The sequence below is a fragment of the Hyalella azteca genome, unplaced genomic scaffold (assembly GCF_000764305.2).
Source record: "Hyalella azteca isolate HAZT.00-mixed unplaced genomic scaffold, Hazt_2.0.2 contig15442, whole genome shotgun sequence".
Lineage (NCBI taxonomy): Eukaryota > Metazoa > Arthropoda > Malacostraca > Amphipoda > Hyalellidae > Hyalella > Hyalella azteca.
The window spans coordinates 606296-748464 of NW_025945296.1; the positions used below are offsets into that span (position 1 = coordinate 606296).

Sequence of the window (142169 nt, forward strand, 5' to 3'; positions counted from 1 at the left end):
GTGAATAAGTAATTGATTCACGTTATTTCATCACTCCGCACTCTCTGGGTTGAATATTTTCTGAGATATAAGCGTTGAAGTAGTTAAACCGTACGAGGTCGTTTTGCGCTAAGCAGTGAGTAAGCACTATTGGCTAGTGCTAAATGTTGTGGTCGAGTGCGGAGTGATTAAAAAACTGATTATTTACAATGAATAACTAGAATAAGTAATTGATTCACGTTATTTCATCACTCCGCACTCTCTGGGTTGAATAATATAGCTAGCAGTCCAACTTCCAAGATCAAGTAATGTGTGATTATTTACCGATTAACTTTACGAAATCAAGATTCAAGGGTCAAACCAGAGATTTTTTAGAATCAGTTCATTTTTAATTTCCTCATCTACTCAATATTTTAATCAATTTCTTATGTATGAAAATGCTGGTATCCAAGTTAGGTACTTTCCTGGTAGGCTGGTGAGCCCGCTGGTCTACTTATAGGACTCAAAAATGGACTTGATGAAGTCTAAAAAAATTGCTGCTTTGCCACTATGAATTTAGTCTGGGTGATACTCAGTGAAAGACACTAGAGATGTTTCCTCGATGAACGCAGCTGACTCTCGGCCTCTCGCTGCCTCGCATGCTGGACGCCGAACTCTGAAATGCTAAACACTTGGCGAATAAACTTTCTTTTCTTTAATTGGAATTTATGGGAGCCTCTGAAGACTGGTTCAATGCGGCCCCATGTCAGAACAGTTGAAGACTTGAAGGAACTTGACTGAATTATGTATTCTTGTACAAAATTGGGTGTATTGAAAAAAATAGCTCAAGATTTCTTAATGGCTGAAGGGTTGCAGAACGGGGCCACCAAAGTGGAGATCACACCGGGGCGGAGAGCACCACTCCAGGGCAGACAGCCCCACTCCAGGGCAGAAAGCCCCACTCCAGGGCAGAAAGCCCCACTCCAGGGCAGAAAGCCCCACTCCAGGGCAGAAAGCCCCACTCCAGGGCAGATAGCCCCACTCCAGGGAGATGTATTCTATTATATTAGGTTGTGTTATAAACTTATGATGTGATATGATATAGTATCATGTGTTATGTTATGTTGTGTTAAAATGTGTTGTATCATGTTTGATTGTGTTATAATTTTTGATGCTATATTATGATGTGCTATAATGTGCTGGGTTGAGTTATGATGTCTTATAATATGTTTTATTAGGATATGCTGCAGTATAATTTGTTTTGTTATTCTATGTTATGATCTATAGTGTTATATCATGATTAGTTATGTTATAATGTATTGTGTCATGTCATTACAATGTCATGCTATGTTATTTATGTTATGTTGTGTTACAGTGCATTGAGTTATGTAATGTTGTTACATTATGTTGTGCTGTAATATGTTGTGCTATGATATTGTTTGTTATAATATTTTATGTTATAATGTGATGTCATGTTAGGGTGTGTTATAATGTGTTGTATAGTGATATGTTGTGATGAGTGCAGTGCTGTTGTGCAGTGATATTTTGTGTTGCAATGTGTTGTGTTGTTAATACCATATTGTTAGTGTTACCATATTTTATGTTATTTGCTTGTGTCGATCATTAAGCATCGGCCACTTTTATCGCAGAGAGCGCACATCAGTGTTGATCATTGGGCATTGACTAAACCGATCGTAAATTGCGTGCGCTTGTGTCGATCATTAGGCATCGGCCACTTTGATTGCAGAGAGCGTGCTTCTGTGTTGATCATTGGGCATCGGCTACACCGATCGTAAATCGCGTGCGCTTGTGTCGATCATTAGGCATCGGCCACTTTGATCGCAAAGAGCGTGCATCAGTATTGATCATTGGGCATCGGCTAAACCGATTGTTAATCGCGTGCGCTTGTGTCGATCATTAGGCATCGGCCACTTTGATTGCAAAGAGCGTGCATCAGTGTTGATCATTTTGATCATTGGGCATCGGCTATATAGATCGTAAAGCACGTGTGTTTGTGACAATTGCCAGGCATCAATCGTAAAGTATGTGTGCCTGTGTTGATCATGCAGCATTGGCGAGGGTTACACTTCCGTTTTTAGCAAGCATATTGGCAACTTTCTTCCCTGGCACACTGGCGTACATCCCAAAATGAACCTTCGGCGTACATACTGCACCTTCCTGACCATGGTACAGAAGAGCTGAAGAGGCACACAGAAAATTTTATTGTAGTCAAGTTTTAACTTGAAAAGAAGTCAACAACCAGCGCCATCTGTCGGATTTTTCTTCCAAGCTTGAACACATACGACAGACAGAACCAGAATGCGGTGGCGTGACTGACATCTGAAACCAAAAAAATGCGTGAGTGATAGCAGTCCATGGTCAGGAAGATGTGCCAGGTGCGCGGGAATTTTTATTATCATTGCATCAATTTGCGCCGTGCGCCGTAATATGCCGGTAAAAAAGTGCACCGTGCGCCAGCCTGCGCCGTGCTACTAAAGTTGTTTAAAGACGAATGCGCGGCAACGCTATCACACACGAACAAATATCTGCATCACGTTGACTAGATTTCTAACGTGTTAACTCAGGTTCTAAGAGTCGGCAATGTTCTCAATAATTATTCATAGATCACAACTCGGTTGGAAATTAATTATAAAACTGAATAGTAGAAGGCGACAGCCGACAATCCACATGGCTTGAGATTGGCTCCTTTTAACGAAGGACTTACTTACTTGGTTAAGATACGGCGTAGCACCGACGAAGGTATTAGCGCCCGACGAAGGACTGACTATAGCAAATAGTACAAACCCGAATGTCAATGTCAGGAATACGTTGCGTTCCCGACATCCTCCCGGCTGAAGAAATGGGTTTGTGCGGTGCAAACCCATTGAAACAAAAATACATGCACTGCACTTTTTTTTAAATTGCCAGTTCTCATTTTTCGCAACTTTGAAGGTTAATTATATAGACTAACAACAAACATTAATAAAATATGAATAGCTTCAAGAGACTCATACGTCTCAGACAAATTTACGGCCGGACTCTGTACCTGAAATATCTCCCAAAGTACTGAACATAGCTTGATGAAACTTGGTTCACATATTCATTATGGCCTAAGGGTACACACACAGTGCAAGCAGGTTGCCAGCGTGCTGGTTACCTGCTCAGGCTGGCGCCTGAACCCGTAGAATACAGAAGCCTATCCGTACAGGTTTTCACTGTGAACAGTTACATGATTATCCTATGTTCATTCTTGTGGCAGGTTGAAGCAGGTTGCCCGCACGGGCAAACCTGCTTTCACTGTGTGTGTACCCTAACGGTGATGTCAAGCGCGTGACAATTTTTTTTNAGATGTGTATAAGAGACAGACATAAGATCTAATAAGCAAAAAGTAACACTTTTGTTACGAACGTACCTCTGGCTAGAGGCGGGAAAATGATGCGTTGTGAAAAAAAAGTCGCGCTAATCAAAACTGGCACCGCGTAGATTAAGGGTAGGTCGCAAATTTTTTTTTCCGCGTTAATCAAAACCGCGGTATTCAAAACCATGCTAATCAAGGGATTGCTGTAGTCAAGTTTCAACTTGAAAAGAAGTCAACAACCAGCGCCATCTGTCGGATTTTTCTTCCAAGCTTGAACACATACGACAGACAGAACCTTACCAGAATGCGTTGGCGTGACTGACATCTGAAACCAAAAAAAATGTGTGAGTGATAGCAGTCAGTGTATTATTTTTTTAAAATATCATGTATTAAATTATTCATAGTCAATGAAATATATAAATTAACTATTAATCCAGGTTTGGAGTTGTTGTAATGACCAAAAAAAAGGTCATTTACTTTACAAAAAGTAGTTGAAATTCCAATAACTCTTGCCACTTTATGAAACCTGGCACATTGCATGTGACGAGTGAGTGATGTGACCATGTGTTGTGTCAATGTGTACTACAAGTTTGCACTGTTATCTTTATAAAGCCATTTAGCTGTAATTATCTGATCAATGATCATCCTATTAAGCCTACTTGCCGCTGCCGCAAACAATAATAAGAAGGCACTGATGGCACAACTCAAGCCATGTCGGACATTCGGATGATGTCGTCTTCTTTATTTATGTAATTCATGTCAGCCCGATAACTTCAGTAGCACGAGCATGATTCTCTAGACAGTTTAGACTGTTTAGTAAACTATACGCTCAGGGACAAAATAATTAAGCGCAAATAAAAGTGGACATCATTTGCAGCTTTTTACTCTGCTCACTCAGCCTAACGGCTCAGGTGACAAATGGCCACGATTTTTGGTCTGAATGCTGCAGTGCTGACCACCACTCACATGAAGTTGTAAACAATAGTATAGAGGTTCGAATGCAAAGAGCTAAATGAGAGATCTACTAAGGGTAAACACAAAAGTATCGTAAAAATATGGATTAATATTTCTCTGATGGTGCTTCTTATCGTTAAGGGGTTTACTGTTTTGAGGTTTGAAATTAACCATGAAGCTACAATTTTTATCGAATTGGCAAGAGATTCTAGAAAGGAATGGTATTATAAAGGTTTAACTTTATTTCCATTCAAAATGACTTTAGTTTGATAAGCAATCATAAGCATTCTACGATTTTAGGCAATTATAAGCATTCTAATAGTTAAGCTTAAAGTGACCAGTGTGCACTTGCCATATTCATTTAATTAATAATAATGATAGCCATGTAATGATAGCCTAAGCTAAAAAAAACAGCGCTGCAACTTCTCCACGCGACAAATTTCTTCTCGCTTCGCATCACCGACATGTGGAACAGCCTCCCCAATGACATCGTTGGCGCTCCAAGTATGAACGCGTTCAAGAACAGACTAGATAAAGCTATGGAAAAATATATGTTCAGATTTGAAATGCCTAGCTCCTTATCGAACCCGGTGGAAGTCTAGTAGCTACTTCAAACTATCGCCAGTCATGAAAAGATCCGGTCAAATGACACGAGTTTAGATCTATGAACAAGGCACGAAAAGGAAAAGAATAAACGACAGGCCACATCAGGCCTACACTTCAGCGCCGACATCACTATGTTATGTTATGTTATGATTGCCTGTACTAATGGCTAGAAAAACACAGTGTCGGGGCAACATTCTTTCGCAGACGAGCTACCATACGTGGTGGCAGATATTTCAGCAAATATTTTCTTTTAATGTGCTCACTGGCTCCCTAACGCATGCTACAAGTAATTATTCCAGTACAAGTCAAGCTTATCTTGGAGTTATAGCGAAACTTGTGCCAGTTAGTATCATCTGGAATGTTTCTTCATACCTTCCATCAATAATTCAGCAGCAATAGTTATGTGCTCTATCTTCCTGGTTTCCTCCATTCCATATCTGTAATTTCCTTTCTTTTACTGCAGCTTATTTTCTTCACTCATACCCTGATTTGCAATAATTTAATTTTCGTTACTCCCTTGATATCTTTCATTGTTTTCAATGCATTTCAGCCCTGTTTGAGGAATTATTTTCATTCTGATTACCACTCGGTCCGTTACGAGTCTTGCCTTTGTAAATGCCTGGTCTGATATACACATCTGCTTCGAAATTTAATATTTAAAAAGTTATTTTAAAAGCTGGACGTTTCATTCTCACGCATTTGGAATAGTTTATCACAGGTAGTACTTGCTGTATTGGAATGCGTGTGACAGTCGTAATCACGCAAATCACAAAGGTTTTTGCTGTACGCAGCTAGTCGCTCGAGCAGCAAGAACGAGTCATCCCAAACACTGGCGCTACGTGCTAACAGAGTTCACAACTTTCGGGCAGCTGCAACTAAATCCATCACTAACCCAGACCAAAGCAAGTCCCAGCCAGAGCAAGAGGGGAATAGGAGCAATTACTACCGACAATTTCACGCTTGATATCTCTCTTATTTCTCTTGTCTCGTCGGAACATGATACTCATCGCGGCTCAACTCGTACCTTGCCCGCATTGGTGCAGCCAACAACCCACTCTGCCCTGAGTGCGGCGCAATAGACCACACCACCCATCAACTCTTCAACTGCCCTTCGCATCCCACCTCGCTGACCCCGCTGGACCTCTGGTCTAACCCTGGGCCGACTGCAGCCTTCCTCTCGTCGCTCCCATCCTTCGCCGACATCCTTGGAGTGGAACCTCCGCTCCCCCCTCCTCCCCCGGAGCCGCCGCCTCTTCGTGGGCACCGCCGAGCAGCGGTCCCGGGCAATTAACAACAACAAGCAGCAAGAACGAGTCATCCGAAACATTGGCGCTACGTGCAAACAGAGTTCACAACTTTCGGGCAGCTGCAACTAAATCCATCACTAACCCAGACCAAGAGGGGAATAGGAGCAATTACTACCGACAATTTCACGCTTGATATCTCTCTTATTTCTCTTGTCTCGTCGGAACATGCAAAATATCAGGGTACTTCACGTTTTCTGTATGGTATTGCTGGTACTCATTAATAATTGTAACTTGAGGCAAATACATTTCATTAAGAAGAATTCGAGCAGCAATTCGAAGTGTATACATTCCTGATGGCACCATAAAATAGGATATTGAAAAGGTATCGAAACGTCAACAAATTTATTTACAATTTTGCATTAAATTCACAGTCAAAAAACCGTAGTCAAAGCAAAATATAATTGGATAAACAAAACTGCAAATAACGTGCATTCTTTGAAGATCAAAAGGACAGATGAAGCTAAGACGGTACACGACAACACAGAACTTTTATGGAAGCATTAGAATCGCAAGTTATGCTTCAGCATTCCTCGTAAAAGAGAGGCTATTTATGTACACGAACTAATACGGAGTCTTTTGCCAGGGAGCTGGAACTAACGAGTACCTAACGTATCTGTACACGATGTAAGAATCTTGCACCACATAATTGAGCACATTTGACACGCAGTATTACTTAAAGTATCGTTATTAAGGCGAGGAAGACACTCGGTACCGCTATGTGTATTTTTAATTTACCTCCGGAAGACAAAAATATTAGTCCGTAACATCGATGCATATAAAACTGTGAAAATGTTGCACTCTTATGTTTTTCTTACCATTGGAGATCAGGAGGAAACGTCACGTAACAAGTGGATTTATCCAGAAGTTCCGTTGCAAGCTATAACACAATTAGCGGGCAGATTTATGAATGCTTCAATCGTGAAATTATCCACTTCAATTCAACGGAATTAATTTGGTTAGCCTAAAATTATATAATAAGAACGCACTGCAATACATTCAATCGAACGACATTCTAACCCCAAACTTTTTCTTGTGACGGTAATTTGAAAATTAAATTTACTACAAGCTTAAATTTCTAATAGAAACAAATTGGTATCAATGGAGGAGAGAGATTTTGCTCCTTTGAACTCATCATGAACAACTCGAGAATCTGCGACCTAATCAAATTTGGACCGTAAATATTTAGTTATCTTTGAACCACCAGCTGATATAAAATCAGATTCGACACAAGAGTCTACTAGCAACATGTTAAATTAGGTTCGCGTTTGATCACTTGGCAGCAATAACTTCACAAGAAAAACACTGCAATATTTGCATTAAAAAATCTTCAGGGACGCAGTAACTTAGGCGAGATAAGCTCACGCCCGCACGCACGTTAGCGAGCGCTCCATCAGAGATGTCAAAGAATGAAACTAGTCAGCCATTGAGTCGACACAGCGTCCACAATAAGATCCATTATATTATCTATTCAGGCACATTTTTAAGGCATTTTATAAGTAATTTACTTAAATGAGCAGCAAGTGAATACAAAATAAAAAATTATTCATTCTTAATTGAATTTGTAGTCGGATGAGGATGAGTTGGGCTACTTTGCAATTGGTATACTAAATAAGAATAAAGTACGGCTAATTTATAGAATTTCAGAATAGTTTATCTTACTCATTCAGCCGGGCAAATAGAGTATTGTGTAAAAAAATTGAAAATTTTGTTATCTCATTTACTCGAGTATTGTCATTATCTATCAGTGATCATCATAACTTTGTCCACTGACGAGAGTCTAAACAAAGTGTAACGTAGGGTGAGCATAATCCCACCGAAGTTTTAATGCTATTGTGGGCGGTAAAATTCGTGTACTTTCACTGTGTAATTTGTAAGAGAATTATAGAAGGACGAGTAACGGGCTGATCATTGCGGCATCCTAGCCCAGTAGTTCTCTGAGGATATCACGCGAGGGGAGGACTGCCCCAGTGGTCCGTTGGGGTTCATGGGGGAGATGTACTGGCCGGCTGGGGACGACTGCAGGGAAGGAGGCTGGTACCGCACGCTACCGTTGTGAGGATACACGTAGGGGGGTTGTGAGGGGTTGTGGAGTGAAGAAGGAGGAGGATAAGGGTTGTTGGAGTTGTGATGGGGTGGTGGGGGGTGGTGGTGTGATGGTGGAGGAGGAGGGTATGCAGGGCTGTGTGAGGGAGAAGGTAAAGTGGCAGTGGACCGGATGTTGGTGTGTGGTGGTGGAGGTCCCACCGGGGATACAACCCCACCGCTGCTCAGCGGATCTGCAATGAATGCATTTGCGTTGGTAAATTCATGAGATATATTCGTATAATACCAAATTATTCTGACATGCAAATTACTGCTGCGGATTGACCAAGAAGCTAACTATAAGACTACATATACAGCTATTATACCAAGCAGGCCTAGCATTCATAACTTAAACCTAATGAAAGGTTAATTCATCCGATGGTGTAAACAGTTAATAATCAACAAGGTAGACCGCCACCTCGTCGCCTACGTCGTGCTAAGCGAACATTGGTCCACCCTACACAGTTAACGCTTGCTCTACAAAGCAATTGGGGGATGTCAAATACTGTGCATCCCACCTCCGAGGTGTTGGGGGATCTTGCCGCCGCGTTTGACCAGAAGAGAGACAGTGTTGTTGCTCTGCTTGATGAGCTCGATGGCGTCGGCGTGCGTCATGCCTTTGGTTGATTGTCCGTTGATTTCGATCAGCTGATCGCCCACCTGAGTACGAATGTATAACAGTAAGTGAGGAATATCAAATAAAAAGCAATCAAGTAACTATAATTAAATCGACCAGTATAAAAATCTGGTCGATGATAGAACAAATTTACTTACTCATAAAAAAATCGTTTAAATTTTCAGGATATTTTTACGTCGACCTCAAGGGACTAACGACTACATAGTATATAACGGAGGTACCGAGGGCACCTGTAAACAGCTAGACGAAATAATATACAGCGCATCACAACGTATCGAGTCTCAGGCCAAAACTCTGCTCCTGATCATTACACTCGTAGCACCCAAATGGAGAGCAAAGAAGGAGGTGTTTGGAGATCAGTAAAGGTATGATCTAGCAAAAATGAAAAGCAAAACTGATCAATTCATATTCGCGACCCGCTCCGTTCGCCATCCTACCAAGATACTCGATTCAAATGTAATGTAATCGGTCTCGCGACCTCTTTAGGTCAGCAACATTCATGTAAACAAACACACACTCTAAATAGTCGTTTTAACGCTCACGCCATGCATTACTTCCACCAAGATAGTGGATAGGAGCGTACCTTGAGCTTGGAGTCGTGGTCAGCGGGTCCGCCTTCAGCGATGCGCAGCACAAACAGCGGCATCTGCTGGAACTCGCGACCTCCTCTGATGCTGAAGCCAAAGCCCCGAGGGCCGCGCATCAGCTCCACGCTCATATATTCTCCACTATCGTCCCCAACGTCGCTGTCCGCCTGGACAGTTCCAAACCGTCAACGTCAAGTCAGAATTATAAAGGCGTTGGAACATTAAAGTATAAAAGCGCTGGAACATTACATTGTAAAGGCGCTGGAACATTAAATTATAAATGTGATGGAACATTAAATTATAAAGGCGCTTGAACATTAAATTACAAAGGCGCTGGAACATTAAATTATAAAGGCAATGGGATATTAAATTATAAAGGCACTCGAACATAAAATTATAAAGGCGCTCAAACATTAAATTGAAAAGGCGCTGGAACATTAACAAATAATCCTGGCAAATGTGAATGATTTCAGAGCGCGTAGGCCTGATGCTTGGATTCATTATTCAGGAATTGAAAACACTTCAAAGCCGTACCGAAGGATAGACTAGAGTAAGCAATGTCAGCGATGAACAATCGCACGAATATGAGATGAGTTTTATACGGAAAACAATTGACACTTCGTCAATATCAGTTTAAATGCTAAGAGGTGAAGACTGAAAACTGAAATATACTGCGATGAATGTGGGTATGCTTAGCAACTCACCTTTAGTGAGTTGGTCGAACTGGAAGAGTCGTCTGTGTTGAGAGAAAAGATCGCGGATTAGAAGCTCGAAAATACGATATTAACACATAAAAATGATAAATTTAAATATTTACAAAAGTGGTAAATGACAATGCTAGTGGTTTCACAACGTATATAGGCTAGCAAGCTGAGAAGGTTTAAAATTAAGTTATTTCAAGGAGACACAAATCTAATGATATCTCATCAATAAGAGCAATGATGACAATACAGGCTGCAGTAAAAGATTTCAGTGATTGCGTTTTAATAAAATCGTGCGAGAATGTTTAAATCATTGCAATAATGAGACTACAAGGTGTTTTAATCGCCCAGTTTAGTTAAGAGCCAAAACAAATTTATCCCTGAAAAAATTTAGTTTATTAGGGAATGAGACAGAAGCCAAATTATTCATGTGGAAAATCTTAACCTAAATCTCATCAGAATATGACGTTCGGTAAGAGGGGCAACTAAACTAAATGCATGAAACCTTTAATCAAAACCGATAAAAATTAAATGCGGCATTGCAGAAAACATACAACGCGCACGACAAGAGAGCGAAGTCAGTAGAGGAGTACATGCGGACGTAGTTAAAACTTGGTCTACTTCTCTGTCCTTCTTAAAACAGTCCTCCCACTAACTAACTCATTAACTAGCCAAGAAACAAACTCACTCAGAAATACTCAAGAACGCACAAATAAAAAAAAAACGTCATTAATCTTTTAACATAGAAAGCAATAGCCAGCTTGTAGCAAATTCAAAGTTACTTCACAACTCCGACTACCGACTAAGTGAGTTGAAATTTATGGGCACCGCAGGTATTGAGGTCATACCTCTTGGGGCACCGATGGTGAGTGTGACGCTGTATCCAGAGAGCTTGATGAGGTTCACGATGCTGCCATGGTGCAAACTCTTGATGTCGACGCCGTTCACAGCCAAGATTCTGTCCCCGACATGCAGCTTTCCGCAGCGCTCCGCAGGACTTCCCTCAATGATCCGACCTGAATATCAATTTCTATTGAGTCTCTTATGAAAACAACTGTGGATATTCATTAGGTCATACTGCCGCAAAATTCGGTATAAATGCACTCTATACAATAATGTCAAGGGCAGCTGTAAAAAAAAAACATATGGGAAAATGCCATTTCCGTGAAGGAATTTGAGACTCTCACCTATTGTTGAGCCTGACTTGGTAACTGAAGAGATGATGACGAAACCAAATCCTTCGTCTTCCCTCCTAGTGACGGTGATGTCATAAGGAAAGCTCAATTCTAGCGAACGGTTGTGCAGATCTGAATGAGAAAAACGAGCATGTAAAAACATCAGCAACACTAATTCAAGAGATTAAATTTATGCAAGGGATGACGATTGAATATTAATAGAACATGATTGCATTTCGAAAAAGCAGGCGAATTTACACAGACGCCTGGAGGAAGACGATTCACAACCACCAATGTAAATTACCCTAGGCCAGTTCAAAAAATAGTTGAAATAAAAAATTGATCGAATCCTGTGCACGTTTCTAAAATTCAAGTGAAATTTATTAAGAACATAGAAAGACTATTCTCGCGGCCTAACCATAGCAAGAGTCGATAAATGCATCTTACAAGCGTTTCACTGAATAAAATAAACAATTCTGACTATCACCGAGCACCAAACTCAAAATGAGAATATGGCAAGAGACGAGTAACGCCATGACTGCAAGCCAGGACCGACCTGGCGGCTGTCTCCTGCAGAGGGTGAGAGTAACAACGCCCCTGGTGGCAGCGGCAGCCATGAGGGTCACCGCCCTGTGGTGCGACGCCCCCACCACGCTCTCGCCGTTCACCGCCAGAATCTCGTCGCCGGTGAGCACCGTGCCGTCCTGGTCGGCCGCGCCGCCACTCACGATGTGCCCTATCGAGACCTGCGAGACACGACATGGTTACGAACACTGCGGGACAGAGACGATTGTGAGACAATAGTGGGACAGAGACCAGCGGGGTTGAGATGATAAAAAGACCAGTGAGACATGATGAGAATTTCGACACAGTGGTGTTCACGAGACTTAGACAACACACAGATAATTACGAGATCTTGGGCGCAGAAAATTTCGAGACCGTTAGAAATGCAGAAGACGGTATGAAACTTCAATTCACATTCAACTAGAACAGTTTTAAAGCCACCGTGATACCCTATCCGAGTGAATGACCAACTGCGTATGTGTAGTAAAAATTTAGAAAACTTGGCGAGTCTCGCATTTGAAACGTGAAGGGAGTCTGCGACGCTGCCACAACAAAACTTCTTATGAACAAGGTACAGAAACGCGCAAAGCATTTAAAAATCATTTTCTGCACACAAAGAAATTTGCTAACAGTTCATAAATATTGTAGTAGTTGCTTTTTCAAATAAAACTGCAGAATAGGCAATTAGAAATAGTTATTAATAGAATCGTATCAAATAATTCAGAACCAGAAAATGAGGCAAGAACGTTGAACCATCGTGGTTACACAAGATCAAAGAACGACAAGACCTTGCCATGAGATAATACATGTTAAGTAAGAAAAAATCTTACCTGCGAGCCCTCCTCTGTGCCGCCAACAATTCTGAAGCCAAATCCAGTTTCTTGGCGGCGATGGTTACGAACCCTGCGAGACACGACATGGTTACGAACCCTGCGAGACCTGCGAGACACGACATGGTTACGAACACTGCGAGACACGACATGGTTACGAACACTGCGAGACACGACATAGTTACGAACCCTGCGAGACACGACATGGTTACGAACACTGCGAGACACAAACGATAGTGAAACAATGGTGGGACAGAGACCGGCGGGATTGAGATGATGGCGAGACCAGTGAGACGTGATTATGAGAACTTTGAAACAGTGGTGATCACGAGATCAAGGCAACACAGATAATTACGGGATCATGGGCATAGAGAAATTCGAGACCGTTAGAAATGCAGAGAACGGTAGTATGAAACTTCAATTCACATTTAACTAGATCCGTTTTACAGCCATGGTGATACATTATCTAAGTGAATCGCCAACTGCGTATGTGTAGTAAAAAGTTAGCTAACTTGGCGAGAGTGGCGCATTTGAAACGTGAGGGGAGTCTGCAAAGCTGCCACAATACGGAAACTCAAACCCTTCTTACGAACAAGGTACAGAAACGCGCATTGCATTTAAAAATCATTCTCTACACATACAGAAATTTACAATAGTTCATAGATATTGCAGTTGTTGATTTTTCAAATTAAACCGCAGAATAGGAAATTAGAAATTGTTATTAATAGAATAGTATCAAAATAATTCAGAACCAGAAAACGAGGCAAGAACGTTGAACCATCGTGGTTACACAAGATCAAAGAACGACAAGACCTTGCCATGAGATAATACATGTTAAGTAAGAGAAAATATTACCTGCGAGCCCTCCTCTGTGCCGCCAACAATTCTGAAGCCAAATCCAGTTTCTTGGCGGCGAAGGGTGACCGTAAACTCGTGCACGGGAGCTGCGTTGCCGTTAGGGGGACCACGAGTGCCGCGCTGGCCGACGGTGTAACGCCCGTCAGGGAACCTGCCCGATTAGTGGGTTACAGTATAACAATTTGTGCATAATTTAATAGAAAATTTATAATAAACAAATAAAGAAATGGGAATAAACGATGCCATCATAAGTCTAATTAAAAAACTTTTCGCTCCTTTATTCAGAAATAGTACCGTAGTCAGAGAAAACTCTTGAAGTTGTAGCGCAACTTCTCATGAAAATCTGCAACAAGTTTGGAAAACCTGACGAGATAGCAGTACCTGGGCATGCTGACAGGAGCAGGATGTTCGTGTTCAAAACTAGTGGACTCCTTGCGTCGGACGAGGCCGTTGTCGTTGGAATACCCGTAGCCTGGGGCACCGGCTTGCATACCGTGGCCGTCGGTTGGATTATAATAAGCATGATAAGGGTTAGGCGCTGGCGGTAATTGCGTCTGAGAACTGTAGCCAGAGTCCTGGCGCGGGACGTCGAAGCCATCTTTAGGGTATGGCATATAGCCGTTGCCGCCCGCGTTGTCTATACTGGTATTGTGACCGTTATTTCCTAAATTATTATTGATGATATTAGCATTATTGAGCATTAGCGAGTTACCATTGCTGGGAAGAGAGCGAGTAGCGTCATTCGCATAATACTGATTGTAAGGTTGCGGCTGCGACGAGTTAGGGTAAGGGCTATAATAAGGATCTTGAATAGGAGTTTTTGACATGCTTCTTTTCATATCGTACTCGTAGGACTCAGAATTTGGATGATATCCAGATTCAGACGGGAATGACGAATTATTAGGATAAGAGTAATTCTGAGGCGGCATTGGTCCATTGTTCGGGTAGTTGTAATCTAAGCCAGCAGAACTCCGGCTGACGTCATTGTTGTTGTAATAACTGTAGCTGCTACCGTCGAGCGTCACATTAGACATCTGCTGAGATACGCTGGTCAGTTTAGGATCGTAAGGCATGTCATGATGGGGCGGTGGAGGGTGGTTGGGGCTGTACAGACCAGGATAATGCCCTGTTGGACCCTGTGGATCAGGTACTCTACTGTCTACACTCTCGGCGAGTGGTCGAGTCATATCAGCGTAGGGACGACCGTCTCCTACAAGGTTGGGGGTCTTGGGCCGATTGCGGGTATCGACTAGTGGAGTTTTGGGTCTATTAGGAATGACTTCTTTTGTCTGGGAGCTGTACATGTCGGCGGTAGGCGTCTTGCTTCGGTACTGGCCTGTGGGAAATACGCTACCAGCAGAAGAGGGACCAATTAAAGCTTTCTTTGGGCTAGGCAAGGGTTCTTTCCGTGGCCTATTTTTAGAAGGAGAGTCGGCACCTCCTCGCTCCACCATGACGATGGCTTCTTGGCCCTGCGCGCACTCTTTCAGCACTTGAACCACCTCCGTGTGACTCATTCTCTTCACATTGATGCTGTTGATGTCAACTAAAATGTCGCCTTCCATCAAATTTTTACATCTACTGCGATCTAGAATCTTTTTCACTTTTTGTCCATATGCGCTATCGGCAATAGTGAATCCAAAGCCCATGCTTCCTTTCACGATGGGTATGGTTAGGTACTCTGGCTTCGCCATGTTCGAATTGTAAAAATCTAAAATATCCGGAGCAGTGTCAAAATTTTCCGAGTTTAATAGATCAGCCGAGCCAGGTCTGGGGACCTGTTGTACTCGGTCTGGATTACTGAGGTCGGGCATAGACTTGGCGGTGTTGAGAGACTCGTTTGAGTTGTGGCGAGACCGCTCGTAGCTCTCGCCGAACATCGACTTCGCTGATCTTGAATCTATGATAAAAAATACGTAGGTAAGCTTTAGGTGGGTAAATAGGTAGTTATTCAGTTAATAGATTATAATTAAGTTGTTGAAGAAGTATTTTAAAATTGTAATTGTTCTTAACACAACCTTGTGGAGCTACTTGTCCTTCTATTTTACAACAAATATTTCGTTATGGCATGATGAAACTCAAAAATCAATGTTTTCTATGAGCCACATTACCAGATGCAATCTGATCCCTATTGGTGATACAACTAAAGAAAATCAGTTGTAACAGAGCCGGCAATGATATGGGTGCTCAACTAATTTGGAATTGAATAGCCATAGCATAACCTGTGAAATGTAGATACCAAGACGTTGCGAACCTTCCGTCCAAGTGATCGCGCCAAGTAACTCACCCATGGCTGTAACAGCGACGGTAGTAACGATCTCGGTGTTAGGGTCGTTGGGATCGAATGGTAGAGGATAGCCTCTGCACACCTCCAAATATACCGAGCGGCCGGGCTCAATGTTTTGAAAGATGTTCACCACGTCTGCATGTGTGTAGCCTAGCACGCACGTGTCGTTGACGTACACTAAAACGTCACCTGTAAATCAATTACGATTATTTGAACAAGATTAATTAAAATGGACCTATTGGTTGGACGTCTCGTTCGATACATGGATTATAGCATGGATTATAGTAAGCTATAATTTCCGTTACACGACAGTAGAAGACCTATCGGTTTATCGGATGCGGCTGTTGGAAACTGCTGGCCATGCATCGATAAACATTAAAAGTATACATGCTACTGCATAAATTTAATGTAGTATCTAACGCTGAATTTAACGAACGAAGCTTTAGCCATGTGTAAGAAATACAAAACCAACCAGTGCGTAAGTTTCCATCTTGCCAAGCAGGGCCATTAGGGACGACGCTTTTAATTTGAAGGAACTCGTCCTTGGTATCGTCTCCACCAACGATGGTGAAGCCCAGGCCCCGGGAGGACTTGATGAGCTGAGTGCTGAGGAACTCTCCTCGCAGCTCCGCAGGGTTGCGCGTGAACACAGGGGCTGGCTTCCCGTCCACGGTCGAGTTCATGGTGTTCCATGTGCCTGTTCAGCGATGACATACAATAGAGGCTCTGCAGAAACTGACATGCAATTGAACAACCCTGAATGTTAACCGCTACAAAAAGAAATACGGAATGGTGCTTTGATCCATGATAACAACGGCAATACAAAGCACGTTACGAAATACTCTTATGCAAGGCGCCAGCATGAACTCAAAGCAGCTCAGCAATCTTTGAAACAATTCATATACGAAGCAGTGTTTGAACAGCTAGAATTACACTTGCAGGGGCAAGTGCGTCCAGCGCTATAAACAAGAATAGTGAACTGTATCAAAACAAAGCCGTCCTAACGCTAAATTACAAGTCACAAATTTATAAATCTGTAAATGCACGTCATCCAGTAAAAATTATTTTCTAGTTAAACTGTCAGCGAAAATAACGCATAGGTCATATGTTACAGCAACAACAACAAAAAAACATTTCGTAAAAATTAACTTTCAAAGTACCAATTTCAACGTAGATGAAAAATCATTAGCTCGTGGGTGTCAGTCGCACACATGCCTTAATCGAGGTGTATGGCCAGATGAATTATGCAAAAACTGCGAAATTGGCGTTATAGCAAGTGAACGATAAGACGAATTTCTGGGTTTGAAAAGGGTTAAAGGTTAGACCCATCGATGGATTAAAGATACCAATTTGTGTTCTAGTGGGAATGATTTAACTTGTCCAGTTAGTATAATGGAAAGTTAGTGGGGAAAATTAGTCATATGTTTCATAATGATTAGCACCGCAGGAAATACGAGTTGGAGACGAGTGATTTCCGAAGATGGCCAGGACGCTTGACATCACCAATAAACGCTGTTGTGACCAAATTGGATGAGAGTGCAATTGTATTCGAAGCCGGAAACGCTTCAATCAATTTTTTCTCAGTGAACCCTCCTAGAACAGATATAATTGACTTGAGCCAGAACTTTGCTCGTTATCAACCTATTAATGTTAACGATAGAATAATTTACAATGCAGGGTAAACCTTAATCGGTGGGTAATGCACGTTAAACAAAGAAATGTATGATCTGGAGAGAACACTGAACAGTGTGCAGTGAATCGTGACACAGTTAGTCAGTCAAGCAGTCAACAGCAGCAGCCAGCCCAACCAACGCAAACCAAAGCTCTGGAAAGTGTCGTGTAGATTCTGTTTTTCAGTGAAAAATCTCAATAGGAGGTCAATGAATCCACATTATTGATTGAATTTAAAGAGCCATCAATATTCACGTGGCGATCGTGCAGAGAATGCAGATGCAAAGATACAGAACATATGTACAAGAAGGCGTAGTGAAGCAGAACGGCCCTAGTGTGATCCGCGTAGCCAAGTCAAGTCACGAGAGTGAAGCGCTAATGGGAAGACCCCCACCAAATGTTAAGTCCGTAAAGTCAACACAAGGAGACACTGTGCAGTACCTGTCCACTTGAGCCTGGCTGCTGCTAAGAAAGGGTCATCCCCCGGGCAGTATATAGGAGAGCAAGAAGGGGTAAAAAGAGGAGAGGGAGCCGAGAGATAAGATGGAGAAGGAGTGGGGAGCATGAGGGAGTGAGGCGAGGGAGGTCTAATGTAGCGGTGAGGCTGCAGTTGGTCAAGATACTGTCGAATTGTTCGATTATGTTGCATGTTGTTCAGTTGGACTGGGCGGGAAGGCTTGAGTGTAAGAGGGCTGGGAAGAAAATAACGTGGTCTGGGGGTTGTAGATACAGGGAGGTGATGTTGGTGAGGGTAAAAGTGAGGGTGACGTGGTAGGGTTGATTGGACTGGCCGAACAACGGACCGTTGTTGAGAACTCGGCGATGGCATGCGATACACATAACCGAGTGGCGAACCGTAGAAGACGGGCGCTGGGAATTGTTGATTACGGGCTAGGTGGTGAGGATGAGGAAAGCGACCGTTGACGATCATAAATGTTGGCGAGAGGCTAACGCTATTCGTAGGGCACTGGAACCGAGGGCGCGGTCGAACATAATTTTCATATAATCTCGGATGGCGAATATTCAATAATGGGCCGTTTAATAGCCTATTGTTATCAATATTATGCTGCTGCTTCAGCTGCTTAGCAACACAAGGAAGTGATAAATTATTAAGATGGTTATGATCCAAACCAGGACTAGGAAAGTGAGCAAAACAAGGCTTAGCAAAGTCAGGCACGATAGTTTGATTGAGCGTAGGACTTTTAACTTGAGCATGATGGTCTTTTAAATGTATATTCAGTTTTCGAGTCATCTTGGTTTTGATGTACTCGTCGAATTCGGGAGTTTGTTGCTTGTAAATATTGTTTTCAGCGGCACTGAGGCAATCCGCAGACCTGGACACCGAACTGAGCAATGGGAGCATGTGAGCGTGGTGGCGAGGCGTGCCGCTGCTGAGCCCAACGGCATTGGTGGGAGAGAGCATGTCTATTTTATCTTTGCTATTTCTTGCTGATATAGCGGAGGAGGGAGACGGTAGAGAAAGTTTATAGTTGGGAGATAAAGATCGAGGTCGAGGAGGGTAGAAAAAAGATTGATGATAAGGTGATCGGTCCACAGGATAGCGAACACGAACGTAAGATTGGTGAGCGTAGGTCGGCAATAGCACTCCTCTGCCACCTTCAGGTGCAATACAAGGCAGGCAGGGAATACACTGCGTCAGTCCTAAGAAACCAAACACGATGCTGGTCAGTGGCACGCACTCACACATCTCTAAATCTACTTCAAGGTATCTCCTCAGAACCCAAGTAGAAATGTCGATTACTTCAATTGAAACACGCTATCGTTTAATAAATACGTTTCCAACGTCGTACTTATTCCATTTCATTCAAATAGAAAATTCCAGACAATCGCCCTTAATTCGAGCAATATACAGGATGTTTATTCAAATTAACGAAGTAAAGTGCATAAACAGTAGTCAATTAAGCATGAAAAACTCCGACCGTGAGTCACATTTCCATTTTCCCAATGTACATAACCGGCAAGAAGTTCACATTGGGAATGGAAGCTGCAACACGACCGAGTCTACACACTAAACACCATTCTTCAACACTCAGCTCAGACTCTCCTCGCAAAGAACGGGACGATGCAAACGAGAAAGACTTATAAGAACTTTGAGTTATAAAATTCACTGGCGGTGCAGAACTCAGAAGGCTTCTTTTTAAGCTAAGCTCATTTTATTTGTTATCTTTAAGCATTCGCCCAATGTTTCCTTAACTCAGATCGAGAATGATAGCAACGAGGGAATGAGCAGTTAGAGGAGCACTAGGCAATATTACACAAGCATCGAACTACGGTCCCAAGCAAGCGTTACGGACGAAAGCAACTGTCTTAACGATGGTTACGACTGCGCCCGAAATCAATGACAAAAAAGCCTGGAGATCAAATAGAAAACGGTTCATGAATGAAAAGCATCTGTCCCAGTTAGCTGGTGCAGATATATAAACTAGTTCCCAATCCTCATTAAGCTACCATTACAGGGCAGAATACACATCTTAAGATGAAGGAAGAACATTTATTCTATTTGACCTTATCCACGGACCCTCCTTTCCAGGCAGCAGTGAACTAAATCAAGCTTAGGTTGATCTAAGTTGTCTCTGAAGTTTTTATTCAATCCATCATTCAAAACATTTAAGTCTCCATTATCTTTGATGCAAATACGAATCGACATTTAAAAATGCTTGTTTATAGTTACAACCTCGAGACTCCACTAGCTACAAATGACAACAGGTAACGAAATGAAACCTGCACAAATGATGTGTCGCAGCATGCGCAAATCTGAAATTTATTTTAAGGCTGATTTAAAAAAAATGTAACAGATCTCTTCGCTCTTTTACCGTAACGCGATTACCAAAATATCATCTCACTTTACCATATATGATTTTTCACGTAAAACACATTGCTGTTTGAAAAACATAGGTGAAGAATTATTAAGAACTGCACCCTTAGTTGACATGTGCTTTTCTGCAAAAAATAACCAAAATATGAACTTGAAAGTTGAAAAAATTTAAAATTCGAACCAAATTTACTCTCCCACATTCAGAGGTTCCACGAGCCGCATTCACCGATACCCTGCATTGGCTTGACAACTTCAAAGCGTGTTCACAAAATAACGTTGGATAAGGGAATCGACGCTGTGAGCTTTGGGCATTGCAGGAATGACGCTGAGTGAACTATAGCGTCAACTTAGTAAATGAAGACCACAGAGCAGCGACTCAACTTACTGCTGTTGCGTTTGGACGCCACACTCGGGGGCTGGGATACGCGGCCGGGGTTAGAGTTGTCGCCGTCAGGTTTGGGGGGCATCGACGCCCCGCCGTCGGGGGACAGTTTCTTCTGTCGCGGGAAGGTGTTGTTGTTGTTGTTGTTATTGTTGTTGCTGGTCCCGTTGCTGGCTATACCGCCGTTGTTGATTGCTGTCTGATCTTGCGGTAACGGCGCTTCTGTGCATTGAATAAAATGTTATGATTTATCATAGTTACAGAAATTGACAGACAATTTTTGGGAGAGATAATGGTCACAATACTAAAAACTATAAATCCGACAAGATAGTAGTTGAGGGAATGTTGACTCGCCTTGAGGACTGGAGTCCGAGATGGGATCGGTGTGAGTTTTTGCCATAGTGACGGGGTTCTCGTACTGCGTGAGTCTGTTGACGTGATCAATATAGTAGGTGCCGTACTGAGGGTCGTCGATGCGCTCCCAGCCATAGGGCAGCTCGTCCTCAGCGCACTCCTCGGCCTTCTGCTTCTGCACCTTCGCAAGGCGAGGATCTAGCCACGAAGACGTGCCTGCCACGTGACTGCAGAGCAAACAAAAATGTGACCAGCTAGTCAGTGTTGATATTAAGGGAAGAGATAAGTCGCAACTGCTGACTGAGTTACGGAACTAGATCGCGTCCGACAGACTTCTTCGTTACAGGAAGAAACGATTCATCTCTTAATATATAACGAAAAGATATTTACTAAGATTTAATTCCTTAAAAAACACTGGAATAACTGTGGTTCGGTTAAAAGATCGGGTTTCTACCACAAACACGTTAGAATCAAGAAATATTTCTCACTATAAATTCGAGGAGCAGTAAGTTATAGTCTAGAATCCTGCAAGAAAATTAGCAGAAGATGATTGCTTTAACACAAAGCTTTCAAATAAAAGTTCTATAGCACAAATTAACACTTTTAGATTGATATCAAATAAATCCAATACAAATAAAGCAGAAAAAATTTTTTTTTATGAGCTCTATTTCACTCATCATATAACGGTAGATTATCATCATTTAATGGCAAATTTTCAATATTTAATGGAAAATTTTAATTTTTAATGGTAGATTTTCAACATTTAATGGCAGATTTTCTTCATTAAATGGTAGATTTTCAACATAAAAGCGGTATACGCACTCAATGAAGTAAGGCTCGCCCTTGTCAGTGTAGGCCTGCTCCCAGTTGGGAGGGAGGGGGCCCAGGTCGCCGTCAGGAGGTCCGGCAACATCAGGCAGATCATTGGGAGGATGCATGGCCGGGGGCATTGCTACGTCATTGTTCATCCCGAACTGTAAGTTGGACGCAGAGTAGGATGACTCGTGGGTAGGTCCTGTATGATCACGCAGCTCAGGAAGATGTTGCTGCTGAGGCATGTTTGACTGAGGGGAATACTGGTTGGGAAGTGGCGAGTTCCAAGTCATAGGTTCAGTCATGTTGGCCGCCATCGCCTCAACATTAGAACGATTGCGACGACGCTTGCCCTCGGAGCTGGGGTGGGCACCAGGCAGGATGCCTGCTGAGGAGGAAGTCTTGGGTCCGCTCTGGTTCCTAGGGTCAGATGTCAGCGGCTGGGAAGGAGGTTTCGGTGTACCGTAATGGTTTCCTGGTAATTACAAAATTTCAATTAATACCAGTGAAGTTGTGACTTCAATTTAGAGAGATACACCAATTAATACCAATGAAAGCCACGTCAAACATCTGCCACTTTATGTCATAGTAATATTTACCAAAATACAGAAACAAAAACTGATATCCAAACGATAATTTCAAAGGGAAATCATTCAATTAACATAATAAACGAAAACCGGATTCAGTCAATCGTGTTACTATAAAAAATAGGTGAAAAGAAGTAACGACGATCCAAGATGCAAGCATCTAAATACAAGGGGAAAAAGTCAAAATCTGTTAAAGGTTAGTCATGAACGCATGCAGTATTCACCGAACAAGATCTACCTTCATGCCAGACAGGATAAAAGCGTAAGTTTTGCACCACTGATTCGTACGAAGGCGGCTCAAGTGGACGATGCAGTCCAGCTTGTCTCGTGTGAAACTCCTTATTTGGATCATGAATGTAGTTCGTTGGAGCAAAGGTATCAACATGATACTTTCTGGCAGAGACGTTGGGGCTGTACCTAGACGGGTCTTTCTTGCTGATAAACATGGTTCGCTCTCGCGGCACTGGAGAAAAATGGATTTTGTCTGCTTCGGTGTCACTCTCGGGTATTTTGTTCAATGTGGGCTGAGAGGGATTACTGTGTCTGCTATAATTGTTGGGAGCTTGCCATTTGTCACTCTGGATTCCGATCTTCATTGAAGACAGGCGGCTCGAGTGTGCCCTACGAGCCGCTAAATAAGAAGTGTACCAGGCATTTCCATCGACGACACCGTCCCGAGTCGTGTCAGTGCATGCTCCGGAAGAACAACTTCGAGATTCATTAGCGTCCAATTTCAGTGCGTTTTCATTTACTGAAAAATATTTGTTGATAGGATTTCTTAGCTCCGTAGAATAATTGTATCGACTATTATTATTCGAAGTTTGACCAAGATTTTCAGAAGTCTGCAGCGAGTGGGAGGCAGGAACATTTTTTGAATAAGAAGAACGCGGAGAGTCTCTAGCAGTAGAACTGTTGGCTTGTAAGCTATTCTCATGAAAATAGGCGAACTGCACTCCATGAGCACTCGAACGTAACGATTGTGGACTGGAACTGTACATATCTGACTTTTCAAACGAACTATTAATAGATGGGAATACATTGGAATGGAAATGTGGCTCCTCCGCGGGCAGCTGTCTCATAAGATTTATTTCATGTGAAGACGAGCCGGGTTCATGCACTGCGTCGCTATCTGCGTTCTTGTTGAGGAGATCTCGCAAAGAAGTGGACCTTGGCGGAGGTCGAGGTTTGTTTGGTTTTATTATTTGGGTACTTCGATCGCACTCTGAAGAGTGTTGCATATTTTGGGCAAGGCGAATTAGGCTTTCACTTCCGTTTATAGCTTCATGTAGCTCTTCGTCGCTGCTGTAAGTATTGGACTGGGAAAGATCATCATCAGAATCCGATACATAATTTTCACTCTTGCAGGAATGCGATTGTTCACTTGCATTACCGATTGACGTCCGAGAAGAGGAGTCGCGTTCGTGGAAGTTCCTCGGCAAGGTTGCAGCCCGCGTATGGCGTACTTTAGAAGAAAAACTTTGTTCGGCACTGCCAGAAACATCAACGCAGCTCTTCGCCGAGGCGACAGGAGGCAAGTCACTTCTGCCTAATTTATTGCCACGTACATCGTTACTACTTAGTGACAGAAACATTCGTCGCTTCATTTCAAACGACGAGTTAGACGAGTCACTGCAATATGAAGTTACGTCTTCATTACTCTCATTCACTTCGTCTTTGCTACACGTTTGTTTGTCAGAAGCAACCTCAATGCTACGAGTACCAACTACTCTTCTTCGGAGAAGATCCTTAGCAACAAAACTACTGGAAGTGCCGCCTCGGATCAGATTTGGCCAAGCATTACAATCGCCGTAAGAATTATCGACTAATTTATTTTGACAATTTTTACTTGGATTAGTTTTTTGCAACACTACCCCATTGTTCGAATGGCTGCCAACGAAGGAACTTGGTGCGTTACCTGAAACACGATGACCAGCTTGTTCAGAATGCGAGCTGACTTTGACTGTGTGATAAGCTGCTCCTCCCAAGAAATAATCTCGATGAGTTTCTACCAAATCAGGAAACTCGGGATAAAAATTAACTGGCACAACCGAAGCAGTGGAATTTTTAGGTTCTTCGGTTTTGTCATGAGTAAGGATTTGCTTCGTCTTCGAAACAAATTTATTGTACTGTTTGCCAAGCATCTTTGACACAGACTTGGCGTTTCCGGATGTCGGGATTGCGTTAGAATTATTAGAATATTGGTTCACAGGAGGCTGCTTTTTCTTGCGAGAACCAAGGGTAAAGAAATGAGCACTGCCAGCGTTTCGTTGGCTCGAAGACGTGGAAAAATTTGTTGGTTCTTCAGCTTTAGCTCGTTTAAAAACATCGGGACGAACGTCAGGCGAGCCAGTGGGACCATGGCTCGGTTCAGGTCGATTAAGGGGAAGATAAGTAGTATGTCCAGAAGTTGAGGATGTGGTCAGAGGAGTGCCATACAATGAGCCTGCAGAGTCAGATACACCTAAAGCTGATACACCTAATACACAGATACAATAGATACACCTAATACACAAATACAAGCAGCAGCGTTATCGTCGCAAAATATGCCGGAACCGCATCCAAGCAAAAATATCCAGTGTCACGGTCTTTACGAATAAATGTACCGGTTAGGCGATACATTTAATGATATCGAATAACAGCGACCAAAAAACGTCGACATTTTGACTTTTTCTTTACAGAAGGATTTTACTGCTCTCATCGTACCAATTAACAATTATTTATCGAAACAGGAGTGAATTTTTGGAAAATAAGACACGGACGCGAGCTCTATAACAAGGTGCACTGCACTCGCCAAACAGACTGATCTAAAGTTGATCTGCCGTTCAGAGCAAACCATCATAGTCCTATCTTATCGGGAGAGATAACACGAGGCTCATACCGAACGGCCTGAGCTCGGTCATAATATATGTCGCATTACCAAGGCAAAATGAATGACACAAAATTTAATTATGGAAGTGGCTTGAATTGGGCAAATGAAGGTATCGTCATGTGCATGGTTGTGCACAGATTGAAGAGCTGAATTAATATATAAATACAATATATAGCTTCATCATATTGTAGGATGCTCTCAAGATTCAAAGCTCGGCATATAACTTTGGAAACGTGAACATAAAAAGCACACATTTCTCGCTTCACAACACACTACCTTCTTTAAGACAAATGGAGCCCCGGTGTATAGTTTTTTTTATGGGAGAAATAAATAAATATCCAAAAGTTTTGTTAACATCGTTGAGGTGATAGAACAAGAGCATTGACAACGTGACTTCAACGATCTTGATTAACGATTAATAGTATAGATGAATTGAAAGTGAGAGCAGAGCATGGAGATTTGTCCCACCAAAATAATAAAAGTGAAGGTTCATTAAAGACCAAATAACTGAAACCAACCAGGATGAATATCAATAGTAAGAAAATATTGTTGAGTGGAGGAAGCGAACGGACGTGCAAAATGGTGCATGAGAGTGGAACATTCAAGCATGACATATATACATATAAGCATATATTCAGTGAAATAAGATGCATAATATCGAGTCAGGTGATACGTGAATTTTAAGAATCACACAGTCGTACAATAGTCAAAGAGCATTCAATAACGTCTCAGGCCGGATGAATACAAACACATAAAGCATTACGTTGCATTGCGTGACCGACAGTGAACATTCTCAAGATTTAGGATCTGCATTCATGGATTATCGTAAATAAAGGAATCTCGAGTAGGTAAATGATTAGACATACAATTCCTAATTATTACAGAATAATCTTGATAAAGAATTGTTAAAGTGTGCTTTGATTGCTATATATTCGCAAAAAACTAACAGTTAGAAGGAATTATCTTACACTCCGGATGTCTTTCTAGCATTGATTGATACAAAAACACCATCCCGATGATCCATTAGCACGGCTGATCAACATGGAATCTAAGTGAAGCGACAAGATATTGTGTTCATACATAGCCTTGCTTTTAATCATGCATCAAATGAGATAAATGAAACATTTGGTGCCCTAAGTTCTGACCTTGGAAGACGCCCGACTCGAGGAGGTTGCCAGAGCGTTTGAGTGCGTGGAACTCGTGCTGCGAGAGGAAGGTGTAGTCGAGGCCGTTGAGCTCACCAGGCCGCGGTGTGCGGGTAGTCACAGGCACGGTGCGCAGGTATACGTTGTCCCTGATCGTGTTCTGCAGGTCATGGTCTACGCCGCCCTTAGGGAACCGTGTGTTCAGGTACTGGCGGAGGTCGCGAGTCACCGATCCTGCAATAATGCCCACCATCAAGTTAGTGAAAAATAGGCATTGGTTAGTGTCAACAGCTTAATATTTAAAATAAATGAATCAGTGTTGATACAAATGTCTCGCGTCACCGATCCTGCAATAATGCCCACAATGAAGTTAGTGAAAAGGAGGCATTAGTTAGTCAGTTAGTTTCAGCAACTTGATAATCCTGTCAAATCATTTGCTGAATGATTGTCTAAAATAAATGAATCGGTGTTGATACAAATGTCGAGTGTTTGCTCGTTATGCTTCAGGAAGTGTTTCAAATGATCCAATTTTCCAAACAGCAAAGAGTAAAAATTCCTGCAGGTTATTTTAAAAATTTTTGTCCAAAAAATCATCAGAAAGCCTTATCAAATTCATCCAATAAAGATTGTAAACTAAGTAATGGTCCCAAATAAAGCTAATATAAATTAAGTCAATAACTCTCGAAAGGGGCGCTAACTCATTCAGTAGGTCGAGCACATAATTGCAGCAAGCAGCTCGCCATGGATATACGCGCAGGACATACACACATGCACCGCGAATTATATCGCAAAAAGTCCGGCAGAAGAAACCGGATGACAGTAAAGTTCTCACGCGGGACGTTTTTCCTGGACGGTCCGTGAGGTTGCGGGTGCGACAGCGCAGGCGCCGCAAGAAGCAGCGAGCGCTAGCACGTGACATGATTTAATGAAGACCAGAAAAAATCGACAAGTTGAAAAGTTGGATGAATATACAAAAAATAGAATCAAGTGAACCCATTCCGAAAGCAAGACTGAGAAGAGCTTCCGATAATGTCGATGCAAAAGTCTGTGCCTGAACTTTACAAGTTTAATTGTAAAGAAAGATAGTAACGCATTTCAAGGAAAAGGAAATTGTTTCCAATATGTAAAATACATTTTTAAAATATTAATACTTGTATCATTCGTCTCCTTAAATAGCAAGTTCACTAATAATTCAAAGGCAAAGAAAACGCCAAGTAAATTCACCTTGATCCTCGTGAAAATGTTTCGGAGACCAGTTGAAAAAATTTTAGAGAGAACAATTGTAATCAGCAGTGAAATTCCATATATACACGAAAGAGATTAAACCCTATGTGACGAGATATGTATTTTTTATTGTTTTGAATTGTTTTCTTCATCATTCTACCCCTCACTGGATATTGCTTGTTGGCGTGCAGTCCATTCTACCCCGAGCTCACTACAGATTGCTTTATCACCAATTTTTGAATCGAGTTAAATTCATATGAAAAGATTAAATTAACAAACGCATAAATGATACGGCTATCTAAACGAAAACTTGCACACGGAATTCGTGCAAGCATCCATGATATATACATTGAAAACCTGCAAATAGAGCTCATTGAAGTTAGAATCCCGCTGTGAACTCCCCAATAAAAAAAGAAAAACAGTTAATAATTGGCCATCAAAACAACGAAATTCGCTGAAGAAAATTTCCCACCTTATATTGTCATTTAGGTCACCGAAAACAATAACAATAATTAATGCTCCATCTCTGGGGAATTAAATTCAATCTGATTGCGAGTTACACGAGCCAAACTCTCGTGGCACGGCATCGAGATGAGGTTTTCAGCGCTTACAGTGAGCGTTGACACGAGGTTTTAGATTCTTCACTACGCACGAGAAGGCCATGTGCTTCATATCAAGGCATGCGAAGCTCCAATAAAGAAGAGAGCGACAACTGAACACAGCGCCACGGAGGCGCAGGTCGTGTAGGCACAGTTTCTGAACGTTAAGGTATGTTGCGTCTGTTAATTGCGGTCGACGTTAGTTGCCCCGTTATGTTAGGTGCTGTTCATAAAATCTTGTTCAAAAACGTAATTTAATTCCGAACTAATAAAGTATGATATACAGAAAAACACTGCAAAATATGTAACATGAGTAAAATCTATCATAAAGGAACGGAGAAGTTTAATCCCGCAACGAAACAGTGCAACGAAAAATGAATGCATCATAATCATGAAAATGGATTTAAAATAGATAATCAGCAAATACTTTTCCACAACCAGGCTAGAAATGAAATTTAATTAATCTAAAAGAACTCTAATCTTCCAATTGTTAACTGCAGCGCTCTATAAGAGGCCAGAGGACGTGACAATCGAGTTCCAAAAAACATATTGACTGATACGAGTTTATAGATCGAGCAGAACCGGCGTATTTTGGAGTCGACACAATTCTTACCGAACCACAGGAAAAAATTACCAAGAGACGCTAGGAACAAACTGCTCGCTTTCCTGAGTTGAGAGCCGCTCGAGAAAATTCTTTGGAAATTTAAAATACAAAAACTATATTAATGGGAAATAAGCATATGGCGAGCTTCATGTTCGCAAACTAGAGGGAATTCGTACTTGACTGGTACCTGCCAGTGTCTGCACCAGGCTATAAGACCACGATCAGGTCTAATGTTTCACACGAGAAGCAATTACTAACTGATCAAAAACATCAAACGAAATATTTCACGACAACCAAGAGCCCTTGATGATAAGTAAACACGGCAAATATGAAATATCTGGAATGAAATTGAGATATTTAGCGCCATGCCTATAGGTTGGATCTCAGTCTATGACACGTAGACCATGCGACTATTATCATATATAAAACAATTTTGCTCCTGTTTTGCATTTCATCGCTAATAAACAGGCGTAAAATTCTTATCAATCAAGTTAATAAAGTGGAAAATTTTCTGAAATGCGGCTTGGGTTTAGCACCACGAATGAGAAATTGTTGATGTTGGCCATCTTGAGAGTGAACGCAGCACACACCAAGACCAAGATCAGAAGCTTGCGTACAGCTTGCACAAGTAAAGTGTTGAGTTCTCCCTGGCAGCGATCGGTATAACAAAGGACCGAGGAAGACCTTGAAGCGTGTAAGCTTGACTGAAACAAACGTTCGGAGCATTAAAAGCAACCAAGTGAATACAGAAGTAATAATTTGGAGCATGTTTACTCCTTTAAAGGTGAAAGAAACAGGGAAGGTTAGCCGATAAAGGTTTAGAGTATCTCATGACAAGAAATGCTCTATAGACAGCAACCTTAAATTTGCTGAGATACATTTTTGCTGCAAATAATGTGCGTCCTCTTGTCTTAATATAAATGATGGCTCTTCACGAAAGGAATTACTGAAATCTACGATGCTTTTGAGTAATATTTTAAAACCGTAAACTGTGGTGAAACCATTGCTTTGACCAATGAAATGAAATTACAAAAAGTTTGATAATGAGGAAGACAAAACACATATACAGGTTTGATGCAAATCATCAAGAAGCCTTCAATCAATTTCTAAGTATTTTGCATTCAAAAACCATAGCAATGATAACAATCAAAAATATGTCACTTTTCTCACGCCCTTGTCGGTTTGCCAGCAAGCTTCGTGCAGCGACATGACGCAAACGGTCAGTTGCTGGACGCGGTCAACAGAAGCGTAATACGAACTTTAAATGTCAGGGTCTGAGGGGACCGAGAGCAGGGCATATAATATTGCTCGAAATTTGTTTCACGGACCAAAAGAGTTAAGTATGCGAATATAGATCTTGCTAAATTAGAAACAATGTGTCAGAAATATAAATGAAATTGAGAGATAGAAGATTGATACACGCTTCAATAATATAAAATAAGTAGAAGTTCGGAGGACAGGCATGAAAACTTGGAAAATCTCGCATGAAATGTAAACAAAGACGACTATGTTAACTAAATGGGGATCTTATATGTTACTTAAAGCTGCGGCCATGATGCGAACTTCAGGTTATCTACACTGCCCGGAAATAAGTATCATACGAGCAACCAGGAAACTCGTAAACTATTTAATAAGTGAGATAAATCAAATCATTGGCCATAATCTTCAAAATATCTATAGATTTTTGACACAGACGCTTCATGTTTGGGATAGTGTGAATCAAATGAATAAATTTCACCTGAAACAAATCAATCACTCGTCCTGAAACAAATTTGAACCTGATTATTAAAGATAACACATTACCATTACTCCCTATCACTAAAAGTGACACAAATTTAATCAAATTTTATATTTGAGATAACACATCACCACTACTAATTTTCACTAACATGGCACTTAATAAACTTTGAACAAGATTATTCTAGATGACACATTTCCATCACTATCACAAACATAGAACGAAAACGGTTCTAAGACAGTGTTGGAAATGGCTTTGTGAAGAAATAATGTTCTTTCCAAGCTTATTTTACGTCGCTAATTAATAATTTGATCGCCCAAGTATATATCGTTCTCGAGATATAAAAAATAAACTTGTAGTTCGTATTACATTTGCCCTAGCAAAATCATGAAGCATGGTGGGCTATACCAAACTATGTAGCTCACACACACGAATAATAACGACTTTTCGAAGAAATAGTTAATAGCAGATCATGCAGTTGGCGGGGCCAAGCGTGGTCGACAAATATTAGTAATTCTACAGTTGCGTTCCACTTCCCAGCGGCATGGTTCAGTGAACGATGGAATATTTCACACGCACGGCCGCCAACAGAGTCAGGCAAAGGTCCTAGAATGTAGGACAGAAGGTGAGCACTTACAATAAGTGCGACCGCATAAAACTAAACGCATGCACCACAACACTGCAAGTAGACATCATAGATATCATTTACGAGCCGCTTCATAACAACACGGCCCAAACGAAATTTTTGAGTGCAAACATTAGAGTGGTCCATTCAAGGCATGTATTATATAAAATAAAATAAATAAATTATTAGGTCGAAAGCAAATTCAAACCAACCACTACGGTATTTTCCAGAAAAATAAATGTCTATTTAGCAATTGCAGGAAAGCATATAACCCTAACCTCAGGCTAGGCTTTTCATAGTCCGCTGCCTTAGTTTTCACATAAAGATCGCGCATGGCTTTGGGTCAGGAACGGAGATCAAGTGAGAATTGTGAACCGCTTTAGAAATTCTTATATTAAATCTATCACACATTATGCAGGTCACGTTCACAGAATCAGTTCGCTTTCATCACATCTCCGAGTAGTGCAGACGGAATCCATTTCAAAACGCCAAAAATATTCAATAGGATTCGTTTCGTTGGTGGTAGAGTCAATAGTTGTTTTTAATTCAAGAAATAAGGTAACAATTTGTTTAAAAATCAGCAGGCAAAAATGTCCATAAAACTCGCGCGAGCGTGAAGTTGCACGACTATCGGTATATACAGTGAGAGCCGCGACACACAAAAAAGTTCGTACATGTGAGTACGTGAAAAACTGTCAAGACTCAGCCGCCATTGAATTCTGTGCAGGAGAGAAAGCTCAGCCAGTTATTGCGGAACGCCAGACTCGGACGTAGACAAGAAACAAGTCAATGCGGCTGACGTCGATTCATTAGAAACCTTTCCGGAAATGGTCATTTATGTGGGATGACCCACATTGCTAAGTGGACTCGGCAAAGCCTACTTGTACACATAAAACATGCCGGTACTGTGTTCAGAAAGCGGCACAGAATGCACCATCATAATATCTATACACGTAATACTAAGCACGATTTGTAAAGTAATATAGTGAAAAAATTACTAAGCATGGAAATATTGATGACATTCGTTTGAGAGTGCAGCGATTAGAAAAGTGACATAATATATACCTCTTTTGGGCGGGACAGGTGGTCTGTCATCGGCACGCGTTATCTCAAGATCCCTCTCGGCGGTCGTGCTAGTCTGGATGGGTATAGATGACCATTGCCATGACACTGAAGACGACACACTGCGGCCGAATTCCTCACTCACGTATTCCGTTTTGTCACAACCGTTGCTGTTGGTCTGAGATTCATCTGTCTCTCGTGACTTGGACGAGATGCGGCCAACCATTTGCCATATTTCTGCCGCGTCCTGCGGGTCCATGTAGCTTGAAACGTCGCGTGTTGTGTTTTGGCTCGAAGTACCGCCTTCCTCTCCAGAAGAAACTCCGCTGCTTGACGGCGTTGAAGGGAGCGACTTAACCGACTTCCTAGGTCTACCGTACAAATAATCTGTGTTTGGGCTTTTTGTCGTTGCCTTACATCCAGAATTTGTCTTCAAATTTTTGCCAATTAAATGTTTGGTTCTGGGATAGGGTTTGGGTGGCAAGGCAGGAACGAATGCAAAGTCAGGCGGGAATGATTGTACCGGCGATCGATTAAGATCATACGTGGGATTCGGAACTTCCGGCAGAGCCGACATCCTTGCAGCTGCAGCTGCAACGCAAGTGTCGATGCACCGTTCATTGTGAGCCGGAATCAGCAAAGAGTGTTCCACGTAGTTGTTCTTTGTTAGGAGCTTTGGACTATATCCCTTATGCTTGGTCCGCTTCAACAGAGTGCTAAAAATGTACTCGTCTACCGGGTGAGGCGCAATTGACCTGACTTGATCAGGACGGTTAAGGAAAGAAGACTCAGTACGGATAATGGCGGAACGATTTCGTCTATTGAATGAGCTCGATTTCTGAGGGCGTCGTTTCTTGTTATTTTTGTTACCGGAGCGCCTCTTTTGCGGCGCACGGACACGAGTTCCTCCAGAATCATGGAGCCCTAGGACGGCTGAGTTCCAGAGTCGACGACAAATTCTTCGACCGCCTCCGCATTTCTGACCATCTCTCCAGGCTCGTTTGAGGATGAAGCCAAGACCTCTATCGCCCACCATCACCATAATAACAGCTAATAACCATCACATGTCAATTTTGGAGGAAGGGCTGATCGAGCTCAGCCATACGAGTCTCAGCAAACGTCTCCGCCTAGACACAAATTACATCTCAGCGACTTTCCTTGCACATTGAGAAGACACTCTCAACGTTTGGGACCTTTAATGAAACAATTGAATTAATAGATAGGTAAATACTGTCAGTCCCTATAGCGGAAATTAAGTTATAATAATTGAGACCGTAGCAAAATGAATGCGCAATCAACACCCATTAATGAAAAAATATTAGGTATTTGTGTCCATGAATCAGCACGTAGGTTTATAGTGTCTTGGTAAAAAAAATAGAAAAATTAATTTCTAAAAACTGAAGACAATTGAATATTTCGACAACTTGGAACGATTTTACCCTCCATAACCTGTATTAACTTCAAAAGCTCGAATTGAAATTAATGTACTGGAAAATCTACTAGCAGCAAACTCACTTCCTCATCAGAAAGTCGGATCACTTCTCACCGTTAACGCGATTTTCTAATAAATTTTGTGAGCTCGGCACACGACAAACAAGCAACGCATGAACAGTACACAAATTATTTTATCAACAATTTATTTCTTGGTATCAAAGTTCCTGTCAATGATAAAAATGAAATCAAAACAGGAGCACCGCACTCACGGCTGCCATTTCATCGGACCATAGCCTCAGGACAGGAGACGGGCTCGGCATTCAATACAACTGCTCGGGGCAAAGCATCAGCAGGACGCCCAGGTACGAGAAGAGAGAAAGCCAGCAAGGTGAGTGAGCATGGAATTTAGCCTTGGCGAGTCACTTTATCGCATCTCCTATCGTCGTCCGCCCAATCTTGTCATTAAATAAAAATAAATGACTAATGATTCAAAAGATTAGAGAAAAGAAGTGAATACCATCATTACCATGGTTTTTCTGCTCACGATATATGCATTTGAGCACACTAATGGTTGAATTTAAATTAGAACTCTCGTTGTTACAAATCAAACTTCTCATAGTGCGCAAAAACTAATCAAAAAAACTAAGAAAATTCTTTGATGACAAACCAAACTGAACGGTTAACGACGTCATGCTATGATGATCGAATTTAATCGGGCAACATACAGTTTGAAGAATGGCTAACTCGGCCAACTTTATCAGAACTTGCATCGATCCATTGAATAAGAAATCAATCTCCAGAACTCGTCATAGCAAGAATATACAACGCTGAGATATCAGACACTTGTTACGAAACATAAGCAAGCACTCCAGCCAAATGTGTTGTTGTTCAGTGAAGGATTTACGCTCATTACGCAGCCGCAGGATACGCTGTGGTCTCATCTTGCTCATGCGAGAAGACTGAATCTCACGCTAAGCAATGCGCAAGTGTGGTTACTCAATGTACTAATAAGATAAGTAATTGTTCACACATCGATAGTAGCATTATTTGCTCGACAATTTTGATTATTTCAATGTATTGTGTGGCTTTAACATCTTCCCTACTAAGGAAGTTTTTGTCACATTCTATACTCACAAAGGATTCAATTGAATTTAAATGCTTTCAATTTTCACAAATTAATCACTATCACTGGCACAGAAGAAGCAAGAGCTTCTATTCAGTCGAAAACGACCAAAACGTTACAGATGTGAGCAGCAAAAGGAGCTAGAAGCGTGACAGCGAACAGAGAAAGTCTCGAGAATCTCGGATCAGCACACAAAACTTAAGCCGTACAAAACTAATTTAAATGATCAACGATCATCTCAACCTACAGTTGAAAGAGTTGAAATGAGGAATGTCCTGGCCTTATTCACCATGAATACTTAGTTTATTTTTACATAAAAGTAGCAAGTTTTCCTTCTTCTTTCTCATGAATGTACACGATATAACGAAACATACAAAATAACACAAAGCAAATAATAGTTGCAATCATACGTTATTTTCACGACTGTTCACTTGTGCAAATATGATGCGCCTTTTATTACCCGAGGTAATTTCAAAGTACGTCTGAGTAGTAAAGTTCGGAACAAACAACAAACTCGTGCGCGCTCCACGGCGGTCACTGCGCGAGTGAGGCGTGACACGCGGCGGCGCTGCGACGCACGCAGAGACGCGAACCACAAGGGAGGACGGGGGAGATGAGGTGGGGGGGACGAAGGTCAAATCACAAAAATTGGGAAACCGTGCACGGGAGAAAAAAAAAAAATTTAAAATCATTCGAAAAAATAAGTTAAGAAGAAAATTATAACATTCGACAGTAATTGATGGAATTGATAACGGAATTGTAATGCATAAATGCTGTAACTTACGAGTTAAGTAGCAATACGTAACACTTGGCTTTAAATAAAGATAAGAGTATTCCTAAAGAAGAATTCATGTTATTTTGACGATTGACGCAAGTTTCAATAGGCCCGCGCTAGCGTCAGCCGAACAGCAAGAGAGGCAAGCTCACGTAATGAATAACGAACAAAATAAAGAAAAGAATAACCGAAATGAGAAGCAACCGACCTAAATTGATCAGTAAAAAGTATACCTTTACCTATACCAGTAAACTTCAATCGACCTAAATTGGTCAGTTTCAAGTAATCGGCTTCATAATCTAAGTTAATTCTTACAGGATAAATGCACCTAAAAAATTAATTTACTATTAGACAAGGACCATTAGTCCAGCGCTTTTCAAAGTGACAGCATGAAAGCCATCAACTCAGGCAGTGGAGGATATACCAGAACAAATCCTCGAAACGCTGCAAATCGGTCGAAGCTTAATCTCTGGACCACATTTACTGCCCCAAAGGATCGGCCTTACAGGATTAATATTTCCACGAATTCTCACAAAAGATTGTGATAGTAAGCACGAATCGTCGTTTTACTGGATGGAACAAGCCGGGCTTCAATACATGTTGTCATTGCTATAATAACAAAATTATCAAGAAAATATGGGATTGTAAAGTAGTAATTATGCGAAAATGAAGAAAAGCAGAGATTCAAAGTCGAATGGTTAACGTTGAGCAAGTGCAGCTCACACTGTCGATGTGCACAGCGAGGTCGCTATGCCAGGGCGTGTAATTTCATCGTTTGTAAGACGAAGCGCCGTGCGGGAGGCGGACACTCGTCTGGATGCTTGCATTAACACTGCTGTGTTAGCTTAACGATACGCCTCAACACTACCCTTGTTGCAATGCATCATCAAAAGTAATCGTTCCCACATAAAAAGCCCATATATGATCGAACTAGGTTTTCTCTGTGATCAAAAGTGTTTCATATAATTTCAATTTTTCAGTTTAAACAGAATCTTATGAGGCATGTGTAATGTACTGCTGAATACCGCCAATACGGCGGAATTGAAAAAAAAATGAGTATCCTAAACATCGTTTTCAATATTTGTGCCGGATATGAGCTCATGTGGCGGGTGAGGTAACCGTGTTACCTATTTTAATTAAGTTAGGTACGGTATGAAAACTACCTTCTATATATATAGTTAAGATGAATGAGACTGGTGTCATACATTATAAATTGAATGAAAATTCAATTAAATGGATTACAAGAGAAATAATAGCTAAGTGATAGATGTATGTGGTTCAGTGCAATGAGTGGGTAAGTTTAATCGAGTTCAGGAGTTATGAGTTAAGATCAGGGACAGAGAGTATGGACAGTGTTACCACTTATTTCATCATTGGTGAACTGAGAAATAAATAATAAAAAATTAATGACCTGTACAGCTAGATAATAAGACTATTCCTGGAGGGAAATTTGGTATTAAAACTGATGCAATAAACACTTGAATAGATTCTCAACTGATATACCTAGCTGGTTGGGTGCAGCAAGCAACCATGTGAAAAGCAAAACAAGAAAAACATAGTATATGGAAAGAAATTAGTGATATCTTTGCAAATAAAAGCTAGCATAAGAATAATAACCATTCGAGTAAATTGCAAAAGGTGCTAGGTTTTAAGCTAACTAACAAAAGCAAAGCATTTAAGACTAACTTTTAAGCATATGACAGTTGAATTAAGGCGGTAAAATTATGGAACACTTAAAACATGCAAACCAAATTAACCTAACCAACAACTTGCCAGACTGTCGCATTTGCGTAAGGATTCTCCTCTAAAGTAAACAATAGTGATTTAGCATTACAATCAATATTGCCATTCTCAGTGAAACAAAGTGATAGGTCAAATTAATGGCTGAAAGGAACAGAAAGAATATGATAAGTAGGCCAATAATCAAGAAAGAATTATAAAAATTGCAATAATTGTTTAACAATATCAGATAGAAGCAGAGGGTTGGTGGAAAAATAATCGTATACGACTCCCGGCAACAATATTATGCAATAATATATAATATTGCATTTCCAGGCCACGTTGTGCGATATTTTAAAGGAGCGCCAACCCCTATAGCGAGAGTGCCAACATTGCACCACTTAAAAGCTGTTAAGCAAGTGACAGGTTGCAGCACTTCTACGCCGTTATAATAATGCTATCCTTATTGTTATCACAGCTATTGTCAAATAAGAAGAAGGGGGGGGCGGTCAAGTGTGAGTGTTAAAACTTGAACGACATCTTGGTTGGAAACGTGGATACAAATCGAGGACTCCTTTAAAAATCGTAAATACGGTAGAAGCATCGCCAATTTTATTGGTTAAAATAAATTTTTCGAGCCTGAAGAAATGTAATATACCAAAAGATCGCCGCCACACTGACGAGTCTCACCAATATACGGACAAGACTCACCTGGAAAAGAAACAAAAACTTTGCTCCCATTCATGCACTTCCTGATTTGAAATTCGAGCAACAATTTGTTACGAAACATCAACATTTGTCTCAGCTTCATAACGCCGAGACCGAACGGCAAAATCACAGATCACTAGATCAGACAGGTGACAGCCAGCCTATACCCAGAGCAGACAGGCGACAGCCAGCCTATACCCAGAGCAGACAGGTGACAGCCAGCCTATACCCAGAGCAGACAGGTGACAGCCAGCCTATACACAGATAGCAGACAGGTGACAGCCAGCCTATACCCAGAACAGACAGGTTAAAATATCCAGGGCCAGCAGTTATCTTACTATGGAGACAGTTATTCAAGGTGATTGAACCAGTAGCCTGTAAGATGATGGGACCAGTTATAAGTTGATCGAACCACAGTTCGCCGCCTACAATAGAATCGGCCGTCGCACCTCAACAGTAGGGCCTTCATGACCTATGATCGAGCTCCAGCCAGTATACAGGAACAAGCCACAGGCATGTACGCGAACCACCAAGTGGCAGGCGCACAGAGGTGTGGTAACACACAAACGGACCAACACAGCAGGTTCCGACAAACAGGTTTTTTGACGCTGCATACCTCACGGCTCGACGTACACGGCCTGGCAGTATCATCTACTACGAATACAGCAGCGGCAACAGCACTACAAGCGACAATGCAGCAGCTCGAATCATTTCAAAACTCACTTCCACTAGAGTATATTTTGAGTAGGAGAAATGCGAATTACTCCTACTCCGAAGTAATGATAATTCACTTGTGGTGAATTAACTGAATATGGTTCCTACCATGAAAAGCCTCAGGCTGCCTGAAATGTTGAAGAACAACAGCCGACAGCTATAATTTTTTCAGCATTTACGCAAAAATGCGTAATTATTTCTAGTGGATCTTAGAAAATTCGTCGTAGATGTAAATCAAAATCAGTTTTTGTGCACATAACTAAAATAATCTAAAAAATTATTTATTCATACGTAAATGAGTGCCTTTTGGCCGTAGCCTCTAGGCAACAAAGAACTCGTCATCACATTGAATTATGAAAAAATATTAGAGATCGAAAGAGGAACAACGAACGTTGAAAGCGATCAAAATATGGGAATTAGGATGACATGTTAACATGCAAATTGTTAGCGCCAATCACAATTGTAGCAAAATTCTAATTTCCAGTTAAATGAGTTCAAATGCTTCTATATAATTCTCTAATAACAATTAACTTTATTATTACAACTAATACGGTTGACATTTATTAATTTGGTTAATGAGTAAAAACCAAGTAGAATTATTTCACCTGATTTAATTCCAAAATTAGTCGGATGCTGTCTCGAAATAATTGCACACTAATTTGTACATCAGATCTTCGTACGTCAAGGACGGGATGGAAAAAATTATATTCTATATCGACGAATAATCCCCCAATGAGTAATAATAAAAACGGAGTTGACACGTGATCCCAAAAGAGCAGAAGTACTGCGGTGGGCCGAGTGGGAGGGCCCCAATATCCAGTGTTTCTAAATAGGGAGGACGACTCGGGCACACCCTGACTCCGTACAACACAACCTCTCCAGCAGCTACACAGCGTCTGCGGTGCGCTCTTCATGCGGCAGCAGCATTGTGGCGACCTCGCGTACTTCTTTACTACTAACGCTATGTATAAATAGTGGTTCATGCAAGACGAATGCAAATGATGGCAGCGCTCGTGAATATTTATGCCAGGTCATAAAACTACGCATTTAACTAAACTACATCCACTTCAACCTAAACGTTCTCAGTAAAAGTAAGACTCACAAGCTTTTGCTCACGGGTGATGAGAAATTCAGCCCTTGAATAAAAGCTTTGTTTGACTAATCTTACGCTTCAAAGTTGCTTGAATTGCACGAATTGCATACAACAGATACTTAGGGTTATTTGCAACAGTTTTCAACTAACTTGCAACTGTATTGATAAGCTAAGAAAACGCTGTTCAATGGTAGATTAAGGTGGCAAATTTTCGAGACGTGCGCTTATATTATCCGATCGTAAACACGAATGTTTTTGCGTTACATCGCTTGGTCATTGAACTTATGTTCAGTAATAACAAAAGGGACATAAAACAGATAATATATGATTCATGTTTCTTAAGTCAACTCAAAGTCAACAGCTTATGTCCCTCAACTCAAGCAGGGATGAACTTAAAATGAACTAAGTTTTTAGTCCTTCATTGAATAATATAAACATACTAGAAGGGCATGTAGTGCCATAATAACATACTAATCATGCCAACCAAAGAAATTAACACTGGTGTCATCGAAATTGTTTAAATACAAAATTTTTCTCGCGGTTGCTTGATTCCGAAAATCGATTCTAAACTTACTGTAAAATCTCGCGGAGGCACCCTTGCCTATCTGCCCGATGCTGCCTGGACAGCGGCGGAAAAACGAAGTCCTTTCCTTCACAACGCCCATCACGAGTAACGAGGGCAGGATGAAGCAAAAATCACAAGCAATCACAAGCCTTTAAAAACGTCTCTACTTTGAAATAGAGACGTCAAAGACTGGGACAAGCAAGTTCGAAGAGCGTGAGACGCTCTTACTGATTGAGTATTCGTCTTGTACAACTCATTTATATGAGCCCAGAGAATTCTCAATATTGATCATCATAGACTGACCAGGAAAGGGAATAAAATAAAGAAATGAATTTAACCACGAAAAAATATGATACAAGTGTGAAGCAAGAGGAATTACTTAGCAATGCAAATGGTAGAGGCACTGGAAAAAAATCTTTGTGCGCAAATGAACTTCTATTTCCAAATCTAAGTTACGGGATTATTTAGAAATCGTCGACAAATTTGAACAAGACAAGTAAGTGCACTAGTTTTAAAATAGGACACCCGATGGAATGCACACGAGAGCTTTGCAGAGGAGACCGATCAGCGGGGATGTCACAGAGCGACTGGAGACCGCGCCGAGCTTGAGACTTGCATCGCAGGCGTCGAGATTATTGGACCCTCTCGTATCCCTGCTGAGTGCAGGAGAGAGGGGCACCAACACGACAGACCCACAGTCTGTCACGTGCACATAATATCCAGACTGAGTGGATTTACGTTCTAGTAAATCCTCCTGGGAGGGACACGGACACTTTCAATGGACGCCGATAATGAAAAAGCAGATCATTTGCAGAATGGCGCTCGTGCATACGATACTGTGGAGAGACTTTCCTTGAACGCGAACTGGGGAAATAATTAGCAAGGCAATTTATTTGATAGCGCGAGAGTGGGAGATTATATAGGTAATTACAATGCTACTGGGCGGAGCATCATGTCACAATCACACCGAGACGGACGTTGATAATAGCTGCACTAGCGTGGGCTATACAACAAACGACAAACTGAGTAAACAAAGAACTAAGCAGAATACAAATATAAATTCATAGTATAAATTGCGCTGCAATATTCACGCAAATAAAACAGTTCTGAGTGCAACTAATATTCAACGGCATACCAAAAACTAATTGATTTCCAGCAGCTAAGCAAATTAAGCGGGACTTTTTCCAAAATAAAACAATAATCCTGCGGATACTCAAATCAATACATTTATGGATTCGGTGCTCAAAGGCAATACTAACGGCAATATGAGCTAAATTATTTATAATTCCAATATTGGGAAGAGGATTTCGGCCATATGCAATGGTTACGACGCAGAGCGTGCGACACTTTAAGCCATCTGAGAACTGTTGGCACGATACCCCACTACGCCAGCTGACTAGTCGATGCAGCTGGTTACGTAAAGCGTGGGAACAGCTTCTCGCGTGGATCCGTTCCGCTGAAGCAAGAAGTTATGATAATAACTATTGAATCGCAGGGTATCCAATATACGAGGGAATACTATACGAGCAAATATTGTTTTTATTTCCTGTTTAAGGCTACAGTCAACAAATGTCAGATCTTGCGCCACGCACATATCAACTCTAAATGTAAAGCAAAATCCACTAAATGCAAAGCGTTATCCACTCACGCATAATTATTTATTACCATTTTAAATTATGCTTCAGAATTTCTCTACAGCTGATGGAGCAATAATTTGAAGCATTCGTTTTAATGCAAGTGTCCTATTACTACGTTAAGTTAAAACACGAGTTCGATGCTTATTTTTAGAGAAATCCTTACAGAACTTCAATGAGATGAGGACATTGATTTTTATATACATTTCCAATGCGATAAACAAAAGTGGATTTGGCAAGGAACTCAACATAAGTATTCCTAAGAATATTAATCGATATTTTATTATTTTAGCTCACCTCGTCATATCGGATGTGGACTGTACAATGCGGATATTAAATTCTGTAAAGATATTCATGAGTGTTGAAAAACTTTAGAACATATCGGCATCAGTGAAGCACTGCAGTTGATCATGCAGGGCAAGCATCGTCCGCCTTCCTTTTCCCACAGATCGAAAGAAAGCTCATCCTAAGTTTTAGTGAACATCTGGCGTGCAGGTTGATTGGCAGCGACGCGGTCGTCACATGAACGATCCGATTAGTTCAATTGAGAGGCAATCCCACGGGGCTGGCCGAGTGTGCAAGGCGCAACAGATTGTCGAGTTTAAAAATCGATCAAGGGCACAATGCGTCGCGTGCTGCGGTGAGACACGAACTCGCATAAAATGTACGCACTTGCCGGAGCATTCAAACGGACGCACGAGTAATTTCATGATCATTTATGAGCGTTTAATGAACTGAACAGACAAATGCGATTATATCGTATCATAAATTAATGCAAATCTTATGATTTTAATATAAAAAAATTAATGCATGTCTTATGATTTTAATATATAAATAATTAAATGAAAGCCTTAGGATTTTATTTTTGAATAATTAAATCTAAATCTTATGATTTCTCCCGCATTCGTTTTTCCACACTAGTTGACACGAATATCCGGGCTGCGACGTAAAATAATAAAACATAATTCAGCTAAAAAAAATTCATTCAACCGAGAAATAATTGCAATTCAAAAGTTTACGCTGTACCATCACAACAACAATGGAATCTAAACGGTTCCCTGACACTCATCAAGGGACACATTTCGTCATTATAGCAATTTATCATTTTAGTATTTAATCACTAAGATGCCGGTTATCCTTCCTTATAAAACCTCACATGCTTCAACATGGGTTGCCAAAATTGATCAGTATGTTAATTACTAAATTATCCCTACACGCACTTATGTTTACAAAATGCACTTTATGCAATGATGAAATCTTACGGCGATAAAATACTAAAATTATGAATTGCTAAAATGAATAAATAAGTTAATTATTAAATGCCTCGTTTGGTGTGAGTTGTCTAGCCATCAATCAAAACAAGGCCCAGCAATAATGAAGAAAAACATGAATTTCCCCGACAAAAATTGTCGGCAGAATTAGACGCTGGCTCCGAGCGTGAGGCTATGCATGACGCCATGCATTATAGGCTGCTTGTCATGTTGCCAAGCACCAACCGGTAATGTCTGACGAGAGTTGGGGCATTCGCACCCTAGTTTCATTGTAAATAGAGACATTTTGCAGAAATTATGAATAAATACGAATATATGTCATTCAATTTCAGAATAATAAAATTAAGTGGTTATTACGGGAATCAGCTGACAATTACACGAATCACAAGTAACGTTTAAAACTAATCATACGCTATAAATTCATACTATAATTCTAGATCGTTGTTCTGGAAGCGATGTCAAGGCCCCAGGAATCTCAACAAATTAATAATAAGTGAAATAAGGATGTCACGGGTAAATATTCGGCATCCTACATATTGCCGGGCCCATGCCAGGCAATTTGCAGGCACGGGCAAGTCCAATATTCTCCAATGCATTTTCATAGAAGCCTACACACCTACAGCATGGCAGGTGTCTCGCACGGCTGGTGAGAATGTTTCTGTAGAAATGCATTACAGAATATTGAGCAGGACCGCGACTGGATCATGCTTGACACGTTCACGGCAGTATGGTGTTAACCGGGCCTTAATGATAACTAACCTGCAGGTCCAGAAGAAGCAGGGAATTGCAGAATTTGTTGTCCTGGAAACCTAAGAAAAGGATTCGGGTAAGCTGGTGGTCCTGGCGACAAGGGCGTGTGGGGAGACCTCGGGCCTAAGTAACGAGGTCCTAAATTGTACAGCAGAGGATCGCTCAAGCTAGGCGCGGGCACCACCCGTGTGGGCTCGCCGGTCCCCTTGGATGAGAATTGTTGGTACTGATGAGAGGGCAGAAGCTGCAGAGGTGGAGGTTTGGTTCGTGGTCCAGATGGCAAGAGGAAGCGATTTGTAGATGGCAGAAGACCTCGAGTGCTAGTGGCGTTGCTCGAGACGAGGCTTTGATCTCTGGAAGTATCGCGGCTCTGATCCCGAGAGCCAATGCTGGCGTCTTGGAGGGCCAGGAGAGGCACTGACTTGGATTGCGATAAAGGTGGAGGAACGAACCGCACCGATGGAGCTTCCTGGAGGTGTCCCACGCTGCGCCAGTTGCTAGACGTTTCTCTGGGCGCAAACCTCGACTCTTTTTGAAAACGTGATACGAAAGGAGGATGTGAAAATTGAGGCAAATGTTGACTTGGATTATGTAAATGATTGGGATTACGCCCCGGTTGTATATTCGCTAAAATATCGTGGTTTGATCTGCTCTGATTACCAAGAGGTTTAGAGGCGGGAGGCAGAGGAAGCAACTCTCGCTGCCTACCTTCAGCAAGACTAGGGCGTTCCAAGACAGTAGGTATGGGTTGCTGGGTACGTCCACCAGGCAAAGACTCGAGGTAATCGGGTCCAGAATAAAGCGATTCTTCTCTTCTGTAGACCACCTGATACCTGTACTGATGTTTGCGGCCTCGACCACTACTACAACATGCGCATACGACCCAAGGCCCCATCACAACACCACTCCATGCTATCACGCTGCCCTACTCATCATACTGGACACAAACTCCACGTGCGATCGTTCCATCATTATCCTTTCTTGCGGCGAACCAAATGGTGTCTAACTTTCAAAAAATTTTGATCATTTACCAGTAATCTAACACTGTTAGCATGATAACTAATTCAGCACCATCTAATGGCGAACAGATAAACAAAAAACTACTGCATACAGAACAATACCTGTGAAAGAGTAAATAATTTACGTAATATTATTGCCGTTTCATAATCACAACAATGCAACGCATTACAACCTGAATACGCTAATAATTTGTAGTAAATTGCAGGGGGAATGAAAGCATTCGCCGTATCAGGCAAGCTCACCGAAGTCGTTCATCGAAACCGTTCTTGGAAAATCCTTCATACAATTCACGTTGAAATAAATTTTTATGTATGATACACGCACTCGACAACAATCCTACCTCTTGGTGGTAGTCAGAGAAATGCTAACAAGTGTGGACAAAACCGGCGAAAAGTGGCGCGAAGGCCCGACTATCAATTTGGGGAGATAGGAAACGATCCGGCAGCTCAGTTTACAGTGAACTGAAGGAGATACGAGCTCTATATATGGTCGTGAGACAGATTAGGCTGCGAACAATGGAGTGTCCTAGTTCCTTATCAACTTGACGTTTGACAAGGAGTTCAATTTGAACTATGACAGAAAAACAAAAACGCAAAAATAACTGCGATACATGCAGATTAAATATGGAAGCAATAATTCAATAAGCCAGCCATGAATGGCGGTAAATTTAGCACACAGTTTTCAGAATCGGTAATATTTCAGGGCACGAACAAACCAACGGCTGCAATTTTCAGTGTGCATAAAATAAACTAAGAACATAAGGCGTACACCAAATCTACATCACAAACCAACAGGACTATAACAATGCGTGTTAATGTACACGTAGATGCACAGCGTATAGAAATGAAATAGTGATTGCCTCCTCGATAACACCACGGCATATCTAGTGCGTGCGACATGACAGAAGAGAACCGCCACAGCATCTCAAAGTGCAACTGTTGTCAGGTAAATTTTACTGCAATAAAATATGTTCGGTGACTCACATGGAGAAATTAAAGTTAATTTGTTGCGTTTCCATACTCCACGGGACATGCGCTGTGACAGCTTAAAGCACGACAAGAGAAATATCGAAGTGAAGATCAAGAAAGTTATGACAAGCAATAGATTTTCCATTGCATCCGAATAGAAGTGACAATAACGTGATAATGGAGATGGATGAACATTTTACTCGGTGGAACAAATCTCGACAGGGCGAGTAGAAGCTAGTCTAGCGCTCGGGTGGTCAGCAATGCAGCTTTGACACAGCACCACTGCGATTCCTTTGAACCCCCCTCGCCGCTGGTAGAATAGGCCAATTATCAAGAGCGCAACCAAGAGGCAAGTCTACCTGCTGTGGCACTGCATTCAAAACATTTCTACAGAGCGGTCGACAAAAAATAAACGAAACTCTTAATATTCGTGGTTCACCTCCCAAAATATATCGCATTTTCGAGTAAGAAAGCTTGAGATTGTTTACCTATGTAATCGGGTTTCAATTAATAGAAGATGGCAAAATGAACAACCTTATTTCAATCAACACTACCACCACATTATTTGAAGATGTAGGAGTAACCAGACAAACGATCATGCATTCAATTTCGATCGACGGAGCGTGTGAACTGAGACGAACTCGATTCACGCGCTGTTCAAATATTTGTCTGTTCAACAAAATGCAGCCGGTTCTTGAGAAAAACAGAAAAACCATGTAAGGGGAAAAATACACGCATAATTCAGAGGTGATGCATCAGAAACACAGCAGGAATGAAGAAACAGACAGCACGCTTGTGACCTCAAGCTTGTGTTGTAAGACTCAGATCTCAATACACGTGAGACGCTTGTGACAGTAAGACTGAGATGACTGTGAGGGGCTTGTGACAGTAAGACTGTGATCTCAATACACGTGAGGCGCTTGTGACAGTAAGACTGAGATCTCAATACACGTGAGGGGCTTGTGACAGTAAGACTGTGATCTCAATACACGTGAGGCGCTTGCGACAGTAAGGCCGTGATCTAAATATACAAGAAAGAAAGTCGTTAACGGCGCGAAAAAGATATATTCGTAATCATAAATCAATCAGTTTAATTTATTATTATTAACCAAATATTACCAACCAAGTTTGTAAGTGGTGGCGAAGAGAGCTCTAAGAGATACTTTTCTACATCAAGAACGCTGACAACAAATCACGGAGAAGAGCGAAATTGAGGAGAGACACGTGGAGAGGCCTACGAAGAAGGACTGGAGTACAGAGAACAAGAGTAGAGCCTCAGGTTAGCCGGCAGCTCGGCCATAAGCCTCAGGCGCCGCTGACCTAGCGCGCTGCCGGGCTATGCTCACTGCTCAGGCTTCCACACACAGGCATTTCAGCACCACAATTTCGTATCAAGGAGTCTAATATACAGTACTTTAATGAATACAGATCAGTCATTTAATGCACACGATTGTCGAAAGAGAACCGCCCGTTGAAAAGGAACAATGCGAAAAAAAATATTTGCCACGAGACACTTGAAGAGAAAAACATTTCACTTCTTAGCCGTAGGTATCGATAAAAGAATGTTGGTGGTGACAATAAAATCTATTCAACCATAAAAATTTTTGCCGAAATTCAATAAATTAGGAAGAGGCATAGTCTTAAATACATGCAAGGAATATCAAATAATGCGCAGCGTTTAACGCAAAATTGAGCATATCGTGTAACGTTTGAAAGTTGCGAGACTTGAGAGCAAACAATTCCAAGTTTCGTGTGAGACTTCTATAACAGAGAAAATTTCTTGGAATAGATTAATTTTGTACAGGAATAAACATGATTTACGTATTATTTCACCTCCTTATTATTCAAATTCACGATGCATGCTACAGAACTAAACATCTAGGCGGCTATCGATAAACATTAACTCAAATAAGATAGCATTTCAACATTGTAGGAACACCAACAACATCGTCAAATAAGTAATGTAAGAAACGGCTCATTGAATACTACAGAGCAGCAATACAAAATCTATAAAATACTATGCCACGCTGCCCAAGTATTCTCTGATTGATAAATGAACCTAAAGATTGATAAATAAATCCAACAAACGTTCGGAAATGTTAAATCCATGTTATCACCATCATTCATTCTGAACCCTCGAGCAAAGATAAATTAAAATCAATCTCCAAATCACCGAAACGTTCGTGAATCACACTGCAATGACGAGTCGGTACATTAATGTCACTTAAATAACAAAATCCTAAGGACAAACGAAGTTCTAGAGTCTAGACACACATAAGCTTCGTGTGGCTCACATAAAATGTGAACCACACGCATGTCACGTACTGCGCATGCTGAAATAAATCAGACACTGATTTAAATATCGTTACGCACTCGTCTTTTCACTTTCACTAAATATTGCACGATAAAATTAGAAATTTTCGTATTGAGATGCATAAGGTGTTAAGAACCTTGTTTCATGTAGTTGTGTGTAATTAGACGTAGGTACAGTTTCACTCAATGTGATGATTTACTAAAAAGTTTTCCAATCAAGAAACTGAGGTTATTCAAAGGAAAAGCAACAAGTTGGAACTAAAGCTGAAAAAGGTTGAGCCTGAGGCAACATTTTTGTAAGGCTGAGAGGCAGGAGGATGGAAGTTGCCATTGAGCTGGACGCTGGGCACTCAAATGCGGGCGCATATACTAAGATGCCGCTTTCCACCACCAGAAGTTTCACAGCCTGCAGCACTCGTTAATGATCTCAAATTCACTGCCAACACTAAAAGCGCCATCATCATACTATAAAACATGATTAACAAGCGTGCGTTGTGGATATAAATGAAGCTGCATGGAGACGGCACAGTCGCGGAGCTCACTGATCACGTCAGCCGCCTGGTAGCAACTGCCCGGGCTCGAGACGTCGAGTCGTCGACTCTCAGGTGAGCTAGACACGCTACACGGCAACGGGCGGGCAGTTGTCCCTGTTTCCACCCGAAGCGTCTTGCAAGCTAATGTACTCTGCGCATAAAATCCTAATGCGCAAGAGCCTATGAGAGATACAGCAAGTTCCGCATGCATGCAAAACTGTCACACATAAAATAATTAATCGCATAATTTATACATTATCTCGATCTAATCAATAGAAGGCCATCGAGCTAATCATAGAAATCGGTCCTGCTCCATGTTCGCTGCGAAAATGCACCAGCATGAAGTGAAGACCAATATTCACGTTGTTGGGCTCTAATCCATCAGTTCGTGAGATGCGAAACCCCATGGGAATAAAACGACCAAATGGTGCTCCGGGAAGCGACATAGGTACAAGATTAATGAGCAACATACAAGATAGGAGCATACATATTTGTCCCTTAAAGAAAGAATCTACTAATTACTTTATGCACTTCTCAAGTCAACAAATGGAAGGTTAAAACTTTAACCTCTAGATTCAAAGCAGTTGGACGAAGCATAGAAGGAAACTCTTCGAATAACAAGTGTTTTTCTACATAAATAGGAAAAATATTTTGTTGAATAGTAAACATCAGTGTATACAAAAATTTATGGAACGTAAATGTTGCACTATAATTGATTCACAGCAAAACTCCATACTAAGAAGTTTTGACGCTGTTTACCACTGAGATGGGAGTAACNCATACTAAGAAGTTTTGACGCTGTTTACCACTAAGATGGGAGTAACCCGTTTACAGGTGTTGCAAGTACTCAGGGGAGTTGGTCTGCGGCTCGAGGTATAAGGACAAGGAAGAGAATTGAAACCTCTCATTAGGGATATGCAAAGCCTGGGAAAGTGTCAGGTTTGGGTCCGAGAGAGCACCATAACTTGCAGCAAGGCATCACAAACTGAGAAGTGAGCCTCGAGCCGCGAAATTCCTCAAGGAAGCTTTGTTGTGAAGACGTGGCTAGGACGAGTTTTTTAATACAAAATTACGAGACTACAACAAATATTCATGAGAAACTTTGTTGGAGAGGTTCTTAAGTATGAGCAATTAAGAGCACGGGATAACCGAAACGTGAAGCAGTTATGAATAAAGAGATTAAAAACTGAACGTTGAAATGCCGAGGTGAAACATTTGAACTCTGACGCAACCTTGGAACGCAGGCTTGCGCAACTCGTGTACCAGTCATGCGTACCGACACCCGAGTAGTCTGTTATCCATAGTACAAATATTTACATTCAAATCTTTAAAAAGTTAGGCTAATATCAATTAAAGAAAGGACGGTGACTTTCTGAGTAGGCTTGGCATTAAACACATACAGCAGAAAAGCTTACTCAGTGAAGGAAAAGGAAGAAGCAAGGGTAAGAAGGTAACCCACTGACTGGGTACGGACAACATCGCGCCGGAGTTAGGTATGCGGGGGCAGCGGGAGCATTTTCAGGGGTTAGTGAGAGGGGGTGCGAGTAGTGATGCCATTGATGGTGAACAACACGCAGCACTAGACTAAGCTAACAAACAACCGTTCACGCTATTCTCTTTTTGATGGCTTCTTTGAAGCCTACGGAAGTAATTTTTACTCTTCATTATGATCAATCAATTAATGCACTAGAAACTGTTACCGAGCTGTTACATTTGTATTAACAAAATTCTTTCTAATAAGGCCAAAAATTTTCCCTTGTAAGAGTGTATGTACGAGATATTGCCAGATAAAATGAGGAATGCGTTCATCTCTTAGCCACATGAATTAATTAAGTTGACGAGTCACCATGAAATTAATTCAAATCGTGAGCTATTGACACCCGGGCATCGAATGACCTGCACAACAATTGCACTACACTGCAAGACTGACTACACTACCGCAAGACTGACTCGCATACAACCTAAAAAATACTCCCAACACTAGACCGGCCCCGTACGTTAGCTCCAAGTAACTGAATGAATTTTTCCTACCGCCTCCGACGCTCCCGAGTTTCGCGTACGAAATCGTCATGCGCGAACTAAAATTAAAAAATTGACGGAAGCGTTGAAAGTGCATATAATTAAATTTTATATTAAAGTTGTGGATGCGTTTTATCTTTGTAACGTCATGATCAAGACTAAACTTAAGAATCTTCAACTAAAGGAACATATATTCCCAGCACATCAAAAACGCTACAAGTAAATTGTCTAAAGCCTGAAGAAGACGATATAGGTACCTGATATTCGGCCAGCCAGGGCATCAGCAAATTTCTCATCGGACAGAGACGCCAGCTTCATTATTCGTCAACATATTCGTAAATCATCATGGTCAACGTAATTTGCAACCACCGAAACCTAATTTAATCACAAAAAAAAAAATTGTTCCTATTTAAGCACATTATGTGATCGTTTGACCAACGTGAACGAGCTTAGACTAGAGGAATGATTACTTCCGTTGACGGCAAGCCACGGATGATGAAATTATTATAAATCGAAGGAAAATAACAAAAAGACGGCCTTACATCGTAAAATAATTTTGGTACAGACGTGTTATTTCCAACTATTTTTGCAACCTACAATCGCATCATATTAGCAAACCTTGAATTTGCAATAAATGTAAACAGGAGACTATGCTGATGCGACGAAAACTTCGTAGGATTCACTAGGCATTTTTTATTGCAAAAACGTTAGTATATGTAGTTACTGAATACCGGTATATATGACACATGGTTTGTGTTTATGCGAGGAACCATTGATGTTATCGTTAAGCGAGAAAGTCACCGACGCGTAAACGCTCATAGTTCAAAGAAGCTGGTATGAGCAAACCACCTCCAATAAACTATGTATTACAGAAGAACCATAAAAAATACACCACTAATAAGTTCCCGAAGAGGCGCCGACTTCTCAGTCGTGGATTTACCTAAATTCTGTGTCGATTTCCGATTAACTCGACTTCTGATTAGCTAAACTTCCGTTGTTCCACTATTTTTGAACTCATTCCTCTTTATGTAAATATAAAAGAGAACGCCAAATTAAACGCCAATAAATTAATTAAACAGCACGTACAATTCTAACTAGAGCACAAAATGCAACTAACCTAGATTACGTACCGACATAGAAGTAAGTTTCAACAGATCAACGGAAATAACTTCAACGGTCAAGCAATATCTCCCCAGCATATCGTTCACTAACTGAATAGCCCCATACACAGAGCCTCGTGTGGACGCCAACGCGGTTTACTCTCCAGACACGGCTGCTCATCTTCATTTCTTCTAGGACGTGTGCTCAAACTGTCCGGAGCATTCGTCCCCATATACTCAAAACATTTATTTCAGCCATTTCTTGTGTTAGTTTCTGCACGTGAATCTCTCATTCTTTTTACAGCTTATAGCTTTAGGGAGAAGAATAGAGGCTCCTGTGACAGGGCAGGCGAAAATCTAAACCTAAAGAATTTTCGCATGCTAAGTAGCACGAAAACTAAATTTGTTTTTGCGCCTTTCCAGAGCACTTATGCATCCTATGCTAACGCTCGACAATTTCACGGAGCGTAGTATGCGGCAATGTGAAGTTCGTAAATTCTTGCAACCATTCGCCCCTTGAATTGCGAGCCCCGATTCGTGATAACGGAAACCATCCCAGGTTTTCACTTACAGTGTTCGAGTTGGCTTGGCTGGCATTTGACAACGGCAAGAAACACGTAAATTGGAATAAATTCACTTTGATTTGAATTTCTTTTCAATAGCGTACACTTCTTTACCATACAAAAATCTCGAACTGCAAGCGCAAGGACAGTTGCGAGCAAGATTTATATACAGTACACATTTCTAATAGTTAGCTATTTTATGAAGCCGAGTAAACAAGTGTTCTGATACAATGATAGTCTATACAGAACCAACTGGGACGAGCGAGCTTAGTTCGTACTAGTTATACAGCGAAACATTTTCTACAAATTTGAAATAGAAAATCTTTAAATTTTGCATAGACTAAAATAACTAAATGGAAAATGCATAAACTGACTTTCGACTCTTAAAAAAATTGAACTGCAGGGATAAAGCTCTATTGAAGGAAACTATAGATAAGCTCAAAGGGTTTTGATGTTCCGAGTCAAGTGTCTGTAACGCTGCCAAGTGTCTTTAGCCCAGCTCTGTGCGAAAGTTTCTGGTCAGAATCGGTGAGGAGGCCAGGCAATCAAGTACAGCAGAATTGGAGCAGTGAGTTGTGTGTTCGAGACCGCAACAAGCTGTGAATGTTATGCGATGTCAAGAATCGGCGGCAGGCCTACGGCCTACAAAACGCTGAAACCACTACTATTATTTATTATTCTTATAATTCAACGCTGTCATTCGTGCCTACATTGTACTAGATATTTAATAGGCACCCGTCTCCCGTTGATTATAAGAACGCATGCAAGTTTGTGAAAGTAAATTAGTATTTATCGATGTCGAGGCAATTCTGTCCAGAAAAAGCCTCATTTGTGAGATCAACTAGTCTCTAATTATCTCATTGATTGTCCGTACGAAGGTTTTCTGATAGTCCTACTTCCTGAAGTGAGCACCAACTGTTGTCCTACAGGTGGTGCCCAAACCTTGGTTGAAATCACCACCGCGGGTTATTAAATCCCTAAAAAGACCGCATAAACCCTGCAAGCATTGCAAAGCAACACAAAGCTCAGTATATTAATGACCAGTGTACATTAAGACATACACTTTGCAACGACAGCGATAGAAATAATACATCCACAATCGAAATATTGGCTGGAATATTGTAATAAATAAACTGGAGAGAAGTTATTATAAATGAAAGCACATTTAAATAGTCCTTTCCACCACTCGTACGAAAAATGAAGAAATTTATTTTTCTTTGAAGAAATGAAGAAATGAATTGAAAGTTTGAATGAAGAAATTTGTTTTTTACCACTAACCATAAAAAAATATTAAGGTGACGCTAAAAATTTGTAACATATTACGAGGAATGATACTGAGAGCGGTGGCGGGAGGGCAGCGAGTGTAGCGATGAGGCGCCCGCATACAGAGCATCCTTCATGAAGGCATATCCTGTGTCACGTACGAACGGTTCCTACTTCTTCAACATCGAGTAATGCAGCCCGGTATCTTGAACTAATCCCAGCTATCACTGTAGAACTGCCAGAAATATTACCAATTCGTAATTATGTTTTCTTCTAATGAAGACCGAATAAAAACTGAAGGAAAACATTTGAAGTGCATTAGTAACAACTAAAACCAAAAATTACTCAGTATGAAATCAACTTTTTGATATTGATAAACAATCTAGGAGATAATTAGAACTGTCATCGAATGGTACTGCTTAGGGTTCCACACAATAAATATCACCAATTAACCGAAATGCCGAAATGCTCATCATTAGTTCAGAATAAACAGAAAAGAGACAGCAGACTTTCGGACCCCAAGCAAGCGGGCGAGTCGGTGGCTGCCCTCTTGACTCAAGGTCCTTGAGACGGCCAAGCTCTTCAACTGATACTCTTGGAGCCTTCGCCCTCATATCAACCGCCACTCTATGGGCTCTGTGTTGCACCAACTCGTGCGGTCTTCTGACTTTATTTCAGATCACCGTATCATGAAATGTATGTTGAAGGAAACTGTGCAATAATTTTAGGAATAAATGCCCCCATAAAAATGAACATACTAAACATAAATGCGTGATGTCGTTTTCAATTATCATATTATATTGCGATTTTGTATTCGGATTTCATCTTTAATTTCAGTTCTGTGTTCTCCAAAGCATCTAATAATTAAATTAGGTGGCATTATTTTGGCTTCAGACGATCAAAAGTGCGGGTAAACAAAGGTTCTCTAGGAATTAATAGTGGCACACAGTGAATAAGAGGGTCAAAATTACATAACTTTATACTGGGAAAGGATAGTTCTCAAGAGCTTGTATTAACCGCATTACCGGACACGTCGATCCGTCTTTTGGATCGGGATGCATCCGTAACTGGTGTTACTATCACTGATGCATCCCAAATCCCCGCTCGTCTCTTGGCTTCGATTGTGTTGTTTCACGCCTGAGTCATGGCCGGCGCGGATGCAGTCTTGATGTTGGCAGTGCAAAAATATCGCAAAACTTTTACCTTTACTTGAAAGCTATTGATGCTCTAAAACAGGAATCATAATTGCCTAAATAACAAATACTTCTCGAAACGACCGGCCCTCGGCCGCCTTCTATAAGCCTCTGCCAAAATGGCACTAAATTGCTGCAGCCAAGCGTCTCTGAGAGAGCCGCATAGGAGCCGATCACTGCCGCTGCAGTCGAGCCACAACCCGGCCGTGGGTCAGTTCAGTGCCAAGGCTGGCCCTAATAACGGCGCCGAAGGGGTCTTCGCGGCACTACCGTTGCACTGTTGCGGCATCCACGCGACCAAGAGTGGCTTGCGGCCGCAGGTGTTTTCGGCGCCGATTTTCAACTGGGAACAGCATGCAACGTTTATAAACGTACAAGATTATATGTAACAAAATATAGTCTATGTGGGACTACTATGCAAAACAAAAATGCGCAGTGCAGAGAACAGCTAGTTTTCGGCTAGTTTTCAAATTGAATTTCAAAAGTCTTACTGACCAATAACGTCAGACTCCGCAGATTCGAGAAAAAAATAAAAAATATTTGAGTCTCTTTCGTTGTAGTACACATTAGTTGCGCATTTAATCCTTTATATAGGCGTCAGCAAACGGTAATAAAGCGAATGGGGTGCGTTTTTATCACAAATGACTGGCGGCGCGAGACTTGGCATGTTTTACACGTCGAGAAACGGCGTCGCAGCTGCGGTAGCTAAGATACGACCAGCTCTTACCGCACACAGTCCTAAAATAAAACCGAGGCGTAGTGCGTTACGCGCAGACCTAAAACAAACAGCCATGATGCAGAGCGCTAACACTGCGTTCGTCATCAGTACTGTCTCATGTTTATTATTCAACGAAAGTTAATAAAAATCGAGCTTTGTTTTGCTAGTTGTACCAATAAACAATTGGCCAAACGTTGAAGAGTTGAGCATGACAATCGTCAATCAAATAAACACTTACAGTCCCAGACTCTAAAAACCACCCATGCCAATATTGGATAGAAAAAAAAACAAATTTAAAAATATTTATACAACGCTAGGCCCTCTAACTTGTTCTTTAGTCGTTCAGGACCTGTTGTAATGCAATGAAAAAAAAGTGGCCATGACAGATATTCCCTTCGTATTAAAGTCCATTTTGTTTTTTTGCACTTTTGTATAAATTCATGGACACTTTTTGGTCATTTTTGTCACATCATTGGTGAAAAAGCATACTTCACAGAGATGTTTTGAAGCTATTGTATGTTAGCCCAAGCTAAAGTGTAACTTGAACATCAATTTCGACTTTGCTGTTAATTTACTTTTCATATTGCATTTTCTCACCGTGAAATGTAAAAAGAACTCACATTAGTCTAAAAAAATAATTTTTTCATAATTACATTTATATACAGTAGGTATAGCTTTTTTAGACTATAACTTCATGTTTCATGTTATTTTTGGCATAAATTAACTCTTTAAGTCCATAAAACCAGTTTTAAAAATAGTAATCATTGCTAAAAATCTGGTCAAGTGTGTCCATATAGGCTTTTGTCATGTGACCAGTAGATCTTTCAGCTCCTTAAATGGACTCAAATCTTAATAAACTTAACAAAAGAAGGCTGGTAATGAAAAGAAGATCAAACCCCCAAGGTATATTATATACCTGTATTACTTTTTAAAACAAAATTCACTCAGAAATTTTTTTGCATGTGGGTTTTTCTAATACATTGGGTTTTCGACGCGCATGCTAGTTTTTTCTTTTATTTTTTATAATTTAGCTTCCTAACTAAAAAACTAGTAGTATTACAATCCCGGCAATTGTTCAGTATACACTAACAGTATTCACGAGGTTTGGTACAAATTTCACAGTGCTAAGTGCAATACCTATATCAAAAGATATGGGGAATAAACCGAAAAATGTTTTTTTATAGTCTGAAACTATACTTCCTGAATTGTTTATTAAAAGCGATTCCATCCTGAACAGGAAATTATGTTTTCTTATAGTATCTATAATGAAACACATGAAAACAAAAAATTAATTTCGAGAGTGCAACTTCGTAATTCGTACTACCATCGAATATTTTACACGAATCCCAGATGACAGTTTAAGACGCACGCTGGTTAAATAACAGCAGCAACTTACCTGAGCGCACGAAGGGGGCAGCCTTCACATTAGACGGCCGGATAAGAGACCAAAATCTTCGGTCATGTTGACCGTGTAACTCGCTGGGCAAAATTCGTGGCTCGTCCACATGCTTGCTCGCCTTCGCGCCTTCCGGGATAGCAGGCATGCCCGACACATTTTGCCTAGTAACGTTTTCAGGAGGCAACGACTCAGCCTTCAATCTTCGTGTGGTAACATCACTTTTCACGGCAATGGGTCTGGCAGGAGTGGTCTTAACTATGAGCAGTGATCCACGCCGGGATGGGGGTTTGTTGGAGAACTTGGTGCGGCACCACTGAGTGAAGCTGTGGCGTCGCAAAGTGGGCTTCTCCACCCTGAGCACCAAGTCCGTGTTGGGGAGGTACACACGGCCACGCTCGGGAGGCTGAGAGTTTGCGCGTTCTCGATGCGGTGCTTTGCCGTCGAACACCATAGTTCATGTACTAATATAATCAGCAACTGAAGTTATATGATAAGTCAAATGTTTATTGAAGTCTGCTATCATGTCACACTATTGATTTTAACGCGGTCAAGCCAGCCATTCACCATATAGTTCCCACTTGTGTCAGGAAAGGCATATTTAACAGGAGTGAAATCATATCGCGTGTACAAATACAATCTCAAATAATAGCACTGTGCTGTTTAACAAAATAAAACACACTGATGACTAATTAATTATTAGTTGGTTATGAAGTCATTGATATAGAAATTAAGAAACAAACATAAGTTTTCGATTCAACATGCTGAGTTCGAGAGCCAATTCATTGTGACACAAGTGCATAGAATAGTGCAAATGAAAAAGTTCGGCAGATTCTGCTTAGATGCAAACAAAACAGCGAAAAACCATCAAGTAGCAACACAAGCACTGAGAGATTATGATATTTTTGTTTCATGTCAAAGATAAAGGTAAGATAGTATAAATGTAAAGCCTCTGATATAAGGTCTCCATCAATTATAAATAAAAGAGAGAACAAACTGGCCAAACACCAGGCAGGACTGACCAGCTATTTCGGTCTCATATTTATAGCACGTCTACTCACAAGTGACACCGTAGAACAAGAACTTGTACCGTACATCGAGCTACACAATTCCCAATTTCCCATCGATACTGTAAATACACCACAAGAATTGGGAAAGCGCCCTATGGCGATTACAATAGTAGTTTTTTTCTTATAGAAGTTCACTCCCGATTTCAGAGATAATTCAAGTACAAAAGTCACCATTCAATTTTAATTATGTTTTAAAACGCACAATTCAAACCTTAGAAGTCACCAAAACTCATCTTCCAATTCCAATGCCCAACACTGCAAGTGGTGACAGTTCGACGTCAATCGCCGGCCTTGCTATACATTTAACCTCGTTTCACCAAAACCTTGTGTAGAAAGGAGATGAACCATTGAGCGATCCGAGCTTTGATATATGACAAGAAACTGCTCGACTCAAGTCTTGCCATATAAGACCAGAAACTGCTCGACTCAAGTCTTGCCAAAAACACGCGTTTATGAGCCGAGCGAGCAAGTCGCGGCAGAGACGAGGTCGGCAGCCCTTCTGGCGCGCGAGCGTTTATGAAGTTGAGCACCGCACCCGTTCGCTCGCCGGGCTAATTAGCATGAACTGCTCACTCTACCGCACACTCGCACAGCTGCCACGCTAACAGTTCAGCGACAGCCAACAACGTCGCTTGGTGACAGTCATTCTTGTCGAATACTCGTGCGCTTGTTAAGAATTGATATCTAGATTGCCCAAAACGCTATCTCTAATTTCCCGGTGCGAACGTGCATGAAACATACCATCAGCTCCATGACAATTTGATAGATTATGCATATCAATTGAATTAATCTAAACGCATGAAAACAGACAAATTAAGATCATCTTAACCAATTTGAAAAAGCAGAACGAGTTTAAAAAAAGCAGGATGAAAACGAATCTTTCAACTTAAAAGCTTCAACCCATACGTAATGCCATAGACAATGGTATTTGTTCGCATCTAAAGAGAGGAACTGAAAAAGGAAAAGTTATAATCTGTATTATTATTAACCTAAATGAACTAGGTTATTGAAAAAACTGTAAATTAACGAAGTAAAGGCTGCATTCTATGAACACTAGAAAATGTAGCTATAAAGCAAACAGCCTTAGAACCAAATGACAGACGACAAAAGGAAAGACGAGTCGTAAACACCCATAGACGCACTGACGTAAGAGTGTCGCTTGCAGTAATAGAATTCTTCGGATTTGGACCACGTTGCTGGCATGTTGTTCGCAAGTTCTCTAGTAAAATAATATGCAGCCAAGAAGATGAAAACAGTCATTATTGATCAAGCTGTATAAGAAGAGCGCTCAGAAGATGGCGTTATTAGACGCTTGTTACAAAAACAGGGAAGCGCCCTTAATTGTAAAGGCACGCCTCCCCGAAAATTTGTTAAGAACATCGCCACGAACCTCGGCCACTGAGAAACGATCCAAAATTCAGAAATTATTCGAATAGGATTATACCGTATGGCATATAATAATTCACCAATTTCTCTACCGATACTGAAATTGACTTTCAAACTTTAACCGTGCAGAAAGAAAACGGGTGAAATAGAAAGCAAGAAGTTGATTAGATGAAGCGCGTGACTGTGCCGAGCGTATGGAGATGAGCGGGCACGGTCAACTAGATAGCAGCGTCGTGCAAGCTCGGCATATACGTGACACATTCATGCGATCAGCTAAACAGGCTCAAGCATAACTGCATAAAGCACCCAAGCTATCGTACAATTGCTAAGAAATCAACGAAGCAATTCATTCTAATAACTCCCTAAGAAAAGCTTACATTTACATAAAAACAACTGATAATTAGTAGCGAGCATTCCGCGTGACAAATTTAATACTCAGCCTTTAGTTAATGTTTCACGCTTACTCCAAAATTCGAAAATAAGTAAGCAAGCAGATCTATAAAAAAATGACTACCCTTTCTCCCAATAACTAACATGACAGCTAAACATGCCATAATCTTGAATTGAGGGCATTATTTCCAAGATACAAAATAGATACTCATAGCAAATTCAACATTGTAATATTAAAATCCAATCAAATTATTACCCTTCCGAAAAGACGGCGCAAGGTTCTATAACAGAACCAGTTAGGTTCTTATTCAGCTCGTGAAACTATTCGATGGAAGAATCAGGCATCAACAAACGAGGAAGGTTCTAAAGCCTTGTTAACTTTTAGCGAGCACACAAGCAAGCAATGCAATGCAGTCTTGAGCGATCCCGATCTTGTACATCGTATCTTCTTGGATAAAGAAGAGGAAGCTCCGTGTGCTTCTTTTACACGACGGCTAAAATGAGCATCAACGAAAAATTTAGGCACTACCATTAGTCTACCAAAGCATTTTCGAACATTTTACTAATATTAAAATTATCTTAAAAATTGTTTTCAACTTTTTCAGAGGTTTAATGAAAAAAATGCTTCAAAAACATTAACAAACTGGAAATTAACTAAAAAAGTTAAATCAGATCGATAAGAGAAAAGTGAGGCTATGTTGTCAACAAGATGCACAAAGATCTAATGTTTTAAAATGGACAATATCATAAATTGTACAAAATTTACAAAGAAAGGTTTGTCCAGAAATGAATCACCTCACTAAAAAGAAACAAACAAGTTTCAAAAATTAGTCTCGTGAAATCCAAATTTTTTACGTGCAAAAATAGTATGCGAACGAAATTTTCGTTTTCTAGAGGTTACAGACTTTATCCGATCAAAATTATCAATTCAGATGGAAGAACAGCAAAGTTCACACCATAAAGGCAGAGCGACACGCCAGCACAACCCGACACTACCGTGCACTCGGCAACACTGTTGAGTTGAGATTGAGATGTTGAGAACTTGAGATTTGCTTCTGCGGTTATCTGCTTCTGCTCCCCTCGCAAATGCGCTGAGCTGACACATCAACCACACCAAAACGTAACAACATCAGCAGAGTTCTAATTTGCCGTCAACATCGTTGACGATACAAACTGGCACGGTAGTCACAGCTCGGACACTTTTGAGACGAATTTGCATAGCAGCTTATACGCATATCTTAGCCTAAACTCTGATCTAACCGATCGTGCCTTAATTGAAAAAAAACCTATTTATTCACAATGCGCTCCTGCGAACATTGTCAGAATTTTTTATCCCATTTCGTTTTTACATTGTGCAACAAAAGCTCGAGTTAGGCTGCAAAGGGTGCCAAAACTTAGCGTTGAGGGCGCTAATTAGAATCGAAGCGGACAAGAAAATTCTGACAACGCTTGCAGGAGAGTATTGTGATTAAATAGCTTAGTTTCTAATGAGGTTAAGATCCGTTTTGATTTGACTAAGTAATGCGTGCCAGAAGTTATGGACAAAGTGCAACAAAAAATCTCACAAATTCGTTCCCAGAAGTGACGTGTCGGAGCGGTCGGTGGTCAGTGTACTATTTGAGTAGCAAATAGCCGTTCTGCAATAAATGTATTATAACCAACATGTCACGTGAATGTTGCCCGAGCAGTCGTATAAGTAATATTTCATTCGTGGCGCCGAAATTTGCAGCAAGTGTGGTCAAATTGCCAAACAAAATTCTTCTTCGCCCAAAGAAAAAATTGTTTATGACAAGAAATTACTATCACACGACGAGACATTCCCTTAATAACAAAAATTTATGCTAACAAATCATTTTAGACAATATTTTCGAACTCCTCTGAAGTAAGTCGAAATAAACTGATGAAACGAAAAAGGTCATATATAGGAAATTTGTTTATTGTCCTGCTTTGCCCAGTTTAAATCGATATACCATTTGGAGTTACTGAAGAGGTTTGGCACGATGCTGCACCGAAGCCTTGATTACTCGCTCTTCAAGCCGGGATGGCGGCCGAGTGCCCCGAGAGTGAGTCAAATTGGCGACGCAACCTAAACAACGCGCGCGCCAACCGTGCCAGGGTTAGTCTTCGGTAGGGACTACGGATGATATAATCAATTGCAAGATAATTGCAAGATAGGGAGAGTAGACACGGGTGATACTAATCAATTGCAAGATAAGGAGAGAAGACACGGGTGATACCAATCAATTGCAAGATAGGGAGAGGAGACACAGATGATATTATCAATTGCAAGATAGGGAGAGGAGACTCGGATGACACCAATCAATTGCAAGATAGGGAGAGAAGACACGGGTGATACCAATCAATTGCAAGATAGGGAGAGGAGACACGGATGATGTCAATCAATTGCATGATACCGCAGAAATGCAGTTAAGCAAAGACTGGGCATCGAGCTGTCGATAATTGAAATGTCCGAGTTAACGAACGATGTATTTCGCAAGTGTATTAACCATTTTACGCCAAGGGGTAGCTGCTGCTTCTTTAGAACTACTAGCACCTAAAATACAGACTGGTTCGGTGATAGAGAGTCGTTCTATCAACATAAGAATGAAAAGATGTGAGCTCAGTAAGTATTTTGTTATTATACAAGAGTTATACATAATCAAACTAGGTTTTCGTCGCACAGAAATTTGCTCTAAACGCACAGTCATGCCAAGAAGAAATAAATCCTCACCTGGTACCATATAGTGCGCAAATGACGTATTTCCTCTTCAAAAATTACGTCATCGAAACCAACCTTAAAACAGAATATTAAAGTGCAGACCATAAGAGTTATCAATGTTAATTAATACAATGCTCTATATTACTAGTTTGAAGAGGAAAATATTTAATGAGAGAAATTCCACAAGCTTATTATCAGAAAGTGCGTCTCAACTTGAGAAATGGTTGAGTTTTAGTTGGTTTAGCGAGTTCATGCATCATCTGGGTAGTTTCTGCATGGAGGAAATTTCGGTAACTCCTAAAACAAGCTGAAAATTCAGTTATTGCTGTAGCGAGCAGAAATTTCAGTGGCTGTTTTTGCAAGGTGAAATTATACTTTTTATTTTAGCCAGTTCAAGCTTTGCTGCTTGAAATTAATATTAGCTGACCCAATTTTTGGCTTCTAGTTTAACGACTGAGTGTTAGGTGCTAGCATTAGTGACTTGATCTCAGACGACACCATATGAAATAAAAAACTTGAATGAATCTTAAATGACTCATCGCTAGGGGTTCAGACCATCATGTTATGCGTTCATTGATAAGCAGCAGGACACGATACACAGCAACTAAGATCAAGACGCAAGAGAAGCAAGCTGTGTTTATACGAAACGCCACGCTGACGCTCAGGCAAACATGCTGGGCCATATGTTGCTCGTGTCTCGTATACTCGCATGCCTGTCCCAGGCAGGCTTCACCTCATATGAGACGCGTACTGTGACTCATACTAAACCAAGATAATCTAAACTATAAGCAATTTATGTAGATGATTGACCATAAGATTAGGCTTAGCACTTTTGTTATAGAAATACGTCGAAGATGCGGATTAAGTTTGAAGGATAGTTGAGGTGAAATGGAGCTGTAAGATTGATAGCGCTGTAAGAAAGAAATGCCAGCACCGAGCGAACACTTTAGTTAGTCCCCAAATTAGTTTTGTGCGTCTAGTCTACGGGAGGTGGTAACCTCAATTCAATCAGTTAAATACTCCTACATTTACTGAAAGTCATTTAATTGCAAATCGATAAGGAGTTCAGGCATCTTTAGAAGCAATGCCGACATTATTGATTAGCAAGGTATGAATTACTTCAAATTTATCGAAGGTTCTCAGCCAACATTTGCCGGATACTTGAGAAACTAGTTCACAATTATTCTGTAAGTGCTTCGTCAAAAACTGATTACTGAGTACGAAAACCTGACCTCAAAATATAACAACGTATTTACTCAGGTCTTTCAGAGAGAATCTCTAAATTAGCTAGCATTAGCATCAATAATACAAGCTATCCATGATTCACTTATTTACTCGAGATTTTGTCGACAACAGCCCACAATATGAAAAAGACGTCGAACAGGAATCTTTGTACCCTCTATCTTAAATTAAACTCTAACGATTAACTTATTGACACCTAGTCCTAGCCAATTCCGTCTCTATACCTTTTGATCGGTGTCAGTCCTTCCGCCCTAATGTAGTCTACTTGATCCAATTTTTGATGGGCAAATTAATGCTTTCACCAATTCAGACTCATGTGTGTTGGCATTAAAACATTCCCGAAACTATTCGATGTTTCCCGGTCTGCCAGGAAGTTAATATCTGAAGCGTTATGAACACCACGGCAATAGCAGCAATGCTTCGCGAATGACTATTGTAACCCATCGACGGACTTGTGTTTTACCTAAATGCCTCGATATGCGAGCATTTTTAATTCCATAACAATCTAAAAACAGCCCTCCATCGCTTGTACGGGACGAAGATTGTCATAATGGATCAGTAGGTGCTGCCGACAGCGTCCATAAATGTCACAAAAAGCATTATAGACGAAGGACTCGTTATTTGGATCTGAAAAAAAGTCCGGCGAAGGTCATCTCTGTGAAGGCGCTGAGCACAGAGAAAAAAGGAAGGCTGAGGTGGGAGGAAATGCCACTCGTGACATCACCGTATTCTTTAGCGCTCATTGCTTTCTCTTTTTTTAGATTCAGGATGCTCTTGTTGTTTCTCGAGGGCACTCCTCGTTGTTTGATATGGTTTCGTTTCATTCTCTACAATAGATGTTCCAACTGCGATTATCCGGGCATATTGTTACGTTGACGAATGCCGAGTAAGCGCATAAGACCTTGTCAAATGAAATCGGTCACAACGAATGCTCTAAACCGAAGGCACATTCACACACCATTCATAGGTTTCACTATACAATACCACGCAACACGAAAAAAACGGACAGCGGTATAACGGCGAATACAAGAAATTATGAGTACAAATTTTACATGCTTAATAAAATGATGTCAATGCAAATAGAGTCCAGAGTTTTATATATCATCGCCAACACAGCAACTTGAATGTTGAGTATCCACGTACTATTAACCAAAAGATTATCCAAAGACAGTGTCGAAATTAGTTAAAAATACAAATTGCTTTCAATTCTTTGGCCGCACAAAGGCCAGACAGTCCAGACCGGTTTACAGTCGAAGACCAGTAAAGCTAGACGGTGTACAGTAGGGATCAGCATTCCTTTCAAGTTGTTAAGCCCGAGCGCTTCAAAGATAAACAATTAAGAGCTGATGTCGCAGAAGCAGGCGTAGGCAAATACACAGCAAAATTAGTCCCGCACAGAAAAGCTTTAAAGAGCACAATTAGTTATAGTTCATCACCGATGCGAAAGTTTACGGCAAATAGTGACAACCACATCAACTCTAGCAAGTCAAGATTGTTATGTTACAGTACGAGGGTTAGCGCATAATATTGTATGTTCTTATTTCAATACTTAGACTTCATTCTATGATTAACGTATTCATAAATCAGACCAGATGCGATAAATGCTGATAATATTGAAGATGGTGTGATTGAACCTATCACAACCCTTGCAGTGTTCACAGGAAGTTTAGGAATGCTTCAGTGGAAATCTTTGAAAGCGACACATTCTCGACAGCAGAACATTCGGCAAGCAATAAAATAAGAAAAGCCGCAATAAATATTGGGTTACAGAGAACCATTAAGGATAACTTTTTCGGAAACCTCAAAATATGAGCAAAGCTCGCTCAATGCGAGTCTCATTCATTAATATTTGGGCTGATGCTAAAATGCCTAACAAAATGACCGTGCTATTACTTATAGAGAATGATTTCACTTCATTAAGCTAGTGCCAGCCATGACAATTAACGGCAAGTAGCCTCTCCTATTAGTATAGCGACTATTTACAGACATTTCTAGTCAGTTGAGATGCAATGCGAGTGCCCTCGTAAATAGCGAGGAGATGAGAGGACGCGAGGGGATGAGTGGACGCGAGGGGATGAGAGGACGCGAGGGGATGAGTGGACGCGAGGGGATGAGTGGACGCGAGGGGATGAGTGGACGAGAGGGGATGAGAGGACGCCATCGTTCAGAGGAGGCCGATATTTAAATTGACTTCAAATTTCAAAAGTTCACGTAAAATTTTAAAATTAATGCAAATTTCCATTGGTGTTTGAACATTGCCACGGCAATATGAGATGACCTCGCATACTGGAGGAGCAAGTCTCTGTTGCAGAGCACACAGAAGAGGACCAGGTCCTATACTTTCAAAAAAAGTTAAGAGATCGTAAGTTCATCAGCCAATCATTGACGGCCTTTCAAGCCACTCTTTTAAAAACAGTTAAGAGATCGTAAGTTCATCAGCCAATCATTGACGGCCTTTCAAGCAAAATCCACCAATTATGGACAAGAAAATAGAGCGTAAGTCCTTACGTTCACTTAGCGGATTTTGGAAGTAAAGGCCCAGAGCAGGTTGAGGGCGGTCAACAGGAGGTAGGTCAACCAGAACGGCAAGGTCGGCCATGACCTTCCCACCCCCATCCTCCTTCACTCCCAGAATCTCCAACACCCCTGCCTATTTTTACTCGCTCTTATCTCATGCATATTATTCTTGCAATGCATAACGTTACACAGACTGACGCAAGCAAGGATGCCTTTTTGCCTCAACAGTATAACCTAAAACTCAGCAGATATAGCATAGTAAATAAATGTCTCATTGATCGTCGTCGGCAAAACGAGTTTCAGGTTTCGTGGGGCATTTGGCATCAAAATAAGAATACTAAAAATCTTTTTAATTTGTGTGAGGCACCAACCATTAAATTTCGCTGCGCCGATATTAGATTATTTATTAGAACGTTCAAGACACCGAAAGAATTCACAATAACTGCAAGCCAATGTTCCCCAAAAATCTGCTACTGCGAAGTGAACGTAACTCCACTTCGGTGAACTGGCATGGAATTAGTGGAAGAAAATACATCGGTAATCGTAGTATCGCAACGATTGTTGAGCGTCTCAAGTTATAATTCGTGGGCGATGGCCGCGATGACACATGAACGAACAATTTGTAACAATTCTCAGGAGTTATCAGCGAACAGTTAACACTTATGAAGATCATATTACAACGTCTAAAAATGTTTCCCAAACACATTGGAGAAATGAATAAATGATGAAGAAATGAGCGATAGTTTTCTGGTTTAGTATTCTTAATTATGTCAGAAATACACAACAATGTTGACCACGAGAACTCACAAATAGCATTAAATACCCCAAAAATGTTTTAAAAACCATTCTCTTCATTCACCGTGTTATTTGATGACAAAAAAGCATAAAAACGGCTGATCTAAAATAATAAGAGCTATAGTTGGGACATCTTAGGCAACGACACCTTAACATATAACATAGCTGACCTGTATCAGCGATGACATCGCAACATTTTAACGTTCTTTTGCCAATAATTGATTAAGCCTATCGGCCGGGTACAGCCCGCCCCCCTCCAGCCTCCCCCCTCGTGGCCTACCTACAGAAGGCACTAGTGCCCCGGCAGGGTTTCTCTCCGGTTGGTATGCACAAGACCCCACCCTCACCCCATCAATACCCGGACATCTCTAACTGGAACCAGCAACTGTGGCGTGGAAGCTAAACCAACAACGCTGCGCTGCATTTCAAGGACTAGTGCAAGCCATGTTACTTAGGTGAGAAAGCCCGATAACAAAACCTAAGGTTGCCACTTAGTGAGCACGTGGTGAGGGAAAATTAGAAACAAGTACGGAATTTTTTAGAAAATATTTATTTAAAGATAGTAGTTCGTAAAATTTCAACCGTTCACTATTGTACCTACTTTCTATTTTAATTCAGTTGAGAAATGACTGAACCAAAACTAATAACCTTACCCTTCATTAAAAGGACAGGAAAATCTGCAATATTTTCGGTCATCGTAATGCATACGTAGAGAAAACACGCACGTAACACAAAGATCGGTTCGCCACTGCCATGGAGGAAATAATTGCATGCCTACTTATGAATCGACTCGCACGCTTAAATTATAAATATAAAAATACATATGAGCGCTAATGCTGGTCTAAGCTTAATTTTCAATTGTCGGCAAGTAAAATCCAGGTATTAATAAGCACGAGAATCGCAATGCGGCGCCTGTACGAAGGACGCTCGTCAGGAGGTGGCAGACTTTCTCTAACCGCCGCTGGAGGCCCGTCGGCGAAATATTCACAACAAATATGTACCAAGTCACAAGCCTAATGCGTGGAATAACGGAACAAATACTTTAACCTTAGGATTCCACTGAAATACCTAATTCCTTATATTTTGTTGTATTGTATTACGCTGACTGTTGAAGTGATATAAAGGCAGACACACTCAAACGAGTCCAAGCCATTGTGCTCACTTGGATGAGAATTAAAACTTTTGAAATTGGAAAAATCTTTCGAGCCTGTAATATCGATACAGTAAGATGGAATTGCAACGAATGATCTAAAATTCAGTCAGGGCTCAATCGATAAGTTACAAATTATCATGCCTGCACAAAATAATCATGTAACTGCAGTGAATGCAACAATCGTTGTACGGAATTCGTTTTTGTCAAAAAAAATCCCAACTAGCTTGAAAAATCAATTCATTAATGATTAATAAAAGCTCGGCTTCAATGTTTTAAATTCGTCGATGTTATAAATGGATCATTTCTGAAGGCACTTCAGACCTATAGGAACGATGGGCAAGTCACCGACAATGCGTAGGCCTGAGCGCAAGGTGGTTAGGTTTATATGTAGGGACTGGACATAAAAAACCGTAAACGCATCACTCACCAGAGGCGTGATGCCCTGTGAAGGAGGCAAACTGCATTGATAAACATTATTTTGCTCCATAAAGAGTGAAAAAACTTTAAACTTATCGCGATTTTCAGCCAAAATTCGAAATATTTGCACTAATTTAACGTATACTTACAGACCTACATGTTCAGAAACGTTTCCGGTTTCGGACTGCACAGCAGCACACAAAGACGTACCTGAAAATGAAAATTTTATTAATGATCGTATAATAAAAAAAAATACTATACACAATGTTTAATCAAATACAACACTCGTCATAAAACAACAAGGGATAAGTTACAAATTACGAGGTATGGCTAAAAAAACTTCTATCGCACAGTAGTATCTCAAACAAATCCTGGTCAAACGACGGACAGCACACGAAAAAGAAGTTTACAAAACTAAAAATATTTTTAGAAATCCCTACGAAAACGAAGTGGGATCTTCAATGGTGAATTTGTGCAGTGAGTTACAACGCGGACTTCACAGCAATTATGACAAGGAATAACGCTCTTGAATTCAAAACGCATAACATCTTGGGAAGATGTTAACAAGACAGAAAGCTAAATCGAGAGAATCTAGTAACTAATTGAAAAATTCACCGACTGTGAAGAGAAATATAACAGTTGGCTGCACTGTCATCAGGTCCACTGCAACTGCCTTCGCTGTAATCACGAGCAATGATAGCATCCAAGATAAGATACTACCATCAAACATCAACACTACTTTTTCAGATAAAACATGGATAAAAGATAAAACATTGGACGAAAAATCATCGTGAGCCAAGATTAGGACCAAGATTGAATCTAGCATCATACATCAATCAAGGTGAGAGTCAAGTGGAGATTAAACACTCAAAAATTTTCAGTATAAAAAAGACAAACTTTCTCGTTCGAAGGGGAGAAAATATTTGTAGTCTTTTTACACTGACGGTCACGGGCACATGGTTTGAATGTTAGACGAGTATAGGTCACCGGATGAGAGCAAGAGTGACTGGCAGGGAGAACTGCCAAAAACGCAGCTGCTTCCACGGGACTGTCCTAAAGAAATGGGACGCTAGCTGACTTTGGGGGCATAGCCAGAAGCTGAGCGGACAGGAGGCTTTGCATTCAGCACAGACGGCGCTTGATGGGTGCCCCCACTCTACGAAGTGAAAAAATATACCGAAACTGCAGTGACCCGGACGGAGCTGAACCAAGGCAGAGCGGTGACAGAGGGGAAGAAAATATTCCTCAGAAGCGATAGAAGGTGATGGGACAGCTATGACCCTATTGATCTCAGAGCCTCAGCGAAGTGGGAAGAAATATCTTTACGAAGAGTCCATATCTCCTCCTCGCATGAGTCACATGACATGGAGACATCCATTAGACGGAAGAGCATGCAGAGGTGGCCAAATCTGATCAGTAGGGTAGCCTACCAGCCTTCATGGCTCTGCTTACGAGAAGCGGAGGCTACGGGAAAGGAAGGATAGAAGGGCTGAAAACGCTGGCGAGAAACTGAGCATGCAAAGTCGAGGTTGATGGATAGAATAACGCCTGTCCCAATGTGAAAGAGGCCATTTAAAGTCATCCTCCACATTCATTATGGAATGTGGAGGATGACTTGCGTATATGGATGGAATTATAATTAACAGCCTTGCATCACATGTCACGATACAAAAACATGTTAGATGAAGGCCAGTAATGGATCAAACTCCTCGCGAGTGCGGAGACGTTGACATGTAGTGCATGAAAGGCTGGTTTGGAAAGCGCGCGATGCAGCACAGGCTGCCAAAGGAGGCCCTACCCTCTGCAGCATTAGACATTATGTGATACCTTCACTAATTAAACAGATTTCTTCTAACTCAGCTTGTGAATGAGATTAATTGGTGAATTTATAGTAGGTCGAATTCAAGTTATTGATTGGCGATCCGACCCATATTTTTTTATTGGTATATTTTTTGTATAATCGGTTTACAATTTATTATTCATTGGAGTTTCAAGAAAATTTATACACCAAGAAATACGTTTCACAACCTATCCTCAACTGATGGGTATCCCTGGTATTTCCAAATCACTTTTCTTCGGAGATTGGTTACCCAAAAATAATTAAAAACTTATTCACATAAACGAGAATAGCAAGTCTATTATACTTTTAGCAGACCAACTAGAGTAATGATACCGCAGTACCATAAATCAGCAGTCGGCGTCGGAGTAACTTCGTTACCCCCGGAGCGGGAGGTCAACGAGAAGACCAGCGGTCAGCAGGAGCTAATAAGTTCCGGCTGACCGCAAGCTATTTACCGTCTACCTGAAAACATCGCATTCCTTCCAGCCACCGCAGCGATCGAAACGTGCGACCACGAAGTTCAGGATTCATTAGTTTGTATACTCATTTCTATACTAGAGCGAGTTGACAGCGAACTTAGTCTTGCTACGTTAGTTTTGTGTACATCTAAATAATTGAATACAGTGAACATAATGTCTAAAGACTAGCCAATATGTAGATATTTATTCGTCGTGAGTGGAGTTTTTTTTTACCTTAAATCACTGTTTATCGATTAGATTTACCAACTGTCGATTTATAAATAAGATATTCATCTCTGCTGGATAATTATTTTTGTTCACTCCTTTAATTCAAGAGTCTCAGTTCTAGTCTCATTTAGAGTCTTTAACTTGGCACCAAACTTGTTGCCTGGTTAATAAGTAATTCTCAGGACTATCCAACTATGGTGTTGATAATTATTATCAGGACTATATCCACATTGTCAGAAACTTGCTTACAAATGTACAACAGAAAAGTCTGTACTCATTCACTTTGGCTCATATAGGAAGAACCTGAACGATCACCTGGTTCAAAATTCAAGAATGAAAAAGGCTTTATTTTATTATTATTTGACTGTAGCAATGAGATCTAGAGCAGGTAACGAAATGTGTAGCCGAAGAGCATTTCCGGAATTCTCAAGAAATAACTTCATGCGTAGTGCAATAAGTTTTTTAACGAGCCGCACCAGCTCGTCTCTGCATGAAAGACACTCATGTTAATCATTGCTGCAATGAAATGAGTAAGCATATAATGAATTAAGATTTACTCCACCATCCTTATCATGCATGGTATTCATTACCAGGTATACTGCCTGTACGCGTGTCATGCATGGTATTCATCACCAGGTATAGTGTCTGTACGCGTATCATGCATGGTATTTATCACCAGGTATAGTGTCTGTACGCGTATCAGAAAGTCGGATGACTCATCGCTTAAGTAGACATTACAGTGAACAATAAAATTTGATGCATGAACATGAAATTAAAATCCTCATGCACGTGATTTTTATGCGCGCGAAGTATGTTTTAGAAGATTTTCTACTTGTTTCATATCACAAATCACCTGTTAGGCTTCTAAATGGACGTCTAAATGTCTAAATTGACAACTGGCTGGACGACACAGCAAGGACATTTATCTCAAAGCCAACCCTTTGCTATTATGCCATATGCAATAATCACCTGGAGAAAGAGAACCGGGATATCCCGGCAGTCCCATTAAATCGTATGAGAAAGGGCTGTAAGAAAACGTTCACATTCGTATAGCTATCAGGAGCGGCAAAAAAATCTTCATACCTGACCACTAAAGCTGACAACTGAGCCTCCAAAATTATTGATAGCGGCAGCGCCGTGGCGACAATAAATGCCTGGCTCATGAGCAACTTGCCAGATGATCCTGCATTGACACCTGACGGCACGATTTCCGGGACCTGGCACACTACCGATGACATCTACGGCATACTGAGAACATGCAACCATCCAGGTCATGTGGTCACCATGCTGCTACACATACAGGGGCAAATCACCTCATGTCTTAGCATGAAAATATAACCAGGTCAGTGAGTGACGAAAAACTTTAAAGAAATTATGTCAACAGTTTGACTCGAAGCCGATTTGCAGTAACAAATTGGGTACCGTACCACCAAAATACTAACGGAATTTCATTCTTGCAACTGACTTGTGTGCTTCAAATCCGGACACCTATTCACAATCAAAAATTGTTTAAAGTTAGGTTTCATAGACACGCTAGAGTGAATTTGTAATCAGGAGATAAATTTAAAACCAAATAAGCCAGCACGAAGGTAGAACTTGTATGAGAACCATGCATATAAATTTCATGCTCCGATACTGCCATTGATTTATGTTGCATCAGGCGATTGAAAAGAATAACAGCAACCCGCGATTTCATTTTCCTGAAAAAATGACAAACGATTAGATGTAGAATGAACCGAAATACCATTGTTCAATATAGACATTAGATATGATTCGCAAGTAACTCGTAAGGGATTAGGAAAAACAAACAAAAAGAGGATGAGGTCACTTTAGCCCAAGTCTCGACGGCCGCCCAACTCGAATTCCATCCGGGAGCAGATTTTTTTAGTAATAGCAACCGATGTCGCACGATTTCTCATCAATTAATTATTCCGCAACTTCAAGACGAGACGAGAAGCAAATATTGACCTACGACATTAGATTGAGATACGGCAATAGTTTGAGCCAGCCGCATGACGACTATACATGACGTACAGGACACTGGAGAGCAATATCTAATGGGCTGGTGAATATTTCATTCACCAGCCATTTCAATTTCATTCATTTTCACAAAAATCGTACAGAAAAATGTCGGTGGGTGGACTAATTGGACAGGCTTTTTAAAAAACGTATCATTCGGGTAGGCATTTGAGAAATAGTGTTGGCATTATCAGATATAGCGTATTTTAGAAAATTCCAGTGGTCAAGCGACTGTAAAATATATTTGTGTCACGATTATCCGACCTCATCCGAAGATGAAGTCAAAAGTTAGTTAACCCGTAGGAAATGGAAGATGTACACAGCTAAGTGGATCACCTAAAGAACAATGACTTAATTTAATTAATAATAAATTTGTGCGAAAAATATAATAAGCAAGCGTATAAGCCTAACAGAGCATGCATCAAAACCGCGTAACCGGTTAGCACTGCGCATGTAGAGTAACGCAGTTCGATGAAGGACCTAAGAGAGCACGACAAGGATTTGAAGAGAAAGTGCTGAAGACTTTACCGACAATAAGAAAGTTATGATTACAAGTGCCAGTGCCTCGAAATAACCATACATTGGCTCTGATATAGAGGCGGTTACGCCTAACGTTTTGTGGAACCATTTGCCGAAGACTGTACGAACAGCATGGCTAGAGGGAAGCTAGAATAGCGTCTTCACTTTCCCTGTAGAAATTGTACTTAGGAGCAATCAAATACTAGTAATTAATTACTGAATCATGCAGTAGATAACTATAATCTGTGACCATTCCTTGGCAAGCTTCGGCAATATGACTCTACTAAGTCAACACACATGGCTGAAGAAAAAAAATCTAGTCCGGACTACTCAGTCTCAATATTTCCCAAGTCTAAATATTAATTTCCGAGCTGAAATTCCATCATCGGGTTGATAATTTCAAACTGCCTCTTGAATTAATTGAATGCATATACATTGATAAAATAGTTCCCTCGAATTAAAATTAGATCAAAGATGAACATCATTCACACTAGAACAGAAAGTGCAACTTTCTGACGTCGAACAGATCCAATTTGTTTGTACAAAATCTGCGAGCAAATTTGAGAGGAAATTAATTCAAATCGTAAGCATGCTGATGCAGCAAAACGCTGATTGAAAGGCAATAAAGCGGCAGAAAGACCAAGCCAAGCCTTTAGACTGACGAGAAAACATTGGTTCAGTCACAGTCGTCGCGGCCATGTGGTCACGTAAGGCGGTGTAAACACGGCCGTTTCATTGATTTGTTTGCCAATACACAGCATAGTTCATGGCATCAGGCGAAGCTCATGGCAACTTGCGTCAGACGAAGCTCATGGCAACTTGCGTCAGGCGAAAACCAAATCGAAGCATGGCTACGGCCTGGCACCAAGTTTGATGAGAGCAAACTATGAAAACAATACAATAAGAGAAATTATGGAGCGATCATTTCAGGTTAACGATTTATTCCGAAAAAAATGCACTCGGTAAGACACTAAGATTATAAAACAGAACAAAAACAATTTTTTTAACACGGTTCCGAGTTAAAATTTCCTTCTCTTCAAAATTTCCAAGGGCCGTGTTTTTCGTTTCCTAACAATGTGCTGAGATTTGACCCATTGCACATTGAAACAACACGATCAAGTAATTGATAGAAATACTCTTGTTATAAAACGTATAAGCAAAAACGCGCCCAAACATGCGGAATAGAACCAGTCTGGTGGGAGTTGAGGAGCCGCCGGCTCTATAAAATTGCAGCCATTACTAGATCATCTATAAGGCGTCTTGACCGTAGCTAGCATTAAGCAGAAGCTAATTTAATCTAAGAATAATAAATCATTAATGAAGGAACCTTTTTCAGAGGCCCACTGTCGGATATAAATTACGTACCCACGAATCTAGATAATTCAACGCAACATCAAGCGTCTAATAACACATCATAACCTTACTGTTAAATAATGCACGAAAAAGTTCACACAATAAGGTGGATTTGTTCCGAAAATATATTTTCCTAAATAAATGTTGTTTAGAGGATAAAGTACAGTATATATGGAACTGTAACGGTACTGACGGAGAGTTCTAATAGTGACCAGGTCGTCGTCGCAGACCTGGCTGATAGTCGCGGGGGGGCCCGCCCACGGGCCCCTGCGTGGTGTCATCCCACGGGACCCTGCGTGGGGCCAGCCCACGGGACCCTGCGTGGGGCCAGCCCACGGGACCCTGCGTTGGGTCAGTCCACGGGCCCCTGCGTGGGGTCAGCCCACGGGAACCTGCGTGGGGTCGGCCCACGGGAACCTGCGTGGGGTAAGCCCACGGGAATCTGCGTGGGGTCAGCCCACGGGAACCTGCGTGGAGTCAGCCCACGGGCACCTGCGTGGAGTCAGCCCACGGGAACCTGCGTGGAGTCAGCCCACGGGCACCTGCGTGGGGTCAGCCCACGGGAACCTGCGTGGAGTCAGCCCACGGGAACCTGCGTGGGGTCAGCCCACGAGAACCTGCGTGGACCTGCGTGGGGTCAGCCCACGGGAACCTGCGTGGGGTCAGCCCACGGGAACCTGCGTGGGGTAAGTCCACGAGGGCCTGCGTGGGGTCAGAGGCACGCGCACATCTCCTGACATTCGTGCAGCTGTCAGCGAACAACTGTAATGTAAAAACAAGCGAAAACATTCCGCAGACAAGACGAAGATGAAATAAGTGACGCACACGTCGCAAAGCACACTCCCTGTAAAGCGCGCCTGTCGAACTTCAATCAATGCATCGACAAAAAAATTCCATGATTTAGGACGATGATTATAAGCCGGTAATTAAAGGTTCGCCGATAATTAACACATGATTATTGATATGATTGTCTTGGAACGACAATCAAATTATGAAACAGCAGTTTACGTTCTTCCTAAATTGAAAACCAAACCAAGCATCACAGAATCGATCATTAATTACAAAGAACTAGCAATGGCAATTAATCAGATCTAAAAATGATGATCTTAAGTAAAGAAAGACGACTGAGAGGAGTTTTCGTAGTTGCAAAACGATTTTTGCCTAATAGATTTATTTGTATTAAGATATAGCACCTGAATCAAAACATGAATTCATATTCGAAATAATTGGACAAACAATCAAGTCATGTTATGGACGAATGGGATTTTGCAAATTATTGAGCTATAAGCTGGATTTACGTATCTGGTATGTGTTGTTTAGTTACCCGACAGCCTACACTTGAAATAACACTAAACCAAACTACCTACAGTGAAAAGACAAATGCGTCCTGAAGAGAATTATGTAAGCTGAGGAAAAACTTTACACAGACGTTAGCGTTACGTCATTTCCCTTCAGAAAACGGAATAAAATTAATAGTATAAGTCTCAATTCATAAATACGATCAACTAACAAATTTTCTGATGAACAGTCTTCATAATTGCAGCGAAGGCAGCTGAGCAACAATAAGGAGCGCATTTTGAGGATGGGCAGCACTTCAAGAATCGAGCTCAAATCTGCACTAATCATGGTGAGGCTCGAGCGACACACGCAAATTCCACTGACCAATGCTCTGGTCTGAATGTGTGAGGTCTCATCTAACAAAGAGTAGAAATTAGAGTCTTGAGGAATACTGTGTAAGAAAGTTGAAATAAATAATAACGTGTGAGCATGTTTGAATGAATCATGCCAATAACTCGCACGTATAAGTCTAGACTCTAGTCTAGAGCAAGTGTTCTTAGGGGGAATGGCTGCAGAGAGGGAATGGCTGCAGGGCGCTGGGCGACACTGCAACGGCGCCCAGAGGCAAGAAGCTGTCAGGCAGGCAGGCACACAACACCGGATGTCGCACAGATTCTCCTGCCAGCTTAAAAAAAAAAGGTTGAATACCCGTCGAGTTCTCTAGTAAATCGTGAGGTAAGAAGGAATAAATGAGGAAAGTTCCCGACTAATAACTTGTTGTGGTTAACTTCGAAGCAAAATGTCTTACTGACATTGACAACCTCACTATTAATGAGATTATTCAAATTTAAAGATTAGTGAAACGGCACTAAGCAAAACCACTGTGAGTCAAACCAGGATGTATGTCTAGGAGACCATCCAAAAGAGAATATAGGAATCAGAAACAATACAAGTAAGAAAAGACTGGTACCCAATCAAATGATTCGCTTCAACTCTCAGTTCATATATGTTGGTTATTGTATTATATTCGACAAAAATTTGTCATTTTAATAAGGACATTTGCTGAAAATATTTTCAATTTGATACTCAACAATTTTATTTTAAAGGCATGAGAGGTTGACAATTATAACCAAGAATGATACATAACAAGTAACGAGTTTCGATGGAGCCCATGCAGAAAACTTCACTCAATGTATAAAAAAAATAATGGCAGCTCAATCCAGATCTGCTTACCAAAAAGCGCGACCAAAACTTCTGGAAAGCAGGAAAATTTTGAAACGTTTTTCTCCTCTGAATAACAAGGAACAAAGCACTGGCATGTCTTTCGAGTCATCATATCTGCATGCAATTCGAGCGCCATAGTCTACCGTGATGTGAAGGAGCTCAAGCTACCGTGGGAGTTTCCCATGAAAGATATTGTCGTCCATGGCCAGCAATGGAGTGACCAAGACACAGCGGATGGCCCACATAACTGAAGGCAGCTCTCAAACGTAAACTCTGCTCCGGTATGCGAGTTTCGTGGACGTGTGAAGCAATTCATTCGAAGCAAAAGACGCTGGGATTTGAACATAAAAAACTGTTAAAATAACGATATATTCGTACCAGCTGAACGACAGAAGAGAAAGTGGACACGTTAACAATGTGTTTATTATATATACACAATGGGCCACAAAACTAAAAAATGTTTCATATGATGGAGAGCCAGGCACGTATAGTATTCATGGCCACACTTCAATGTCACTTCCTTACTCAGCAATGAGGCCAAGTTTCTTGTTGATGCGTTTGCATTCGCGAGAGTAACATTTTAATACCAAAATATTTAATATATTTCTCAGTTAGAATTACAAGCAAATTACGAAGCTGATAATTTCTATACTCCCAACCCTCATTATAGCGAGATTATTCGAACAGTAATAATTTAGTCGATTTGTACGCCGCTAGATCTCAAATATTGAACAATTCATACGGCGATGATTTGAGAAAAAGACCGCGGCAATGGCCCCAGTTCTCACAAGCAACAAAACATAGAAGCATTTCATTCACACTTCCATGGCTGAAGTTCGCGACTGCCGGCTTCTCTGACTCACTTCACACCGCCAAGATCTGGTCAAAGCACGAAAAAATATAACTCAGTACTCACTGCAGTGAGTGACAGAAAGCGCATTTTCTCGTCGACGAAAACTTGAGGTCACGAAAAGACGGACGGACAGACGGACAGACAGACGGACGGACATGGCGAGCACAATAGTGCATTTTTCCCATAAATGAGAAAATGCGCTAAAAAGCATCGCAAGTTTGTAATGCGTAACTTATTTTAAATATCCCTAAACTCATTATACTATGTATACATGCACTCAATGTTCATATAATCATACACAAGTGAGAACGTGACTCGACTTCAAATAACACAGAATGTTATTCGTATTAGCAAGCAGAGCTGGCGGAAGGCATGCGATGAGTTATCTGAATGGATTCATTGTGCTCGTCTTAGTAAGGCCATGAAGCAGTTGAAGAATCGACTTCCCTGCATACGCACGATGTGTGATGCGTCACAACCTTAAGGCCAAATTTTATATTCATTTTATTTTAGGGCTGGCTTCTGTCTTAACCCTGTGTTTGTGGTAACGATTTGCTGGCGTGAGGTCAGAATTGAGCACAGTGGTACTTGTTACTTTTAGCGCATTTTCTCATTTATGGAAAAATGGCGCTATTGTGCTCGTCATGTCCGTCCGTCCTTCCGTCTGACCGTCCGTCTGTCCATGACTTCACGTTTTCGTCGATTTTGAGAAAATGCGCTCTCTGTCACTCACTGCAGTGAGTAGTGAGTTATATTTTTTTCTATCAACCCTCACTCGGGAAGAGAAACAACAAGCAAACATAATATAAATTGGATCACCTTGTTGGCTGCGAAAGAACTCACCTTGATGATCGAGTATTCGGTGCGAAAGTTCTCACGCCGGATCCCTGCTGCTGAACAAACTCACTCGCACCGTCAAGCGGAAATGACACCTTTCCGCATTGGTAAATTTTCACAAGTCAACCAAGCAAAATTGTCACAGGCATTGAACGATGCTTAACTGAGCAACTAGCTAGTGTTCAAAGCACACAGGAAGATAGTGAGTAAAAAACAAGCTGCCCCCAGTGGTGTCTCATTATCCAGAAGATCGGGTGCCCAGCGCCGCTATAGTGCAGGTGCTTGATATTATGCAGGAAATCGACACATCAAATTCATAACATAGAAACACATGAGCAAAAGTATTGCTCTTGTAAGAGCGATTTGTAAAATAGCGCTTGTGTGAAGGCGATGAAACACCTGAGCGCACAGACACACAGCACTCTCTTTACAAGCACGCAGCAGGCAACTGACAAGCGGCATCTGACTCTGATGAGGCTGATGCAGGTGGCTGACTGGCAGCCATACCTGGCTGAAAGGGGCTCCAGAATCGGAGAGCAGCCGACCAGCCAGAAGTGGCTGATTGCCAGCCAGTTCACAAGCACTGTAGGACGGTTACGAGCTGTACATACAAACTGGGTGTCCATGATTTACCAAACGATCAAGATAATACAGAGTAAGAAAACAGGCATGATCTCAAGTTGAATGTTTAACACTGAACAACAGGCCAATTAGAGACCCAGGACTAGGGCTCATGGTCGATTTTTTTATATTCAATATTAAGGGTTTCTTCTCGCCTTAGTTCATTGAACATGTGCTTTAAATAGCTTGATCTTCTAAATATTCATCAGTAAATGTGAAGGAATACAGTTAATCAAGAAGTTGATAGTTATAGCAAGCATTTCCAGTAATATGTTTTCCTAAAACTTAAAACAAGTATTGTGTAGAGTTTTGCAAATAGGCTGGGGTTTAAACGTAAAGAAATTTGTGAACTATATATAGTGACAACAAGACAGGTTTGATTGAAAAGAATGCCATTTTAGTCAAAAGAGCTTTGGAGAATGGTTTCTTCAGCTGTCTCATAATTAATAAACTTCCAAAGAATTTACAAAAAATTCGTTTTTATTCATTGAACCCGTATTAATGAAGAGCTCTACCCTAACTAGACTGATGTAAGGTAGAGGAGTTGAGCGAATTACAAAACCCGACTTTGCAATTCGCACATAAATAATAATTTTTCTAATATTATGAACAGTTTTGCGACCAGACGTTCATGTCCAAAAAAAACGAACTAGGTACTATAAAAGTCACTTGGACGCAGGGAATAATCAGCAACGGAAGACACCATTTCCCCAGTTCATTACGCGTGGTTCAAAATGTATTGTTGGTTCAGTTGTTGGTTCTTTGAACCATGCGTGGTTCAGAGACTTTAAAAATACGGAAATACGGGCACATTATATGGTAACAATGCCAGAAAGATCTGCAATACAGTAATAGGAACGAGATAACGAGAACTGGCTGAACCCAATCAGGGAGAGGCCAAACTGCGAGACAATAACTGAGTCAAGATCAGTAAAATGACCAGCTTCCACTCAAAGGCCAGGGCAAAAACTAAACTGATCTCGCATGACCAATTGCCGCCTTTCGGGCGCACGATAGCGCACACGTTACTTCGAGCCGAGACAATCTCGCGTGAAAAGGTCGCGAGCATAAAACGTGCAGCCGGCCAAGTTGAACCTTTCTTTTTACTAATATTTGCAGCAATGTGTCATGAAGATGAGGAAACTGATTTAACAAGTAATAAAAACAGAGAAAGATTTTCCATTGTTCACAGTATCAAGAAGTTTTCAATAAAAATTTAAAGCGAAGAAAACTCCACAAAAATTCACCATATCTCTATTTGAAGACGTTACGGAGTCCAGCTCTATCGTCAGTTAGAAAAATCTAGAACACAAATACAATCAGAAGTTGATACAGTCGAAATTAAAAAAATACAGAAGGTAAAACCAAAATTTACAAACAAAGGACAGAGTAAATAGAGTAAAAACCCATCTATTCAAAATTTACAGTGGATAAAATCTAATGGCTGCATTTAAACTAGGCCTCTGTTTAAAGATATAAAATGATTCCAAAATACGCAGACCGGAAGCACCAGAAATAGAAGCTAAAGCCGTAATCACTGTCGGACACTGGAACGCTACGCCGTTCAGCGTGAGTGCGCACAGCCGAATGACGAGGCGCGATAGTAACTTCCCAGTCCTACAACTCCTCCCTTTATGTTCTGCGACCCTAGAATAAAGATTGTTTGACGTCATCCCAAAGTACGCAGATGCACATAGTGCACGACTATATTTATAAACTGGGGACGATCGCATATGAAAAATGGAGGATATCTTTGTATCTAAAGAAAAAACCTATTTTGAAATTGTTCACCAATAAAATAGAAAGATTAATTTTCGAGAAGCATTTCATGAACTTTTTTATTCCTTTTTTTTCAATTCTCTTATTAGAATTATCTTGCAAGTTTAGGTATTCGAAGACCAGATTAATATGAGAGGGATGCTTGAAAATAATAAAGGTGTCATATGGACGGTATCCGTTATAGAAAATTGCTTAAAATCGAGCGGACAATTGGTCAGTCAAGAAACCTCGTGAAGGCAGGAAAAGATTCGCAAAGGTTGGGCCGAGGGTAAGACCCATGCCTAAACCGTCAATCTGTCTGTAAAACTTGTCAGCAAATATGGAAAACGAGTTGAAAACTGATAATTTCAGAGAATATTTGAAAAATTACTTTTCTAAGCAATAACAAGATCGTTAATATTTTCAAACAGATAATTTATGCAGATTTCAATTGTTTTATACAGAGGTATATTGGCAAACAAATTTTCCACGCCAAATGAGGCCACAGTCAAGTCCTGAACGTCGATAAAACCCTTCAAGCAGTCCACAAACGTAAAAAATTTGTCTCCAGTTCAGTAGGGTAACATGGAGCAGGGGGCCAGCCTCATTTTATAAACTAATTTTTTTTGAAAATTTCAAGTGATGCAAGGTCACTCTTACTTTTGTTTAAAGTTAAAACTAATGAGGAATGTATGATGTGAATTAGACGCCAATAAATTTATTAAATTTTTAATGCGAAATTATTTTTTTTAAATGAATGAATTTTATCGACGTTCAGAACTATAGCCTCATTTGACGTGGAGAATATGTTTACTAATATACCTCTTTATGAAACAATTGAAATCTGCTAATCAATTTAATTTGGACGAATTGACCAATCTGTTGAAATCTGAAACGATTTTTTTTGCTGACCAATTGTTCTCTTTATATTAAACCAATTTTTCATAATAGATACGTCGATGACACCTTTCTTATTTTCAAGCATCTCTCTATTAAACTTTTTTGCGATTACCTTAACTAGCAACATAATTCTATGAAATTTTCCATGGTTTCATGGAACTTGAATTTAATAACAATTTGTCCGTTCTCGACTGCAATACTACCAAACCTGATGGTCGTTTTCAACATCTGTTTACCGAAAATCGACATTTCACTTGCCTATAAGCACCAGCTTTTTTAGCTTTTCAAGTTGAACAGGCGTATTTGCTCCACACTACATGCCATTTTTCTCGCTTAACTGATTTCCTTATGGCTTGGTGTTGACCTGAATTAAGAACTTAGTGTCCAAGTGATATGGTGAGGTTGTTCCAGAGCCCGATAATAGGAACGTTGGTTATTGTTCTTTTCTATATTTCGGCCATGCGTACAAAGCTAAGTCAAGAGAATTAAAAAAAACAAGAGAGTACAAAAAATTTTATGAAATACTTTCCAAACATTAATCTTCATAGTTTATTGGTGATCAATTTTAAAATAAGTTTCTTTAGGTACAAAGATATCCTCCCTTTTTATATGCAATCGTCCCTAGTTTATAAATCTAGCGGCGAACTATATGTGCCATTTTTTGTGGAGTTTTCTCCGCTTTTAAATTTTTAGTGAATTTGCGATTCCAGCAATCTAGTGACATCAATAATTGTGAAAGATCAAAGTACGGTGAAGTTTCTCGAATATTATGAACAGCAACTTTACTACCAAGGCGCACGTGCGTCGCCGCTAGTCAGATTCGTAAGAGTTTATCCCTCATGTGGTCGTGTAAGTGGAAAGGAAAAAAAACTTTTATTCCTGACAAATATCACAAATCAGTTAAGAATTCAAACAATATATTTTCCAAGTGAGAACTGATATTCACAAGTTCTTTGAACACGCATTCATCAGCAGTTTCGGTATAGCAAATCACAAATGCATTTATCGGCAACTGCGGCAGTAGCAGAACACTAACAAGCTAGCATTTATCGGCAGCTGTGGGTTAAATGACCGCAGTTCTCGCCACTTGGAAGGAGCAATGCTTCTCCAGATCTTCGAACCTGGCTGCAGGGGATGCTACTCATTGATACACCGCACCCACGTCCCGGAAAGGAGCCCAGCGGGGGCGTATACCCACCCTCCTCACCCTCACACCCTCATAACCGTGAATCGCTCGTGGCAGCTCCCACAGCAGCTTGAGAAAATAGCAGCCCGTTATTGTCGCCCCAACCAAGAGGCTCAACGATCTCAAGTTCCTAATAATTGAGGCTGACTCAGTGACTGCCTCAACGTACAGAAGTTTTCATATGGAGAGCTAATTCTTGTATTCGCATACTTACAGACAAATATCCTTGTTGTAAATTTTCGCTTAGCTTTAGAATGCGCATTGCACAGAAAGAATAGCAGGAGTGGATAGGATTCAACAGCTCGGTTGAGGTCATTGGTGGGAAATCGCTCAACACATCCAGAGCGTCAGCTGCTCCACTACAATATCAAAGTACGTGTGAGAACATGGCGAAAACTACGATTACGTAGTTTTATCGTCTTTTATAAATTTTCCTCAACCGAAATAAAGAAAGGAGTTGAAATTATTTCAGCAGGCAAGGTCCTACCACTGGCCCCAGATGATCAAAGAATGATTCAAAGGTGGATGGTGCGAGGGATTTGAGATTGTTTTGAGATTGTTGCTCGCTCTATAGAGAGCGAGCAATGATTGCTAGCTAGGGCAGGTAAAGAAGCTCGGTTCAAACAACGAAATCATACCTCAACTAATAAAGCTAAAAGCAATTGTAAAGCAGCCATAAACAGAAAGCGCATTAAACAAATTAGTAACGACTGCAAGTAAATGATGGGGGACTGCATGAGAGCAAAGAAGCTGGGGCACATGTGAGGCTTGCTGGCCCCCACAAGGTGTTCTGTTCTCTCTCTGTCAGGTTAGTCATCGCCGTACGTATGCGTGGCACGGTCCTGAACGGCTTGCATCATGCAGCCACGCTAAACATTACACGCACCTAAACTAAACAAAAGTAGAGGCAACAAAACTTACGCAATACAACAACACAAAACCCTGGCCAGATTCCAGTAGGCCTTCAGCGATCTCATTCATAATGTCGCAGTGAGAATATTGCTTTTACACGAGAGCTGGAGAAAAAATTGACATGCGAGATGAACTCAATAACCCAGCCTGTGGATATTTACCGATATGAAAGGCAATAAAAATATTAGTAAATGCAAGTGCAAGATTAAAGACTTCTCAATCGTCTCTGTCAATAAGGTTAAATTTTTCATTACTCCCAACAAGCGCGCTCTTTTTGTATCTATGTCAATACGTACATAAAAAACCTGTTTACTGAGCACACAGTCATTAATAAAGAAAATAAGAAGTAGGGTTTTGAATGCAGAGTAGTTAATTACCAAGAACTAGCCCAATAACGAACCAGGCACTCTGATTTTCTAGTCTTTTGTTCACTTACAACCTTCATTTTCGAAGTCAATATTTTTTCCTTTAATCTTATGGCGTTATTATCATTGTCAGTTTTAGATTATAAATTATCACGTAACCAAGTCTTCGGTTAATTAATATCGCAGAGGAATCGATTGGGTAAACTTACTTGAAGTTCAAATTCCTCTTTGACTAAATAAAATTGATTTTGCATAATTTTGATCGAATTTCCACCATGTTAAAGATGGTCTTAGCTGTGTGTGAGAGATGCATGGAGTAGATATAGCAATGGCGTGATATTGGACATTGGATGTGGACACAGAAGCTAGTTCAATTGCAAAATAATGTTGTTTGAATATGGTACGATATTATCACAATAATTTATATCTTTTTACATACATCCGTTTCTATAACTGCGCACAAAACAGTAACTAATTATTACGACATTTGTTGTAGTGATCTATATTCATTGATCGTTAATTTGAACGACACGAAATGCCTCTGCTCTCTGACATCACTCCTGAAAGACGTGTAATAAAGAGCAAATAATACGTAAATGGAAATCTAGCTTGGGCTTAATTCGTTAGCACATTGTAGATTTGAAGCAACGAAAATAAAAGAAGGTTTTTCGGCATTGAATGCATCTCAGTGACGATCTCGTGAGCGTTGATTTAATGATGGCAATGCAAGGTATCAGGACATGTTGACCTCCGTACCATATATTAGTCCATGCAAGACGTGGTGGGGCCAGGCATGGCGACAGAGCGGTGGCGCTGTAATCGCTCATTGCACAGCTGAGATAATTAAATGCAATTGAGAAATGAGGTGCGCATACAAAGAGATGGAATTTGAGCAATTAAAACGCGTAGATGGATCATAGAATGAACAACAAAAAAGGATTGTCCCACTTTTTTGGAACCGATTTTGATAGAATACATTTATAAACTTCAGATTTACGTTCATGAAGCTTGAATAAACGGTACTGCTAAGAAATAAATAATTTTTTAGTCCTAAAAATACATCATTCTTGAATCTCATCCATTTTAAATTTTTAACAAAATTAAGACATTAGAGTGCAAGTCTCAATCATTTATTCGTTTAAATGCGACACACCCGTCAATCTCAGCACAGAAAATCATGCCAAAAACTATTAATTTCATCGCTACATAAGCATCCAGTAAATTCTTAATTTCAATGAGATAATGGGGATTTTATCCAACACATTTAATAGAGTAGAATGCCCATGCTACAATTCCCCGCCCCTCAAGTGCCAAATTTTAAGGTCCGCAACATATCACAACTGAAGTGAAACAAAACGATCATGCAGAATGCAGATGTTGAAATAAATCCGTGCAAGGCGCTGGAAATTCCATCACGTCCCAACGTAAAAGCCGCTGAGTCCGAGAATGCAGCGCGTGTCTTAAAACATAGAAGTGTTCTTATAGAGAAGTGGCCGTCAGTCAGAGCCAGACACAACATAACACAAGAGAATGCTCAGAATTTGAACCAAAACATCCGTGACAATGCACTCGAATGCAGGCTTGCGTAAATCAATAAGAAGGCGATCTAGATTTGTATGCGTATACCGATATTAACTTGGGTAGATATTAGATCGTGAGTCTGAATGGCTACCGGTAGTTTCGAGTGTTAGTGTTATCATTGGTACAGTTTATATGCTTGATCAATTCCTGCAAGGGTTCTCCGTTATTGAGGAGCCATGAAATATATGTTCGCGCACGACTGTTCACAAGCAGACAGACAAAAATGGTCATGAGATCATACAGGGTACAGAGAACCTCCCTGCAACATCCATTATAGATGATAACGAAATAAACGAATGCTTTAAAGTAAGGTTTTTCCATTAGAATGGATACGACCAATAGTCTGAGAAGCTCTTTATTTTGCTTATTTGGAGACATCACAAAAATTTGCTCCTCGATTAACGAACTTGTCCGCCTTCATCCATTCCAAGATGGATTCCCAAAAATGGACAAAGCCTTCACTGCCCAGTGCGCTGCACGTGACAAGAGTTGCTTATGCGTAACATTCAAAATTAACAAAGAGGTATATATCAAAGTGCACAATGCTACTGATGTACTGAGAAAAGCGTGCATGAAAAGCGCGCTTAAAATGAAGCTACTCGACAAGCGACAACTACGCGACGGGAGGAAGTGAAGGGAAGCGTTATCGCAAGCAGCAGCGCTGAGCACCGTAAGGGCGCTTCCCTCCGACAATTGGGCCATCACAAGGCGCGGAGCACAGCCAGCTCAATGAGCCGTCCTCCACACCCAACAAGTCATCACGGACAGCATTGTTCATCAGCGTTGACACCTCGCGACGCATATTTCAACTCGCAAACTTATGGGTTCGATAGAAAACCACACTTGGTGTCAATTAACTTCTGTTGAACTAATACAATGAAGAGTCGTTTATAATGAGCGTTGTAAAAGGTAAACTCGGCTCACTGAAGTATCAAGAAATAAACATGTACCATGCGTATGGGCATAGAGGCAAGCATAATTTTTCCGAATAAGCTCATTCATTATGTGAATCCGACATTCTATCCAGAGTGCGGAAGCTCGAACAAATGAGCAGTGAATTCATTCATGACTCAGCATTAAAATCTAGCGATGTACATATCAAGGAGGGTGAACAGCAGGAGTGCGTCCCGCCCCGGCGTGTCATCGAGCTCCAGTTGTGAACGCTGTGCGATTGAATGCAGTTCAGCTTGAATGAGGGAAAGCAAAATGCGGAGGCCTGCATTATATGGAACACTTTAGAAAAGATTCGAGACGAGGCGTAAGCAGCATCGATCGTCAAAAGTTGAGCTCAGGCTGAAATGAGATCATCTCGAGGAAACGTGACAATAGAAATTCAATAATTGGTGCACTAAATACGAGATAATCTTTGGAAATCCTCCTAAATAAAGTAATGAATTAGTGTAATGAAGACAATAATTAAATCGGTAACTGCAGCGTAAAATCTGGCTACAACCAGATGTAAATTATTTAGAACTTAATCGGCCACGAAAAAAATCGCAACATTCGAACTTGTGAAAGAAAGCTGAAATTTTAGAAAGGTGCGAGATGGAATATTTTTTGTAACGGCCTCACGATCGAGACGTGAGCTTATTGGCGAGTGGCAATGATACGGTACGGCGTTAGTTTATGATCTGACGAGAGCAAGCGTAGATTTGAGAGCGTTCAGTCGACCACGGCCGGAAGAACCCAACGACCAGTTGGACCGAACATAAGGCAAATACGCAAGCCGCTGCCTGCCGTTAACAAGAAATGTTGCGCACTGGCATTCAAACAAATATGTGGCCGCTGGCCACACAGCCGGCGTGGCCACACAGCCGGCGTGAAACACAACTTTCGCTACACTTCTTGATTTACTACAAGTAAAAGTGCTCATGTACACAAGTCATAAAAAGTATTTCTGTATACTATAATTCAAGCATGCTTGTGTTAACGTCTGAAATTTAGAATGAAAATCACCGTTCCGAATAATCTTGATAGCACGCTGTTCCGTATACTCCAAGAAACCAAAAAAATTTAAGTCCGCATACAGAGAGAAACTGAGAAAGTAGTAATATGACGCATTTTTGTCCGCGAGACTCGTTGGCATACAAAGCTTGATCTAATATTTTGTTGATAAAGTTCCAGACAAACAATTCACCGATCTCTTTCTTAGGATCGAGATGATCCACCATGAAGCTGACTTCAAATATATAATTACACTTGAGAATACCGCCTACTTTATGGATGACGAGGTACAGAAGCGTGCAGGCAAACAGCACTGAAGTGAGGTGAGAGAAGCCCTTCAATGGCATGTCCCTGCCATGGGCGTGGCAGGAAACCATTCAGCGTAGTACGGGTGACTGGATCTTGTTCACAGCCCCGGCGTTGTATTCATGCCGATTTAACAGCTCAATTTAGAGAATTATTGAGTGATTCAGGCTCGATGGCTTCTCGTCCGAAAAAAAAAATTAATTCCGGTGCAGGCTTTACTGCCGTGAAAAAATCCAGCAATGATATCTCTGAAAACATTCGCCAGAGGAATGTACGTAACTTTTTTATTGTATAATCTACCATACGATGCAATTGTTTGAAAAATTGATTGAGAATTTACAGTGAAATAAGCATAGGTATCGAACTTAACAACGAGCGAATTTGTGACAAAAACTTACAGAGATACTTTCCCTACAGCAAGCCACACGTATAGAAGCGACAGTTCATTTAGGCGAATTTGGCAGACACAGCAGGACGAGACGTGGAGTTAAAAACGGGTTGCAGGGTTTCATGTCTGTAGCGATAGCTTGCATGCAACTGTCATTAGGAGTCGCGTCTGGTCGAGGCGTGCGTGAGCTCAGGTCGCCTCTATGCTAATTTGTGAACCTCGTTCCTTCCCTCTCTTCCGCCGCCCGGCCTGTCGTATAGCGTTGTCTGGCAGCGTACTCTAGTACGTAATTCATATTTCCCTCGATTCCAGAGGCAGGTTCTTTTAGGAGCAATTTATAATTTCCGACAAATAAATTATATCTTCCATAAATTTTTGTTTTATTTTCATTTCACGCCTTAAATACGAGAAACCAGTAAATTTAATTACAGTATACGCTTAAAATACATCGAAGCTGTTTAACCGAAAGAATAAAAAACTTGCATGAATTTACTAAACGCAACTGGTGACAGATCCCGGCATAATGAACAACACTAAAGTGCTTGGTGAATATGCTTCTGAAGAACAATGTGGCAGTATTAATGATAACATCAGTCTTTCACAACCTTTCGTCTCTCAATAGTTTTGAGATGTAATCTTTAGAGCGATAATCTATAATACAATTGAGGCGAGATCTGTTAATGCTTGCACAGAACTACAAATGGCCTCACCTGGGATTGCAGTGGAGTTAGCGGCTGAAGCTATCGAAGTAAAAACATGTGCTGAACTATTCTCAAGACTAGAACGTAAGGCAACAATTTTTGTCTCACAGAAATAGTCGCGTCAGAGAACGGATAAAATATTACACATGCAGCATCTCCATCGTCTTGATGGCCTTCTTTCTTAACGTAAGCAAAATTAGACAGTGCTTGAAAATATCGGTACAATTTACATATTCAGGAGTAGATAGCTCAACCTGTTTGCAACTCAAGACAAAATTGAGTATAGAAATCAAGTTGACCAATAACTTCGAACACTATCACTTGAACACCAATAAAGACCGGTAAGTGAAAAAAATAACTCAGTACTCACTGCAGTGAGCGACAGAGAGCGCATTTTCTCAAAATCGACGAAAACGTGAAGTCACAGACAGACAGACAGACGGACTGACAGAGGGACAGACATGACGAGCACAATAGCGCTTTTTTCGTAAATGAAAAAATGCGCTAAAAATGTCGGTTCACCATACTGATCTTAACCAGCGAAATGAGTCGAACACGTGACTTCCTGCTAAGCTGTTATCGCACAACTTCCGGCATTGTGCTAGTTTTCTACTATCTGAACCAGGCAGAGCGTGAATATACATCAGCAGGAACATGGGAGCTGATCCGATACCAATTAAGCAGAGGAATGAGCAAAAGTAATGAACGCAACTCGAGGAAACTTTGCACATGTGTTCAAAAACACCTAGCGATAATATTTAGGCCGTGACCGTTTTTTTCGATTTCGCCTCCGTTTACATGTTACAGTGCAATACTGACCAAAATTGGCATCGAGCCTAAAATATCTTCTATTCTACTGCACAGATTTGAACGAAACATAGAATATACGTTCCTAAGCACCTAACGGTTATTTTGCCTACATTCGCGAGTTATACGGTTATACGAAGGAACGACCGGCATTTCTGTAGCCGATTGCAGTTAGTGATATTAGCAGTGAGCTTAGGTGAAATTTAAAAAATGATCACTACCCAATCATCAGCGTTTGGTCCTATTGAATACCTAGTGTGCAAATTGCAAAATATCATCGAGTTGCGTTCATTAGTTTGGAAGATATTTTAGGCTGCCTGATCCTTGGAGACCGGCCGCAAGTCCGGTCGGAAAAGTATATTTGACAGGTAAACTATTTAACTAACATACACGGTTATCACAAAGAATTGAGTTGAACAGCATTGAGACTTAAATAAAATAATAATATTTAGAAATTAATTGAATACACAGAATTAAAATTATTTCTTTCATGCAGATGGCTAAAATAAGAAGAGATGTGAGTCTATACAATAAGGTGCACACGTCATATTGTCTAGAGTCATAGGATCCAATTACCGAAAATGATTCCACTTAGCAGTCATAAGTGGAATGCTTATTTGTGATCCGACCGTTTGTTCACATTTGTGTTCCCTCCAGTGCTTTCAATGTAAGGAGCAATCATGGTCAGTTTCATCCATACATTACTCATTAGAACATACCTAAAGACTTGACCTGGATGAGATGCATCATCAAGTTACGAGTGTTCAATATTTTAATCCGACATTATGTACAGCACCGTGTACATTAGTGCTGCTATACATTACGGTAACAAGAAAATGAAAAATAAGCAATGTAACCACAGAAACACGTTTGAAATCACGAGACCATACACTATACGGTCACTGCACTAAAAATAGCGCGAGAGAAACATTTACAGGAAGAGAGCCAGCGGCGGTCCGGTCGCGGAACTATTTCGGTGCCTCTCGGCAGCTGACAGGGATTTCAACTCGACGTCGTTTAAATTTGCCTCAAAGATTTTATTTTTACCTAGAATCGAGTGACCGATTCATCAAAAATCGGATTTATCATACGTTAAACGTCAATTATATGCGCTGGCAAATAAAACCAATATAACAGTTGTCCAAAAATAGTTTCTTCTGTTCAATTTCGCTTTAAAGTCGCAAATCGGTTTATATTTTGCGCGAACTTTTTTGTTCAGAACTCTCGAGGAAATAGATTGTTTCCTTCAGAGACCGGTGGCGGTTGATGTGGAGACATACGAGACATGGATTCTAGATCGTATTCGCTGCGTGGCTATAATTTGAAAATCCTGCAAATTATTTGAAAAATTTTACTCCTAAGTTCAGAACACAAAAACAACTCCGAAAATGCAATAATATTAATAGGACTGCCGCTGCGTTAGGACTCACCTGCAGGAACAGTGCGGATGACGCATGGATTGCCGTCTCGAGTGCAGTGGTCGAGCCAAGCAACCACGTCTCGCTGCGTGTAACCTGCAACTTTTTGTCCTTGTATTTCCAAAATAATGGAACCTTGTGTGAGATTACCTTGCTGAACACCGGCTAACACTTCACCAAGGTAAGGGAACTGACCATTGTCTGATCCACCCAACACCGTCAAACTTTCGTCACTCTCCAGACTGACTACAGCCTCAGCAACTCTAACACTCCAGTGGTTCTGACCTTCTCCTACCACTGGCCCCAGATGATCAAAAACACAAGGCTCCTGACTATCTGTCTCGTCAGGAGAAGTTTTACTGAATATATTCTCCCCGGATCCCGAATGGCCAGCTTCAGCCAAATTCAGCATAGTGCTTACGTCTCTCCTAATTTTTCGGGCTTGCGAGCATTCGCTGGCATCACTAGCCGGTATTTCTCAGCAGAGCAAATACCTTACCGCAGCAAGACAGTGAAGACACTTCATACCTGTGCCCTCGAAACACTTGGGGCACTGCACTAGACGCCCGCGGCTTCCTATGGTTCCTAACTCACAGCTACCAACACCTCGTGAACTGGCTTTACATCGGACAGTTGAGCCTTTATACAAATAACACAGCTCGGATTAATTTCCCTTTAAGTAATGATAATGCACAAGCCACAACAAGAATTAATGTTGTCAAAGAACGATCAACACTTCACTGCTGCTACTAACGTAAGGTGAATTAAGTAAGGCACATGCTTCACAGAAGAATGTGGCGAGCCACACACCTGTAAAGCTTTCAAACGTCTCTGGAAGACTGAGCTAGTTCATGGAAGCAGAACTGCCAACCTCTATCACCTGGACCAGAGTAGATTTAAAAATGTTACCATTCAGCAACTTCAACTATAATAGTTTCATCGTTTTGTTTCAAACATAAAACTATTCAAACATTTCAAAAATTTAATAGACCGTTAGAATTATTTGCAAACGTGGATTTCAGAGATATAGCTAAAAGAGTCGTTAGGCTGTTGGTAAGCTTGTTCTCAGAGGTCGTGAGCCTGACTAGCTATTGGCTGGAGTGGCGGGGGTGTGTAAGGGGGCTGAATGAGCGGGGGTGTGAGAGGGGACGAACAAAGCTGTGTGTCCAATGAGACCTCCCCCTAACTCTCTCTCCTCTGTTCTTCCGCAATTGCCTTAACTGACCCGTAATTGAATATTATATTAGTGAGAGAAAAGTGAAGCACTGTACATAATTTCAATATAGAATGTAATTTGGAAGATAAATTAAGTTTTTTTATCTGCATTTGTTATGGGAGACCAGTGAGTGTTCAGTGTATCATGTGACATGTGAAGCGTGCGTTTTAACTTTATTTTACTTACTAAAATAATCATTGACCTTCTTATTTTCATTCAAGATACGGGATTAAAAAATAGCAGGAATTTATTATTTTGGGCAAGGCCGTTGGCCTCGATCAAAAGCAGGTTGGGGCGTATCTAGGATACTTATCGTATCGCGATATTACCTGCACCTGAAATTTTATTCGTGAAGTTTTATCGTGAAGACAGTGAGTTTTTGCAAAACTGGGAGAGCGCAGCTGGATGTAAAATTGAAATTAGATGTTTCAGTTGATTTATATCTTTTCCTTATAAAGACACAATTTTTTTTATTATGAAAAGAGTATTCTAATATCTAATTTAAACTGGTAATTCTATGTTTCATTTAAAATGTTGGTTTGAACGGGCTGTTATTAAATTAAATTGGCTTCATCATTGTTGAGATTCAAAATTACGAAATTCTAAAATTTCAAGGAATACCCAACACGAGCAAAACTGGGTATTACCAGCTGGTTGTAAATTGAATCCACTTCCTGGTGTTCAATGGAACCTGTAAAAAAAAGTACAAAGACTGTCACCTTATCCAGAGTGCACAAAAATACGTCAGCCTAGGCTTCATACACGCTACACTCTTATATCGGCGGACATCCGACATAAGGCCATTACAGTACTTTCGGTCTTACTTGTATACCGAGGCAGGGATATATGAATGAAGTAGCAGCGTCCTATATTACTGTGCACTGCATGTTGACCTCCACCGAGGCAGGGATATATGAATGAAGTAGCAGAGTCCTATAGTACTGCGCACTGTTGACCTCCACCGAGGCAAGGATATTTGAATGAGGTAGCAGCGTCCTATATTACTATACGCACTGTTGACCTCCACCGAGGCAAGGATGTATGAATGAAGTAGCAGCGTCCTATACTACTGAGCACTGTTGACTCCACCAAGGCAGGTAATGAATGAAGTTGCAGCGTCCTGCGTCCTATATAACTGCTAGAAGCGCAGTTTGAAAAAGTATTCAACAAACCCCGATACTCAAGACAGGAGAATGATATTGGAGTCATTCAAGACCTACCAGGGGGGCGGGTGCATGCTGATGAACATTGAGTTTGGAACACCGGATCTAGAGAGGAGTACCCAAGAATTATCGACGTATTCGGCTCCCGGGCCAGATGGGGTCCCTGCCGTGTAGCTGAAAAAATGCATCGGTGCACTAAAGGTCCCGCTGACTTTGCTCTGGAAAACATCATTGAGAGATGTAAACGTTCCCACGCAGTTACCTAAAATTAGGGATAACAACTCAAATCTACAAAGGAGGTGCGAGAGGCAAACCACAAAGTTACAGGCCGGTTACATTATCATCACACACAATTAAAGTATTTGAGAAGGTTGTAGCCAGAAGGTTGGTGCAGTACACGGATGAAGTTGACATTTTCAACAGAAGGCAACACGATTTTAAACGAAATCGATCCTGTTTTACTCAGTTACGGGAGCATCACCTCCAAATCGTAGCCATGCTGGAGGAGGGGTCCGGGATGGACGTGGTGCATTTGGACTTCGCCAAAGCGTTTGACAAAGTGGACCATGGAGTGCTCTTCAGAAAATTAACATTACTGGGGGTCGGAGGTGAATTGTTGGCATGAATCCACAGCTTCCTAACAGAAAGACTACAAGCTGTAGTTGTTGGAGGCTCGAGATCGAGCGAGGCTGGGGTGAAGAGTGGAGTACCACAGGAAACGGTACTCGGCCCAATCCTCTTCCTCATTCACGCCGCCGACATATATATAGATGTGATAGTGAAACACGCCTCTGCATGTCATTCGCGGACGCCACCAAGATACTAATGACTATTACGGACATGACAGACTGCGAGAGGTTGAAAGAAGTCCTCTCTGCAAGATATGACTGGGCCCAAGTGAACAAGATGCAGTTCAACGGGACCAAGTTTGAGGTTCTGAGATACAGAGGTACCGGAAGGCTGGTATGGAGCACCGCTACCTGGCACCTGATAACTCGGAAATCGGAGAAAATCGACTCGTTCGCGATCTATAGGTGTGTTGATGGATACTCATGTCAACTTGTCAAGTTTGGTGTTCACATAGCGGCAATAACCGCAAGAGGTGCGCGACAGATGGGGTAGATCTTGCGGACGTTCAGAACAAGAGAAGCGGAACCGATGATCACACTCTTCAGAGCCCTTGTAATACCTATCACTGAATACTGCTGCCAGCTCTGGACCCGGCTGCCCAGCGTGACCTGGGTCTGCATTGTCCGAAACATATACTAAGGATACTACTGCGCACTGTTGNGTCTGTACTACTTTGAATTTTGGTGGGGTTGCTTCAGTGCTGCAAGCTGTGAGTGGGTCTACATTGCGGCGAGTTGAAACAACGGTTGTTAGGTAAATTAAGAAATGTTTTGTGCGACCTCTTTTCCTTAAATCTATTTGCGGAGTCAGAAAAGCTTAGATCTCTTATTGATGGCACCATCTCGAGGCATTTAAAGTCCTTAAATGAATAGTTGCAACATGTCCCGCCTCCGTATGTCTTGTGGGCAGTGGCCGGGTGTGCCACTGTATGTCCGGGAAACTTAATGATGCAAGGCTCAGGTTGAGAACCGCGAGCCCTCAGGCAGGCTCGGTTGGTGTCCTATGGGATTCTATCACGACGTTGACTCATCATAACTCAGCTCCTAAGAGAAATTTCAATCTGAAAATTCAATCTGTGAAGGCTCTGCGATGTTAAGAATCGGCGATGGGCCTGCGGCCTACTGAACGCTAAAACCGCTATTATATTGTGTATTATATTATTCTCTAGCTATTTATTTACAATTTCTATACCGAATAAAAAAATATGTAAACTTTGTAAAGCATCAGTTATGATAGAGGAGATGGACATCGATGTTCATTTTACATGCGACTTACTGAAAATTTGTTTGACATGTGGAAGCAGAATTATTTATTCTCTACTGATCATTATTAAATGCAAATCTGAATTATCCTCTATTTTAAAGATAATCCTTACAAAAATACTATTTATATACGTTCATACTCTCATGTGGAGTGAAAATACCGTAAACTAACTGTTCAAATACAGGTGTTGTGGAAAGTATGAGGGGAAACAGTTGTCGTAAATTACTTACCTGGCAGTCCACGCCGGGCGGTTCCGAGATGGGAACTCAATGAGTGGCGAGGAATAATACGTGGACAGTGGTCGGCCGAGACCAATTAATTCCAGATGACCGCTAGCCATTCCTCGGCCATCTAGCTGGAAGCCGCCAGTAGCCACAAAAAAAGGACTGGCTAGGATATCATATTACAAAGACCACAAGCGCGAGGGTAGCGACAGGCCGAGCTTAGGACCAATAAGGATTTTACACGATTGTCGCGAATACCTCGCACTCAGACTTCGTCGCATTCGATTACCAGACTTTTTAAGGCAGATCTGTCAAAGTTTCAGGTCTGTGGAGGATCGCGCTTCATTTACAGCTCATTTGGTGGTGAACGGTAGTGCGAAGGCTGCTTGACGCCCTAATGTTAGAACAAAAGGGATGCCCTAAAGACCCCAATTAAAGAGCTGTCTGCCCAATCTAACTCCTCTCGCCGCCCACTACGCCAGCGGAAGCAGCTCAGCAAAAACTCATCATTGTTTGTACTCGTATCATTTCATACCGAAGTTTAAATGCTGCTTTACAAACGAAAACCTTGCATAATGCGCCTTAATGAAAGTTGGGTATCTTTGAAATTCCCTCCTTCATTTGTTGGCTTCTCACAGGGTGGTCCAGGGGCTACAGTTCAGAGTGCCAAGTTTGGCGCAGAGAGGCGCGGGTTCGATCCCAGGTTCTGCGCGACAGTTTCTGGTCAGAATCGGCGAGGAAGCCGGGCGTTTAAGCAAAGCAAAATTGAAGCAGTGAGTTGCGAGTTAAAGCCCGCAACAAGCTATGGAACAAATTACTTGCGATGTTAAGTATTGGCACAGGCCTATGGCCTACTAAACGCTGAAACCGTTATCATATTATACATAATATTATTCTCTTTGTATTGTTAGATACGAAGATAAGATGACAGCGTAAGGGGCTTGCGTATTCTGGTTCGAAGCATTTCGTGTTTTATGCCAACCTACTTAGCCGCCTTTCCTGCAGGAGTCTTGGAGCTTCAAGCAGATAGTATTTCCCTCTCAGGTTTATCAATCTCGATTCTATATATCTAAAAGTGCAACTACAATGCTGCTGTTTTGCCTCAAGATCCCACCAGTTGTGTTCAGCTCCTAACATTCCCATATCCAGTGATAATATAGCACAGGGCAGAGTGGCCCAGAGGTTACAGTTCCGAGTACCAAGACTGGCGCAGAGAGGCGCGGGTTCGATCCCAGCTCTGTGCGCCAGTTTCTGGTCAGAATCGGCGAGGAGGCCGGGCGGTTAAAAATGCACAGCAGAATTGTTGCAGTGAGTTGCGAGGTCGAGACCGCAAAATGCTGTGAATGTTCTGCGTTGATAAGAATCGGGCGACAGGCCTAAGGCCTACTATCGGCAATCGGCGACAGGCCTAATTAAGGCCTACTAAACGCTGAAACCGCTATTATTATTTATTATTATAGCGGTCTCAGCGTTTATTAGGCCGGAGACCAGTCGCCGATTCTTAACATTGCAGAACGTCCACAGCTTGTTGCGGGCTTGAACTCGCAACTCACTGCTTCACTTTTGCTTTGCTTAAACGCCCGGCCTCCTTGCCGATTCTGACCAGAAACTAACGCACAGAGCTGTGATCGAACCCGCACTTCTCTGCTCCAATTTTGGTACTCTGACGGCATGCAAGAGGAGCAGAGACGGCATGCAAGAGGCTGCGATCGAAAGACGCTACCACCTGTAAACCGCTGCTTGTAACGGTGCAGGATACAGCCCAGGTCGGACATGTGCTTTAGGCTGCGAGAAAACTAAGTGAATCTCAAAGGCAAAGAAAGATAGCCTCCTCATAGGCGTCGTGTATAGATCACCAAACAGTTCTTCTCTGATAACGATAAAGTACTAAACAGTCTTTTACCGTGCCTGACTTTCCGTAGGTCACACACGTTGGTAAAAATCGTTGGTGATTTTAATCATCCAGAGCTAGGCTGGATAGATGGATCCTCTCCAAGGGAAGAGAATCACCCAGCATCCTTGTTCATAGAGTCAGCAAGAGACTCCTTCCTAGTCCAGCACATTTAGTCTTAAAATGCCTAGCAAATTACGGACCAGGCAATTAGTCCAGCAGCTATCTCAATCAATCGTCTGTTATGTAAAGATCGGGTTCCAAAGGCTGGATCCCTTGTGAATCAAATCACGAAGTCACGAAAAGTTCAAGAATCGGCAACAGGCCATGTGCCTATTTCTTCAATGCCGACTCTTCTATTCTATTCTAACTTTAACCACTGGTCCACCCTGCTTTACACCCTGCATGAAGTCCTCCATCATCCATGATGGAGGACTTCAATGCTACAATCCCCCTGCCGTCATCTCGCACTCCAGCTTTTGATGCTAATGGTCTTGCATTGGAAGATTTGTTACTTTCTGAACCGTTCTCATTCATATAAAAGATCACAAACAAATTGATCGCCGCATTGGTCTACTTTTTGTATCATCTGATGTGTCGCTCTGCATTAGTCGCTTCACTCGCTTGTATGAGGAGCGACAACAAAAAAGCCGGACTGCCTGTGGGGTGCGCCAAGTTGTGGTAGTACCGCATTCTCCAAGTATATGCATATGCTGCTGTCATTCATCAGTCAGTGTGCCAAGCATTGCTGCCCTAGAACTGAAGGTCGTGTACCATTATCACATTTTTTGTGACTCCTATTTTGCCCGCTCGTTATTTTTTGATGATTTCTGACTTTCATGAGCAAAGTGCTGCCATCAAATTTTGCTTTCTTCTGTGAAAAACTGGCAAGTAAATGCTACAGACAGCCTACAATGATGATGCTGTGGGAAAAAGGCCAGTCAAACTTCAAACAAGTAGATATATCAATTGACGACCAACTTCGCTCAGGCAGTCTTCCACTTACCGCACCGAAGAAAATGTTGTGAAAATTAGGAACCCTGGTTGCGTTCAAGTTATGCTGCTGCTTTTTCGACCGCTGGTATACAGCTGACCCAATTTGCTTCCGTAACTCTTAGCTTCCCGCTTCGTTCAATTTCTACGGATTTCGGACTTGCTTTCCATCCGAGGAGTTCGTCGATACCTCAGAGGCTCAGGTGTCAGGTGACGTGTACGTGGGAGCGGTGGGGCCGTGTGTTACGTGTAAGTATATTGTTCTGGAAATGTTTCGACTTCTGACGATAAAAAATTGAGATTAATTCACATAAATTGTTGCAATCAGCAAAATTGTACATTAAAAGAACGGCAAAATGGTTAAAGCTAAACGCAGAAAAAAGGAACAGGCCGACAGTCTGACTCCGAGTCTCTGTCTCTGACGGGTGCGCAGCCGTAGACCAGCAAATTAACGCTCAAATCAGCCCTGGAGCCAACATCAACCGGTAATACTTTAGATTAAGTGCATAAAAAAAAGGTGTTTTTTTAATTATATGTTTTTGGGGTGTAGATTAAGAATCTGAAATCCATTTTTGGCGGTCAGCATCGGAAATTTTTAATGGAACCTGTTCCTAACTGGACCTAACCTACAAGGTTTTCGTTGATTGGCTAGGTTTTTCCGGCCGTGGGGCCGGGACGGACTCCAAACATAGAAAAAACCTATTGGCTAGGTTTTTCCGGATGCCGGACGGACTCCAAAGTCCAAACATAGAAAACACCTAGCCGATCAATGAAAACCTAGCAGGTTAGGTCCGATGCCGACTGCCAAAAACGGATTTCAGATACTTAATCAGTTAATCTACACCCCAAAAACATAATTAAAAAAAACACCCTTTTTTTTGATGCACTTCATCTAAAGTAATACCCATCAACCATCTAAATGCTATAGATATTGTCATCCTGGCACCTAAGCAGCTGTAGTCAATTGACTTATCTCACATTAGACTAGTCAAAACAGACTCACCACACGAAGTCACTAACTTTAAACCAACACTGCTTCAGCACACAAGCTGCTACTCCACATAGTTAACGGATAACAGTCAATACGTTGTTCTCCAATACTTTATATATAACCCATACCAATGATACCATCACTTCTTACACATGCTGTTATCCTAAGTGTCTGCTGACCACACTGACACTGCATTGCTGCAAATGTGAACTGTACCAAAAGGTACCTAATGCATAGCCGTAGACCAGCAAATTAACGCTCAAATCAGCCCTGGAGCCAACATCAACCGGTAATACTTTAGATTAAGTGCATAAAAAAAAGGTGTTTTTTTAATTATATGTTTTTGGGGTGTAGATTAAGAATCTGAAATCCATTTTTGGCGGTCAGCATCGGAAATTTTTAATGGAACCTGTTCCTAACTGGACCTAACCTACAAGGTTTTCGTTGATTGGCTAGGTTTTTCCGGCCGTGGGGCCGGGACGGACTCCAAACATAGAAAAAACCTATTGGCTAGGTTTTTCCGGATGCCGGACGGACTCCAAAGTCCAAACATAGAAAACACCTAGCCGATCAATGAAAACCTAGCAGGTTAGGTCCGATGCCGACTGCCAAAAACGGATTTCAGATACTTAATCAGTTAATCTACACCCCAAAAACATAATTAAAAAAAACACCCTTTTTTTTGATGCACTTCATCTAAAGTAATACCCATCAACCATCTAAATGCTATAGATATTGTCATCCTGGCACCTAAGCAGCTGTAGTCAATTGACTTATCTCACATTAGACTAGTCAAAACAGACTCACCACACGAAGTCACTAACTTTAAACCAACACTGCTTCAGCACACAAGCTGCTACTCCACATAGTTAACGGATAACAGTCAATACGTTGTTCTCCAATACTTTATATATAACCCATACCAATGATACCATCACTTCTTACACATGCTGTTATCCTAAGTGTCTGCTGACCACACTGACACTGCATTGCTGCAAATGTGAACTCTACCAAAAGGTACCTAATGCATCATGCCATCATCACCTTACTTACTCTGCAAGACGTTAACCCTGCGTCACTGTTTTCCTGCCTTACTATCCACAGCATTTTCTTCCCCCCACACTTCCCCCAAGGGCCCCAAGATCCCCCAACTCTCCACCATTATTGCATGGCTAACTGGAGGCTTTTCTCGCAGACCTTTGGTGCTTATCCAAATTAGGTTAGGTTTGGTTACAACTTGTATAGATCCTCTTTTCATAGCGTAACTGCGTAATGCAGTCAAGTGAGCAGAAACTAAGAAAAGCCGTCCGGCACCGGCAGTTGGTGAAAAAAGGTGGGGAGATGGGGTAAGCGTGGACCGTGGAGGTAGTTATGCTGGGGGAAAACAGCTGCAACGAACGGACGGGCTGGAGTGCTGGCTGTGTATCAACAGCAGTATAGCGTAGGGAGTTGCTTACCAAAAATCGTGAGGTTAGACGGCATGGGATAGAGCTGTTGGGAACTTGGGCGGTTTTAAATATGGCATAGAGCGATTGTATTGGTGGCTTACTTCTCATTAGCTTGCTGGTTAATTTCCATGAAGGGGATTTGTACCTTTGGCTTTTAACATATAATCCCTTAGTCTAGGCTTACGCATGGAAAGGAGGATGAAAGATTTGCTGGTCTTGGGCAATGCTGGCCTGTGGCATGCATCCCACTCTGACAATGCCCAAAGAGGGATAGGCCTAATCAGGATCAGGGATGCAGCTTCTGTATTATCCAAGTCTGACTACTCTGAAACCAATTCTGCATCAATCACAATAACATCTCTGCAATACAAATGCCACTTCTCAGCCTTGATGACATATGACATTGTTCCACAATTCACCTACCACTAGTACTAGTGCAAATGAATTGATGAAGTTACACTGTACAAGTCTTACTACAAGACTTTGTGAATGAATGAATTGATGAAGTACAAGACTGGGCAGGGTGGTGGTGGCCCAGTGGTTAAAGTTCAGAGTACCAAGATTGGAGCAGAGAGGTGCGGGTTTGATCCCAGCTCTGTGCGCCAGTTTCTGGTCAGAATTGGCGAGGAAGGCTGAGCGGTTAAGCACAGTGCACACCAGAATGTGAGCAGTGAGGTAGGTCCTATGTCACTTGTGTGTTTGAGACCATATCAAGCTGTGAACGTTCTGCGATGTTAAGAATCGGCAACAGGTCTATGGCCTAATAAATGCTGAAACTGCTATTATTATTATTAAGACTTATGGTATCTTGTTGATGTGACCCTGAGATTGGGGATACATTTGAGGGTTTTCATCCCATGGGCAATGGGGATGATGATGATGGAAATGAAAGGCCATCCATCTGCAGGGCAAGTGCTCAGAGCCTTATGTTTTGTTGTGTATGACAGAATAATCTGCAGAAAACCGCACCACCGTGCCCCTGGGACTTTGGATAATGGATAGTGACTGACAAAGACAAACCACAAATTTTTTATAATCAGTTCATTTTTAATTTCTTTATCTACTAAAGATTCATAACTATTTTTTATGTATTATAATGCTGGTATAGTATCCATGATACTTTATTTTACTGGTCTCTTTATATGACTCAAAAATGAACTTGATGAAGAGTTAAAAAAATGTCTCTGCTTTGCCACCATGCTGACAGTGATGCATCTGACAATGAAGTCAGATGAACTAATGTGTGATCGTGATCCAGAGCTTACAGGATGGAATTAGAAAAATGATGGTTCATATATTTCTTCTTATTTCACTTAACTATACTGTCTGCCAGATTATTTTTTTATAGCCAGGTGGCAAGTATACCTGCTGGTCTGTATTTGAGTAATAATAAAAACTATTTGTTCTTCATAATTCCATAGACACTTTTTCAGGAATTTTTTAGAAGTAGTAAATGTATGATATCTTAACTTGCTTTGTGCTACATAGATAGCAAAAATGTTGAACTTTGCATCACTATTTTTAGTTTTGCAATATTTTAATTAGTTTAGCTGCTACAACATTTCTATGAAATGTGGGATGACTGTCCCGATATACCCTGCCCATCCCTTATTACCCATTTGACGATATTTCTATGTATGCAGGAACATGTCTAGTTTGATTGGTGTGTGATTTAATTAGCTTAAACAGGAATTATCTCTAATTTTATATTTGGGCAGAGCTCACAATCTTGGACTGACATTTTCATATGTTTTTGAAAAAATGAAATTTGGCGTAAAAGTAACATGATTTTGAAGAAAATTCACTTCTATATGATAGTTCATTTGAAAATCAATCATGATTTGGGCCAATATCTTGGTTCCAATGTGTCTAGTATTTCTTAGTCTCAATCAAATATTGGGACTTTCCAATAAGGATGCAGAACATTACAGGTGAGTTGCTAAGAATCTTGTTCACACAGCAATTATTTCTGGCTATAATTCAAAAGACTTTTCAAAAGATATAACAACAATAATCATGAATATATTTATGGAGAATTGTGCAGAATCAAATTATTATTGTGAGACCATTTTAATACATGAAATGAAACTGAATGGTACATTTTCAATTCAGGTTATTAGCCAAGAAGATGTTCTACCATGCTTATGATGGATATATGAAGTATGCATTTCCCTATGATGAACTGCGACCCATTTCCTGCGATGGTCATGACACCTGGGGAAGGTGAGTTTTCTTTTCCATTCCAACTTGCTTGATTACATGTATTTATTTTAATATTTCAGTACAAAATGCTCACCATAGGAATGTATGAAAAATTTTAATATACAAATAAATTTTTCCTATTGCATTGCTTCCAGTATTCAAGGTAACTTTTTTCCTTCAAAATTCTGATTAGACTTGCTGTGTAGAGAAAAAAATGTTGACTACATGAAAATAATAGCTTGTGATAACTGTTACTGTATCCTATAACTTCAAGCTAAAGGCTGTAATCTAATTAAATCTCTATGTTCCAGCTACTCTCTCACTCTAATTGATGCCTTGGACACTTTAGCCATCATAGGCAACAAAACTGAGTTCCAAAAAGTGGCAAAATTGGTACTTGAACGAGTGAATTTTGAATCCGACATCAATGTTTCAGTCTTTGAAACAAACATCCGCATTGTTGGTGGTCTTGTGAGTGCCCACCTCATGTACAAGAGGCAAGTCTCAATTCAATTTTTGGAAGTACTAGTTGAGTAATGTACTAGGGAGTGCTAGTTGAATTTAAGTGTCTGTATTAGTTGAATTATGTACTAGTAGGTGCTAGTTGAATTGGTTGTGCACTAGTCGAATTACATGTACTAGTAAGTGCTAAGTGAATTAAGTGTCTGATTATCAAAACTGTGTTTAATACAGTCTGTTTTAGAATTTGTATAAATTTTTACAGTGGTTATTGCAATACTGATTAGGAGTCCCCTAGAATATACTGCAATAAATTTTAATTCTGAGAAAAACTGTATTAATACAATATTCATTATTCAGGTGTTGACATAATTAAATATGTTAGCACTATTAACATGTATTCATAATTAAAGTTATCTTTCCTTGGTTTCCTGCTTAGCAAGATTTTGTATTCCAAAGGATGGGGATGGAGTTGGAGCCTGGCTACCCATGTTCTGGCCCGCTGCTGCGCCTTGCAGAGAAGGTTGCAAAGAAACTCTTACCTGCCTTCCACACAAAAACAGGTTTATTCTCAGTTGTAAGGAAAACCTAATAAAAACAATAAACTGGCCAGTTTGTAGCATCAAAGTGTTGGAGGTACTCCCTCACATTCAGCTTTTGAAGGTTATGTTGCAGAAGCAATGAATTAGTTTGCTAACTGTCAGAAGCTCAATTGCTCAGCCAAACTTTCTAATGAAATTTAATAAAGTTGGTGAACTAAAAATCAAGGTGAGACGGTGGTAATGAAATTAATATGGTTTACTTGATGATAATAGTTAATTACTTTGATACATGTTGGCACACTAACAAACATCATTAATGGATGAAGTGGAATAAGTATGATGAATTTTAATAATCCAAGCATGGGAAAAAATATCTCTGATGAAACACAATAAAAGAAATGGTGAAAGCAAGAGAACTAAAATCTCACAGAATTGCATGTGCACTGGTCTAGGGGGCGAGGCTTCTCATTGACTTGGGACTTTTCAGGGGTTATTGTCCTGTTCTTCAGTAGGCAGTTCAGTCTTCCAGACAAAGTTTGTTCAATACTTCACTGAGACTGGCCTACTGACTGACTCTACTTTGCACTGAACACTTTTCAACTTCAGCAAAACTGGTGAAGTTGAAAAGAAACTGAACACTTCAGCAAAACTGGTGACAAGATTACACAAATTCTTGAAATACTGAGCACTGTACATTTATGACCACAAACTTAGTTTGTCCGGAGCTAGGTAGTAATTAAGCAGTCAACCCTGTGGACTGTAGCAGCTTCTAAACACAACTCGCTGTTCTACAGCCATCAGTGCACAACTGCAGTCTCTGATTAGTAGTTTCACTGGAAAATACATTCCCTTGCTATAAGTGAATTGTAGCTTTGTTGTGAAATACGTTCACTGGCAATCTGTGATGAGTTTCATCATAGTCGACCTTCTCTGAAATATGACCTGTAGCTCCATCACGATCTTCATTCTCTGAAATATGACCTGTAGCTTCATCACGATCTTCATTCTCTGAAATATGACCTGTAGCTTCATCACGATCTTCATTCTCTGAAATATGACTTGTAGCTTCATTACGATCTACATTCTCTGAAATATGACCTGTAGCTTCATTACTATCTACATTCACGTGTGATCCGTCACAGTCAGTATCAGTTATCAATGGTGATCTCAGTGCAAGAGTGACCTGTTAGCAATCTTTCAATCGTTTATAGTGATCAGTAATCAATCAGCTGTTTATTGTTGTGATTAGAGATTCAATTTCTTTTTTTATTTACGATTAAAATGTACACTTATCAAATTGAAAATCGCATTTCAATATCTATTCCACCCTCCTCCTCCTCTCTGTGCAATGCCACGTGATCACCAAACAAAATGGAGAATATGTTAAGCCAGGTTCTATCTAGACACGATATCAGTCGAGGATTAACGCCTGAACAGGTCTTTTATATGTCCAACGTCAGGCTTCAAATAAACACAAAGAAAATATGCTTAAACTTTCACAAATATATAAATTTATTAATATTCTTCCTCATCAAATAATGTACAAATTGATTAAACTTCATCTGATTTATTTCTACTCAGAATTCCGTTATTTTTTTCTGAAAATTTCTGTATCTCAAAATTCAGGTGTTAGACAATTAAATTAATGATTATTGAGCATACAATTTTCAATTCGTCATCTTTTTTCTCTTGACGATACTTGATATCTATCTTGACTCTTATGCCATCCAACTAACTTCTGTTTTTAGCTCAATAATGACTATAAATTTATAAATAAATGTCTCTGCCAACTTGAGATCCCTGACAACTAGTTTGTGTTCAGGTATGCCGTACGGGACCGTGAACTTGCTCCATGGAGTTCCTTATGGCGAGACGCCCATCACCTGCACCGCCGGCACCGGGACGTTCTTGGTGGAGTTTGGTGCCTTGTCTCGACTTACCGGCGATCCTATTTATGAACAAGTAAGAAATTCAACACTAGGCACGATATTAAAAGTGGACTAGAGTCCTGAACTTGATAGTTTTGACGTTATTAAAATGATTGGCATTCTTTTACACCGCGCTTCTCTTTGCTGTTTGCTGTCTCCCATTTCTTGGCTTGCATCATTCTCATTGAAGGGTAGGTGGGCTGAGGCTTGTCAAGGGCTAAAACTTGTCTTTGTCCAGGTGTTATTGAGGTTTGTTCGTATCTTCATTCTTTGGCTTTATTCCCAGTGCCATGTGCTTGCAGTGTGTAGTGTTACACAATATAAAATTATCTCGTGCACGAATGAGGTAAGCAACAAGCGATGGTGTCTAGTATGCAAGCTTTGAGTGGCCCTCTCATTACTCTGTGTGTTCATTTATAGGCGATAACCGTTACGCCATGAGAGTTGACACAGCGAGCACTGCGGGTTATCTCGCCCAAAAATGTCATGCATTTGTTGTATAGCTTGGGACCGCAGTCTCATAATTTATTCGTGCCTACCTCAAAGGTCTGCCTAAATTTCCTGTCGCCTCACAAGTGATTGTTGATAATAAAAGTAAACAAACAAAGAGAAAAATGAAACTGTAACACTTAGGATGATTTATTCTGTGATAGTGTCAGAAGTGGCCAACTCGTGGCCCGATTACCAAGAAGTAAGTAAAACAATTATTTGTTTGATTAAGCACGAAGTAAAGAGTGTACAAGTGCCTTTAATTCGATCACAGGAGTATTAAAATGCTTAAAAATTGGCAGGTGGCTTTACGAGCCATGCTTGCAGTTTGGCGACAACGCTCATCAATAGATTTACTCGGCAATCATATTGACGTGACCACGGGGCGGTGGACGGCTCTCGATTCTGGCATAGGCAAGTTCACCATGTCATGTTATGTGCCTTTAATGTGTTTTATTGCAATATTATTATTGTAATTCACAGACCTCTGTCTCTACGACGATTTTTAGAGTTTCTTTTATCTGCACAATGCCTATTTCTCATTGACGTTCAAGTAAATAGAAATGTTTTTAGATTAAACTCTTTGTTATTTTCCAGGCGCTGGTGTCGATTCATATTTCGAATACCTTGTAAAAGGTGCGGCGCTCTTGCAGCGGCCAGAGCTCATGCAGGTAAATTGTAAATCCAATGCTAATAATTGAGGCATGGAAATGAGTTTCATAGTCGACGCTGCTCTGAAAATTATTTCTTATCTTATTATTCGATGCTTTCATTCTGATTTATTATTTCTGTTTTTCTTAGGGCTATTTACGATTATGTATTCAATAATAAAACTCATATTAAACCTTCTCGAACCCTTTCGAGTGTAATATTTCAACACATCAATCAATATATTTAATATGAAATAATTCACAATGACAATTTTCTGTGAGGATGTATGCGCCTGACCTGTGCAGATATTCGAGAGCGCGCGCGCCGCCATCGACTTGCACCTGAAGCACGACGACTGGTATCTGTGGGTGACCATGACGCGCGGCCACGTCACCATGCCAGTCTTCCAGTCCCTTGAAGCCTTCTGGCCTGGCGTCCTCACGTTGGCCGGTATACGCGCCATCATTCGTTTCCTTATCTCATTATTACTGAGCTCGTGTGAAAAGCAGTGCCTCATTGTTACGCATGTTTTCGTTCTATTGAAAAAACTTGCGTTTCAGGCATTCATGTCGGTTATTATCTGACAACAACCGCAATATTATGGCCTTGTTTCCGTTGGTCAATTTCTTTACCAATTGTACAAAAACATCCATGATAAATTTTATTGTTCACGTCCTCTGGTTTGAGTTTAGTTGTGTATGCCTTCATGAACATCACTCAAAGAACAATTTTCTGGCAGACCTGTGTTATATAATAGAAATGAAACTTTGTTTTTATTTTGGTTTAGCAGATTTACGTATGCGCAATTTATTTAATAAAAAGTTGTTGGTGAATCACATGTTCTCAGGAGACCTTGAAGCAGCACAGAAAACCATTCACAATTACCATCAAGTGTGGCGCCAGTACGGCTTCACTCCAGAGTCCTACAACATTCCTCAGGTTTGAACGAATTATGAAAAGTTAAGTAGATTGTGTTAATTAACTTTTTGCTAACCAATCAGTTTTAGATCCTCCCTCCTGTGTTGGAATTATTAACCGATGCAAGTTCATGCTAGTAAGACACTTGATTGTTGATTTATAACATTAACGTCACTTAGAGTTTGGTTTGCATCACTTATCCTATGACTATTTTCTGCTATATTTGCTCAGGGCGAGGCAGGCAGTAAGCGCGAAGGTTACCCCTTGAGACCGGAACTCATCGAAAGCATAATGTATCTTTTCCGCGCCACTGGAGACCGTTCATATCTCGCCATGGGTGCCGACATCATTACAAGCATTGAACACTCAACCAAAACTCACTGCGGCTATGCTACGGTGAGGAAGCTTTATCCTCATAATTAGCATCGACTTCAAATTTTTATTTCTTACTTTAAATATAATATATAATTTTAGTTCTAACAATTTTCAACTCTGATTTGCGCTATCAGGTACTGTTAGATTATTATTTTCTTAATTATGTTGTAAAAAATTAAGCGTTGTCAAAATATCAACACCTGAGTTCATAGTTCACCGAACTTGAAAATGGCGGTTGTAGAGTCTACTATAACAATTCTTTATGCTGTAGTTCCTGATTGGTGTTTTGCAACGAATTAATGTGTCAACAGGTGAAAAATGTTCGTAGTCATCAATTAGAGAACCGCATGGAAAGCTTTTTCTTGGCCGAGACCATCAAGTATTTGTATCTCCTGTTTGCCGAGGACCACTGGATGCACAACAATGGAGGCAGTGGCACAGTTTGGAAGCCTGCAGGCAAACAGCGCTGCATTTTGGATGCCGGAGGATATATTTTTAATTCAGGTTTGTAGTTACGACCTTGTTAGGGTCAAGCAATGGTATAAAATATTGTACACTTGAATTTGAAATTTTCATTTTAAATTATTCATCTTTCTGCTTTCCGATGAACCGCGATTTGTTGAATTATCTGATTTCTGAGTGTCACTCGCACGTACTTTGCAGAGGCACATCCCGTGGATCCGGGCGCTTTGTCGTGTTGTTCACCAAGTCCTGCCGAAGACCCTGAGAAGCCTTGGCTCTCTTTCACGCCCGAAGCTCTGGCTGATGTTATTCTTGATCCCAGCGCCAGCTGGCCACATACCTTCCCTGAAAATTCAAAAAAATATGATGGTGGGAAAATCCCAGTCCCACCGAATACTGAAGCCCAACGTGGTACGACTGCAGACACTACAGACAAGAGTGACGCCCTAGAGGCTAAATTATCAAGTGAAGAGCAAGGGCAGACTTCCGCAGGTATGCCTGGTCCATATGAAGAACAAGTCAGCATTGAGAAAGTTCAGCAAGATGCGTTGGTGGCCGTCAACGAAATGCATCGTAAAAATAGGTATTCAACTCCCGGTATAATTCAGAATGTGGCACAGGAGGCAAATATCGCTTCTAACCGCTCATCGATTTCTCAAGATTCATCATCTGACACGAACCAGCCAAATACCGATACCGTTGAAACTGATGAACTTCCCAAAACTAAAACACAAATCAGCAAAGACACTAAAGAGTTGGAACCTGATAGCAATCTCACAACTCCCAATCGTCCGTCAAAAAGATCAACAAAAACCGACTTGGATGATCACGCCACGGCAGTGACGCTCAATTTGCCCAGATTTGGGGCAATCATATCATCCGGCGACAATGCCTCTGATGGGGTAAAATCTACCATGGAAAATGCGGGCATCAGTACAAGCGTGTCAAGCTCAAAGTATTCGAACCCATCCGCTAGAGTTGGCTTGGCCGGGGCCAAAATTGTCAAAGATTTCCTTCAACCAATTTTGGAAAAGGTAATAAATTTATCACACGAAGGCGACTTTCTAAGAACATCTATTATCTTGCTCTTATTACCCATGCTGTTGGATTTTTCATCCGTTATGTAAATCCTGCAATACGTTTTGCTGTCGGGTCGAACAGACTTTACAAAAATTTAACATCTTGAAATTTCAGCTCGTGTGTCGATTTAAAAATTATTCGTCTGCCACTTTTTAAATACTTTTTCAATTTAAAACTAGGTATGTATTGTAAATTTTTATTATGAAATTATACATTTTTAAGGGACAGACTCGCATTGTTTGAATACCAATTCAAGCCATGCCCTGTTAAAAATTGACACTGTTGAACTGTTTTCTATTTAAATTTTCATGACAGTAATTGATTTCAATTAATTCGTCTGACGATTGTGTTTCAGAAGCCTAAAGCCATTGAGCTGGCGGGACCTAGCTTGCGTGAGGCGGTAATCGAGGGGTTGGCAGAGTATCTCAACTTTACGAGCAGAGCGCCCCACTCATTACTGTCGTGTCCTCACGTGCCCTACGCAACGATCCTCTCATTCAAAGGACAAATTATAGAAGTCTGAATGGTCTACGCTGTATTTAATCGTGTGAAATTTTGATATTGTAAAAGAATGGGTTACATAGTTTAACTTCACATTTCATGTTCAAGGAAGCATGCTCTTAGTTGAAGTTCAGGATCTTGTTGTTATTACCTAATAGGTTTTCTTCCGTTAATTTTTAAATTTACGTATATTATGAAAAACCTGAAAAATCGCCATTAGTTTTCCTAGCATATTCTTTAGTTTTCGTAGGTACCCAAGCTTGATTCACGTCCATTAATAGTAATCTACTGTCGTAGGACAGATTACTCCGTTCACGTGCCTGCGTTATACCTGGCATTTCTTGTTGGGTTCCCACGTTGCGGAGACATTATTACGTCTGCTCCATCGTTGAAAACAATTCTTCATGCGTTTGCACTGTTGGTGTTGTTCGGGGTTTAACAGCAAGTTCGGCATGTCAATTTGTTTTGTACCAAAAAATTGCAAAGGATGTTGAAATGAAGGTGTTACAAACGAATTATGCAGTATGTAGAAGAGATGGTAGAAGAGGATTTTTCTGGACGAAATTCGAGGTATCGGTTAAAGTCATTAAATCAGAGTCTAAATTAAATGTGCAATTGCAAGTTGGGACAATGAAACCACGAGATTTTGCCATTTTTATTTTTCACTATTTTCAGATTTTTTTGTACTTTTCTCAGTGCATGAACGTAAAGTATAACTGAGAACGAAACATTCGTATATGTCCGTCTTGCCTCAAAATTCACCCCCTAAAGATTCAGTTGAAAAGGAAAAGATCGAATTTCGTAGCACGGAAGGATTGTTCAATTGAAAATATCTTCATTTCCTGATGCAAGGTCAATATGAGACATGGTTCTACAAATACTTCGTTATTACGACACGAAAAAGACAGCTTAGCTTACGAGAATTACAACTACATCGCTGTACCAAATTTAACTTAGGCATTAATGCGTTCATGTACTCAAGTTGGACCAATAGAAGTCTTATTATATGAATGCAATGAGCTTCACCCTTATTGTATTCGATATCTATGAAATCTTCACTGTAGTAACGGTTAAGGTTACACAATGTCTCGGTTATAGTCCGATAAGTTGTAATGGTTAATTAAACTATGGCAAGTTCTCGAGGTCTAATGCTGAATACTAAGTGGTACTCCAAGTCGTTCTCCTAACCGAAAAAGAAATGATGGATCTAGAGCACGATTATACACAAATGTCACGCTGAAAACTAAGTTATGTTGCACTATTTCATGCACAAATTAAGCGAACTTGAAACTTTGCAACAATTTCAAAAATGGATAAATATCTCGAAAGAAAGAGTAGACAAATTAATTCTGCTCAGAAATCACGTGTCCTTGCATCATCATTCGGATGGTTTTCATCATTATAATGAAACCTTGTTCATATCGGACAAATTTACGAAATTCCACTTCGTAAAAAAATGAAATCACGCTATACAAAATGATATCCGTCAGCAAAATTCGAGCTTACTGAAGTCAGACTCCCATAACCAAAAGCAAAATTCGTTCTAATAGCAAATACGAGTTTCATCTTAACAGTAAAAAAAAGTTACAGGAAGAACTAAGTCAATGTTTCGGTGTAAAAAAACAGTAAATTCAATTACTAATACCTATATATATAACTAAGCTAGCAGGCACGAGAACCCAGGGTTCAAGGGGGAATTACATTCCATTTTGGTAGTACGATTTCAGTAACGATCAACGAAAATGTAACAAAAATAAAATACAACGATAGTGAACTTAGAATAAAATTAGCCTTTCCCCATGAACGCGAAAGAAAATTTATCATCAGCTAAGAATAAAGTACTTAGAAGATCACGGAAAATAGTCCATTGTGTAATGAAACCTTGCCTTAGTCAATTTCAGTAATGGAAAAGAAACTATTGTATCAACAATAGCAAATTGGTGAGCAAATGCTCACCAATAACGTCTGGGACGCACCGCAAAACCACCAAAAGCCGATAGGTCCACAACTCAGTCGAAACACAAGGTCCACGCACAGACCAGCACGTCAATCAACCAAACAAGTAACGAGTATAAAAAGCATACTATTGAGGTCCTGCTCTGGCCTTGTTCTTTCGCCTATTCCGGAACTTTCGTTGAAACATCTTGAGTTTCAACAAGTTTCGTCCCAAAATGAAGACTTCCACCGACTAACAAACTTAGCAAAAATGAACTCAATTCAAGCGGGCATATTACTCTAATATGAAGCAAAGGCGAACGAACAAGGCTCGAGCGGAGCCAGTACATGGGGCAGGTATGAGCAGACGCTTGCAAGCAGCTTAGTAGGCATCATCCTTAATGCGGCCGCCGTCGCCTTCAGATACGAACCTCTTGCGAGCGCTGAGGGAAAAAAATGAATCAATCTGATTAACTACAATTTATGATTAATGTGGCACAACCTCTAAGTCAATATAATGAAATTCATAATTAGTAGTAAAAATTACCGCAACTATTTATCACGAGTGTCGAGTGGTACATATAAAACTGAATTTTTTAGTACAAAAAAAATTGAAAATCAAAAATACTTTTTTCTCGACAAACAAATGAGTATTAACTAATAGTCTTGAAACGAAACATAATTTGCATAAAATTGTGAACTCACCGGATTGGCATCTTACGAGCCACGGCATCATCAATGATCTTCTCAGCGAGACACTTCTTGACAAATTTCTCGAGAACGGAATGTGCAGTGGGCACATCAAGACAAATTTGGGGCAAATCTTCATAAACCTGAAGGAAAGCGTAGGTGAAAACATGCATATCGTAAAAGAGTGCATAAAGAATTATAAATGAAGTAAATTTACACAAATACATGTGCTACAGAGATTGTATGACTTCACTCCTCAAGCCGATTTAGCTATAATCAATCACAAGCATTTCCATCGATAATAAATATTCGTACCCTATAGAAGCCTTCTTTCATCTGGTTGGAAGTGACGACAACAGAAGCCTGAAGTGCAGCCAAGAGCTTCGTCATGAGTACGAGGGAGCGATCATCTAGATTCTCTAGAGCCATCACGATGGCTTCATACACCTGTAGTGCATTACACCGCTTGATTGGTACATAATGACGTGAAACTTTTTTGTTTGACCCAACATTGTCTTGAGATCCAACATTTGTGTGCACTTATTATTTTCATTCAGCACTGAAACTGCTTCTCGCCAGTTTAGTCGTAAAACAAATAAATAAACAATGTCCTCATTTGTGAGCATCTTAATAAAATTAGGCATGGAGACATTCATGTCCCATTTAACTCACTAGTTCATGATGGAAGTGAGGAACCTCGAGCTCAACAAGGCAGCGCTGTGCCTCCTCTATGTCACAGGAAGAAAGATATTCCTTCAAGAGAAGAACCATCTTCTTGACGAGGTGCTTCACAGGCCGCGTCCCTCCGCCGACACCCCACACAGCATCCAAGCGCACCAGGCCGTGACGCATCGAGAGCAGCGACTGAGCGCGGTTCAGACAAACGGCCCCGTGGTCGCTCTCTATCTGTCAAGTGCATCACGAGCAACATGAACTCGCTATGCAGTTATAGACCGAAATTTGAGTCTCATAGCAGCCCAGCATGCAATGAAGTCAAGAATCTAATAGCATGGCAAAAGTAATGGCTGATAACAATATCACGTCAAGTGAAATATTGTTTATCCATTTTCATCCAAACTATGAAATTCTTTAACACAGTTTGAACCTTGTACTGCCTAACAGACAGAGTATTGATCCAACTTATTTACTTCTCATCAAACCGTAATATTGCAGAGAATAAAAGACATTGGAATTAACGACTAACTGAAGATTGAATATGAAAATTCAACGAGCAGCAAGGCTTATATAAAAAATGAAGAAGAAAGACACGAAGCGCTCGAGAGCTCACCTGGCCAATATATTGGGTGAGAAATTTGGGCGGAATGCAATCGTCGGCAATAGAGCGCGCGATGAAGTTGGCCAGGATAGTGGGGGCGGCTGGAGCGTCGAGGGCCAAATCATCGACGTTCTTAAGAAGAAGATCGTAACCTGTAACACGCGAGCAAAGCAATAAATGACGGGGCCTTTTAACATTAGCTAACAAATATGAGGAATAGTTTCAAGTGAAACGAAACTAAATAACTAGATATCAACGAGAGGTATCGCATCAACTAAAAGTATTAACAAGTCAAGTAGGAAGTGAAATCATACTTTGCATCAATAAGCAAATCACCCCCAAGAAGCGAAGAGTTATTGAGCAAAAAGTTCGCTAACTGCTCATTGAGAGCAAATCAGAAAAGTTCACTAAAGGAAATTGAGAGCAAATCAGAAGAAGATGCATGTGAGCGATGGCTGCAGGCCTTAGACATGCGGAGGTGGCATTCCACTGACCTGAGGCTGAGCAATAAAATAACAGCGCCACATTCGAGCTCATCAAATATTGATGCACAAATTTAGATCTTATAGCGAATTTTTTTTTGTTCCCACAATTTTGGTTTAAGATTCACAGACCTGAAGAATGGTATAACTATGCTTTTAATAATTAAATTATATTAATTAATATACAATTTAGATTATACCATCCGCTTGTATCTAGTTTAGATTATACAGATTATATAATCTAGTTCATATTACACAATTCAATCGTATAATCTAAACTTTAGATGAATGAAGTGATATTACAATGGAGGAATACGGCATACTTGCACAAAAGTTTGGATGAACGTCCATGTGAAAAATAAAATTAGACCTCTACTACTTGGAGTACTTTCACAAAAAAAAAAAAATTACTCGGGGTTTCAACAGATCCCATATTCCTTCACGGTAGACGAATTTAAAAGGCTTTTGAAACTGCATAGAGAGCTAAAATTGTCAATACTTGAATAATTTGAAGAATTAACGAACCCTTAGCATAATGTTCCTCCATGAGAGTGTGATGGTAGAGGTCAGCGATGAGGACGCTGGTCATCTCCCGGTGGGAAGGCTTGTGATCAATGGCGGCCTCCACAGCGGTCACCACCAGCAGGTGGCGCTGCTCTGGCGTCCACGGCAGCTCTTCGAGCGTGAAGTACGCTTCTTCAGTGTCGCCGTGGTCATAATATTCTTTAATTGCTGAGTAGATTAATTTCTGCAGGAAGAGCACAATGGAATTCGTTATAAATAAAGCTGCTCCTTACGAGAACTTAATACCGCTTGAACTTAAGATACATCAAAATTTTAACACCATGTCGGATTGCTAGACTGCTAAATTAGAAGGTGAAGAAAATAAAACATTGAGCTGCACATCAACTAATCATTTCATAAGTTGTGCACTTGGAAATTGTGCACACAACAAGCGGATAAATAAATAAAAAACTCACCAATATTAATAACAAATTCATTAAGTTTACTTTGGCATGGGAATACCTAAAATAACACTCGGGGAGAAAGGCAGCCGGTCTCTTGGGGTTTCATGTTTTACAAATTATTATTCGAGTGACGGTAAATGAAGAGCGGCACTTACACATATTTCTTCATCAGGTACAACTTTGGCTTGAGTTCCGGACGGCTGGCCATTCTTGAGAGGGGCCTCGATGAGTTGCGTAACCTTCATCTTTACGTCGCCGTTGTCCGGGTTGAGATCATCGTAGTTGGGGTCGTTGGGGTCGAGAGCCCCGGTATCAAAATCTTCTTCAAGCACTTCGGAGCCCAACTTTCCCCAAGTGCCCTTTCCTCCCGCTCCTCCTAAGAAAAGGTGAGAACAATTTAATTATTTATCTTGTTTGCCAGAGCTAATGGTTATTTGAAATTCATAAAAGCGTTTCAAGAAATCGAATAGACAATCATATTTTGGAATCCACGTAACAAAAGAGTAGGACTTGTGAAAACACAGAACCGAGAGTAGCAGCGCCACGTTTAATGAATATCAACATGTTTAAAGGCTTGCATGTTGTGATTAGACGAGCTCGATGTCAACAATATACATGCTCTATGTATCCGGAACTGATGAGCAAGTTAGGTATTCCATAAGACACATGGTTTACTGGCAGTTCTGAATGAGTGGTCTAAATCTTCGCAAATGTAAATTAGTAATTGTGTATCAAATAGGAAAAAGTTCGCTGAAGCTGCCAAGAAAGCAAACAACGTTTAGCACCTCAGAGACTCGAAGTAACAAGATATAAGCGGTGAAGAGCAACGAAGACAAAAACAATGTGTGGTTTACACGAGACGCGTGGCACTCCGATCGGGTGCGTAGTTAACGTCGGTTCCTATTGCTATACCACGCAGGTAATAATGGTGGTTTCTGCTCAGCTAACACCTCACTAGCAACAAACGCTCAACGCGCCGTTCACTTTAGCATTGAAAGAACGGTGGAAATACACGGTACTAGCCAACTTCAAACTCAATGAACTTGCCGACCGTTCCGAATCATCCTTTAGTAATAACGGAACAGTAGTTATAATTCAATTGAAAAAAAAAGTATTGAGGTAGGCTCATGCAAGGACCAAGCTAAGGACACAGTTGAACGTCAAGTGTTATCACAGTGTGACGACAACACTGAAATTCAGTTTAAAAAATCACAGTATTTAAAGCTTATATTGAGAGGAACAGGGATGGTTTTAGCTGAAGCCCCATCTATTTCAAGTTTTGCCATAGCAACACGGAGAGAAAGAGTTGTCTGGCGACATCTGGCATCGGAGCATCAAGTTTGCAACGGTGCCACATCATCGAGCCTCGGCACGTATACCAACACATGAACAATGAGAAACACCAAATAAGGAATAGAAGCACCAGCCTTACACGAAGAATTTTCTCGAATTCACTAATATTACAACTATCAAATGCCATAAAAAATTATTTTAAACGAGCCTCCGTTTGCAACCAATGATTATATGACGTGAACGAAACAACCATTCCTGGCATAATTAATTTAATATACTTTATGGGGTGTTCTAAAGCAGCATAACGGCTAATCGCCACGTGGAGAACCTACAAAAAAAACTGTTTTAATGTCGCTAGCGACCTTTGTAGCCACCCGATTGATCAATTGTTCTAAGTTTTCTGCCACAATCGATAGTGGCAAGAAATGGTTTTCAATTTCAATCACATCTTTGAGTGCCTAAAACATTGATACAGTCAACTGAACTCAACAGCAGTGATAAGAGAAAGTTCAATTAGTCCAGATCTTGCATGTTGTCTAAATAGTTTGCTGTTCTAAGATTCGTGACCCCAGCAAATCCTTCCAGGCAGTGGTGCTTGCCAGTGTGATGCTGCATGGTTACTTCGCCGTCAACAATTGAGTTAAAACAGGGAAATACGAGTACGAGACGTTTAAATGCGAGGAAATCGCCAAGACAAAAGCGGCTTTAAATAGATTTAAAAGCTAATTTACAGCACAAACCGCTAAAATTGATCACGCAGTACACGTCGCTCCGTGTTATCCTAAAGGAAACATGAAAACAATAATTTATTAATTCAATGGATCATATTTGTAATATATAAGTGCAACTAAACTAATCGTGTGGATAACACGAATGCAGCTTATTGTCTTCAGCGCCACACTTACATTCCGATTAAGACTGTTATTGTACCTAAAACTTATATGACTAGCATTACTATTGCCATGATGCAATAGAGTGCAGTATCAATGCACTGCGCAATACGATGGAAGGTGAGTCAAAAGACAAAAGACAACATGTGTGCAAGACAGCATGCGTTGCTAGAGCTAGTCGGGTGGCAGGCAGCAACTGCGTAGTACCAAACCCAGCTGCCAGTGCAAAGCGGCAAGCTTCTCTACTCTCTAGTAGCCTGACAAAGCCAAGCCTGGTTGAGTACACGTCTCAAGTCCTCAATACTAGGGTATTCTGAATTTACTAGTCTAGTAGCTATGACAGTTATGATAACGCTAGAAACTATCAAAAGAACATCAATGCAGCTAATAGTGTGACATTAACACCAGAGGTACGACGAGTGAAAATTGTCTGGACGACAGCAAGTAACAGGCCTATCTTAAAACAATGACTCAAACACGAAAGCCTTTCCTGAACCAAAAAACTAGTTTAATTTTACAAATTTGTACGAAAATCATCCCATTTAGATTAGATTTGGTAGAAGGATATCAAGTTTGAGAACCTAGTACGAAATTATTAAAATCAATTGAAAGTGGCACCCCCGCAGCTCACCACTGACAGAGAAATTTTACGGCTAAATCCGCCAAAGCCAGTCCGGCTTAGGCTCACGCCACGCGTTGTTCGCTACAGGTAATTAATAATGTTTGGATTTGAGTCTTATGTTGGTGATAAAGTAACCAAGCCGAAGAACATCAAAGCTAACCATCCTAATCAATACAGATAAGAGTATATTACGCACACTCTATACCCTATCGCATGCCAAGGGCTTACGAGCTTAGTTCTCGACAGTCGAGACTCGAGGCGTTTGTTACTACGCAACTGCGAACAAACAATTGTACGAAGTGAATTCGAACTTCGTCATGATAGGACACTTCCAAGACGAGTCGTGAACGTTGAATTGAAACATTCGGTGCTTAATAACTGCATTAGTCGTTCTAGGAATTAAATAGAATTTATTTCAATACATTAATTAAACAATTGGTAATTGAAAACTCATGAACGTAAGATATATTCTTCTGTGCATGTTCGGGACATTGCTCAGATGGCACAGGCATGGCTGCCTAGTTTGACTGAAAGAGCTACTTCGTTAGTGGCGGAATGACCTGAAAGCGCGTGTGACTGGAGCCGGCAAGCGCTCAAGAGCTCAGCAAAATGTTGACTTGACCTCTACTGCGTCGCAGAGGACAAAAGTGAAACGGCGGTCGAGTGCAGGCTCCCAGAGCACGGGTTGTACAGTAGAAGGCTGAATGCAATAGCTGCAGGCACCTCAACACTTCACTGGTAAATATGAATGTAAGTTATGAAAAAAAATAAAATAAAATAAACAGAGATTGGAAGCAAAGCATCATGCTCTGAGAACGGATACATTCATACACCCGATTCATAGCCAAATTAAAAATAAAGAACACGTTTCACAATTTAAAATTGAAAAGTACTATTCAAAATAGCAATAGCAGAACTACGAATCAAACAACTGCGGACTTGAACCTGGCAGGCGGATAGACGACCACATCTGTGCTCAGCCCAACACCTGATATTCACGCGAAGAGGACGACTGCGCAGTAACTTAGCCACTGGTCATGGGCCATACTTTTAAAACTCGTTAAGTGAACGTAAGTACTTACGCTCTATTTTCTTGTCTATGATTGGTGGATTTTGCTTGAAAGGCTGTTGTTGAACTTACGATCTCTAAATTTTTTGAAAGTATGGGCCCAGGCTACTTACTAGCGTATTATAAAAACAGAGTTTATCGAAACCGACAAAGTACTTACGTCGAAAGAGTTGAAATGATTCACACGTCTGTCATGTGGACAGCGGTAAAATACAGACTTCCTAATACTTCCTAGTACAAACTGCACTCTTGCCCAACAACAGACTCGCATTAACCCTTTTCAGCCCCAATTATTTTTTTTCTTGAAATTTCATTTTTTATCAAATTTTTGCTGTTGGCTCTACCTAATTGATTAGGAAAACGTCTCAGTTTGCTTTTCTCTACAATAGTATTGCTAGAATACGATGTGCCATATATGTACCACTGAGCATATGCAAGTACATTTTTTTTAGAAAAAAATGACTAACCCAACGAGAACATTTTTTGTTGATACCAATGCCAATATGAGGGCGGATGAGCGATAATCAGAGGAGGCGATCCATCGTGGCCTGGGACTGCTACGTCCCAAACAAATACTTAGGAAACTAAGGAAACAATGAAAATATTCTTGTTAAACAAATGAAAGTCGCGTTTTTGCACCAACTACGTGCAAAAACTAAAGAATCGACGAGCTAGGCGTTTCAAAAAGTTGGTCTTCAAAGACCAAGTGAATAAAAATCACTCAAAGTATTTAAATAAAACAAATAACGGGGAAATCAGTCCAGCCGCAGGTTTTGCATCATTAAGCGAATAAGGTCAAAAATAGTAAATTGAAGTTCGGAGCACGAGCCGCAGCCATATCACCATGCTTTCGTCCCAGCGTTGCAACTGAGATTATATCGGTTATACGAAATTCGTGGTAAAATTATACGTAAAATATTGCTTTTGATTCGCACAGCAGGTAAACTCAACGATCAAGTAGAAAAATACTCTTTCAATTATGTTCATCATTTGACAAAATCTGCCCGCAATGAACATTGGTGCACACCGTGCACAACGGCTGGACCATATGTAGAGTAAATTCTACAGCACCAGCTGCTATGTTCAAAAGTTTGAAGCAGATGATTGGTTGTACACCATTTAATTGTGACGCGTTTCTACAAAACTAGCATAAATCGCAGTAAGAGCGTCGTTCGTGGAACTTTCACTGGACGCGTTTCAGCTTCATTGCACACGCCGTCGTTGTCACGAGGTGGCACGCTTCCGACAATTGTGCGAATGTTTTGAAGGTCAAAAGTTTGTTTTGATTGTTTTGAAGGCACCAAATATAGCTGGTAGCCTTGATTCTTCACATTACTTGAATGATGCATAAGACGCCAAATGATGCTTGATGTCAGCAGCAGGTACCCACTACTCAATCGTTAATGGTCTAACAACCGCTAACGTAAACTGCATAATACAATGATAACGTAAAAAAATGAATGTTGCTTAACGAAAAATTTCAAGGCAGATAAGGAGAATAATGTGACTTGTGCATGCCCACGGAATTATCACGGATCCCGCTAAAGTTTTAGATGAACTGAATTAAGATAATAATGCTGTAATTTGATCGAGAGAAATTTCCAACACTATAGCGAGTGCGTATGAGCAGCCCAAGGTCAGATAACTCGCACCGCAAAGCGAGAAAGCGTCAAAACGCACGTTCTTCAGGCGCTGGCAAATTTAGGATTACGAGAAAACGAATAATAACCAAAACGTTAGCAGCATAAGCCGTACGCTTATGAACAAAGATGACACAAATAAAAGCAATACGTTTTTGAACTTCGATAAATAACTGCTTACTAATGATAAATAATAGGAAAATTATTGTTCTTAGGTCTACGAGTTAAGCCAATTCAAAAGTGAGAAAATATTAAGTCTAGCAGAAGAAAAGGAAGAAACGAACAATGCACCAGTAATTCATCAATCTGAAAAGTACTGCAACTCGAGATATCGCCACCGAACTTGGTTGTAGAGCTTGTTAATACAACTAATACATGAAACAAGTGAATAGCAGGCAAGACATCACTGTACCTAAACCCAATAATTGTGTTGCCCGATGCCTTAGCAACATAAAAATGCTAGGTTGTTGACCTGTACGACAGCTGCAGAATGACCTTCTTAGGCAGCGTCATCGCAATTCTATACTCTCGATCTCCCTTGCTAACCCGCGGTCTAGATTATAGTGCAAGAACTACCCACTCTTCTTCTTACTCAAGATCACGCTTGCTCCCCAGCAGGATCTACCTACATTATACTAGTGCAAGAACTTGCTACTCACGATCATGCTTTCTATTCCGCGAGGTCCAGATTATATTGCATGAACTACGTACTCAAAGTTTAGCACAAAAGAACCTGAGACAGATAAACCTAATGATGTTGGTTAACTTTCATTAATGCCAATATCAAACCATTGAAATCACTTGGCAATGAGGACAGTTAATACAGGTTTAAAAGCAAAAAGATAATCAATTTTCATTTTGTTTGATAGCATTTACTGCTGAAAACAATACTTGAATATTACCATCTCTAATTTCTATAAGCAGCAGCACTTAAACAAAAGCCAACACATCGTCATGAACTATAAAAACTGTAAGTAAAAGTAAATAAAATTCTCAAGATATGACATACATATACTTGGATGGAAACTAATTATGCAGCCAAGTGCCAACAAACATTGCTAACAGATTCCTGCAGAAATTCTCCAATAATTTTTAGCTAGTTGTAAATTAAAATATCCAGTGAACATTATACTAGTGAAGGTGTGGAAAATAGTTACATTTCAATCCACAAGAGCTTTCCTGCCATTTTATGGAGCTGGAGGCATGAGATTCATTCTAGATGAATTATTTTTCATCCATTTGTGAATGAAGTTGCATGATTTACTGGGAAGAAAATAGAAAAATTTCCCGAAAATTGTTACCATACAAAAAAAGCCACAAAATTTCAGTGCAAGGTTTCATTTGCCATACTTGAACCAGCACAGCAATAGACAATAGTGATTAGTGCCATCTATATAGTATTGCCAAACTGAGCTATTGATCACACTGTCAGATGAACTCGTGACTATTATATCATATATTATTTACTTAACAATCAAGAAAATGTTTCCAATCCATGCATCTTGCTGCTATGGAGTCAAGAGCTTAAATAAGCTGCTCATCTAATAGGCTAGTCTACAAACTACAGGTAGAAAGTCCCACTATAATTTGCAGTTAGCAGTTTTAGCACTCAAATCTTAAAATAACAACACATACAAAATATTTCTCATAGATCCAAAACATTTATGCCGATTTAAAAAAAAATATTTAAAAATAAAATATTAAAAAATTCAGTAACCCTTTAGAATTATAACATCTTTGGGAATTGGGAGCAAATCTCATGAGGGTCTGAACATTTGGTATTAATTGGGAGCAAATCTCATGAGGGTCTGAACATTTAATATAAATTATTACAGGCTTAGTCTGGCTTACAATTACCATATTAGAATAAGCATTAGGGCAATTAGGCAACAATCATTCAACAAATTCAACCAACATAAGTGATGTAGCAGTGCCACTGTGCCAGCAGACTGGCAGCCAGGAATGCAAGTCAAAGTAGGAGCGATTTGGCTATTTCCTAGGCAATACATTCTGCCTAGATTAAAATTTAACAGAAACTGATAGTTCGATTTTGTTATGTTTCTGCAGACAAGACCAAGTGGCTAGAAAATATAAATGGGATGTTCATTCATATCATATAATGATATATAAATCATGAAGACCTGTAACATCCTTGTAACAATGTAACCTTGTTAGAAATTTAATGGTTCTCATTCCCAACCTGCTGCAAAAAAAATTGAATATTCAAACAAAAAGACAAGTCGTAGCCTCGTAGCGACGTAGGTAAATATGTTTTTTTCTGGAGTCAAGTTTGTAGACATCGAAAACGGACTTACTCACTACAGTTTCTTGTTCGCGGACAAAGGATGGAAGAATTAATATTTTTTAACGGAGACATTGATAAACTAACCTTTCTTGGGCAGGCCGCGGCTGAAGCCGTTCCTTGAGCGTCGCGAGTTCTTCAGGGCTCTGCCTGGACCACCGACGGACGAGTCGGAATTGGTGCGGCTCAGCGCAAACTTAGAAGGACGCTTCGCCTTCCACTTGATGCGATCGTTAGGGAATGCGCCCGTTTCTCCATTAGCAATAACGCCATTGGTCCCATTACTTTCGCCTACATTTTCCTTCGACTCGGTGGGTGATCCATTAGCAGTCGCGTTACCAAGAAACTCGTCGAATTCCTTGTCACCAACAGAGGTGGTGCCATTCATTTCTCCTTGAAAACGGAATCCAACCTCAGCCATGCCGAACACTACTTGACTAGCAAGTTCTTCACTCTTATTGAATCTCGTTATTTAAAATATACTTATCAATACCCGGAAAACTTTGCGTCTCTTCGAAGTTCTAAATCTAAGATATAGAAACTAATAAGGATTCACTTAAATTACGGTCGACAGAAGATATCACTGCAGTACGGTTGGAGTCCTTCTGACAGCTGCTCAAAGCTTGGACCGCTAAGAGCCTCGTTTTGAACATGGCGTCATCAAGACTTCAACCAATGGGAGAGCTGCTGCCTGCTGAGTTACCAAGTGTCAATTAAAACACGAAAATAATACTTACACCTCAAAAGTGCAAGTCTTAACACTATGATATTAGTTTTAGAGTTTTTTATAGCATCAAATAATTTTAAGAAAATTTCTTACCGACTTAGAAACACAATTTATGAGTTTCGATAAAAATTTATAGACGAAATGATAAGAGGTTAACTAGAACGTAACAAAGATTGTCATGATTGCCTCTCACCAAAGATTGCCATGTTTTTGTCTCCAAAGATACAAAAATGTAACTCTTTTACTGTACGACACTTTGTTTTAGATATGATTTCGTTTGTTTTTAGGGAAAAAATTGTACCAGTATCTTAAACTCTTCTGAATTACGACTATGAAAAAAAGTAGTCTGAATTAATCATAAACAATATTTTCAATATACTCGTTTTTTTGTTACTCAAGGAATTGATTGGAAAACAATTATGAAAAAGAAATCCAAACGATTCGAATACAAAATAATATGAATAATTAAAGGAGAAAAGTCGCTCAAAACGTTCGGAATTTATTTCATAGTTTAAAATATCAAAATATTTCAGGGGTAAAAAATAAGAACAAAGGACAAAGGCAAAGAAAGCCCAGTTACAAATGTTTCAAGACATTTGAACTGAATTCTTAGGACACAACTTAAAATATACTCCAAATTCAGTAGCTTGCTTCCTTTTTATTTCAATTTAGCTCCACTTTTACCTTGAAACAATTTCTCTCATCCCTATACTGAGGTAATTAATTAATTGCTTCAGTTACCATCAGTAGACGTTTCAGTGACGATTACATGTTTTTTCTTTTCTCCATGTAGGTGTATAAGGAACCTCAGACCGTTCTGCAAAGCTTGTAGACAAAATACGTTGCTATCTTAATCGAAAGAATCTGTTTCCTCTATAGCTTTTTTTAACTTGCCAATTATCATTTCTGAATCAGGAATAACTTTCAATTCATCGAGGAATGTCAACGTCAAGTTTTTCAGTATATCGCCAAGTTCAATTCTGCCAATAGCCATATTGAGTATAGTGATAAAATTCCTTTTTGCTTATGGGACATTTCCCAGAGGCTGTACGGACTTGAAGAAATCCTAGACTTGAAGCTGAAGCTGCTTAAGTTCAACAATTTCTTTCTTGGCTGCTTACAGGTCGTTCAGAATAGCAACTTGTGCTTCAGAAAGATCGCATGAATCACATGAACTGGTATTGCTGTCAAGATTGAGTTCTTGCATTATATTCATTACATTTGTCCTAAGTTACGCGGAAAGAAATTGATATCGTTTTCCGAAGTCTAGCATTGCAGGTTGAGTTCTCTGATGGTTGCAGCGGCTTGCTCATAATGCTCGTAAGATACAAATCTGCATCGTATTTTTGATTACTCGATGTTTTCCAAATAAATTGATTTGTCGTTATCTTTGTCATCCTATCTAGGGTTCTTTTTGAAGCGTTACTCGACGTCTTCCATCGTTAACACGCCGTTCTCTTCACACCAACTTCGGTATGCACTGTACGATGTGCAACCTGAATCTGCATCCTATACATCATTTTCGAAATTATTTGTAGCTCGATGATGCGCCGCCGTTTCTTAATAAAATTCTTGAGCTTCAGGCCAGTTTTCTGCAAAATCGAGGGCGGGATTGCATTTGTCCTCCACGTACTGGGAATTTATCAAGTATAAGCCTTTTTCACCCCTATTTTTGGCTGTTGCTTCCTTCACATCCGTTGATCTTTCGGCTACATAAGGAATAGGGGGCTTGCCTAGGCGAAATTTGTGATATCTTCGCATCTTGTCTCAACAAATGACGAGAGGGACGACAGTTAAAGCTTTGAATTATAGTGCAGTGGACCATTTGCTTCGAATGTCGTAGATACAATACCAATGACGATAAATCTTATCTTCTTGCCTCACAGGCTATAGCTTCGATAATCTTTTCGTCAAATTGACTCTCATGTAGGAGTATCTAAAGCCTTCACATTAATAAAAAAACTGATTGATATTATTCATCAGATTAAGACTCATGCGAACCTTCAGCTAACAAAATACAATATATTCAGATTTCGAACTTTGCTAGAAATGTAAATTTGGAATTTCGATTCGAAGGGTAGGATGACGGATTAAAAATTAAATTGAAACTATATTATTAATGCAGCCACTCTGTGTGGATGCTAGATAATTCCACACCACCAAAACACAATATCCCGGCGCTGCCCCGACTCAACAGGAACTTGGAAACGAAATTGGAAACCTCTTCTTCGATGCTGAAACACCGGGTTTCTGTAACGGAACACATAAAAATATCCATACTCTTAATCAATAAAGTATTAGACACGAAGCGATTTAATTGTAGTTACTTTCAGGTTTTATTTTGGTTATTATAAATTATTTACTGTAGAGTGCTCATGCAAGAGGCAATCGTAGTAAAAAAATACGAGAGTTGATAAGTTTTAGGGATATACAATATATCAGGTTTTTCCTGATTAAAAGAAAGTAATCTATAATTATACCAAAAGAAGCTTTGCTTATTCAAAAAAATGTTCAGCTACCCATAAGTAATGGCGATTCATAAATTATATGCAAAACATAGTTAAACCATGTTAATATTTTTCTTTCAGTCGGACAATTTTCACGTCGTTCCAGTTGGAAGAACTGGAGAAAGCTTTCAAGGAGTCGCACTATCCTGACGTCTACGCGCGTGAGATGATAAGCCTGAAGACCGAATACAAGTGAGTCTTCGTTCCTGCATGATGTAAATCAGTGGTTCCCAAACTTTTTCAGGCTGGCGCCCCCTTTGGCTACCTAGTGAACTTCTAGCGCCCCCCACAGACACATATAAAAACATACGCCTCTTTCTTGAAATTTAGTACGCTGCAACTTTGATAGATAAATGTTAAACACAAATGTGTATTTCACAAATAGAACCCCATTTAGTAAACCAATATGTTTTTAAGCTGTTTTAACTGTTTCAGCACTAGAAACCTATATATAGGACGCCTCGGGCAAATTCACGGCCGGACTCGTGGCCAGTCACACGACCAATCTCCAAATTCAATTATCAAGTAATATCTCCCAAACTAATGAACGCAGCTCAAGGAAACTTGGAACATATATTCATCAGAACCTAGCGTTGATTTTTAGCTCGTAAAAAATTTTAAATTTCACCTTCATTCGTGAGTTATATTGCGATAAAGGCCGAAATTCGCAGTAATCAAAGAATTTCTTCCAAACTACTGAACAGATTTGAACGAAATTTTGAATAAACATTCCTAACTACCAAGCGTTGATTTTTTTGGCTTTTAAAAAATTTTGATTTAACCTTCGTTTGCGAGTTTTTTTTTCATATGTCGCTTTAATTCGGGTAATTTGTCTTCCCGGATAATTTGTCGCTTTAAATTCGCGACGATCAAGAAATTTCTTCTAAACTACTGAACAGATTTCAACGAAACTTTGCATATAAATACCTAACCTCTCAACGGTAATGTTTAGCTCGCGACAATTTTTCTATTTTGTTTTCGTTCGCGAGTTATACAGATATAGGAGGAACGACCGGCTTTTCTACCGGCAGGTTTAACCAATTAAGAGCCGTTTATGTATATCCGTATACGTATATATAGCCATATAACTCGCAAACGAAGGCAAAATGAAGAAAAAATTGTTACGAGCTGAATATCACCGTTGCTGAGGTTAGGTATTTAAATACTAAGTTTCGTTCAAATCCATTCAGTAGTTTTGGAAGGAATTTCTTGATTACTGCGAATTTAAGCACGTATTGCTGTTTAAATCACGAATGAAGGTGAAATGAAGAAAAAACTCGCGAACAAAGGCAAAATCGAATATAATTTCATGAGCTAAACATATTCGGTAGTTAGGACTGTAAATTCAAAATTTCGTTCGAATCTGCTCAATAGTTTGGAAAAAAATTCTTGATTACCCGGTACTGTGAATTTCGGCCCGTATTGCCATATAACTATGGCAAAAACAAATGAAGGCAAAATAAAAAAAAAATTCGCGAGCTTAACATAACCGTTAGGTTTTAATGAATACGTGTAACAAGTTTCATCGAGTTAAGTTCATTAGTTTGAGAGATTTTACTTGAACATTGCATTTGGAAATATGCCGTGAGATCGGCCGCGAATCCGGCAGTTAATTTGTCCGAGACGTAAACCCAGGAGAGGTTAAAAAAAACAGATCTGGGTGAAAAAAACATCGCTGGATGTCATGATGTGCTGCACGTGTTGTGTATAAATGGTCAAACAGACGTTCGAACTTCTGACTTCGGACTACCGCCCCCCTATCGCCCCCCAAACGCCCTCTTCTTCCTTACCGCCCTCCAAAATCGTTCCACCGCCCCTAGAGGGCGGTGGAAACCGCCCCTATTCAGTATCAGTAAGCAAGCATTCAGTATCAGGAATGGTAGAACCTGAAAACCGACCGCCGTGAGACCTAATTCAGGACTTAAAGAAGACGAAGTACAGGCATTCTTCAAAATATTGTTTCTTTTTAGTTAAATTGCGGACTAATTATTTTGTGGAGAAATAAATTTGAAATCGTTCGCTCAAGCGCAAACGTTCAATTATTGGAACGTCAACCCGAAGTGTGATTGTAGACCCCAAAATAGGATGGCAATAATTATATACTAATGCGGTTTGCGAGTGGGAAAAGTTCTACATTCGTAAATTATCTATTGTCACTGAATTGGTGGAAACCATTAATAAAACATAAATGATAATTTTAAGACAGCGTTTTAAAACTCATTAAAGCAATAAATGATCATAAAACCATATCAAAACATTTTCGTGATCATACTGTGCCGAGACCACGAGTCTCTAACGTGCCATTGCATGGCGCTATCTCTCCTCCTAGACCGATTGGATTGGACTCCACGTATCATCTAATTCAGATCTAATAAGAAGAAGCAGCCAGGCGTTGTACTGCCGCTGTGTGTGTACAAAATATATATCTATATAAAGACCTGCATGATCATAGAGCTCATCTCAAAACTTGCATTGGCTCCCGCGGTGAAATTGAGCGCGAAAACTTCTAATGAGAGAAAGGGAATCGGCCAAAGAAGCCTACCGACGATGCAGCTCAGCTCGGTGTCGTTGTAATGAAGAAACGATTTAAGCTGCGGGACAGATTTTATTAGTGATTCGTCTTTACGGGCGAAACTGAAACTTTTAGCAATTGTATTAATTTATTAACTATACTTAATTTGTTATTGTTCTGTATGCAATGTGATACATATGCTCAAATGAAAACAAATAAGAAATATCCATGAAATTTCTTTAAAAAAGTATTTATAAGTGGTTTACAAATAAACAGGCATGGGTCGTCTGAAACATTTAGAGAAATTAGAAAACAAAACAAAACCTATGATACGAACGACTTAATTTTTGCGATTAATATATTTCGCTGTGTAACATTTCATTTTTCTGATGATACATTGCTTATTATTTTATTTCAGATCGCGAGAAGTTTACTCACGTGTTTCGTGAATTTCAATGCCTAAATTGACGATCCTTTATAGCGCATTTTCTCATTTATGGAAAAAATGCACTATTGTGCTCGCCATGTCCGTCTGTCCGTCCGTCCGTGACCTCAAGTTTTCGTCGACGAGAAAATGCGCTCTCTGTCACTCACTTCAGTGAGTACTGAGTTATATTTTTTTTAGAATTGGACCTTTTAGACTTGCACGACAAATGTACAAAATTGTAGTACCATTTAAGGATCTTAGATTAAGAAATTGCACCTTATGTTAAAAATTGGAATTCCAAATCATTACTGTTACTGTACCGTGACTCCAATATTTGCTTGTAGTCACGAACTATAATCAGCCCAACCGCACGGCTAGCTAGCGGCAATGAATAATGAAATAAATGAATCAACAGTCAGTAGAACTTCAGATCCCATCCGGTGCAGACTTGTCCACTTTGGTCTCATCATCAGTTAGTCTTCACCGTAATTCGAGTACCTATTCGACCAACTAGTTCTCTGGGCGCTTTTCACCTGATGGGTACACCTTCGCCGTATCTCCTGAGTTATTCCTACTCTCACGGAGACGTTCGCTACTCCCACGACGAGCAGTATGTGCCGGTGGTAACGTGGATGGTCAACCTGTCTTGGCGGTTGGCTTTGGGAGGTGTTGAGATCTGCAGGGAGGCCCACGATCTTAGCGCTGATGGCCCCACGGCGAGATCACGGTACGAGTCCAGGGAGTGTTCGTGTTCTCATTCATTCAGTATGGAACTGTTTCCGATCGCTGAGCAAGTTCCTTTAATATAAAAAGCTTCTACGTCATAAACCATTTAATCAGTTAGTTTGAATTGGAATTCTAATTTACATTCTAATTTAAAATCACTTTGAAATTCTGTAATTGAAACCTTTGTGAACTATTTGCAGGCGTGTGAAGTGGCGCTAAAGGTGGAAGATGCCTGGAAGGAGTCTGGGTCAGAAGCCTTACTAGCTTCTGAGTTTGGTTCAATAAACTTGTATCGTGCTTTGACTTTAGTCCATTTTCCCCATTATTTAGTGCAACAAATGATCAAAATCAGCAATTGCAGCATTTTACATTCGTACTTCATCTCTACAATTTTGGAAAAATATTTGCTGATCATTATGTATTAAAAACATGGTTTAGTATACCCACAATTTGAAACAAGAACCAGGGGCCACGGCTATAAACTAAAAAACTGCTTTGTAACACATCCATGCGACAACATTTCTTCTCGCTTCGAGTCACCGACATGTGGAACACTGGAACAGCCTCCCTGATAGCATCGTTGACGCTCTGAGTATGAACGCCTTCAAGAACAGACTATAGTCACTAGACGGGGTCGCCTGCCAAAGACCACAATTGCCCTGGATGTAATGGACGTTCATGATTCCTGCCTTAAGGAACGTATCCTTCAACACTTCAAGCCGTCCGTATCTAGGCCGTGGGTCGAACCAGCCCTCGGTCGCACGGCCACTTGTCGAAGGACGATAAATATGCTGTAGGGCCTGCTGCGCTCCGGCCAGTTGTGCTCCGGCCTGTGACTGAACTGCGCTGTTGTGGTGGGCGCTTTGTATCAAAAGCCGTGAAGATGCCCGGCTGCGTTATGCTCAGGAAGGTATATGAATCGCACTGTGGACTTGGGCTATGCTGACCTCTAGCTATCCACCCGACGGACGGACATGGCGAGCACAATAGTGCATTTTTTTCTATCAATGAGAAAATGCGCTAAAAATAAAACAGCGAAAAGAAAACATGTCAAGACAACGTAATGATTATGCAATATGATCTTACTAAAGCTTTGCGCAAGCACGATTTTAGCACATGTCATTGAAATTTCTATCAAACGCTTATGGCTACATCGATCTGTCTGATTTTTGGTGGAGAGATGGAGAAAAACATAGGGAACAAATAATGACCTTCCAAATTTTTTCAACTCTAGCTATTACTTTTCGAGTTACAGCCATTCATAGTTGCAAACGCTTATGGCTACATCGGTCTGTCTGATTTTTGGTGGAGAGATGGAGAAAACATAGGGAACTAATAATGACCTTCCAAATTTTTTCAACTCTATTACTTTTCGAGTTACAGCCATTCAAAGTTGATTATCGTTTTTTTGGGACACCCCGTACGTCTGAAACGAAAACAAACAAATCTTATAGCTACATAAACATCATTGTTAGGTCCTAGTGGATGCATGTGCAAAGTTTCATCGAGTTTTGTTATTTAATTTTGAAGATATTTCATGTTCACCTCACAGTTGCCACTCGTCCGCTGAAATGCTGAGTGCCTCTCCAGATGGCAAATAAATATAAATCCCAAATGAAGCTGTACATAATTGGAACTTCTACACGACACCAACATCGCTGTTAAAATTCCTTCAATACACCTTTCTGAGTGATATTTGGGGTGCAACCAGGGGAACTCTATCCAGCTCAACCTTTGTAAGGCCTGCCTTATGTAAGAAGTGCCTTCGTTTGCCTCTACATGAATAATGCTGTTCCATTTTCTCCATCAGAGCCCGGCTAATACGTTAGTCCTTTTATACCAGTTTCTAAATGTAAAGGTAGTAATTGGCCGCCTGGCTTCAAGAAGCTCCAGGCTGCGCGGCTTAGGCTTGACCTTCAGCTGGACTAAGCTAGTGCTGTGACTTTTAAATGAGGCAAAGTGTAGGGCATGCCTCGAGTAAAAACTAATCGGGGGGGCACCTATTGTAGAATGTTATTGGGCCACCTCTCTGAGGAGGCCCATGTGTATATAGATCAATGTGGAAAACCTGTGCTATGGGAATCTATTGACTTGTAGCCAATTTTTGAAATGGGTTTCATGAATCATGCTCATATCGAAAATTTGTGCCTTCCTGCAGAGCATCTTATTTCAAATAACTGTGATATTGCGAAGTGTTACCAGTTTGGCTGTGCCGTATTTTACGGCTCTGCCGTGTTGCACGGCTCTGGCGGACGGTGGCGGGTGCCACGACTTTGACGTGTGCCACGACTCTGGCGTGTGCCACGGCTCCACCGTGCCTTGTTCTCTTCAACAGGTTTGCTGTCCATGCTACAAATTCCTGTCTTGGGGCTACATGGACGTGTCTCCAAAACTCCCATTAAACAACAACTAGAAGAAGAAGAACATCGCCGTTAGGTGATTTGGAATTAATATTCAAAGTTACGTTGTAATCTTTTCAGAAGTTTAGAAACTATTTTAAGTTCACTGCTAATTTTGACCCGTATAAGTTGGAAACGAAGGCGAAATCGAATAACTAATTACGAGCTAAACATGACCTTTAGGTCATATTAACGCATGCACATCAGTTTCAACGAGCTGCGTGCATTAGTTTGGGAGATATTTTATGTGCACTCTGAATCTTGCAGACCGGCCGGAGTATTGTCCGAGAGGCCTGACTGTTCTGCACCTGGCCTTAACTCATGTTCCCTCGACTCTCAAAAAAAAAAAAAAAAAAAAAAAACACTGACCAATCTAACCTCATTGGCTTCAGGAAGAAAGAAAAGTGGAAAAATGTTCAGACAGAGCCGGTTATTGGCTGCAAGGAGGCGAAGAGTCGCGGTAACCTTAGTAGGTTAGGCCAGACGCAGAAAAGCCTGCTTAAGCAGTGGCTGTGGAGTTTCGGCTTTAGGTTTTGAACAGTACGAGACTGGATAGGCTTACAGTGTCCAGCGTGCACTGCGACTTCAATCTGTGACCCACGATGGGTCTCCATCAGGGCAACCTAAGCCTTCCACAATTTTGTTGGTTGGTACTTTAAATATCCTTGGCGATGATCAGGTCTAAAACTAGTTTCAGTAACGTAGGACTCCTAATATATGCATGTTCTACACGAGACTTAGCTTGCTAGTGTCAGGTCTGTTCTTGATGGTGTTCAAGGTCAGTGCCTCTCTTGGTAATTGGTATTGGAGTTCGACAAAGAATTTATTCTACTAACATACATGCTTATCTTATCTTCGTCTCACTATCACAGAGGACAAAAGTTTGCTTCACCAGTCTTGCAGTATTTCACTAAATAGGTAAAAACTTCAAGAGAAAATAGCCAAAATAAAATTGCCTGAAGGCGTCAATTGCCTAATTGCGTCAATCAACCTATGTTGCTAATGAAAATTCGACAAATCAATCACTCCAGTTGAAATCTCATACTTGAATAGCTCCCACACTCCTGCTAGAATTAGAAACTTGGAAATTAGACTATTAGCTTTCCATAGCATTTAGTTTGTAAATAAAATATCAATAGGCATTTTGATATTATGATACTGAGGAGAGAGACAAACCAGTGCAGAAATGCCCTGGCGGACCAGCAGACTCAGTAATATTTGAACGATGTAAGTTTGTTGACAAGAAAACCATTCGAAGCAGGGTTAAGGTTGACCTTCATGCTATTTTCAGGTTAATTCAACAGGTTCAGAAATTATTGAATAATTCAATCTTCAGCTTGAATATTCAATGGGATCAGTTTTCTCATAAAAACACCAACATTATTTGTTTTCTGGTATAATTATCACCAAGAGCTTGTTCCTTATGGAACAAAAAGATTATTTAACGCTTTCAAGTATGTATATACAAGTAGAATTCATTAAGTAAAACATTATTGAGGTACAGTGGCAGCAATAAAAATCAAAGTCGAGTTTTAAATGATTTGCTGAAATAATATTTCAATCAATATCAAGATGAACAGTTCAAAAATTGAAAGTAATTGATAGAATTAAACACCTTCAAAATAAATCAATCTTAGAATGAGGATGAAATTAATGAAATTTTTAAGCAAGTCTCTCATAACAAAATATAATTTAGAATTCATACGCCCAAGTCGAAAGCACATTAACACTTCAGATTTTTTCCTGCAAACAATTCTTATTTTACAAAGGAAGTCCTAAGGAACATTTTCCCGCCACAACTTTTTGAAATAACATAGCAGACGGTCTTAATTATCATATTTATTTCCGCTACGAAGCAATAATACAAGAGGGACAACCCGGGGCTGTCATCTTAGATGATGATCTCCATATCACCGAGCTCTTCCTCGGACGGCAGCTCGACCTGATCCTCGGGCACCAGATTGCGGTCGATGTGCGGCAGCCCTGCGGACTCCCGACGCCGGATCTCAAGGTATGCTTCTCGTATGGCCCAGTCGTGCATCCTGCAACACAGCCATTAATGTATCACATGGCAGGACTCGCCCAGTCATGCATCCTGCAACACAGCCATTAATGTATCACATGGCAGGACTCGCCCAGTCGTGCATCCTGCAACACAGCCATTAATGTATCACATGACAGGACTCGCCCAGTCGTGCATCCTGCAACACAACAATTGGAGTCATTCAAGAACTGACAGAGGGATGGGTGCTGATGAACATTGCGTTTGAAACACCAGATTATTCGGCTCCTGGGTAAGATGGAATCCCTGCAGTGTTATACTGAAAAAATGTGTCGGTGTACTATAAGTCCCTCTGACTTTGCTCTGGAAAACATCATTGAGAGAAGAAAACGTCCCTATTTACCGAAAATTAGGGCTAATAACTCCAGTCTATAACTTAAGTGCGAAAGACAAACCCTCAAATTGCAGGCCTATTACATTAACATCATCATGTAGTAATCAAGGTGTATAAGAAGGTCGTGGCCAAAAGGTTGGTGCAGTACATGGAGGAGCTGCCCTTGTCAACAGAAGGCAACACGGTTTTAGACGAAATCGCTCCTACTTGTCTCAGTTACTGGAGCATCACCACCAAATCCTGGCCATGCTGGAGGAGCTGGCTGGGGTGCGTGGTGTATTTTACATCGCAAAAGCGTTTGACAAAGTTGACAATTGAGTGCTCTTTAAATTAAATTAATTAATTAAAAAATAACGACTACTGGGGGTCGGGGGTGAATTGGTGGCATGGATTCACACTTTCCTAACTGAAAAACTATAAGCTGTCGTTTTTGGAGGCTTCAGATCGAGCGAACTAGGGTGAAGAGTGGAGTACTCGGTTTACGGCCCAAACCTCTTCCTCATCCACATTGCCGACATAGATGTGGCAGTGAACCACGCCTCTGCATGTCATTCGAGGACGACATCAGGATACTAATAACTATTATAGACAGGACTGACTGTGAGAGTTTGCAAGAAGACCTCTCTGCAATATATGACCGGGCCCAAGTGAACAATATGCAGTTCAACGGAAGTAAGTTTCAGACTCTGAAATACAGAGGTAGCGAAAGAGCTGGTATGCAGCACCGCTACCTTGCGCGTGACTGCTCAGAAATCGGAGAAAAGCGACTCGTTCGCGAGCTAGGCGTATTGATGAATACTCGATCACGTTTGGTGATGACATAGTGGCAATAACCGCAAGAGGTAGGCGACAGATGGGGTGGATCTGGCGAACGTTCAGAACAAGAGAAGCGGAACCGATGATCACCCTCTTTATAGAGTCCATGTAATTACCTATCCTTGAATACTGCTGCCAGCTCTGTACTTCGTTCACACTCGGCGCAGTGCAGCAACTGGCAGGGGAGGGGGGGGGGGGGGGGGCGGGAGAGGTATGTCATTCTGTACACATGAAAAATAACCGGAACATCACCAAGCTTTGTGGGCGAGACTTTCAGGATTTAAACATAACAAGACGAGAGAAGGAGGAGACTGTACAGGATTCCCCCATTACGTAACAGATCTGCGGCGAGATTTCAATCCCTGTGGGAAGGACGTTTTTCCGTGGCAGGGCCGAGGCTGTTTAACGTCCTAACAAATGATGCAAGAGAGGCCGAGTTCACCCTGGAGACCTTCAAGAGACGACTGGACGTGTTCCTGGGCACTAGGTATCTCAGATTGACCGCCTCAGCACCACTACTGGCGGCGAGAAGCAAGCAACAGCATCGTGCATCAGCTGGCTCAAATGAGGGCGGATGAGCGACAATCAGAGGCGGCGATTCATCGTGGTCTGGAACTGCTACGTCCGAAACATATACTAAGGGCACTGAGGTTGTAACCGAGAATGCAGGCGTGACAAACTTGTTGCCCACATAAACATGGTCGAACATAATTTGCTGCCGGTGCCAAGAAGTCGCCAACCAAATTAATTCAGTTTTTGTTGTTGAGTTGGTGCCAGTTGCAACAAAGGCACAATTTGATAAGGCATCTATGGAGACAGACATACTGTTTTTTCTACACAATGCTGCATGGTCCGCCAGTGAACAGTAACTATAAATTTGGGTTTAGTCAGCAAACATATGTGTAGTCACATCATGTGACTAGATTCTTCGCAAAAAGCTAATAAAATATAATAAAAAGAGAACCAGGCTGAGGACTGAGCCCTGTGGTAAAATGAAGCCCTGTGTGACTGACGATGGCGTAAAAGAACAGAAGCTGTGACAAAGGCTTTTGAGGCTATTGCTGAGGTAAAACTCCAAAATAACACACACAGGCCACACAAGACATCAAGTCGTTGCAATGAGGTGACATGATCAATAATTTAAAATCAATTTTTACCATCAGAAATAGGCATAATTCTAAATCTATGCTTGGAAAATTATACTTTACAATCGTGTCAAATGGTAGATTTAAATGAATTGAAGCTTGAAGAAATACAAACTAGTACAAAAAGTTGTTTTTTGAAAGACAAAGACACAGAAACGAGCATAAGTCAACATGAAATCAATAGAACAAAAATAAATACAAACTTATCAATAAACAATGATGCAAAATTCTACATTCATATCAAGAAATTTAATAAGAAAATGAACATGAAATACATAATATTCCAGAAGATAAACATCATGAAATCTTACTGTGAAGAAGGGCAATAAGCGATGAAGTAGCCACCAGTTACCATCATCAGGGTGACCAAGCAAAAGAAGAACACGTGTATGAAGGTGGCGTCCTGTTCTCTGTCATTTGGGTCCCAGCCCCAGCTCACCCAGTGCTGCAACATAACACAAATTCAATCTTCAGAAGATTAGCAACAAAAATGGCAGTACTGAATTTAAAATTCTATCAGCCATTTTGATTTTACAGGCGAAAATTCCCATACAACGAAAAAAAACCAGCTGTCATATAGCATGTAAAATAAGTTTTTGAATTTTAGAGTCACAATTATACATTATTAGCAAAAATGACATGTCAAATCAAAAAATTGAAAACATGAGCTAGTTTTTGTTAAAAAATTATATATATTCTGCATAAATTAAGCAAAGACTTGTTCTGCACATCCTTTTGCATGGCAAAACTCAGCTGACCAAATTTGGCATGAAAAAATTACTGCAACAGCTCCATTTGCTCCAGACAGAAATGCAGGCAAGGTTTGTTCACAAAATGTAGCTAAAAATAAGCTCCTAAAATTAGCATTCTAAAATTGCAAGTAAAAATATCCTGTTTGGATATACTGGCACATATGGTCATTGCTCAAAAAAGGATAGCTCTGATGATAAGCAAATTTTTTGGGAGCCATGTTCCTTGATTCTCCTTTTAGTTATTAGTCAGTTTATTCATATAATGATAAATCAGATATAACAATAATTGTACATTCTTAATTATTGATGTCATTTCTCTTTGGTTTCTCTTACCAGTATCCCATTTGATTTAATACAGAATCATTAGTAGAAGTAAAGGGAAATCAGTTGGTATATATGACAAGATTATGTTTTCAACTTGATTAACTTTCAAAAATTATTCACTTATGAAAATCTGTTCATCTTCCAAAGATACCATAACTTGGTGTTGAATTGTCATTCAACAGAATTAGAGTTAGTGCATAGAAGATAGTACATTGCAATGCATTTCCAAAATTGATAGAATGTTGTTGTAATGTCAATGAGAGCCTGCATTCTTAAGGACACTCAATTTACATGATGTATTAATCTCTCATTATTTTTCAGATCCTTAAAGAACAGAAGCAGGCATGGACGAGGACATGGAACTGAAAGCAGGCATGTTGAAGAGAGGCCTAGGCCTGTTCTAACCGCACCTGTGTGCTACCGTCTGACCATGCGTGTTTGCTACGATCTCACTGCACCTGTAAGCTGTGATATCCCTGCACCTTTTCGTTACAGCCTCACTAGGCCTGTTTGCTACGGTCTTATGCACCCATTTGCAAAGGTCTGTACCGATTGGGACTCTTAAGCTTTACCTATGTAACAATATTGAGGATCTATCAATTACTGATGGATTTACATAAGGAAGTGCTGGGGCGCTAACAAACCAAATCACTAGGACAATAAAGAAGCTTTGTCTTGCATCAGGACAATGCCTCTCCTATGCTAATACCATTCATTCTTGTACACCATTTTGCCTCGATTAAATTGTCAAATTTGCCTCTGAACGTATTTTTTCACTTGGTAATTTATACATGTGTATTGGGTAAGTCAGGGTTATCTCCCAAGACCTGGTTTCCTGAGTTCCCAGAAGTCTCCTGCCAGCTGGTAAAGATGCTGCGATGCATGATGGAGAAGTTCGAGTTTAACTTTTCAAATATGAGTGCAACTGTGAACCACAAATTTTGTGCACCAATTAGCCGTGAATAGAACGCCTAGCGCATTTATGTGCATGAGCAAACATCAGCGGCAGATCAAGTCTGCCGCCAGTAACCTGCCCATGACACAATAATATAATAATAGTATTAGCGGTTTCAGAGTTTATTCCGCCATAGGCCTGTTGCCGATTATTGACATTGCAAAACGTTCACACTTTGTTGTGGTCTCGAACATGCAATACACTGCACCGATTTGGCTGTGCATAACCCCCCAGCCTCAAAGTGTGTAGAGCAGGCCTATCTACAAAATTTCATGTTGGTCTAAATATTTTCTTAATGCAAATTAACTCACATTTACCTTCCATTGAAAATAACTGAAATTTTTATAAGATGTTTATCATCACAAATGGATTTCTGCCTAGAATCACACAAGACATGTCTTAAATTGCTCATAAGAGTCTCATCATGTTAAGGATATTTTGTTTCTTAAATTATATTAGTCATAGCTATAAGGTAGTAGCCTTTTCAAGTCATTCTGATTGAGCTTAATTTCATTGCAGGTGAACCGTTTTTGTTCACTGGTTGATCAAAACATCTTAACAAGTGTTTCCCGAACTTTGTATGTTCGACTCTTTTATTTTTCTTCATCATAGAATTTATCATTCCACAAATATTCAAGTCCGCGGTTTAGTACCACGCTCTCGTCATACTCGTATATATTAAACTGTGACGACAGCCAGAACGTTATGTTGAAGATGAAGATCTTGAACTCAACTCTCAGCCTCTCGTAAAATGTGTTATATTTTTTGCAATATCGTGAGGTAGGCATTAGCATGAGCTAAACTACATGTGAATAAGGGAATAATGTTTAACTGCTATTTCTAGGGCAAAATTTGAGTTTACTTGTGATCTGCGCGTGTGCCGCTGCCAGCTTTGCCGCCAAGAGTTCGCAACTTTGTGGTTCAAGAATGGCTTTCCACAGCTTGAGAAATAGGCTTATGTGAAAATTCATTAGTTCGTAGCTCACAGAATTGATGTTTTCCTGCCCTGGTGGAGTGTGGAGTGAATAGACAGTTTGACAATTCTGCTCACCCTGCACTCCAGGTGACCATTTTATTCCAAGGAAGGTCTTGTAGATGAAGATGGCTATTTCAAATCAGTTGTAAGACGAAAACTGCAATTTTAGTTATCATTGGACGCCGATGTAAGGGCAAAGTGGCCCTAGTGGCAAAGCAGAGTTTTTTTAGAGTCCTACTCAGATTAAATTTTGAGTCTTATAAGTAGACCAGCAAAGTTTAGTGGAATTTTTTTAGAATCAGTTCATTTTTAGTTTTCTCATTTATTCAAGTTTCAGGCCACTATCTTCTGTCTGATAATGTTGGTATGATGGTATCCATGTCAGACACGGATACCAACATTATCAGACATAAGATGGTGCCATGGTGGCCTCAATCTTGAATA

The 142169-nt window shown here is 40.6% G+C and overlaps 4 protein-coding genes and 1 long non-coding RNA gene across 15 annotated transcripts; 2 read left to right on the forward strand and 3 right to left on the reverse strand.

Moving 5' to 3' along the window:
• Positions 1 to 6511: 6511 nt before the first annotated feature.
• Positions 6512 to 93294, reverse strand: LOC108664581 (membrane-associated guanylate kinase, WW and PDZ domain-containing protein 1). 11 transcript variants are annotated; one of them, XM_047884441.1, is made up of 18 exons: positions 92483 to 93294; positions 26892 to 26908; positions 26562 to 26778; positions 24463 to 24990; positions 21970 to 22435; positions 21148 to 21374; positions 20797 to 21015; positions 16377 to 16601; positions 15905 to 16093; positions 13999 to 15517; positions 13615 to 13768; positions 11922 to 12111; positions 11378 to 11497; positions 11039 to 11206; positions 10194 to 10225; positions 9486 to 9656; positions 8784 to 8925; positions 6512 to 8459 (listed from the first exon to the last, which is right to left on the reverse strand). In XM_047884441.1, exons 1-18 carry the CDS (start codon positions 92880 to 92882, stop codon positions 8089 to 8091), a joined length of 5355 nt encoding a protein of 1784 aa, XP_047740397.1. In that variant the 5' UTR covers positions 92883 to 93294; the 3' UTR covers positions 6512 to 8088. The 11 variants fall into 11 exon arrangements, with proteins under 11 accessions (XP_047740397.1, XP_047740395.1, XP_047740390.1 ...); XM_047884439.1 differs by lacking the exon at positions 92483 to 93294 and adding an exon at positions 57286 to 57956; XM_047884434.1 differs by lacking the exon at positions 92483 to 93294 and adding an exon at positions 44209 to 45322.
• A 6763-nt stretch (positions 93295 to 100057) lies between these two features.
• LOC108664583 (ER degradation-enhancing alpha-mannosidase-like protein 2) lies at positions 100058 to 112638 on the forward strand. Its single transcript, XM_018151201.2, has 14 exons — positions 100058 to 100099; positions 104008 to 104220; positions 104402 to 104512; positions 104803 to 104988; positions 105410 to 105513; positions 107315 to 107454; positions 108212 to 108323; positions 108507 to 108580; positions 108866 to 109010; positions 109408 to 109499; positions 109710 to 109874; positions 110165 to 110357; positions 110517 to 111349; positions 111751 to 112638. Exons 2-14 carry the CDS (start codon positions 104126 to 104128, stop codon positions 111916 to 111918), a joined length of 2418 nt encoding a protein of 805 aa, XP_018006690.1. The 5' UTR covers positions 100058 to 100099; positions 104008 to 104125; the 3' UTR covers positions 111919 to 112638.
• LOC108664584 (programmed cell death protein 4) lies at positions 112540 to 125706 on the reverse strand. The gene is made up of 8 exons (XM_018151203.2): positions 125151 to 125706; positions 117403 to 117623; positions 116805 to 117027; positions 115810 to 115949; positions 115194 to 115427; positions 114837 to 114968; positions 114537 to 114664; positions 112540 to 114274 (listed from the first exon to the last, which is right to left on the reverse strand). The coding sequence occupies exons 1-8, from the start codon at positions 125482 to 125484 to the stop codon at positions 114214 to 114216; spliced, it is 1473 nt and encodes a 490-aa protein (XP_018006692.1). The 5' UTR covers positions 125485 to 125706; the 3' UTR covers positions 112540 to 114213.
• Positions 125707 to 131879: 6173 nt separating this feature from the next.
• LOC125179151 lies at positions 131880 to 132258 on the forward strand. The gene is made up of 2 exons (XR_007157160.1): positions 131880 to 131963; positions 132163 to 132258. It is a non-coding gene; the product is annotated as an uncharacterized LOC125179151 (long non-coding RNA).
• Positions 132259 to 136185: 3927 nt separating this feature from the next.
• LOC108664579 (NADH dehydrogenase [ubiquinone] 1 beta subcomplex subunit 11, mitochondrial) lies at positions 136186 to 139163 on the reverse strand (the record flags this gene model as incomplete). The annotated part of the gene is given in 2 exon segments (XM_018151193.2): positions 136186 to 136403; positions 139030 to 139163. Coding segments are annotated over 2 exon segments (285 nt in total), but the record flags the coding sequence as incomplete, so codon positions are not given.
• Between the last annotated feature and the right edge of the window lie 3006 nt (positions 139164 to 142169).

What these genes read in the sequence shown, in the direction of transcription:
- LOC108664581 (XM_047884431.1), bottom strand. Translation starts at nt 33,455, where the DNA reads ATGGTGATGGTGGGCGATAGAGGTCTTGGCTTCATCCTCAAACGAGCC. An exon ending in GGCGTCCAAACGCAACAGCA is followed by an intron (nt 16,602 to 20,796) that starts GTAAGTTGAGTC and finishes ATCGCTGAACAG; the next exon opens with GCACATGGAACACCATGAAC. An exon ending in CAAGTCAGGCTCAACAATAG is followed by an intron (nt 11,207 to 11,377) that starts GTGAGAGTCTCA and finishes ATTGATATTCAG; the next exon opens with GTCGGATCATTGAGGGAAGT.
- LOC108664583 (XM_018151201.2), top strand. Translation starts at nt 104,126, where the DNA reads ATGATTTGGGCCAATATCTTGGTTCCAATGTGTCTAGTATTTCTTAGT. An exon ending in GGCTCTCGATTCTGGCATAG is followed by an intron (nt 108,324 to 108,506) that starts GCAAGTTCACCA and finishes GTTATTTTCCAG; the next exon opens with GCGCTGGTGTCGATTCATAT. An exon ending in TTCAACCAATTTTGGAAAAG is followed by an intron (nt 111,350 to 111,750) that starts GTAATAAATTTA and finishes ATTGTGTTTCAG; the next exon opens with AAGCCTAAAGCCATTGAGCT.
- LOC108664584 (XM_018151203.2), bottom strand. Translation starts at nt 125,484, where the DNA reads ATGGCTGAGGTTGGATTCCGTTTTCAAGGAGAAATGAATGGCACCACC. An exon ending in TCACCCAATATATTGGCCAG is followed by an intron (nt 115,428 to 115,809) that starts GTGAGCTCTCGA and finishes TGCACTTGACAG; the next exon opens with ATAGAGAGCGACCACGGGGC. An exon ending in CTCACTTCCATCATGAACTA is followed by an intron (nt 114,969 to 115,193) that starts GTGAGTTAAATG and finishes AATGCACTACAG; the next exon opens with GTGTATGAAGCCATCGTGAT.